General features: G+C 46.6%; 10 non-coding genes across 10 annotated transcripts; 6 read left to right on the top strand and 4 right to left on the bottom strand.

Moving 5' to 3' along the window:
• Positions 1 to 6,480: 6,480 nt before the first annotated feature.
• On the bottom strand, positions 6,481 to 6,554 carry trnan-guu (transfer RNA asparagine (anticodon GUU)). The gene has a single exon. It is a non-coding gene; the product is annotated as a tRNA-Asn (tRNA).
• A 10,195-nt stretch (positions 6,555 to 16,749) lies between these two features.
• trnaw-cca (transfer RNA tryptophan (anticodon CCA)) lies at positions 16,750 to 16,821 on the top strand. Its single transcript has one exon. It is a non-coding gene; the product is annotated as a tRNA-Trp (tRNA).
• Positions 16,822 to 51,994: 35,173 nt separating this feature from the next.
• Positions 51,995 to 52,067, top strand: trnav-uac (transfer RNA valine (anticodon UAC)). The gene has a single exon. It is a non-coding gene; the product is annotated as a tRNA-Val (tRNA).
• A 33,888-nt stretch (positions 52,068 to 85,955) lies between these two features.
• Positions 85,956 to 86,027, top strand: trnaq-uug (transfer RNA glutamine (anticodon UUG)). The gene has a single exon. It is a non-coding gene; the product is annotated as a tRNA-Gln (tRNA).
• Positions 86,028 to 91,241: 5,214 nt separating this feature from the next.
• trnaq-uug (transfer RNA glutamine (anticodon UUG)) lies at positions 91,242 to 91,313 on the top strand. The gene has a single exon. It is a non-coding gene; the product is annotated as a tRNA-Gln (tRNA).
• A 1,275-nt stretch (positions 91,314 to 92,588) lies between these two features.
• trnan-guu (transfer RNA asparagine (anticodon GUU)) lies at positions 92,589 to 92,662 on the bottom strand. The gene has a single exon. It is a non-coding gene; the product is annotated as a tRNA-Asn (tRNA).
• A 23,880-nt stretch (positions 92,663 to 116,542) lies between these two features.
• Positions 116,543 to 116,616, top strand: trnan-guu (transfer RNA asparagine (anticodon GUU)). Its single transcript has one exon. It is a non-coding gene; the product is annotated as a tRNA-Asn (tRNA).
• A 1,969-nt stretch (positions 116,617 to 118,585) lies between these two features.
• On the bottom strand, positions 118,586 to 118,658 carry trnak-cuu (transfer RNA lysine (anticodon CUU)). The gene has a single exon. It is a non-coding gene; the product is annotated as a tRNA-Lys (tRNA).
• Positions 118,659 to 124,802: 6,144 nt separating this feature from the next.
• On the top strand, positions 124,803 to 124,874 carry trnaw-cca (transfer RNA tryptophan (anticodon CCA)). The gene has a single exon. It is a non-coding gene; the product is annotated as a tRNA-Trp (tRNA).
• An 11,693-nt stretch (positions 124,875 to 136,567) lies between these two features.
• trnak-cuu (transfer RNA lysine (anticodon CUU)) lies at positions 136,568 to 136,640 on the bottom strand. The gene has a single exon. It is a non-coding gene; the product is annotated as a tRNA-Lys (tRNA).
• Positions 136,641 to 144,179: the final 7,539 nt, after the last annotated feature.

The following is a 144,179-nucleotide window of genomic DNA, read 5'->3' as shown; positions in this document are numbered from 1 at the left end:
TGCTGACTTGGACCTATCATATTACCTCTTTCCAAATGCACTGCTATGACATCCTTAATAATTGATTCCATCATTTTATCAAGTACCGATGTCAGGCTGACCGGTCTATAATTCCCTGTTTTCACTCTCCCTCCTTTTTTAAAAAGTGGGGTTACATTGGCTACCCTACACTCCATAAGAACTGATCCAGAGTCAATGGAATGTTGGAAAATGACTGTCAATGCATCCACTATTTCCAAGGTCACCTCCTTAAGTACTCTGGGATGCAGTGCATCAGGCCCTGGGGATTTATCGGCCTTCAATCCCATAAATTTCCCCAACACAATTTCCCGACTAATAAGGATGTCCCTCAGTTCCTCCTCCTTACTAGACCCTCCGACCCCTTTTATATCCGGAAGGTTGTTTGTGTCCTCCTCAATGAATACCGAACCAAAGTACTTGTTCAATTGGTCCGCCATTTCTTTGTTCCCCGTTATGACGTCCCCTGATTCTGACTGCAGGGGACCTACGTTTGTCTTTACTCACCTTTTTCTCTTTACATATCTATAGAAACTTTTGCAATCCGTCTTAATGTTCCCTGCAAGCTTCTTCTCGTACTCCATTTTCTCTGCCCTAATCAAACCCTTTGTCCTCCTCTGCTGAGTTCTAAATTGCTCCCAGTCCCTGGGTTCGCTGCTATTTCTGGCCAATTTGTATGCCACTTCCTTGGCTTTAATGCTATCCCTGATTTCCCTTGATAGCCACGGTTGAGCCAGCTTCCCTTTTTTATTTTTACGCCAGACAGGAATGTACATTGTTGTAGTTCATCCATGCGGTCTCTAAATGTCTTCCATTGCCCATCCACAGTCAACCCCTTCAGTATCATTCGCCAATCTATCCTAGCCAATTCACGCCTCATACCTTCAAAGTTACCCTTCTTTAAGTTCTGGACCATGGTCACTGAATTAGCTGTTTCATTCTCCATCCTAATGCAGAATTCTACCATATTATGGTCACTCTTCCCCAAGGGGCCTCGCACAATGAGATTGCTAATTAATCCTCTCTCATTACACAACACCCAGTCTAAGATGGCCTCCCCCCGAGTTGGTTCCTCGACATATTGGTCTAAAAAACCATCCCTTGTGCACTCCAGGAAATCCTCCTCCACCGTATTACTTCAAGTTTGGTTAACCCAGTCTATGTGCATATTAAAGTCACCCATTATAACTGCTGCACCTTTATTGCACGCACCTCTAATTTCATGTTTGATGCCCTCCCCAACATCACTACTACTGTTTGGAGGTCTGTACACAACTCCCACTAACGTTTTTTGCCCTTTGTTATTCTGCAGCTCTACCCATATAGATTCCCATTATTAAATCCCCCTTCTCATCTTCTAAGGCACCAACATTTACTTTAGTCACTCTTTTCCGTTTTACATATCAGTAAAAGCTTTAACTATCCGTTGTTATGCTTTGCACAAGTTTACCTTCGTAATCTATCTTTCCTTTCTTTATTGTTTTCTTAGTCATTCTTTGCTGTCGTTTAAAATTTTCCCAATCTTCTATTTTCCCACTAACCTTGGCCACCTTATACGCATTGTTTTTAATTTGATACTCTCCTTTATTTCCTTGGTTATCCACGGCTGGTTATCCCTTCTCTTACCGCCCTTCTTTTTCACTGGAATATATTTTTGTTGAGCACTATGAAAGAGCCCCTTAAAAGTCCTCCACTGTTCCTCAATTGTACCACCATTTAGTCTGTGTTTCCAGTCTACTTTAGCCAACTCTGCCCTCATCCCACTATAGTCCCCTTTGTTTCAGCATAGTACGCTCGTTTGAGACACTACTTCCTCACCCTCAATCTGTGTTACAAATTCAACCATACTGTGATCACTTATTCCGAGAGGATCTTTTACTAGCTTCAATCATTAATTTTCTCTTTACATGTGATGAACTTTTATCCCTATCTCGTTTACACACTGTACTTTAGGAGAATGGTTTAAAATTTTAAGTGCTTATTGTCATGTATTCAACCAACATTGTAACCCATATATAATCTGACCTCAGTTGTACACTGTGAGAACAATGACCACTAGGTGGTGAACTTGTGGGAGACACTTCTAACCTGGACCTTAAGGTATAAAAGGGGAAGCTCCACCCACTTTCATCACTTGAGTGCTCAGGAATAAAGGACAGGCCACAGACTGACCTTCTCTCAAGCCTGGGCCTCGTGTGCATTTCTGCTGTATAGTAAGGATGTATCAATGGCGACGAGAAACTGGGATTTAAACCACGTGAGCATGGCCGCTAGCAGTATAGACGAGAGATACTGTGTTAAGGAATGGTTGGGACAGAGAATCAACATTGTTGAAGCAGCACACAGTTCTCCAGGCAGACAAGGGTAATCGGGCATGCCCCAACATGTAGTCGAACCCAGAGGGGGAGTTCGACAGAGATAATGGCAAGCAGAACGGTGATTCACAACATTGCAAGGGACAATGTGGCCAGTAATTGGGCCATCAACACCTGTTAATGACACACTCAAGGACAGTCACAGGGGTAGTCAGGGACGATTGACTAGCAAGGGATCTTTTGTTTCCAACAACAGCTCATGTTGGAGGCATGGAGGCACACACTCAGCCGGAGGTTGCAGAGATGAGCAAAATACCTACAGAAATTGCAGAAATGAACGCTGGGGGAAATCGCTGGAAGCTGAAGTTCAGTGAGTTCATGTGGAGCACGTATACAGTTCATACACCAGGACGCCACCGATAATGATGAAAGTGCTCCTCAGTGGCATCCCAGTATCAATGGAGCTAGACACGGGGGCTAGCCAGTCCCTGATGGGTAACAAATAGTTTGAAAAGTTGTGAGCGTCCAAGGCCAGTAGGGCCAAAATTATCACCGATTGACGCACAGCTACGGACATACACCAAGGAGATCATTCTGCTTCTTGGCAGCGCCACGACAATCGTGGCCCACAAAGATTCGTAGAACAGGTTGCCACTCTGGGTTGTCCCGGGGGACGGTCCCGCACTACTGGGGAGGAGTTGGCTTGCTGTCATGAACTGGAAATGGGGCAATGTTAATGCTATTTCCTCTGTGGAGCGAGTTTCATGCTCACAGATCCTGCACAAATTTGACTCATTATTTCAACCCGGCATTGGCACTTTCATGGGGGCCAAGGTAGTGATTCACATAAACCCGGAAGCCAGGCCAGGACACCACAAGGCCAGAGCGGTGCCGTACGTGATGTGGGAAAAGATAGAAGGTGAATTGAACCGCCTGCTGAGGGAAGGTATCATTTTGCCAGTCGAATTCAGTGACTGGGCGAGCCCGATTGTACCAGTGTTCAAGGCGGATGGGTCGGTCAGGATATATGGTGATTACAAGGCCACCATCAATCGGGTGTCACTGCAAGACCAGTACCCGCTACCGAGAGTGGAGGATCTCTTTGCGATGCTATCCGGTGGCAAACTTTTTTCAAAATTGGACGTGACCTCAGCTTACATGACCCAGGAGCTGGCGAGAGAGTTGATGAAGCTGACCACCATCACGACATACAAGTGTTGTTTGAGTACAACAGATGTCCGTTCTGGATTCGCTGGGCCGCCGCGATCTTCCAATGAAATATGGAAAGCCTCCTCAAGTCGATTCCAGGGACGGTGGTTTTTCAGGACGACATCCTCATCACGGGTTACGATACTGAAGAACACCTCCACAACCTGGAGGAGGTGCTACGCAGACTGTACCGGGTAGGGCTGCGACTGAAAAAGGCGAAGTGCATCTTCCTAGCTCCAGAGGTAGAATTCCTGAGGATGAGGGTAGGAGTAGAAGGGATGAGCCCTACTGCGTCCAAGATGGAAGCGATCCAGAGAGCACACAGACCCCGTAACACGACGGAGCTGCGTTTGTTCCTGGGGCTCCCCAACTATTTGCTAACTTTCTTCCCAAATTGAGCACGCTGCTAGAGCCGCTACACGTGCTCCTAAGCAAAGGTCGCGAATGGGTCTGGGGTGACAGCCAGGAAAGGGCTTTTAATAGAGCACACAATTTGTTATGTTCCAACAATCTGTTAACGCGATATGACCCATGTAAGAAACTTGTGTTAAAGTGCGATGCGTCGTCCTATGGTGTCGGGTGTGTGTTGCAGCAGGTCAATGCCAATGGTCAGTTACAGCCGGTAGCTTATGCCTCCAGAAGTCTGTCCCAGGCAGAAAGGGGCTACGGGATGATAGAAAAGGAGGCGCTCGCATGTGTATATTCGGTAAAGAAAATGCACCAGTATCTGTTTGGCAGGAAATTTGAGCTGGAGACAGATCACAAACCCCTCACGTCCCTTTTGGCCGACAACAAGGCCATAAATGCAGACGCATCGGTCCGCATACAGAGGTGGGCACTCACGTTAGCCTCCTATGACTACACAATTCGGCACAGACCGGGCACTGAAAAATGCGCCGATGCACTCAGCAGGCTCCCACCAGCCACCACTGAGGGGGCTACCGAGCATGCCGCTGAGATGGTCATGGCTGTTGAAGCTTTCGCAAGCGATGGCTCACCCGTGACAGCCCGTCAGACTAAAGTCTGGACAAATAGAGACCCGCTATTGTCTCTCGTCAAGAAATGTGTCCTGCATGGGGACTGGGCAGCCACGTACAGGGCATGCCCTGAGGAATTTAAACCATTTCACAGGGGCCGGGATGAACTCTCGATTCAGGCCGATTGCCTACTGTGGGGAAACCGTGTAGTCATGCCCCAGATGGGCAGAGAGGTGTTCATCAGAGAACTCCACAATGAGCATCCGGGCATTGTCATGATGAAGGCAATTGCCAGGTCACACGTTTGGTGGCCAGGGATAGATGCAGATCTGGAAGTTTGTGTTCGCAGGTACAACACATGTGCCCAGCTGTGCAATGCGCCCAGTGAAGCCCCCCTTAGCCCCAGGCCATGGCCCGCCAAGCCTTGGTCACGCTTCCATGATGACTACGCAGGTCCTTTCATCGGAAAAATGTTTTTGGTTGTATTAGACGCTCATTCCAAATGGATCGAGTGTGACATTTTAAATTCAAGCACATCCTCTGCCACGGTAGAAAGTCTACGGGCAATGTTCGCCGCCCACGGTCTACCGGACATCTTGGTCAGCGACAATGGCCTGTGCTTCACAAGCACTGAATTACAGGACTTCATGGCAGGCAATGGAATTAACCATGTCAGAAAGGCACCGTTCAAGCCAGCCTCAAACGGGCAGGCAGAACGAAAAGTGCAGATAATCAAACAGGGGATGCTCAGAATCCAAGGTGGTTCCCTGCAAAGCCACTTATCACGCCTCCTGTTGACCAATAGATCCCAACCACACTCACTCACAGGGGTTCCACCCGCAGGGCTGCTAATGATAAGGATGCTCAAATCCCGTTATCCCTTATACACCACACCATGAAAGAAATTGTTGAGAGCAGGCGCCAATCACAATATAACTACCATGACAGGAATGCGGCGGCACGATATATTGGTGTAAACGACCCTGTTGTTGTCCACAACTACACTGCAGGGCCTAAATGGCTCACAGAGGGCAATAGGATTCTGGTAGATAAACTAACCAATGGACAAATCTGCCGCAAACAAGTGGATCAAACAAAAAGGAGGTTCAGCAACCCCATAGAAGAAGCAGAGGAAGAACACGATACAGAGTTCACTCCAGCACAGGTGACCGAACACTGGAACCAAAGGGAGGAGAGCCCAGTCACTGTGGGCAGTCCGGATAGGCCTGAGGCACCGCAAACAGCAGACACACAGGCCAGCGCCCAACAACCGGAGCCCAAACTCAGGCGCTCTACAAGAGAGCGTAAACCACCAGAGAGACTCAACCTGTGATCCCAAAAAGACTTTGGGGTCATGTATTCAACCAGCATTGTAACCCATTTTTAAATTCAAAACCTGATAAAATTGACGACATGCAGCCAACGTGCAAAAGTAAGAATTATTTTAATCACCGTTAATTAGCCGATAACCTTCTTCAGAATAAAATAAATAATAATATAATTACTGAGGAACAGTGGTATCCTCAATTATTCATTTTCTCTTTACATGTGATGAAGTATTAACCCTATCTCATTTACACGCTGTATGAGAATGGTTTAAAATTGTAAGTGTTTATGACTCAGTTGTAAAACCATTGATTGTGTGTGTGTCTATACTTGATAGGAGGAGCACTTGAGACCGAAGTTCCAGTTCTATATATGTACCAATAGAATCAATTTCCACCAGTTTCTTTAAACCCAATAACATAATTTATTTCTAATGGGCTGGATGGAACATGATCCATGTAAAAAACTGTTATCGTTTTACTTGAACTGAATGCTCATAAAATATTGGAGTGGGAACTAATTAGATAACAGCACTGCTGGCATCATTTGCGGAATAGATTCGTGCAGCCAAAACGCACAATGACAACCTGGGACTGTGCGGCACCGAATACTCGGGGAAAAACAGTTAAACTCTTCTTCCTTGGGTGGGCTCGAACCACCAACCTTTCGGTTAACAGCCGAACGCGCTAACCCATTGCGCCACAGAGACTGATGGAAGTACAAGGTGCAAGACATCCAAAACCAGGGTGTCAGTCAGTTAAAGCTTCAGATTGCTCCGACCGGGATGGAACTTGTCCACTCTCAGTTGAACCTTTCCCAAATAAATGGAGGGACATTCATTGTGGATGCGTGGAAGCAGTCTGGTTCCGCACACTGCAGACACTTCCATGTCACCGCCAACCAGCTCTCACACAACCGGTGTGATCTACCTTCCAGCCTTCCGGTGCCTTGTCTGTGACGAAGTATTCTGATTGTCCCGAAGCCAGTATTAGGTTTGAATTCCTTTTCAGCTCCTGACTGCGGATATTCCTGTGATTAAACGGGAATTAAATGCTTACAGGGACAGTTGGATTCACCGTTTCTTTGCTTGGTGTAATTTCAAAGATTGAAAGCAACGCACATCAACCCCAAACGTCCCGTGAGATCGAAGGCCAGTTGCTGTTTCAAGCTTGAATGCAGGTGCAAGCAGAACTTATTCAAAGAAAGTCCAAGTCCCTGAGACGCCTGATCATTTGCACCAAACTCTTTGCAAAGAGTTGAGGTACATGTTTGGTGATCTGGGCACATCTTTCCCCAAACTACAACACTTCAAACATAACTCAATGGCTGTAAAGCGCTTTGGGGCGTCATGAGTTCCTGAAAGGCGCTGCAGATATGCAAGTCCTACTTTGCAAAAGTTCGATGCAATTTCAAAATATGCGAGCAATATCAGGGCTCCTCTGGGACCCCTCGTAAATTTCAATGAACAACTCCGAAGAGAGAATCACAGCCCGAGACCAACGAGCCAACTGTTTGACAAACGTGAAGATAAGGTGTAACCATGATCAAAGCATTTTTTTGTGTGTCGCTATTCAGAACATAAGAACTTAAGAACTAGGAGCAGGAGTAGGCCATATGGCCCCTCGAGCCTGCTCCACCATTTAATATGATCATGGCTGATCCGATCATGGACTCAAGTCCACATCACTGCCCGTTCCACATAAGCCTTATTGCCTTATCAGTTAAGAAGCTATCTCTGTCTTAAATGTATTAAATGTCGTGGCTTTCTCAGCTCTCTGATGCAGTGAGCTCAACAAATTTACAACCCTCTGAGAGAAGAAATTCCTCCTCATCACAGATTTAAATGGGCGGCCCCTTATTCTGAGATTATGCCCCCTAGTTCTGGTCTCCCCTATCAGTGGAACCATCCTCTCTGCATCCACCTTATCAAGCTCCCTCATTATCTTATACGTTTCGATAAGATCACCTCTCATTCTTCTGAATTCCAATGAGTAGAGGCCCCACCTACTCAACCTTTTCTCATAAGTCAACCCCCTCATCTCCGGAGTCAACCCAGTGAACCTTCTCTGAACTGCCTCCAAAGCAAGTATATCCTTTCGTAAATATTGTAAGTGTTTGTGATCCTCGCCCAATTGCCAGACGGACGGTTTGAATCGCCCCCACCTTACGAAAGTTCTAGATCCGAGAATTATTATTCAGAGTGTAAAGTAAATGAGTCACGGAAAGGGATGCTTCAGTGATAAATCGTAGTATATTTATTTGGTCTAACATACACTGTCTAAAACATGCACTGCTAAACGAAATCACTGTCTCTGTGGAGAATAAAATCCCGGTTACAAACAACATACATACAGTACAGAAATGAACCGAGTAACACGCAGTAATTCCCTGGTGGATTCTAACCCCACCCCTACCAATGAATTACCCTCCCCAGAATAGCCCTGGAAAGCTTCACTTCTGAGAAAACCCTGAGCCCTTACCCAGCTGGCCTGGGATATCTGGTTAATGGCTTGGGACACTCGAGACCATGTTCACCACCACACGCAGCCCGTTTCCTTGCTCAGCTCAGCTGTGGGAAGTCACTGCCTGGTCTTCAGTCTCGGTGGCTTCTTCTGCAGTACTGCGGCCCCTTCCTCTGGTACATCGATCGGTGGAGAGAGAGCGAGAGGGAGAGAGGGCTCTCTCTAGACACAAGCTGCAAGCTGCAAGCTCCAAGCTTCACACCAAGCTCCAAGCTAAAAATAAAGTGGAAAGGACCCTGTCTTTCTGGGAGTCTTGCTACCCCTATCTTTCCCGCCAATCTTAAAAACCCCTTTGTTTCTAAGCACGGGTACTTAGTCAGTGATGGGCCATCCCACCCATGCTTTGGGCTGATGGCCCTTAGTCTGGGTATCTCTCTGAGCCTTTGTGTTGGGAAAGACCCAGCTCCTCCTTGGCTGGCCAGGCTGGTGGGTTCATTGTTCTGTGTCTCCTTCTGAGATGGAGGTGAGAAGTGCTTTTACAAATTAGAGTGGCTTTGTCAGTGGCCCCCCTTCCTGGCCGACAGCTCTTTTGTCAATGGATGACTGACAGCTCTTTTGTCCGAGCGAACTGCCATGCGGCCTCTGGAGTTTTAACAAAACCAGCTTTTTCACATATCTGCGCAGGGTGTTCCCAGCACAGGGAAAATAGTCTCAGAAAAATAAAATCCACAAAATATTCTCGACTGAGTCCATTCTTTAAACAGAAACTTTGCGATGTCTTCACTACGCTCTGCTAATTATCGATCTTGCCACGTAAAAAGTGCATTGGCATTGCAATGCATTAATGTAAAATTAATGAAAAGAAAATGCAACGTTTTATCGAGTGCAAAACATGCAGTGCCTGCATTTCAAAAAGCATTGCTTTTATTCATCCTGCGGAATGCATATTGCACAGATAATCTCAGCACACATTGTGCAGACAAAGGCAGCATTAGACAACAAAGTGATTTGTCCTCCGGTGATTTGCAGCAGATAACTGACGGTTGAGCACACAATTTGACAACTAGACTTGTAGATCAAGCATCAATGAAAAAGGCAACAAAACTGCCCACCAGCACCCGGTGTCTTTCACTTGTTTGTCCCAAATTTTCAGCAGCTGGGACAACAAGAATTTAGGTTTCACCGAGATTTCAACTCAGATCGCTAGATTTAAAATCAAGAGGGCTCACCATTACACCATGGAACCAACTATTCCAAAACTTTTGAACCATACTTCGTCACAGACAAGGCACCGGAAGGCTGGAAGGTAGATCACACCGGTTGTGGGAGAGCTTGTTGGTGGTGACATGGAAGTGTCTGCAGTGTGCGGGACCAGACTACTTCCACACATCCACAATGAATGTCCCACACTTTACTTGGGAAAAGTACAACTGAGAGTGGATAAGTTCGATCCCGGTCGGAGCAATCTGAAGCTTTAACTGACTGACACCCTGGTTTTGCATGTCTTGCAGTGTGTATCTGTGGCGCAATGGTTTAGTGCATTCGGCTGGTAACTGAAAGGTGGGTAATCCAAACCCATCTCCGGGCGAAGCCTTTTAATGTTTTTCCCCGAGGATTCGGTGCCGCACAGTTCCGGGTTGTCATTGTGCATTTTGGCTGCACGAATATATTCCGCAAACATTGCAAGCTTTGCTGTTATCCAGTGAGTTCCCACTCCAATACTTTTATGAGCATTCAGCACAAGTAAAACGATGACAATTTTTTACATGGATCATGTTCCTCCATCCAGTCCAATCAAAATAAATTATGTTATTGGGTTTAAAGGAACTGGTGAAAATTGATTCTATTGATGCATATATCGAACTGGAACTTCGGTCTCAAGTGCTCCTCCTATCAAGAATAGACACACACGCAATCAATGGTTTTACAACTGAGTCATAAACACTTACAATTTCTCATACAGCATAAAAATTCATCACATGTAAAGAGAAAATGAATGATTAAAGATACTACTGTCCCTCAGTAGCTATATTAATATTAATTTCATCCTGAAAAAGGTTATCGGTTATTTAACTGTGATTTAATTAATTCTTATTTTTTCTTATTAGCTGCATGTCTTCAATTTTATAAGGTTTTGAATTGAAAAAAGCTGTTACAGAAGTTACCTGACCTGGAATCGAAGCTGTTTTTCGGTGGTACAAGGAGTGGTTTTACCCAATCATTTAAAGGTGATTTCAAAGAATGACGTGGCGTTAAATTCAGATCACGGTTACGATGTGTTTCATTGTGAAACAAGTGGATTGAAAAGGACAATAATGACACCAAGCATTACGATGCAGCGATGCAGCAATGCAGCGTTCCCTGGTGGTCCAGTGATTAGGATTCGGCGCTCTCACCACCGCGGCCCTGGGTCGATTTCCGGCCAGGGAAATTGCACTTCCATCAAAATTAAAACCTTAGAAGAAAGAGTTACATGCATCTCATGTGGAAAAAAAGATTCATTGATTTAAACATCATTAATTAATCCATTGTAGAACTTCAATCATTTAATTTGCCCTGAGTATGTGAGGAACTTTTATCCCGACCTCATTGTATTTAAGGAACATGGTCCAGCCCTGGTATCTCCACCTGTGAAAGTAGGAAACTGCTGGAAATACACAACAGGACGGGTAGCCTTTGACAAACAATTAAACCCAGGTTACAGACTCTCTCCCTTCCCCTGCCCTTTGCGGGACACTTGTTCCCCTTTAATTTTACAGACTGACTGAGTTCACGAACCGTGGGGAGAGAGTAGGTGTCTCCGCGGCCCCACTGTGCTAACATGGAAGATAACACGATGGGGATGTGTGGTGGTGGGTGGGGATCAGTGAAATGTTTGTGTAAAGGGCAGCGGAGGAGAAGGATTGACAGCTGTCAGTGAGGGACAAAAGTTGTTTAAGGTGAGCCAACACATTCCCGATCAGCACAGAATGCATTCACTGGTCAGCTGCCCTCTGCTTTACTTCTGGTCAGAGCGGTTTCCGCAGTGGAGCAGTTATCACGTTTGCTTTCCGCGCGGAAGGATCCCGTGCAGGAAGATTATGTTTAAACTTTCTGTGGATGAGCAGCCATGGGCGAGTTTATTCTCCTGTCAAAAGGGTGACAGTGGCTTCTCCCTTATTCTTCAATTGCTCTTTATTTCACTTCACTAAATAGATATATTTGAGTGAGAGAAATTGTTCCAGAGTGTCACACACTTCATCTTTTGTTCCCTTTTAAACACATAAAATGAGGCCGGGGGAATAAATCCAGAAAACAAAGCCGAGGGATATAGACAAGAGGAAGAGAGAAGGGGAAATACTGCCTCTACACACCGGAGAAGTGTGAGCTTGTGGACCGGAGATGTTGCAGCTGCTGGAGCTGTGCGTTTTATCGGGGAGGGACAGTGGGAGAGCCCGCCGAGCAACCGGAGAAGCTGAGAAGCTGCTGTGCTTTTCATCGGGTTTGACACTGTTTAAAAATGGCAGAGTGCCAAGTTTTCTCTCCCTACTGCCCATGTGCGAAGGTGTCAGCAGTGTTTTCAGCGCAGGCATTTGGCTCCGCCCCACACTTCACCATCGACGCCACGCCAGGACTCCGGGGACTGTACACAGCGGCCAGGATGGGGCGAGTTTTTCCGTGAGCCATTTCCAGCGCGCAAAGTCGATGCGCTTGAGGTCAGTGCGCTGACAAAACTGCTTGGGGAAAATCTAGCTCTTGAAGAGTAAGGAGTACACTGAAGGAAATACAAATATATTTCCCGAGCAACTGTCAATTTTAATAACTTTTTATACAACCATCGAAACAGCCAAAAAACAGGGCACTCGGCCCATAGTACCTAATATATAGCCCACAGTACAAGAGTAAGGAAGTCTTGCTACAATTGTACAGGGCCCTGGTGAGACCACACCTGGAGTACTGCGCACAGTTTTGGTCTCCTTATTTGAGGAAGGAAATAATTGCCTGCGAGGTGGTACAACAGAGGTTCACCAGATTGATTCCTGGGATGAGAGGACTGTCTTAATTTGAGAGATTGTGTAGAATGGGCCGATACTCTCCAGAGTTTAGAAGAATGAGAAGTGATCTCATTGAAACACAATATTCTGAAGGGGATTGACAAGGTAGATGCTGAGAGGTTGTTTCCCCCGGGCTGGAGTGTCTAGAACCAGGGGCCACAGTCTCAGGTTAAGGGGTCGGCCATTTAAGACAGAGATGAGGAGGAATTTCTTCACTCAGAGGGATATGAATCTTTGGAATTTTCTGCCCCACATGCTTGTGAATGCTGAGTCTATGAATATATTCAAGGCTGCGTTAGATAGATTTTTCGAGTCTCGGGGAATCAAGGGATCGAGAGATCACTGGAGTTTGGAAGACTGAGAGGGGATCTCATAGAAACATATAAAATTCTGACGGGACTGGACAGGTCCCGATGTTGGGGAAGCCCAGAAACAGGGGTCGGAGTCTAAGGGATAAGGGGTAAGCCATTTAGGACTGAGATGAGGAGAAACTTCTTCGCTCAGAGAGTTGTTAACCTGTGGAATTCTCTGCCGCAGAGTTGTTGATGCCAGATGTTAGATATATTCAAGAGGGTGATGTGGCGCTGATAGCTAAAGGGATCAAGGGGTATTGAGAGAAAGCAGGAAAGGGGTACTGAGCTGAATGATCATCCATGATCTTATTGAAGGGTGGTGCAGGCTCGAAGTGCCGAATGGCCTACTCCTGCATCTATTTTCTATGTTTCTATGTTTCTATATCCTGCTACTGCTTCTTTAATAATGGATTCCAACATTTTCCCAACCACAGATGTTAGGCGAACTGGTCTATAGTTTCCTGCTTTTTGTCTGCCTCCTTTTTTAAATAGGGGCATTACATTTGCAATTTTCCAATCTGCTGGGTCCTCCCCAGAATCCAGCGAGTACATGTCCACAGATCACTGAAAGTAGCAGGCCAGCTAGCTTAGGTGGTTGAGAAGGAATATGGAATGATTGCCTTTATTATCCGAGGCATAGAATACAAGAGATGGGGTCGGTGGGGCAGGTTAGGTCACAGCTGGAGTACTGCTTGCAGTTCTGGTCGCCATATTACAGGAAGGACATGATTGCACTGAAGATGATGCAGAGGAGATTTACGAGGATGTTGCTGGGAGTGGAGAATCTTAGCCATGAGGACAGATTAGATAGGCTGGGTTTGTTTTCCATGGAACAGAGCTTGAGGGGAGACCTCATTGAGGTGTATAAAATGATGAGGTTCCGAGATATAGTGGATAGAAAGGACCTATTTCCCTTAGCAGAGGGAAACAAGGAGGCATAAATTTAAAGTAATTGGCCGAAAGTTTAGAGGGGAAATGTCTTCATGCAGAGGACTGTGGGGGTCTGGAACTCACTGCCTGAAAGGGTGGTAGAGGCAGAAACCCTCACCACATTTAAAAAGTGCTTGGATGTGCACCTGAAGTGCCGTAACCTGCAGGGTTATGGACCTCGAGCTGGAAAGTGGGATTAGGCTGGATAGCCTCGAGTTGGCCGGCGCGGACATGATGGACCGAAATGGCCTCCTTCCGTGCTGTAAACTTCTTTGATTCTATGAACTCGTTTGCAAAGAGTTGAGGTGATTTGGGCACATCTTTCTTCAAATGACAACATTTCAAAGGCAACTCAACGGCTGTAAAGCGCTTTGGGGCATCATGAGTTCCTGACAGACGCTGCAGAAATACAAGTCCTTCTTTGCAAAATTTCAATGCAATCTCAAGGCTGGTTTGGGATTTGAAGGCAGGATCTTTCTGCAAATTTCAAGTAACAACCAACGAAGCAAGAATCATACCCCTAGACCAACAAACCACCTGCTTAGCAAATATGGAGATAAGATGTAACCATTATTGAAGCATTTTTAATGTGTGTTGCTGTTCTTGATCGGAGGAGCACATGAGACGAAATTAGTGACTTGGCCTTTTCGACATGTCTTCTGAAGCGCCGCACGGTCCCACTCCTGCAGTCAATGAGCTGTTGGGACGTTAATATATCCATCATCATCATCATCATAGGCGGTCCCTCGAAACGAGGATGACTTGCTTCCACGCTGAAAAAGGATGAATTCACAGGTGTTTCAATGAAGGATCCGAACGACATCCCGAAGGGTGGAAGATGCCTGTGCGTGGATTTTTTTAACGTGTGGTGGCCGTTGCACCCCAGCCATCACACGGGCTTGACAGAGCGAGGTCTTGGTCCAATGGCAAGGGTTAACCAAGACGACAGGCAACCAGCTCTGCTGCGCGGACCTAGTGCACACACATATCGCAGTGTGGGCTGGCCCGTGCTAATCCTGGGCCCCTGGCCCCGAACTCATGCCTCTGCTGGGCATCGATCACATCCCTCTACAGTCTCTCACCGCTCCTTCGCCCCGATATCGCCGCTCCTGCTGTATCTGCCCACGCTCCAATCACCGACCTGGACCTTGATGACGTCACACTTCGCTGCCGCCGCCCTCCTGCACCAGCTCGCGCTGCTCCCTGGAGTCGTCTCCCGGGACCTCCAAGCTGCTCCCAGGGCCGCTCGCCGTTCCTTTTATGGCCCCGACCTGCCGCTGGTGTTCTCCCGTTAGTGTATCCAGGCTGTGGGTGGCCGCTCCGAGCGCAGCAGAGGGGTTTCTGCATTAGTTCTGGGTGGGGACAGTATCTTTCCCCTTCTCTCTTCCTCTTGTCTTTATCCCTGTGCTTTTATTTCTCTATTTATTCCCCCTGTCTCAGTTTCTAGTGTTTAAAAGGGAACAAAAGATGAAATGGGTATCACTGTGGAACAATTTCTCTCACTGAAAGTTAGACGCACTACCGTTGCACCATGAGGTCTAGGTAGCGAGCCGTTGATATTCAGGTTCATATATAAATATATATAAATATATCTATATGTATCATAACCGTTCCCTGGTGGTCGAGGGATTAAGATCCGGCGCACTAAACTGGTTTCAATTCTCGATCAATTCATCGCATAAAAATAATTGAGGTTTGTGAGACGATTAATAATTGCTGTAATCACCATGAATACCAAGACTTTCTGTGATAGATCGAGCATACAGACTATCTGGCTTCTCCTGCCCTTTGCCGGGCACGTGTTCGGGGTTTAATTTTTCAAACTGGGTGAGTTCACTGATCGCGGGGAGACGGTAGGAGCCTCTGTGGCCCCACTGTGAGGATGTGGAAGTGAACACGGTGGCTGGGTGATCCGTGACATTTCTGTAAAGGGCAGCGGAGGAGAAGGATTGAGAGCTTCAGTGTGGGACAGAAGTTGTTTAAGGTGAGCCAACACATTCCCGATCAGCACAGAGGGAGCTCACTGGTCAGCTCCCCTCTGTTGGGGCTGCTGTGCCAGAGGTTTCTGTAGTGCAGTGGTTATCACATTTGCTTTATACGTGAAAAGTACCCGGTTTGATTCTGGGTAGAAACATGATGGTTTAACTTGCTATAAGGGAACAATCGGAGGAGAGTTTAGTCTCCTGGAAAATGCTGCCTGACCTGCTGAGATTTCCAGCATTTGCTGTTTTTATTAGCTAATTATTCTCCTGGTAGAAAGGCTCCCTTATTCCTGAATTGCTCTTTATTTAACCAATAAATAGATAACTTTCAGTGAGAGAAAACGGATCCACCGGGGACCTTTCGCGTGTGAGGCCAACGTGATATCCGCCACACTGCAGCCCATCAAAGGGCGAGAAACCACTGAATATAAAGGATGAGCTCACAAATATCAGGGGCAGTGCAGTCTGGTCAACGTCAAACCCTCCTTTCTTATTCAGCAGAGGCATGAACGGGAGTCAGACGCCACAAAGTTTAATTAAAGACACAAATACAAGTAAAACTTCCAAATCTTTTCACTGTAAAATTCTTTCACTTTATTTGAAATCCTACAGCGTTGAATCTGAAAATGATCACCATGGGATTTTATCTTCACGACTGATTCTAATTTCTCTGCACGGAAGGAATAACTGGTGCTGTTAAATTTGACAAAAGTTGCCCAAGATTCCTGGTGACATCGGCAATACAGTGTGTAAAATGGGTCAACATGCTGAAGAACATAAGAACAAAAGAATTAGGAGCAGGAGTTGGTCATACGCCCCTCGAGCCTGCTCCACCATTTAATACGATCATGATCGATGATATCATGGACTCAGGTCCACATCCCTGCCCGCTCCGCAAAGCACAGGACAAATGTTTGAAGTATCGACTGTCCCTCAGTTAGCATTTCTTTCATTGTGCAAATGAAGGTGACGGGTTAATTAATGATGCTTTTCCATAAACGCAACACAAAAGTTTAAGAAAAAAACATACGTTGACTGGCAGGTAAACGTTGCTTCTGACACCTGGTGGGAATGGGCGGGGAATTTAAAGCCCCTTGTATTGTGAAAGCTTCATATAGAGGAACATCTCAAGCACATTGTGTAGGCCTCGTGGCGCAACGGTAGCGTGTCTGACTCCAGATCAGAAGGTTGCGTGTTCAAATCACGTCCGAGTCACTGTTCTTTCAGAATTAATATTTTCTTTGCTGTTTGGCAATAACCAGACCCTTGTTCCAAGGTCTGTCTCACTGTTTCCCCGGTGTCAGGCAGAGATACGCCTGCTGCCCTCATTCAATTCATGTGACAGGACACACAAGTTCCAAATCAACTTGCAGGTGGCCACACACACCGCCGAGCGGTCGAAGGTGCTGTGATTAGATCGCAGTTTTCTCTGGAGGTGTGGGTTTGAATCCAACTTCTGACATTTATTATTTTTAATCATTAAGCGAAACTCATTGTTTGACACCACGACCAACTCCTTAAAACTGGGATTCAGCAGTTCACCTGCTCGCTTAACATTTCCGTCTGACGTGGTGCTGAAAGTGGAGATGTTTCCGCAGTGTTGCGGTTACCACGTTCGCCTCACACGCGAAAGCTCACCAGACGGGAATATTTTCTGGAGCTTTCTCCTCATGCATGCTCAGGGGCGAGTTTGTTCTCCTGTGAAAGGTTCATAAGATGATAAGCATGTAAGAATTAGGGGCCGGAATAGGCCATTCGGCCCCTCGAGCCTGGTCCACCATTCATCTGGGGCAGAGCCAACAGGCGCCTGTCTGCAATCAATGAGAGAACGGTATGTTTGGCAGAAGCCTGGCGAGATCAGTCAGTGAAACATAAGACTTTTAATCTCAGGGTCGTGGTTTCGACACCCACATTGAACATTAACATTTTTCATCGAATGATAGAAGTTTGCAGCACATAACGAGGCCATTTTGGCCAATCATTTCCACCCCGGCCAACAAGAGGCGATCCAGCTTCATCCCACTTTCCAGCTCCGGGTCCATAACCCTGCAGGTTACGGCACTTCAGGTGCACATCCAAATACTTTTTACTTGTGGTATCTACCTCCGCCATTCTTTCAGGCAGCGAGTTCCTGACCCCCACAAACCTCTGCATGAAGAATTTTACCTTCAAGTCCTCTTTAAACCTTCTACCAATTACTTTCAATATATGCCCCCTGATTGTTGACCCCTCTGCTATCCACTATATCTACGCCCCTCATAATTTTATACATCTGAATGTTGTCTCCCCTCAGCCTCCTCTGTTCCAATGAAAACAAACCCAGCCGACCCAATCTGTCCTCATAGCTAAGATTCTCCACACCTGGCAACATCCTCGTAAATCTCCTCTGTACCCTCTCGTACAATCACATAATTCCTGTAATACAGTGACCAGAACTACATGCAATACTCCAGCTGTGGCCAAACTAGTGTGTTATACATTTCAAGCATAATCAACCTGCTCTTCTATCCCATGCCTCAGCCAATAAAGGCCAGCATTCCGTATGTCTTCTTACCCACCTTATCCAACTGGCCTGCTACCTTCAGGGATCTGTGGACATGCACTCCAAGGTCCCTTTGTTCTTCCACACTTCTCAATGTCCGACCATTTAATGTGTGTTTCCTTCCTTGTTTGCCCTCCCCAAATGCACAGCCTCACACTTCTCTGGATTAAATTAGTGTCACCTGAAAACGTTTTAATCATACCTCCTATATTTAAGTTTAGATCATTGATGTTACCACTAAAAGTCAGGGAACTAGCACTGAGCCCTGTGGAATCCCACTGGAACCATCCTTCCAGTCCCAAACACTCCCATCAAACATTACCCTTTGCTTCCTGCCTCTGAGCCAATTTTGGATCCAACTTGCCATTTTGCCCTGGTCCCAAGGGCTTTTACTTTCGTGACCAGTCTTCCATGTGGGAAGTTGGCGAAAGCTTTGCTAAAATCCTTATACACTACATCATACGCACTGCCCTCATCGATCCACTTGGTTACCTCCTCAAAAAATTCAATCAAGTGAGTCAGACAAAACCTTCCCTGAACAAATCCATGCTGACGATCAGTGATTAACCCATGTCTTTCTAAATGCAGAAATTAAATCATTGTTAAATTTTATCCTGCTTTCACGGGAAAACACCATTAATTAACCGATGATCTTTGTTGTGCATGTATAAAATAAGTACACACGCTGTACACTCAATGTACAGTTACATAAGACCACTCTATGTATCTTCACACTGTATGCACTATGCTTGTACCACCAGAGGGTGCAATTGGTGGAGACCTCGGGGTCACCTGCACACAACAGGTAACCAGGTATAAAAGGGAGCTCACAGTACTGTACCCTCACTCAGGAGCTGCAATAAGTGGACTAAGGTCACCACAGTTCAAGTACAATACCTTACCTCGTGGATTCATTACTAGCTTACAGACACAATAACTGGTGACGAGAATACGAATTTCCATGTGACAATGGCTAACCTTGGCACGTTTGAACAATTCGCCGATGGGGAAGATTGGAAGGCCTTTGTGGAAAGGCTCGAACACTTCTTTATTGCAAATGACATGGGGGGAGACGACCCGATCTCGCTGGCTGATAAGTGCAGAGCTGTCCTGCTCAGTAGTTGTGGGCCCACCGTCTATGGCCTTGTCAGGGACCTGCTAGTCCCAGAGAAGACAATAACATATCTTGAGCTCGTAACGCTGGTACAGGAACAGCTCAAACCTAAAGAGAGCATCCTCACAGCCAGACACCGGTTCTTTCCCCACCGGTGGATCCGAAGGCCAAGAAATCGCAAAATATGCTGCAGACCTGAGACGATTGGCTGCACCATGTGATTTTAGTGATCACCTCACCGAACCACTAAGGGACATCTTTGTTATTGGAATCGGTCACAAGGGCCTTCTCCACAGGCTGCTCTCTGCGGACACCACGGTCACCCTGCAGAAGTTCATGATCTCGGCCTGCGATTCCAAGTGGATGTCTCACCCCCAGGACTCTAACCCGGCAAGTACTGTGAACGGAAAGGTGCCTTTTAGAGGCAGGGCTGCTGCTAGCAGTCTCTCTCAGGGAAGAGAGAACAGAACCCCGAGTCCCACAATCCTGAGTCCGCCACATGGGGCCAACCGACCAACCCCATGCTGGCGCTGTGGAGGAAATCACAGGGCCCACCAGTGCCGCTATAAAGACTATACTTGCAAAGGCTGTAACATGAAGGGCCACCTCCAGCGAATATGCAAGAGAAATCATACTCACCGAGTCGATGAAGAGTTGGCTGATCATCCGGAGTCCAGTGACGATGAGGTGTACGGAGTGTTAACCTGCACCACCGAGAGTTCCCCGGTGAAAATGGAAGGTGAAGTCAACTATGTTCCAGTCACGATGGAGGCGAACACAGGGGCGAGCCAGTCACTGAAGAATCAGGCAGCCTTTGAGAAACTCTGGGACAATCCAATCGAACGACCTAAAATGATCCCGATCGAAGTGAAACTGCTCACCTAAACAAACGATACATCCCAGTCGTTGGCAGCGTGGATGTCCAGGTGTCCCATGGCGGCGAGATGCACAGGTTACCTTTGTGGATCATTGCTGGGGATGGTCCAAAGCTTTTAGGAAGAAGGTGGATGAAAAAGATCAATTGGAGCAGGGAATAGCTCCAACCTCCAGCGATGGACATCCCTCATGGCCCCGATGTTGGATCCAGCACAACACCTGAAAAACCAACCACCCAACTCGACTGTGAGGCGACGACACAGACCGCTCAACCCAACGGCGAGATGATCCAGCCCAAACAACCAGACCTCACCTTCCAGGCTCCAGTGGCAGGACTCCAGAGAAGAAAATTCACGCAGAAGGTAACTTCCTGTCATCCGTGGCAGAACCTGGGGAGAAAAGGATCACCGCAGCCTACCTCATGGAGAGAAAGAAGATGGCGTCTGAACCACGAGGTGAAGGGCCTGAAGTCAAGATGGCGGCAGCCAGACCACAAGGGAGCAACACGTGATGCCGAGCGGCAACCGGATTGGGGTAAAGATTGAAAGACCCTCTTAAAAGAGACCGGCAACCCATCAAAATTAAAGGGACAGTTCCACTCTTTATACAGCGATGATGGTGATACAAATGTAAAAGATGTAGCTGACAATTTCAAGTTTGTAAATGTAACTAATCATGATAAGTCGGGCAATTGCGGTCAGAACCAATGTATTGTGAGAGTAAACGAAGTGATGACGTGCGATTTACATGTCTGCCGACAAAACCAAGGGCAACCTCCCGTCAGCACCCAGGTCCAGCGATCATGTAGCCTGCCCCTCCGGGACCAATGTGATACCCCAGGGAGTGTGGCCACACACAGAGGGAGCACACCAGCTGCAGGGCCAGTGATCAGCAGACGGCAAAGGCACCACTACCGGTACCCTGCCCCCGATCGGCTCTAACTCTCTGGCCACCAGGGCCAGTACTGGGAGCGAGCGGATAGCACCCTCCTGCCCTCCCAACGGGACCAGGGATGACCAGGCTCCCACTATCGTTGAAGAGCAGCAGGGAGACACCGCAGCCCTCAAAGGAGGACAAGGAGGCCAGACACTCCTGTGGCTCTGCCCCTCACTAGGCAACGGCAAAGGCTCTGAGACTCAGCCAGGTGAGCGATCTGAGCCCACCCAGCTGGCAGGGGACACAGCGCCACCATCAGACAACCTGGACGCAGTCTGGTTACTCTGGAACTAGTGTCCTCACCCACCTGCAGCTACACAACCCAGGGGCAAGTCTGTGACACCACGTATGTACCTTACCTGTAAAATGTACTTGTTCCACTACTGCAGAACCCAAACAGTGATGTAACTAATCCGATGTTTTTTTGTTCTTTCTGTCTGTACAGGTCTGCACATGCAGGTGTTGAGCCACACACATGGTCTATGTATGGGGGGGGAATGGATGTATGTAGCCATGGACACACATGGATCACACCCAGAACCCACTCAACCCCCACTGCAACCTCCAACCATCCGCTGCTGAACATTTCCCAAATTCGTGGCAATAAGGATTTGGGGGTCCACAAGGAGAGAACCAAGCCAAAGCATAGACAAGGTGCAAGGGCTTTGGGCACTCAAGTCTCGGGCCAGAGCACACAATGCAAAGGCCAGTGGCACAAGACTAAGTGGAGAGTGATGTTGTGTCTGTATAATATAAGTATACTCCCTGTACACTCAATGTACAGTTACGTAAGACTACTGGATGTACCTTCACACTGTATACACTATGCCTGTACCACCAGAGGGTGCAACTGGTGGAGACCTCGGGATCACCGGTACACGACAGGTAATCAGGTATAAAACGGAGCTCACCATAATGTACCCTCACTCAGGAGCTGCAATAAATGGACTAAGGTCACCACAGTTCAAGTACAATACCTTGCCTCATGGAGCCATTACTTGAGTGCTTACAGACACAATAGAAAGAGATTAAACATTAAATGGTAGGACATTGAGAATTGTAGAGGAACAAAGCGACCTGGGAGTGCATGTCCACAGATCCCTTAAGGTAGCAGGCAAGGTGGATTAGCTGTTTAAGAAGACATACAGAATGCTGGCCTTTATTATCCGAGGCCTAGAATAAGAGAGCAGGTGGATTATGCTTGAATATAAAACACTGGTTAGGCCACAGCTGGAGTACTGCGTGCAGTTCTCGTCACCACTTTACAGGAAGAAGACTGTGATTGCACTGGAGACTTACAGAGGAGATTTCGAGGATGTTAACGGGAGTGGAGAATCTTAGCTATGAGGACAGATTGGATAGGCTGGGATTGTTTTTCTTGGAACAAAGTGGGCTGAGGGGTGGCATCATTGAAATGTATACAATTATGAAGGGCCTTGATATAGTGGATAGAATGGTCCCATTTCCCTTAGCAGAGGGGTCAACAACAATGGGGCATAAATTTTAAGTCATTGGTAGAAAGTGTAGGGGGGATTTGAGGGGAAATTTCTTCACGCAGAGGGTTGTGGGGGTCTGGAACTCACTGCCTGAAAGGGTGGGAGAGGCAGAAACTCTCACCACATTTAAAAAATGCTTGGATGTGCACCTGAAGTGCTGTAACCTGCAGGGTTATGGACCGAGAGCTGGAAAGTGGGATTAGGCTGGAGAGCCTTTTATTGGCCAGCACGGTCACGATGGGCCGAAATGGCCTCCTTCCCTTCTGTAAACTTCTGATTATATAATTCGATGAAAAATAATCACCAAACGTGGGCTCGCACCTGTGACCCTGAGATTTAGAATCTCATGATCTACTGACTGAGTTAGCTGGGCTTCTGCAAAATGCACCTTTTTGTCGTTGATTACAGCTCTGCCCCAGATGTTTAAACTTGCTGTCGATGAACTGTCAGGATCTTCTTGAATGGTGGACCAGGCTTGAGGGGCCGAGTGGCCTCCTCTGGCCCCTAATCCTTACATGCTTATGATCTTATGACATTTCACAGGAGAACAAACTCGCCCCTGAGCATGCATGAGGAGAAAGCTCCAGAAAATAATCCCACCTGGTGAGCTTTCACGTGTGAGGCGAACGTGTTAACCGCTACACTGCGGAAACATCTCCACTTTCAGCACCAGGTCAGACGGAAGTGTAAAGCGAGCAGGTGGACTGCAAAATCCCACTTTTTAGGCGTTGGTCGTGGTGTCAAACAATGAGTTTCACTTAATGATTAAAAACAGGAAGTGTCCGAAGTGTGATGTGAACCCACACCTCCAGACGATACTGCGACCTAAACACAGAACCTTGGACCGCTCGGCCATCCTGACTATTTAGGGCAATATGTGGCCAACTGCAGGTTTATTTTGAACTTTTGTGTCCTGTCACATGAAATAAATGAGGGCAGCAGGAGTATCTCTGCCTGACATCGGGGAAACAGTGAGACAGCCCTTGGAGCAAGGGTCTGGTTATTGCCAAACAGCAAAGAAAATATTAATTCCCGAATTACCCTGAAGAACAGTGACCTCGACGTGATCTGGGGTCAGACGCACTACCGTTGCGCCACGAGGTCGATACAGCACATCGGAAATGTTTGACTATATGAAGGTTTCACAATACAAGGGGCTTTAAAATCCCCGCCCATTCCCACCGGGTGTCAGAAGCAGTGCTCACCTGCCAGTCACCGTATGTTTTTTTGTTAAACTTTTGTGTTGCTTTCACGGGATTGCATCATTAATTAACCCGTCACCTTCTTTTGCACAATGAAAGAAATACTAACTGAGGTAGAGTCGATACTTCAACCATTTTTTTCAGTGCTTTGCATAGAAACATAGAAACATAGAAACATGGAAAACAGGTGCAGGATTAGGCCATTCGGCCCTTCGAGCCTGCACCACCATTCAATATGATCATGGTTGATCATGCACCTCAGTACTCCTTTCCTGCTTTCTCTCCATACCTTTGATACCTTTAACCGTAATTGCCACATTTAACTCCCTTTTGAATATATCGAACGAACTGGCCTCAACAACTTTCTGTGGTAGAGAATTCCACAGGTTCAGAATTCTCTGAGTGAATAAGTTTCTCCTCATCTCGGTCCTAAATGGCTTACCCATTTTCCTTAGACTGTGACCCCTGGTTCTGGACTTCCCCAACATCGGGAACATACTTCCTGCATCGAACCTGTCCAATCCCGTCAGAATTTTATGTTTCCATGTAATCCCCTCTCATTCTTCTAAATTCCAGTGAAGAAAAGTCTAGTTGATCCAGTCTTTCTTTACATGTCAGTCCTGCCCTCACGGGAATCAGTCTGGTGAACCTTCGCTGCACTCCCTCAATAGCAAGAACGTTCTTCCTCAGATTAGGAGACCAAAACTGTACACAATATTCCAGGTGTGGCCTCACCAAGGCCTGCGTCCGCGCACATACAGAGGCTGAACTCCAGGACATCGTCGACGTATTTACTGAGGCCTATGAAAGCATGGGCCTTACGTTAAACATCCGTAAGACAAAGGTCCTCCACCAGCCTGTCCTCACCGCACAGCACTACCCCCCAATCATCAAGATCCACGGCGCGGCCCTGGACACCATGGACCACTTCCCATATCTCGGGAGCCTCCTATCAACAAGAGCAGGCATCGACGACGAGATTCAACACGGCCTCCATGCGCAAGTGCAGCCTTCGGCCGCTTGAGGAAAAGAGTGTTTGAAGACCAGGCCCTCAAAACTGCCACCAAGTTCATCGTCTACAGGGCTGTAGTAATACCTGCCCTCCTGTAAGGCTCAGAGACATGGACCATGTACAGTAGACACCTCAAGTTGCTGAAGAAATATCACCAACGATGTCTCCGCAAGATCCAACAAATCTCCTGGGAGGACAGACGCACCAACATCAACGACCTTATTCAGGCTAACATCCCCAGCTTTGCAGCACTGACCACACTCGATCAGCTCCGCTGGGCAGGCCACATTGTCCTCATGCCAGACAAGAGACTCCTAAAGCAAGTGCTCTACTCGGAGCTCCGTCATGGCAAACGAGCCAAAGGTCGGCAGCAGAAACTCTACAAGGACACAATCAAAGCCTCCCTGATAAAGTGCAACATCCCCACTGACACTCAGGAGTCCCTGACCCAAGACCACCCTAAGTGGAGGAAGTGCATCCGAGAGGGCGCTGAGCACCTCGAGTCTCATCGTCGAGTGCATGCAGAAATCAAGTGTAGACAGCAGAAAGAGCGTTCGGCAAACCTGTCCCACCCATCCCTTCCCTCAACGACTATCTGTCCCACCTGTGATACGATCTGTGGCTCTAGTATTGGACTGTTCAGCCACCAAATAACTCATTTCCGGAGTGGAAGCAAGTCTTCCTCGATTCCGAGGGACTGCCTATATAGATTCCAAAATACGTGGAAACCCCCCAGTGTTTGGACTCACTGAAAAGGAAATTCGATTTGGGACGAGTAAACATAAAGTTTGGGATTCTAAAAAGCATATGGAAGAAATCTACAATTCTTAATCAAGTTTGGGATTTAAAAAGAAATGTTTGGGCCTGTGGGGAAAAGCTGCAGTGACAGAGGGGTGGATTTAGAGTTTGGATATTGTAGCTCATCAGTTTGTCTGGGGGAGCTGTTTAACCATAGTCAGGCTCCCAGAAAACATTAGCATTTAAACAATCGACCACGGAAGAAACATTATCCACCTTACCCACAGGACCCAAATATCACATCCATATTCGAACACCTTTTCAACATGTATAGAAATATCTGGCTCAGCCCAGACTTCCCGACGCCAAAGCAGTGCTATTACAATGGACAAGAATTCATCAGTTCATAAAGAAGGAGTATCGCCATCCCAAAGTCTATCAACACCAGATTAAAACATTTAATCAAGTCTCAGTTAGCTAGTCCGCCAAAACTTATACAAAGAAGACCACTTAAATCAATGGGCAGCAAAACTTAAACAAAAGAAACGTTAGATTTGGCACGAAGATTAAGCAGCCTCTCAGAGTATAACTGGGGGCCTATCGTACCAAGAGCAACCTATTTTTCTGACCATTACTTTGGAACAACTAGATCAAGATCGAGAGAACACGGCAAGAAAACACAGGAAGAGACATCACGACATCGGAGAAAAGAACTTCAAAAAACCAATCAGTGGAACATCAATACCAACTGACTTGGTAACAGCCATCAACCGGACCACCGCGACCGACGGACCTTACCAGGAAAATCAACCACTAGAAAACCGGGGTCCACGCAAGTGTTCCACTCTACAATTTGTGCCTCGACTGTCCAGCAGGTAAAAATTACCGAATCATCTTAAAACCCTATTGATGACAAAGGTTACCGGCTTCGGGACAGTCAGAATACTTCGTCACAGACAAGGCACCGGAAGGCTGGAAGGTAGATCACACCGGTTGTGGGTGAGCTGGTTGGCGGTGACATGGAAGTGTCTGCAGTGTGCGGGACCAGACTCCTTCCACGCATCCACAATGAATGTCCCACCCTTTATTTGGGAAAAGTACAACTGAGAGTGGACAAGTTCCTTCCCGGTCAGAGCAATCTGAAGCTTTAACTGTCTGATACCCTGGTTTGGGATTGTAAAGTCTGTCAGCATGCAATGCTTATAGCGCCACACTGTGGATGTGGACGTATTGTGTACTGCAACTGTACAGTTAATCATTAAACAGAACAGGCTCTTTCCGGAGAGTTGCGAGAGAGCAGTCTGCATGTTAGGAAGCTGTGTGTGCTGTGTTCTGTGAAGATATCACAGGGATGTCTTGCAATATATGCATCTATCAGTCTCTGTGGTGCAATGGATTAGTGCGTTCAACTATTAACTGCAAGGTTGGTGGCTCGTAGCCCATTCAGGGACAAAGCCTTTAATTGTTTTTCCCTGAGGATTCGGTGCCGTGCAGTTCCAGGTTGTCATTGTGCGTTTTGGCTGCACGAATATATTCCGCAACCATTGCCAGCTGTGCTGTTATCAAGTTATACCAACTGTTACTTGCATTTTCGCGTGGTTGTTCATTGTCTCGTCGCCAGTTGATACGCTCATAATAAAGAACAATGAGTAAGTGTGACATTAGCTCCTTTAATAAGACTCCAGTGTGCTTATACATACCAATGGATGCTGGGTACCCTTGGGACTCCAACAGGTCGGCCCTCTGGTGGTGGTGTGATACAGGTGGCCAAAGGTTAAATACATAACACAAGGTGTGTACGGAAATCAACCATCAAAAGTCCTGTCATTAGCCACAGGGGTTTCCGGCAATTTTCTGATCGCAAAGCGCTTTCAGTCCTTGTCCTTAACATTGCAGATGTGGAAATTGGGGAGTTTAATGACTATGAAAGGAGAACATTGTTGTTTGGTGCAGTTCCGGTCAGAGAAATGTTTGTGAAAGGAACGTTTTGCAGAGAGAGGGATTGAGCATTTCAGCTTGTTGCTGAACACTTCTCTCTGGGCACTGAGCTAAGCAGCAGTTTCCATAGTGTAGCGGTTATCATGTTTGCCTCACACGCGAAAGGTCTCTGTTGCGAGCCTGGGCGGAAACATTATTTGTGAAACAAAAACTTGTCTGCAATAAAATTGAACAAAAGCTGTCCGGGATACATTGTCGCATGAGCAATGAACATTTTAAAACTAATCTACTCAAATACAGAGTGTGTAAAATCAGATCGGGGATAAAACTTCATCAAGGGTTAAAGTTTCACTAATTATTAAAGTTCAGTTATTGAAATTTCGATTGTCCCTGTTCGCATTTCTTTCATTCTGTGAAACAACACTATCGGTGTTGTCGCCCTTGTTTTTCACTGGAATGTTTCTACAAGATAACCCCTCATCCTTCTGAACTCCAACGAGTAAAGACCCAGTCTACTCAATCAATCATCATAAGGTAACCCCCGCATTTCTGGAATCAGCCTAGTGAATCGTCTCTGTACCCCTTCCAAAGCTAGTATATCCTTCCTGAAGTAAGGTGACCAAAACTGCACGCAGTACTCCAGGTGCGGCCTTACTAATACCTTATACAGTTGCAGCAAGATCTCCCTGCTTTTGTACTCCATCCCTCTCGCAATGAAGGCCAACATTCCATTTGCCTTCCTGATTACCTGCTGCACCTGCAAACTAACCTTTTGGGAATCATGCACAAGGACCCGCAGGTCCCTCTGCACCACAGCATGTTGTAATTTCTCCCCATTCAAATAATATTCCCTTTTACTGTTTTTTTCCCCAAGGTGGATGACCTCACACTTTCCGACATTGTATTCCATCTGCCAAACCTTAGCCCATTCGCTTAACCGATCCAAATCTATTTGCAGCCTCTCTGAGTCCTCTACACAACCCGCTTTCCCACTAATCTTAGTGTCATCTGCAAATTTTGTTGCACTACACTCTGTCCCCTCCTCTAGGTCATCTATGTATCTTGTAAACAGTTGTGGTCCCAGCACTGATCATTGTGGCACACCACTAACCACTGATTTCCAACCGGAAAAGGACCCATTTATCCCAACTCTCTGCTTTCTGTTAGCCAGCCAATTCTCTATCCATGCTAATACATTTCCACTGACTCCGCGTACCTTTATCTTCTGCAGTAACCTTTTGTGTGGCACCTTATCGAATGCCTTTTGGAAATCTAAATACACCAAATCCATCGGTACACCTCTATCCACCATGCTCGTTATATCCTCAAAGAATTCCAATAAGTTAGTTAAACATGATTTCCCTTCATGAATCCATGCTGCGTCTGCTTGATTGCACTATTCCTATCTAGATGTCCCGATATTTCTTCCTTAATGATAGTTTCAAGCATTTTCCCCACTACAGATGTTAAACTAACCGGCCTATCGTCACCTGCCTTTTGCCTGCCCCCTTTTTTAAACAGAGGCGTTACATTAGCTGCTTTCCAATCCGCTGGTACCTCCCCAGAGTCCAGAGAATTTTGGTAGATTATAACGAATGCATCTGCTATAACTTCCGCCATCTCTTTTAATACCCTGGGATGCATTTCATCAGGACCAGGGGACTTGTCTACCTTCAGTCCCATTAGCCTGTCCAGCACCACCCCCCTAGTGATAGTGATTGTCTCAAGGTCCTCCCTTCCCACATTCCTGTGGCCTGCAAATTTTGGCATGGTTTTTGTGTCTTCCACTGTGAAGACGGAAGCAAAATAATTGTTTAAGGTCTCAGCCATTTCCACATTTCCCATTATTAAATCCCCCTTTTCATCTTCTAAGGGGCCAACATTTACTTTAGTCATTCTTTTCCGTTTTATAAATCTGTAAAAGCTTTTACTATCTGTTTTTATGTTTTGCGCAAGTTTACCTTCGTAATCTATCTTCCCTTTCTTTATTGCTTTTTTAGTCATTCTTTGCTGTTGCTTAAAATTTTCCCAATCCTCTAGTTTCCCACTAACCTTGGCCACCTTATACGCATTGGTCTTTGATTTGATACTTTCCTTTATTTCCTTGGTTATCCACAGCTGGTTATCCCTTCTCTTGCCGCCCTTGTCTTTCACTGGAATGTATTTTTGTTGCGCACTATGAAAGAGCTTCTTAAAAGTCCTCCACTGTTCCTCAATTGTGCCACCGTTTAGTCCTTGCTTCCAGTCTACTTTAGCCAACTCTGCCCTCATCCCACTGTAGTCCCCTTTGTTTAAGCATAGTATGCTCGTTTCTGACACAACTTCCTCATCTTCAATCTGTATTACAAATTCAACCATATTGTGATCACTCATTCCGAGAGGACCTTTTTCTAGGAGATCATTTATTTTTCCTGTTGCGTTACACAGGACCAGATCTAAGATGGCTTGCTCCCTTGTAGGTTCTGTTACATACTGTTCTAAGAAACAATCCCGTATGCATTCTATGAATTCCTCCTCCAGGCTACCCCGTGCGATTTGATTTAACCAATCGATATGTAGGTTAAAATCCCCCATGACTACTGCCGTTCCTTTTTCACATGCCTCCATTATTCCCTTGATTATTGCCCGCCCCACCGTGAAGTTATTATTTGGGGGCCTATAAACTACGCTGACCAGTGACTTTTTCCCTTTACTGTCTCTAATCTGCACCCACAATGATTCAACATTTTGTTCATTGGAGCCAATATCATCCCTCACAACTGCCCTGATATCATCTTTTATTAACAGAGCTACCCCACCTTCTTTCCCTTCTTGTCGATCTTTCTGAATCGTCAGATACCACTGTATGTTTAATTCCCAGTCTTGGTCACCCTGCAACCATGTTTCTGTAATGGCCACCAAATAATACCCATTTGTAATGATTTGTGCCATCATCTCATTTACTTTATTTCGAATGCTGAGTGCATTTAGATAGAGTGTTTTCATCCTAGTTTTTAAACCATGATTTTTAGTTTTGACCCCTCCTGCAGCCCTTTTATATTCAGTGGCCCTTTTTGTTTCTTGCCTTTATATCCTTATAAGAAGTATATAGAGGCACTGGAGAGGTTGCAAACACGATTTACAAGAATGATACCAGAAATACGACTTTATACCTATCAGAAAGGGATGAAGAGACTGGATCTCTTTTCTTTTGAAAAGCAAAGTCTGAGGTGTGACCTAATTGAGGTGTATAATATGATGAAACGTTTTGATTGAGTTGACACAGAGAGAGCGTGTTCATGTGTGGGGAAGAACAACACTGGAACTATCAATATAAGAGAGTCACCAAGAAACCAAGTGGGGAATTCAGCAAAAGTGTCATTACACAGAGATTGGTGAGGAAGTAGTTGAGGCGAAAAGTATAGATTAATTTAAGGGGAGGCTAGAAAGGTAACTGAGCAATCAGGGAATAGAGAGTTACACTGATAGAGTTAGATGTGAAAAGACATGAGGAGGCTCGAGTGGAATATAAACACCAAATGGGCTATTGCTGAGCTGTAGAAAATATGTCATTCTATATGTGACTCACATTCAGAATAATTCTCCAGTGACAGATAAACCTAGCAATACATGGGCACTGGAGTCTGATGTTCAACGCCGGTTAGTAACCCACATATAATACAATTCTCCAATGACAGATACCTCCACTAATACATCGCCAATGGAATCAGGGGTTCCACTGCAGTTAATGACCCACAACCAGTGCAGTTCTATAGTGGCATATACGCCCAGTGTTACATGACAACTGGGGTAAAATGATCCACTTCAGTTCGTGACCCACACTCAGTACAATTCAACAATGGCAGAAACTTCCAATATTACATAAGAACATAAGAACATAAGAATTAGGAACAGGAGTAGGCCATCTAGCCCCTCGAGCCTGCTCCGCCATTCAATAAGATCATGGCTGATCTGGTCGTGGACTCAGCTCCACTTACCTGCCCTCTCCCCGTAACCCTTAATTCCCTTATTGCTTAAAAATCTATCTATCTTTGACTTGAAAACATTCAATGAGCTAGCCTCAAAAGCTTCTTTGGACAGAGAATTCCACAGATTCACAACCCTCTGCGAGAAGAAATTCTTTCTCAACTCGGTTTTAAATTGGCTCCACCGTATTTTGAGGCTGTGTCCCCTAGTTCTAGTCTCCCCCACCAATGGAAACAACCTCTCTGCCTCTATCTTATCTCTCCCTATCATGATTTTAAATGTTTCTATATGATCACCCCTCATCCTTCTGAACTCCAAGGCGTAAAGACCCAGTCTACTCAATCTATCATCATAAGGTAACCTCCTCATTTCTCGAATCAGCCTCGTGAATCGTCTCTGTACCCCTTCCAAAACTAGTATATCCTTCCTTAAGTAAGGTGACCAAAACTGCACGCAGTACTCCAAGTGCGGCCTTACCAATACCTTATACAGTTGCAGCAACACCTCCCTGCTTTTGTACTCCATCCCTTTCACAATGAAGGCCAACATTCCATTTGCCTTCCTGATTACCTGCTACACCTGCAAACTAACCTTTTGGGAATCATGCACAAGGACCCCCAGGTCCCTCTGCACCACAGCATGTTGTAATTTCTCCCCATTCAAATAATATTCCCTTTTACTGTTTTTTTCCCCAAGGTGGATGACCTCACACTTTCCGACATTGTATTCCATCTGCCAAACCTGAGCCCATTCGCTTAACCTCTCCAAATCTCCTTGCAGCCTCTCTGAGTCCGCTACACAAACCGCTTTCCCACTAATCTTAATGTCATCTGCAAATTTTGTTGCACTACACTCTGTCCCCTCTTCTAGGTCATCTATATATATTGTAAACAGTTGTGGTCCCAGCACTGATCCCTGTGGCACACCACTAACCACTGATTTCCAACCGGAAAAGGACCCATTTATCCTGACTCTCTGCTTTCTGTTCGCCAGCCAATTCTCTATCCATGCTAATACATTTCCTCTGACTCCGCGTACCTTTATCTTCTGCAGCAAACCTTTTGTGTGGCACGTTATCGAATGCCTTTTGGAAATCTAAATACACCACATCAATCGGTACACCTCTATCCACCATGCTCGTTGTATCCTCAAAGAATTCCAGTAATTACATGGCCACTATGGTCAGATGTTCGACCCCAGTCAGTGAACGACACTCAATATAGTTGTACAATGACAGATAGTCCCAGTAATTCAGATTCAGTCCGGTCAGATATTGCAGTCTGCCCAGTGCCTCTCAGTTCTCACAACTCTATTGTGACAGCGAATCCCAGTAAGAAACAAACTTTAGAGAGATTTTAGTGCCGAGGGCAGGTGCAAGTATACAAAGTGTTCCAACAACAGCAATAACTGCATCATTTGTGTGTCTGCAGAGTACAGAGTTACGGTTTCTGTTAAAGGAACGGCATAAATGAGCAGTCGGAATTTGGCTAATGTGGACTTCCGATTTATTGGACTTATGTCACTGCCCCTATCATTTAATGGTCCTCACTACATTGTCAGATACAGAACAAGGCCAAATATGGATCACACACTGAGTTACACAACGTCAATGACTATAATCACTGACCAGGAAGAGCAGTGACTGCAAGGATCACTTAGAATATTTTATCAATGTTGGAAAATGTCGCAGGCATTGTCATGTATTCAACCAGCATTGTAACCCATGTATAAACTGACCTCAGTTGTACACCGTGAGAACACTGACCACTAGGTGGGAGACACTCCTAACCTGGACCTTCAGGTATAAAAGGGGAAGCTCCACCCACCTTCATCACTTGAGTGCTATGGAATAAAGGACAGGTCACAGACTGACCTTCACTCAAGCATAGGCCTTGTGTGCATTTATACTGTGAAGTAAGGACGTATCAATGGCGACAAGAAACTGGGATTTAAACCACGCGAGCATGGCCACTACCAGAACAGACGAGAGGTACTGTGTTAAGGAATGGTTGGAACAGAGATTCAACATTGTTAAAGCAGCACACAGTTTTCCAGGCAGACAAGGGCAGTCAGGCATGCCCCAACATGTAGTCGAACCCAGAGTGGGAGTTCGACAGAGAAAATGGCAAGCTAAACAGAGATTCACGCCATTGGAAGGGACAATACGGCCAGTAATGGGGCCATCAACACCTGTTAATGGTGCACTCAAGGACAATAACAGGGGCAGTCAGGGACGATCGACTGGCAAGGGACCTTTTCTTTCAAACCGTAACTCATGCTGGAGGCGTGGAGGCATACATTCAGCCAGAGTTTGCAGAGATGAGCAAAATGCCTGCAGAAATTGCAGAAATGGACACTGGGGGAAATCGCTGGAAGCTGAAGTTCAGCGAGTTCATGTGGAGCACGTATACAGTTCATACACCAGGACGCCACCAATATTGATGAAAGTGCTCCTCAATGGCATCCCAGTATCAATGGAGTTAGATACGAGTGCCAGCCAGTCCCTGATGGGTCTCAAACAGTTCAAAATGTTGTGGGCATCCAAGGCCAGGAGGCCAAAATTATCGCCGATTGACGCACAGCTACGGACTTACACCAAGGAGATCATTCCGGTGCAAGGCAGCGCCACGGTAGTCGTGACCCACAAAGATTCAGAGAACAGGTTGCCACTATGGATTGTCCCATGGGACGGTCCCGCACTACTGGGGAGGAGTTGGCTTGCTGTCGTGAACTGGAAATGGGGCGATGTCAATGCAATTTCCTCTGTGGAGCGAGTATCATGCTCACAGTTCCTGGACAAATTTGACTCATTATTTCAACCCGGCATTGGCACTTTCATGGGGGCCAAGGTAGTGATTCACATACACCCGGACGCCAGACCAGTACACCACAAGGCCAGAGCGGTGCCGTACGTGATGCGGAAAAAGATAGAAGGCGAATTGGACCGCCTCCTGAGGGAAGGCATCATCTCGCCAGTCGAATTCAGTGACTGGGCGAGCCCGATTGTGCCGGTGCTCAAGGCGGATGGGTCAGTCAGGATATGTGGCGATTACAAGGCCACCATCAATCGGGTGTCACTCCAAGACCAGTACCCACTACCGAGAGCGGAGGACCTCTTTGCGACGCTATCCTGTGGCAAACTTTTTTCAAAATTGGACCTGACCTCAGCTTACATGACCCAGGAGCTGGCGAGTGAGTCGAAGAAGCTGACCACCATCACGACACACTAGGGGTTGTTTGAGTACAACAGATGTCCGTTTGGGATTCGCTCGGCCGCCGCGATCTTCCAACGAAATATGGAAAACCTCCTCAAGTCGATTCCAGGGACGGTGGTTTTTCAGGACGACATCCTCATTACGGGTTACGATACTGAAGAACACCTCCACAACCTGTAGGAGGTGCTACGCGGCCTGGGCCGGGTAGGTTTGCGCCTGAAAACTGCGAAGTGCATCTTCCTAGCTCCAGATGTAGAATTCCTGGGGATGAGGGAAGCAACAGACAGGATCAGCCCAACTGCATCCAAGACGGAAGCGATCCAGAGAGCACCCAGACCCCGTAACACGACGGAACTGCGTTCGTTCCTGGGGCTCCTGAATTATTTTGGCAACTTTCTTCCCAAATTGAGCACGCTGCTGGAGCCGCTGCACGAGCTCCTATGCAAAGGTCGTGAATGGGTCTGGGGGGACAGACAGGAAAGGGCTTTTAATAGAGCACGCAATTTGTTATGTTCCAACAATCTGTTAACGCTATATGACCCATGTAAGAAACTTGTGTTAACGTGCGATCTGTCGTCCTATGGTGTCGGGTGTGTGTTGCAGCATGTCAATGCCAAGGGTCAGTTACAGCCGGTAGCTTATGCCTCCAGAAGTCTGTCCCAGGCAGAAAGGGGCTACGGGATGGTAGAAAAGGAGGCGCTCGCATGTGTATATGTGGTAAAGAAAATGCACCAGTACCTGTTTGGCAGAAAATTTGAGCTGGAGACAGATCACAAACCCCTAACGTCCCTTTTGGCCAACAACAAGGCCATAAATGCAAACGCATCAGCCCGCATACAGAGGTGGGCACTCACGTTAGCTGCCTATGACTACACAATTCGGCACAGACCGGGCACTGAAAACTGCGCCGATGCACTCAGCAGGCTCCCACTAGCCACCACTGAGGGGGCTACCGAGCATGGTGCTGAGATGGTCATGGCTGTTGTAGCTTTCGGAAGCGAAGGCTCACAAGTAACAGCCCGTCAGATTAAAGTCTGGACAAATAGAGACCCGCTATTGTCTCTAGTCAAGAAATGTGTCCTGAACGGGGACTGGGCAGCCACGGACAGGGCATGCCCTGAGGAATTTAAACCATTTCACAGGGGCAAGGATGAACTCTCGATTCAAGCCGATTGCCTACTGTGGGGAAACCGCGTAGTCATGCCCCAGATGGGCAGAGAGGTGTTCATCAGAGAACTCCACAATGGGCACCCGGGCAATGTCACGATGAAGGCAATTGCCAGGTCACACGTTTGGCAGCCAGGGATAGACGCAGATCTGGAACTTTGTGTTCGCAGGTGCAACACATGTGCCCAGCTGGGCCATGCGCCCAGGGAAGCCCCCCTTAGCCCCTGGCCAAGCCTTGGTCACGCATCCATGTGGACTGCGCAGGTCCTTTCATGGGGAAAATGTTTTTGGTTGTAGTGGACGCCTACTCCAAATGGATCGAGTGTGACATTTTAAATTCAAGCACATCCTCTGCCACGGTAGAAAGTCTACGGGCAATGTTCGCCGCCCACAGTCTAGCGGACATCTTGGTCAGTGACAATGGCCCGTGCTTCACAAGCACTGAATTCCAGGACTTCATGGCAGGCAATGGAACTAACCATGTTAGAACGGCACCTTTCAAGCCGGCCTCAAACAGCCAGGCAGAACGAGCAGTGCAGATAATCAAACAGGGGATGCTCAGATTCCAAGGGGGTTCCCTACAAACCCGCTTATCACGCCTCCTGTTGGCCTATAGATCCCGACCACACTCGCTCACAGGGGTTCCACCCGCAGAGCTACTAATGAAAAGGACGCTCAAAACCCGATTATCCCTTATACACCCCACCATGAAAGAAATTGTCGAGAGCAGTCGCCAGTCACAATATTACTACCATGACAGGAATGTGAGGGCATGATGTATTGATGTAAGTGATCCTGTTTTTGTCCTCAACTACGCTGCAGGGCCCAAATGGCTCGCAGGCACTGTGGTTGCCAAAGAGGGAAATTGGTTTCTGGTAGTTAAACTTACCAATGGACAAATCTGCCGCAAACATGTGGATCAAACAAAAAGGAGGTTCAGCAACCCCATAGAAGAAGCAGAGGAAGAGAACGATATAGAGTTCACTCCACCACAGGTGACCGAACACCGGAACCAAAGGGAGGAGAGACCAGTCACTGTGGGCAGTCCGGACAGGCCTGAGCACTGCAAACAGCAGACACTCAGGCCAGCGCCCAACAACTGGAGCCCCAACTCAGGCGCTCTACAAGGGAGCGTAAACCACCAGAGAGACTCAACCTGTGATCCCAATAAGACTTTGGGGTAGGAGGTGATGTCATGTATTCAACCAGCATTGTAACCCATGTATAAACTGACCTAAGTTGTACACCGTGAGAACACTGACCACTAGGTGGGAGATACTCCTAACCTGGACCTTCAGGTATAAAAGGGGAAGCTCCACCCACCTTCATCACTTGAGTGTGAAGGAATAAAGGACAGGTCACAGACTGACCTTCTCTCAAGCATGGGCCTCGTGTGTATTTATACTGTGTAGTAAGGACGTATCAGGCATTTGCTGTGTTAAGCGATGCTGCCTCTTCGTGCTTGAGGCAATCTCTCTGAATTAAACTCTGAAATATTCCCGGAGCCTTTCAATTATATCCTGTGGTCTCCCCACTGGGACAGTCAAGATGCAACAGAGTTGAAATTAGTTTCAGTTGTTTGAACAAACACATTACGGCCGCTGATTTGAGTCCCTCATGACATAGAATATATTTAAATGCAAAATTCCGAAATTGAAGCTAAACGTCCCAAAACTAGAAAATGTTGTTCAGACTTATTATATAATGTAATTGGAAACGATGCTCTCTCTCCAATGGCCGTGTTCCTTCAAACACAATCAGACGCATTGTATTGATTGTATATTGTTCTGATGAATGTTTTGCACTCTTCTGTGTTAATTCAGTGATTACTTTCCAAATGTTAGCTGAGTCTCTCGGGTCTGCTCTACTTCACTGCGGTATGCGGCTGCCTACTATAACTCTGGATATGTAATTCTCAATTAAAGTGCAGTGCTCATTTTACTGTCGAACACTCATTTGTTCTAACTTAGAGTCAGCAATGAGTAAGGATCCATTTTTCCACAGCACCTCAAACAAATACAGCATGTCAAATCAATTAATGAAACACCTCGAACTAATAAAATAAGGTGCAATTTTCCCTCATAGTATAAATCTTAAATGTACGGTTTCATTCTGGGTAATCTGCGATATACGCCTTCAAAGGCAATGGGAAAACATCGCCAGGGTGCAAAATAATTTGTTCTGGGCTCTGCATGTTTGTAATGTAGACAAATTTGCTGCTGATACAAAGATATGGTGGGAAAGCAAGTTGTGAGGAGGACGCAAACAATCTGCAAAGCGATATAGATAGGGTCAGTGAGTGAGCAAAAAATTGGCAGCTGCAGTATAATGTGGGAGATATGAGGTTATTCACTTTGGTCGGTAAAACAAAAAAAGCTAATAATTACTTAAATGGGGAGAGATTACAAAATGCTGTGGAGCAGAGGGATCTGGGAGTCCTTTTACAGAAGAACATAAGAAATAGGAGCAGGAGTAGGCCATACGGCCCCTCGAGCCTGCTCCGCCATTCAATAAGATCATGGCTTATCCGATCATGGACTCAGCTCCACTTCACTGCCCGCTCCCCATAACCCCTTATCCCCTTATCATTTAAAAAGCTGTCAATTTCTCTCTTAAATGTATTCAATGTCCCAGCTTCCCCAGCTCACTGAGGCAGGGAATTCCACAGTTTTACAACCCTCTGAGAGAAGAAATTTCTCCTCATCTCAGTTTTATATGGGTGGCCCCTTATTCTAAGATCATGCCCTCTAGTTCTAGTCTCCCCATTAGTGGAAACATCCTCTCTGCATCCACCTTCTCAAGCCCCCTCATAATCTTACACGTTTCGATAAGATCACCTCTCATTCTTCTGAATTCCGATGAGTCGAGGCCCAACCTACTCAACCTTTCCTTATTAGTCAACCCCCTCATCTCCAGAATCAAACTAGTGAACCTTCTCTGAAATGCCTCCAAAGCAAGTATAGCCTTTCGTAAAAATGGAAAACAAAACTGCACGCAGTATTCCAGGTGTGGCCTCACCAATACGTTATACAGCTGTCGCAGGACTTCCCTGCTTTTATACTCCATCCCCTTTGCAATAAAGGCCAAGATACCATTGGCCTTCCTGATCACAAAAAGTTAGCATGCAGATACAGCAAGTAATTAGGAAGGCAAATGGAAAATTGGCCTTTATTTCAAGGGGGATGGAATATAAAAGTACGGAAGTCCTGCTACAACTGTACAGAGCAAAGGTGAAACCACACCTGGAGTACTGCGTACAGTTTTGCTCTCCTCATTTCAGGAGGGATAAACTTACATTGGGGGCATTTCATAGAAGGTTCACAAGGTTGTCTTATGAAGAATGGTTGAACAGGTTGGGATCTACCTATTGGAGATTAGCAGAGTGAGAGATGATATCTTTGAAAGGTGTAAGATTCTGAGGGGCTAGACAGGGTAGATGCAGAGAGGATGTTTCCCCTCGTGGGGGAATCTAGAACGAGGGGACATAGTTTCAGAATAAGGGGTTGCCCATTTAAAATGGGGATGAGGAGGAATTTCTTCCCTCAGAGCGGCGTGAATCTTTGTATTTCTACACCTGAGAGCTGTGAAGGCTCGGTCATTGAATACATTTAAGGTGGAGGTAGACAGATATTTGAACGATATGGGAGTCAAGGGTTAGGCGGAGATGGTAGGGAAGTGGAGCTGAGGCCAAGAGCAGATCAGCCATGATCTCACTGAATAGTGGAACAGGCTCGAGGGGCTAAATGGCCTCCTCCTGTTCCGATGTCCCTCGGTGTAAGTTCTGGGAAACACACGGTGGTGATCTGTGGAAAGTTCAACTAAATGGTGTTGTTTTAAAGGGGATGCAGAAACAGAGTGACCGAGAGATTTACACACAGCAATATTTGAAGGTGGGTAGACAAGTTGATAAGGTTCCTAAAAAAGAATACAGGACCCTTGGCTTTATAACGTGAAATAGATTACACCGGTGAGGAACTTACACCAAAGCTTTATAAATCCCTGCTTTGGCCTCAGTTGGATCATGTTTACAGTTCTGGGCACCACAATTTAGGAAGGATATCGAGGATTTGGAGAAAACATAAGAAATATATAAGAAACATTTTCTGTTGTTATTGAAAACAAAAACACAGGTATTCATTGAAATCCAATCTGTAGGTGGCCACACACAGATTGAAGAGAGTCAGGGAGACCGACAGAATCGGGAAACATCGGGAAATGGACAAGAGATATTGACAAGGACTAAAACCGCTTTGAGACCAGACAATTGCGGGAACCCCTGTGGTTAATGAAAGGGCTTTGGGTGGTTGATTTCCTGACACACTTGTAATGTGGGGAAAGATGTGCCCAAATCACCCCCATATGGACCTCAACTCTTTCAGAAGCAAGAGAGTGTGTAACCTGGGTCTATAACATAAAGTAATGGGGTCCTTAACGATTAAAGCCCATTATTAATTCTCTCACACACTTCAATTATGTTTATGAAATGAATTGATGGAAACTTCAAGAACTGAACTTTAATGAGTTAAGGAACTTTAATCATTGATGAAGTTTTAGCCCCTATCTGATTTTACACACACTGTATTTTAGGAGAGTGAGTTAAAATGCCCATCGCTCATGATACAAGGAACCTGGGGCTACTTTTAAAAAATGTATTTCACAGAAAAATATTCTCCAAAACAATGTTTCTGTCCGTGCTCAAACCAAGGATATTTCACATGTGTGGCGAACGTGATAACCGTTACACGACGGAAACCTCTGCTTACACCTCGAAAAAAAGCATCCTGCAGCGCTGCCTCACTTCCCAGCAGCAGATCAAAGCCGCAAACAAACCAATCGATTATTCCCACTTCCCCACCTCCACAGATACTGCCCGACCTGCTGAGTGTTTCCAGCATTTTCTGGGGTTGATGTGCGTCGCTTTCAACCTTTAAAATTTCACCAAGCAAAGAAACGGTCAATCGAACTGACCCTGTAAGCACTTTGTTCGCGTTAATTCACAGGAATATCAGCAGTCGGGAGCAGAAAAGGAATTAAAACCGAATACCGTCTTCGGGACAATCAGAATACTTCGTCACAGACAAGGCACCGGAAGGCTGGAAGGTAGATCACACCGGTTGTGGGAGAGCTGGTTGGTGGTGACATGGAAGTGTCTGCAGTGTGCGGGACCAGACTGCTTCCATACATCAACAATGAATGTCCCTCCCTTTATTTGGGAAAAGTACAACTGAGAGTGGACAAGTTCCATCCCGGTAGGAGCAATCTGAAGGTTTAACTGACTGACACCCTGGTTTTGGATGTCGTGCAGTGTGCACTTGCGTCAGTCTCTGTGACGCAATGGTTTATCGCGTTGGGCTACTAACCTAAAAGTTGGTGGTTCAAGCCCACCCAGAAGCGAAGTTTTTAACTGTGTTTTCCCTGAGGATTCGGTGCTGCACGGTTCCAGTTTGTCATTGCGCGTTTTGACTGCACAAACATATTCCGCAAACATTACCAGCTGTGCTCTTATCCAGTGAGTTCCCACTCCAATACTTTTATGAGCATTCAGTTCAAGTGTAGAGTTTGAGTGTATACAGAACTGTACAGTGATATCAGAAAATTTTACAAGGTTGTGGGACATTGTGTTTTGTTAATATTGAAACACGAATATGAATCAATCCATTTTTTCCAATATTTAATTGAGCAAGTTTCAAAATGTTTCCACCCAATTTTGAACCAGGAACTTTTCGCGTGTGAGGCAAATGTGACAACCACTACACTACGGAAACACTGCATTTGAAGTAATGTTAGGAACATAACCAGAGCTTTAACCTACACAGCTGGACTATACTTCAGGAGCTGATTTTACGAGAATAGAAAGACGGTGCTATATTTAGGAAGGCTGTGAGTGTGGTAGGAATTGATCCAGTGTTTCCCAGACTTTACACATAGGAACAGGAGCTGGCTATTTAGCAGCGAGAGGTTAGGATCTGGAATGCACTGGAGGCAGACTCAATCTTATCTTTCAAACAGGAGTTGGATAAGTGCCTGAAGGAAAAACAATTGCAGGCCTCAGGAGAAAGAGCGGGGGAGTGGGACTCGCTGAGAGTCGGCACGGGCTCGACGGGCCGAATGGCCTTCCGTGCTGTAACCATTCCATGATTCTATAAGTTAGTGGCACATTTCATAGTGTGTGTGGAAGCAGAACATTGCAAAGGGACATTGATTGAGTCGGCTAACCAAGATGCATCTGATTCAGGAGATTCGGGGGGTGTGGAAATTCGGGAGTTTAATGACTTTGAAAGGAACATTTTTGTTTTGTGCAGTTTTGGTCAGAGAAATGTTTGTGAAAGGAATTTTTTGCACAGAGGAATGCAGCATTTAATCTTCTGCCTTAACACTTCTTTCTGTGTGTCGGGGTCACATTTCTTTTCGATGTCATTCTTCCAGAATTGATATTTCATTTGCTGTTTCACAATAACCAGACCCTTGCTCTAAAGTCAGTCGCACTGATTCCCCAGTCTCCTGTTGATGTTACCAGCAATGAACATTTTGAATCAGATCCCTAAAGCACAGTGTGTAAAATGGGACATGTTTTAACAATTAACGTGGGGCTCGCACCCCTGAATCCAAGATTAAGATTCTCATGCTCGACCGATTGACCTAGCCGGGCTTCTGCCAAATGCACCTTTTTGTCGCTGATTGCAGCCAGGCGCCTGTTGGCTCCACCCCAGATGTTTAAACTTGCTGTCGAGGAACTGACAGAATCCTCTTGAATGGTGGACCAGGCTCGAGGGGCTGAAAGGCCTACTCCGGCTCCGAATCCTGACATGTTTATGATCTTATAACCTTTCACAGGAGAACAAACTCGCCCCTGAGCATGCATGAGGAGAAAGCTCCAGAAAATATTACCACCCGGTGAGCTTTCGCTTGTAAGTGTTAAGTCCTGACCCTGCAGTACAGACTCAGACGAGGCACATGCTGAAGTCAAGGTCACTCTGGACCTGCACCTTTATTTCACAGCTCTCATGTGCCACACTTGCCTGAGACCTGCCTTTATATATCTGTGTGGAACAGGTATGCAGTGTCTCCTGCAAGTGCACCCCTGGTGGTAACGTATGCTTGTGGTTACAGGTCATATCGTGTTACAGTCATGTATAGCATGGTAAGATACAGTTATATACAGTAGTGTGAGATACATGACATCAAACTCCCCCAAGGTCTTATTGTCTTTATAGATTCAGACTCTCAGGTGGTCTACGCTCTCGCGTGGAGCGTCTTAGTTGTGGTTCAGTTGTTTGCCTTGGTGCCTGTTTTTCTTTCAGTGTGATTGCTGGTATCTCGCCTGGGCTGTCTGTTGAGACTGCCCTTTCCTCAGGTTGTTCCCTCTGTCTGCCCACCAGGTGTGGTGTGAGTTCCATACTGTAGTCTGCCTCTCGTCCTGCAGTATTGATGGTGAATCTACTTTTTACTTGGTCTACATGCCTCCGACAGGTTTGGCGATTGTCCATTTGTACAACCAGCAGCCTGTTTCCTTCCTTGCCTGTTACTGTCCCTGTACGTCATTTGGGACCCCTGCCATAGTTTAGCACAAACACTTTGTCCCCTATCTCATTCCACCTCCCCCTAAAATTTAGGTCATGGTACTCAGTTAGCTTCCGGCGCTTAGCCTCAACAATTTCATGCATGTCTGGGAGGATTAACGAGAGCCTGGTCTTTAAGGTTCATTTCATCAATAGTTGCGCGGGGAAAACCCCAGTCAACGAATGTGGACGAGATCTGTATGCCAGCAGCAGTCGCGACAGGCGGCTCTGCAGCGTGGGACCTTGGATTCTGAGCATGCCTTGTTTAATGATCTGCACTGCTTGCTCCGCCTGGCCATTGGAGGCCGACTTTAACGGTACCGTCTTAACGTGATTTATGCCGTGGTCAACTATAAATTCTTGAAATTCTGCGCTAGTGAAGCACGGACCATTATCACTGACCAATATGTCAGGAATTCCGTGCATTGCAAACATGGTTCTCAGGCTCTGCACAGTGGTGGAGGTAGTACTCGAGTTTAAAATGGTGAACTCGATCCATTTTGAAAATGCATTTTGCCCATGAATGGGCCTGCATAGTCTACATGCACCCGCGACCACGGTTTTTGTGGGCCAGGGGCTTAAGGGGGCCTCCCTGGGGGCATTACTGAGTTGGGCACAAATGGGGCACCGACGGATGCAGAGCTCCAAGTCCGCGTCAATGCCAGGCCACCAGACGTGGGATCTGGCTATGGCCTTCATTAGGACGATCCCCGGGTGCTCGCGGTGGAGCTCTCGGACAAACGCCTCTCAGCCTCGCAAGGGCATAATTATTCGGCTGCCCCACATCAGGCAGTCTGCCTGTAGTGATAGTTCATGCCTGCGCCTATGGAAAGGTTTGATCCCCTCGGGGCAGGCATCACGGGTCTCTGCCCAGTCACCAGTTAGAACGCATATTTTGACGAAGGATAACGTGGGGTCGCTGGTCGTCCAGGCTCTGATTTGGTGAGACATCATGGGCGAACCTGTGGATTAAAAGGCACTGATTAACATGACCATCTCACAGTCCTGTTCGTCCGAACCTTCCGTGGTCGCCAGGGGTAGCCTGCTAAGCGCGTCGGCACAGTTGTCTGTACCTGGTCTGTGCCTTATTATGTAGTCGTAAGACACCAGCATGAGTGCCCACCGCTGAATGTGCGCCGAGGCTTTGGCGTTTATTGCCTTGCACTCAGATAGCAGAGACGTGAGGGGTTTATGGTTGGTTTCTATACTGAACTTGGCCTCGAAAAGGTATTGGTGCATCTTTTTGACACCGTACACGCACGCGAGCGCCTCCTTCTCAACCATACCGTACCCGCACGCCGCCCGCGAAAGTGACCTGGAGGCATAAGCAATAGGTTGTAATTTACCCGCATCATTGACCTGCTGTAAAACGCACCCGACCCCGTACGCTGATGCATCACATGTAAGAACTAACTTTTTACCTGGGTCAAAAAAGGCTAAAACACTGTTGGAACATAGAAGATTGAGTTCTTTATTGAAGGCGCGTTCTTGGGCGTCCCCCAAAACCAATCGCACCCCTTTCTGAGTAGCACGTGGAGAGGCTCCAGCAGCGTGCTCAAGTTCTGCATAAAGTTCCCAAAGTAATTGAATAGCCCGAGAAAGGCGGGCAGTTCCGAGATATTCCAGGGCCTGGGTGCCAGACGAATTGCTTCGGTTTTTGATTCTGTTGGGGGGATTCCATCAGCGGCAATCCTTCTGCCCAAAAATTCAACCTCAGGCGCGAGAAACAGACACTTGGATTTCTTAACTCTTAGGCCTACTCGATCCAATCGACTTAGTACTTCCTGCAAATTGCGGAGATGGGAGTCGGTGTCCCTGCCCGTGATGAGTATGTCATCTTGAAACACAACCGTCCCCAGGATGGACTTGAGCAGACTCTCCATGTTGCGCTGGAATATAGCAGCTGCCGACCTGATGCCGAATGGGCATCGATTGTACATAAAAAGGCCTCGATGTGTGTTGATGTTGGTGAGTAGCTGAGATTCTTCGGTCAGTTCTTGCGTCATATACGCAGATGTAAGATCTCGTTTCGAGAAAAGTTTTCCTCCAGCCAACGTGGCAAATAGGTCCTCTGCTCTGGGCAGCGGGTATTGGTCCTGTAGGGAGACTCTGTTATGGTAGACTTGTAATCCCCACAGATTTGTACGGATCCATCAGGTTTCATGACGGGGATGATGGGACTTGACCAGTCGCTAAATTCCACGGATGAGATAATGCCTTCCCGCAGGTCCAGTTCGTGTTCAATCTTTTCCCTCATCACATAAGGCACAGCTCCAGCCTTGTGATGGACCTGTCTGGCATCCTGTGTGATGTAGATTTTAACTTTAGCCCCTTTGAATGTACCCACACCTGGCTGAAAGAGATGTTCAAAACGACTTAGAATTGCAGAGTAGTGTGAGATACATGACAGTAAGATGAACGTGTGAACGGCCACACTGCGGAAACATCTCCACCTTCAGCACCAGGTCAGACGGAGATGCTGAGCGAGCAGGTGAACTGCAGGATCCCACTTTTTAGGAGCTGATCGTTGTGCCAAGCAAATTAGTTTTGCTTTATGACTAATAATTAAAGGTGCGAGACGTGGGATTTGAACCCACTTTTTCAGAGCAGACTGAACACAACAGCTTAGACCGCTCGGCTGTCCTGACTATCCAGTGCTGTGTATGGCCACCTGCAGGTTGATTTTGAACTTTTGTGTCTTGTCACAAGAAACAAATGAGGGCAACAGGTGTTTCTCTGACTGACACCGGGGAAACAGTGAGACACACCTTGGAGCACGGGTCTGGTTATTGCCAAACAGCAAAGAAAATGTTAATTCCGGGAATACCCAAAGGAGCAGTGACCTCGATGTGATTTGAACACGCAACCTTCTGATCTGGAGTCAGATGCGCTACCGTTGGACCACGAGGCCGACACAGGGAGCTTGAGATGTTCGTCTAAATGAAGATTCTGCAATACAAGGGGCTTTAAAATCCCTGTCCATTCCCACCAGGTATCAGAAGAAGCGCTCACCTGCAAGTCACCGTATGTTTTTGTTTAACTTTTGTGTTGTTTTCACGGGAAAGTTCATTAATTTACCCGTCATCTTCTTTTGTACAAAGAAAGAAATGCTGACTGAGGGACAGTCGATACTTCAATCATTTGTTCTGTGCTTTGCATGTTAACTGTTAAACCATATCCCAGTTTACACACTGTGTTTTAGGAGTCTGGTTCAAAATCCTCATCGCTGGCGACACCAGGAATCTGGGGCAACTTTTGTCAAATTTAACAGCACTGGTTATTCCGACACGCCAAAGTTCCCCGGTGGATCCGTTTTCTCTCGCTAGAAGTTATCTATTTATTGGTGAAATAAAGAGCAATTAAGGAATAAGGGAGCCCTTTTGCTAAGAGAATAAATAGCAAATAAAAACAGCAAATGCTGGAAATCTCAGCAGGTCAGTTAGCATTTGCCAGGAGACGAGAGTCGCCTCCGATTATTCCCTCATAGGAAATTTCAACATAATGTTCCCGCCCGGGATCAAACCGGCGGTTTTTCACGTGTAAAGCAAACGTGATAACCGCTACACTAGGGAAACCTCTGGCACAGCAGCCCCAACAGAGGGGAGCTGACCAGTGAGCTCCCTCTGTGCTGATCACCACTGATTTTTAATGTGGAAGCAAGTCATCCTCGACTCCGGGGATTATCTAAGAAGAGAGGAGGATCAGGAATGTGCTGGCTCACCTGAAACAACTTCTGTCCCACACTGAAAGTTCTCAATCCTTCTCCTCCGCTGCCTTTACAGAAATGTCACGGATCACCCAGCCACCGTGTTCACTTCCACATCCTCACAGTGGGGCCACAGAGGCTCCTACCGTCTCCCCGCGATCAGCGAACTCGCCCAGTTTGTAAAATTAAACCCGGGACACGTGTCCAGCAAAGGGCAGGAGAAGCGGGAGAGTGTGTAAGCTCGTTCTGTAACAGATAGTAGTGGGGTTATTAACGGCGATTACAGCAATCATTAATCCTCTCACACACCTCAATTATGATTCTGCGATGAACTGATTGAGAATGGAAAGGGTTAATGCTCGGGATCTTAACCACTCGACCAGGGAACAGCTTCGATAATTTGTATAAATATAAAAATATATATTTACTTATGGACCTGAATATCAACGGCTAGCTGTCTGGACCTCATGGCGCAATGGTAGTGGGAACTAAATTTTGCCAAGAAGGACTTACATTTCTGCAGAGCCTTTCAGGAACTCATGTCGCCCCAAAGCATTTACAGCCGTTGAGTTATGTTTGAAGTGTTGTAGTGTGGGGAAAGATGTAACCAAATCACCCCACACGGAACCTCAACTCATTGCGAAGGAGTTCGGTGCAAATAATCAGGTGCCTCAGGGACTTTGACTTTCTTTTGAATGAGTACTGCTTGTTCCTGCATTCAAGCTTGAAACAGCAACTGGGCTTCCATCTCACGGGAGCAGCGTGTCGTGGTTAGCGAGCAGGTGACGAGGTTTGGGGTTGATGTGCATCACTTTCAATCTTTGAAATTTCACCAAGCACAAAGTAATGGTGAATCCAACTGTCCCTGTAATCATTTAGTTCGCGTTTAATCACAGGAATATCCGCAGTCAGGAGCTGAAAAGGAATTAAAACCTAATACCGGCTTCGGGACAATCAGAATACTTGCTCACAGACAAGGCACCGGAAGGCTGGAAGGTAGATCACACTGGTTGTGGGAGAGCTGGTTGGTGGTGACATGGAAGTGGCTGCAGTGTGCGGGATCAGACTGCTTCCACGCATCGACAATGAATGTCCCACCCTTTATTTGGGAAAAGTGCAACTGAGAGTGGACAAGGTCCTTCCCGGTCAGAGCAATCTGAAGCTTTAACTGACGGACACCCTGGTTTGGGATGTCTGGCAGTATACACTTGCGTCAGTCTCTGTGGCGCAATGGGTTAGCGTGTTCGGTTGTTGACCAAAAAGTTGGTGGTTTAAGCCCTCTTAGGGACTTCAACTGTTTTCCCCAAGGATACTGTGCCGCACAGTTCCAGGTTGTCATTGTGTGCTTTGGTGTCACGAATATATTCCGCAAACATTGCCAGCTGTGCTGTTATCCAGTGAGTTCCCACTCCAATACTTTTAAGAGCATTCAGTTCAAGTGTCGAGTTTGAGTGCATACAGAACTGAACATAGATATCAGAAAATTTAACAAGGCTGTGGGACATTTTGTTTTGTTAATATTGAAAAATTAATATGAATAAATCCATTTTGTCTAATATTTAATTAAACTGGTTTTCAAAATGTTTCCGCCCAGTTTCGAACCAAAGATTATTCGCGGGTGAAGAAAATGTGACAACCACTACACTACGGAAACACTGCAATTGAAGTGATGTTAGGAACATAACCAGAGCTTTCACCTACACAGCTGGCCTACACTTCAGGAGCTGGTTTTACGAGAATAGAAAGACGGTGCTATATTTAGGAAGTCTGTGAGTGTGGCAGGAATTGATCTCGTGTTTCCCAGACTTTACACATAGGAACAGGAGATGACCATTTAGCAGCAAGTGGTTAGGATCTGGAATGCACGGCTTGAAAGGGTGGTGGAGGCAGACTCAATCTTATCTTTCAAACTGGAGCTGGATCAGTGTCTGAAGGAAAAACAATTGCAGGGAAAGGGCGGGGGAGTGGGACTCGCTGAGAGTCGGCACGGGCTCGACGGGCCGAATGGCCTTCCGTGCTGTAACCATTCCATGATTCTATAAGTTAGTGGCACATTTCACAGTGTGGGTGGAAGCAGAACATTGCAAAGGGACATGGATTGAGTTGGCAAAACTAGAGGCATCTGATTCAGGAGATTCAGGTGAAGCGGAAATTCGGGAGTTTAATGACTTTGAAACGAACATTTTTGTTTTGTGCAGCTTCGGTCAGAGAAATGTTTGTGAAAGGAATTTTTTGCAGAAAGGGATGCAGCATTTCATCTTCTGTCTTAACACTTCTTTCTGGGTGTCGGGTCACATTTCCTTTCGATGTTATTCTTCCAGAATGTATATTTTCTTTGGTGTTTCGCAATAACCAGACCCTTGCTCTAAAGTCAGTCTCACTGTTGCCCCAGTCTCCTGTTGATGTTACCAGCAATGAACATTTTGAACCGGACCCCGAAAGCAGTGTGTAAAATGGTTTATGGTTTAAGAATTAACTTGCAGAGCAGAGATAAATTATCCAATTATGGACTCTCCTTCAGTTAGAATTTCTTTATTTGTGCAAAAGAAGATCATCGGTTAATTAACGATGTATTCCCGTGAAAGCAACATAAAATGTAGTTAAAAAGTAATCAACAAACTTAGTGTTCGAACCCGAGAACCTGAGATTAAAAATCTCACGCTGTATCAACTGAGCTCGCCGTGCTTCTGCTAAAGCAAACGTTTTTGTCACTGATTGCAGCCAGGCGCCTGTTGGCTCCGCCCCAGATGTTTAAACTTGATGTCGAAGAACTGCCAGGATCTTCTTGAATGGTGGACCAGGGTCGAGGGGCCGAATGGCCTACTCCGGCTCCTAATCCTTACATGTTTATGATCATGCATGAGGAGAAAGTTCCAGAAAATATTCCCACCCGGTGAGCTTTCGCGTGTGAGGCGAACGTGTTAACCGCTACACTGCGGAAACATCGCCACTTTCAGCACCCGGTCAGACGGAAATGTTAAGCGAGCAGGTGAACTGCTGAATCCCACTTTTAATGAGCTGGCCATGGTGCCAAGCAAATGAGTTTTGCTTAATGACTAAAAATAAGAAAAGGGATTTGAAACCGCGCTTTAAGAGCAGACTGCAATCTGAACGCAGCACCTTCGACGGCTCGGTCATCCAGACTGTAAGTTCATTTAAATTTTGATCTTTTGTGTCTTGTTACATGAAGTAAATGAGAGCATCTGGCATATCTGTGCCTGACACCAGGGAAACAGTGAGACAAACCTTGGAGCAAGTGTGAGGTTATTGCCAAACAGCAAAGAAGTTTACAACTGTTGAAGAATAATCATCCCGACACGATTTGAACACACAGCCTTTTGATCTCGAGTCAGACACACGACCGTTGCCCCACGAGGTCTATAGTGCAAATTGTTCATGTTTGTATACATGAAGGTTCCTGAAACACAGTTTCATTTACCCTGCATTGGTGCAATGAAAGGGCTTTAAAATCCCCGGCCACTCCCACCGTGGGTCAGACAGCATCAGAAGCAGTGCCCACCTGTCACTCACCCTCTCACGCCCGCTTTCATCACCTGCTGCCCGCGGACCGCAGCAAATCCAGTTCATCATCATCATATGCAGTTCCTCGAAGCGAGGATGACTTGCTTCCTCGCCAAAAAAGGATGAGTTCACAGGTGTTTCAATATTCCAGGTCCTGAAATGTATGTTGAAGGGTGGAAGACACCTGTGCGTGGATTTTTTTAACGTGTGATGGCCGTTGCACCCCAGCCATCACATGGGCTTGACAGAGCGAAATATTAGTCCAGTGGCAAGGGTTAAACAAGACGACTGGAGACCAGCTCTGCTGCACGGCCCCAGTGCGCACACATATCGAAGTGTGGGCTGGCCCGTGCTGCCCCTGGGCCCCTGGCCTTGAACTCAGCCCGCCCCTGGGCCCTGATCACATCCCTCCACAATCTCTCGCCACTCCTTCGCCCCGATCTCACCGCTCCTGCTGTATCTGCCCACGCTCCAATCACCGACCTGGACCTTGATGACATCACACTTCGCTGCCGCCGCCCTCCTGCACCAGCTCGCGCTGCTCCCTGGAGTCGTCTCCCGGGATCTCCAAGCTGCTCCCAGGGCCGCTCGCCGTTCCTTTTATGGCCCCGACCTGCCGCTGGTGTTCTCCCGTTAGTGTATCCAGGCTGCGGGTGGCCACCCCGAGCGCAGCAGAGGGGTTTCTGCATTAGTTCTGGGTGGGGGCAGTATCTTTCCCCTTCTCTCTTCCTCTTGTCTGTATCCCTGGGCTTTTATTTCTCTATTCCCCCTGTCTCAGTTTCTCGTGTTTAAAAGGGAACAAAAGATGAAATGGGTTTCATTGTGGAACAATTTACTTCACTCAAAGTTAGATGCACTGCTGTTCGCCATGAGGTCAAGGTAGCTAGCCGTTGATATTCAGGTTCATATATAAATATATATAAATATATCAACATCTATCATAACTGTTCCCTGGTGGTCGAGGGGTTAAGATCCGGCGCACTAACCTGGTAACGATACTCGATCAATTCATCGCATAAAAATAATTGAGATCTGTGAGACAATTAATAATTGCTGTAAGCACCATGAATACAAATACTTTCTGTGATAGACCGAGCTTACAGACTATCTGGCTTCTCCTGCCCTTTGCCGGGCACGTGTTCCAGGTTTAATTTAATAAACTGGGTGAGTTCGCTGATCGCGGGGAGACGGTAGGAGCCTCTGTGGCCCCACTGTGAGGATGTGGAAGTGAACACGGTGGCTGGGTGATCCGTGACATTTCTGTAAAGGGCAGCGGAGGAGAAGGATTGAGAGCTTTCAGTGTGGGACAGAAGTTGTTTCAGGTGAGCCTCCTCATTCCCGATCAGCACAGAGGGAGTTCACTGGTCAGCTCCCCTCTGTTGGGGCGGTTGTGCCAGTTGTTTCTGTAGTGTAGTGGTTATCATATTTGCTTTACACGCAAAAAGTCCCTGGTTCGATCCCAGGCAGAAGCATTTTGTTTAAACTTGCCAAATGGGAACAATCGGAGGCGAGTTGAGTCTCCTGGCAAATGCTGCCCGATTTGTTGAGATTTGCAGAATTTGCTGTTTTTATTTGCTATTTATTCTCCTGGCAAAGGGGCTCCCTTATTCCTTCATTGTTCTTTATTTCACTTCAATAATAGATAACTTTCAGTGAGAGAAAACGCATCCACCGGGGACCTTTTGCGTGTGAGGCCAACGTGATATCCGCCACACTGCAGCCCATCAAAGGGTGAGAAACCACTGAATATAAAGGATGAGCTCACAAATATCAGGGGCAGTGCAGTCTGGTCAACGTCAAACCCTCCTTTCTTCTTCAGCAGAGGCATGAACGGGAATCAGACGCCACAAAGTTTAATTAAAGACATAAATACAAGTAACACTTCTAAATCTTTTCACTTTAAAATTCTTTTACTTTATTTGAAATCCTGTGCACGGTCGGAATAACCGTTGCTGTTAAATTTAACAAAAGTTGCCCCAGATTCCTGGTGTCATCAGCAATGAAGATTTTGAACCAGACTCCTACAATACAGTGAGTAAAATGGGTCAACATGCATAAGAACATAAGAAGATAAGAAATAGGAGCAGTAGTCGACCATACGCCCCTCGAGCCTGCTCCGACATTTAATACGATCATGGCCGATCCGATCATGGACTCAGGTCCACTTCCCTGCCCGCTCCCCAAAGCACAGGACAAATGATTGAAGAATCGACTCTTCCTCATTTAGCATTTCTTTCATTGTGCAAAAGAAGGTGAGGGGTTAATTAATGATGCTTTCCCGTGAAAACAATACAAAAGTTTAAGAAAAAAACATAAGGTGACTGGCAGGTGAGCGCTGCTTCTGATACCTGGTGGGAATGTGCGGGGATTTTAAAGCCCCTTGTATTGTGAAACCTTCATATCGCCTAACATCTCAGACTTCATGTGTGGACCTTGTGACGCAATGGTTGCGCGCCTGACTCCAAATCGAAAGGTTGTGTGTTCTAATCGTGTTGGGGTTGCAATTATTTTCAACATTGTTCTTCCAGAAAATATTTTCTTTGCTGTTTGGCAATAACCAGACCCTTGCTCCAAGATCTGTCTCACTGTTTCCCCAGTGTCAGGCAGAGATACGCCTGCTGCCCTCATTTATTTCATGTGTCAGGACACAAAAGTTCAAAATCAACCTGCAGGTGGCCACATCTAGCATTGAATACACAGGGTGGCGGAGTGGTTTAAAGTGCTGTGCTCAGATCGCAGTCTCCTCTGGAGATGCATGTTCGACTTTGACATTTCTTATTTTTAATCATTTAGTGAAACTCATTGTTCGACACCACGACCAACTCCTTAAAAGTGGGATTCTGCAGTCCACCTGCTCGCTTCACATTTCTGTCTGACCTGGTGCTGAAAGTGGAGATGTTTCCGCAGTGTCGCGCTTAACACGTTCGCCTCACAAGCGAAAGCTCCCTGGCCGAGAATATTTTCTGGAGCTTTTTCCTCATACATGCTCAGGGGCGCATTCTGTCCTGAACACTCAAGCTAAAGTGCTGAGTTCATTGCCCATGTTGTTAGCAGCCTGCCAGTGAATCTGTTTAAGGTGTTCAAACAGATTCCTGACGAAGCTGTCCCGGCTCGCTTCCCGGAGACACCGTGGTCACCAGTGCCCCAGTTTCAGTGGGTCAGCCCCGGGAGGTTGGCCATCCGTTAGAGAATACCCAAGATCAGGGATCAGTCTACGGACAGGAATCCCCAGCCGGCAGCCTACGGCGGTGAGGGACTCACAGGAGAGGTCGTGGTGGACCAGCCACTAACTGAGAGTCCCCAGCCTGCAGCCCCCGGCTGTGCAGAATCCTCAGTTAATGAAATGAACTCAGCAGCCACACCTAAAGGGGAAGTGTGTTGTTGCCCCGGAGGGGCCATTCCCCCGATAATGTGGGACTCAGGCACACCTCCAGTCAGAACACTCTGGGTCCTGCGGTACAGACCGCCTTACCGCCGGCCAGACAGGCAAACCAGAGGCTGAATAAGGGAAGGAGAAGAACAGGGATTAACTTGGCCAGTCGGAGACGGGTGGCAGATGTATATAATAGCACGATATGAGTTCAAGAATGTTTAAGAGTTCTAGTTTTAAATTAAGATTTTAGAAATTTCAGGTCACCACAACCTCACGAGGAATCCATGGGTAAAGAAGTAGTGAGAGGAATAAGATCGGTTATGAAGGAGTTGTGGCCGGCAGTGTAAGGGGTGGTTTTCCGGGGGTCAGCTTTCCCTTCTGACCTTATATGAGCGGTTCCGAATCGCTCGCTGACCCTTGGTTCTCGACACTGGAATTATGAAGGGACTGTGAAAGACTTGGACAGACAATCGGTTTCCAGGTAGGAAGCAGATATGGCTTTATTGTGTTTATAAAGAAGTAAAAGGCACACCTTTAATAACACACACAGACCAATACACACTGAGGGGTACAACACATTGAATAAATTGTCAAATTACAGCCTGTGGGGAAATGAATACAGCTTAAACTCTAAATGGAGTAAAGAGGAGAATGCAGATACATTTACACAAGTTATCCCAGCCTCCCCCCTCCCAATTCCCCTAACTAACTAAGTTGTCGCTCTTCGGGTTCAGGGGCTATGCTCACCAATCCCTTTAGACAGTTGCCGGTGAATCGTGGTTTCGGGGTTCGCTGCACTTGGCCTTCTAGGCGAGCCGTACCCCGGACAGAGGAGAGGAATTCGGACTGCGTAGTCTTCGGTTGGGGTGCGTCCGTTGATACGCTAAGTTGCGTTTTGGATGTATTGGGTAAGTACCGACTTTCTTTGGTTAGGAATAGTTTTAGTTAGTCCCTTTTGGTAATTTCTCCCCCGTTGGGTCGTGCAGAATTAGATTGTAGAGTGATTGTCAATTTGGTTGCTGACAACCTTTCGTTTCGTGGGCCTCGTTCTCGGTCAGTTCTTGATGAATTCTGGTAGTTTCCTTCACTGTTCCATTTCTTCAATGTAGAGGAAGCAGGCTGCTTGTGTCTGTGTCTGTGTTCCAGTCTATGTCCTTGTTCGAGTCAGTGCGAGTTCCAGTCTGTGTTCTGTTAGTTTTTCCTTGTGAAACTGGGGGATAGATATATCCCCCAAAAAAGGCTTTGTTATCTCCCATCAAATCTCTTGGGCTCTGTTTAAACTGTTCTGTCCATTGATTTTCAAATGTCTCCTTTGTCGGCAGTAACTCGATTAGGGTGTGAGAATGTGCTATCACTGGTTTTGCATTGTTTTAGGATTGTCCAGTTTCCTGACCATGATTTCCATTGTGCTTGATGGGTAATTCGATTATCTCTTAGGGGGTGACTAGTTCCCCCCAGACAGTCTGGGATCCTTAATACATGAATGTGCTTCACAGAGTTTAGCCCCACCTTCTGTACTCAGTAACTCTTTTTCGCAGCCAAAATGTTGTAGAATCTTAAAATTGATCTGCTCCTTCCCATAGATGTTTAGGGGATCTCAGGCTTCTGAAATTTAGGTCCATTTTGAATATTCTTTCCTATGAGTCGAAACACTGGGGGGTCGGGGGGGGGGGGGTCTCGATGAGTGCATTCCCTTTTATCCCCTGCAGGCGTCGTCTGCCCCTTTAAATTCATTTTAAAAGCCCAGAAAGGGATTCTTCTTCTCTGCAGGGGAAAGGTACCAGGCATCTTTGCTAGATATTGGTAAATTCTACATTCCCCCGCTGTGATACCATGTCATTTATGGTATCATCCTACAGGTGAGCAAAGTTCCTGGCTCTCAAGAAATAAACTAATACCAAAATATGCATTACACTTATGCAACATCACCACAGAAACACACTTTTCCCTTTACAGGTACAAACTTTTTACGTTTCCACCCTCCCAGCTTGGAGGGGGTTCAATCCCTACAATTGCATTTCAGCACAGTTACATTTCATTTCAATTGCATTATATTCACCAGCATGTAGTCAACGTACAACCACATTACAGAAGGAAGAACATAGATTAAAATTAAACAACATCAATTGGTTTCCTGAGGTTTGTCCATCACCCGATAATGTCTGGATCCTGCCCTTGAGAACTGCTCTCAGGCTGGCTGACACACAAGACAAACTCAAAACAATCACCCAAACATTACTGCAACATTACTCTCAATTCTAAACTAAACCTTAAAATGTAAAATGATGCAGTCAGCTACCTTCGACTAAAAATTAGAGCTATGTACAACCGCCACCCGTCTCCGGGTGGCCTGGTTAGTCCCTGTCAGGCCCATGCCTGGTGCGGTCTGATAGCCGGCCGGATGCTATGGTTTCCCTGCAGCCGGTGAGCTGGAGACCCTTGTCTCTGGGACAGCTCGATGCTACTGCTCCTATGAGACCGTCACCGCTGGAGGCGGCTGGCTGGGGGTCCCGACTCTGAGCGGCCTCTGTACTTCTGACCTTTGGCCTTTCCTGTCGGGCTGCCCTTCTCCGAGGATCGAATCTCTGAGGCTCAGGTGCCGGTGACCACGGTATCTTTGGCCGTGGTTTACAGAGGGTCCTTCTCAGGGCTTGGGTGACTGAAGGTGCGTCCGAATCCCAAACGATGGGTGGGATAGCCCCTCCAGTTGTGCAATTCACCGTCCCTATAGGCACGGTTTCTGAGCCTGCCACATTCCCTGTGGGCCCTCCACCGTCGGGGGCGGCCAACGGAGGGTCCCTGTCCTGAGGACAGTTCACCCCTCCCGGCTGCCCTCTGTGCTTGGCTGAACCTGGGTTGTACAGCTTGCACTGGTTGATGTGGAACCACTTAGTACAGCGGGGCAGCTTTATGGCATAGACCATCGGGCTTGCCTTGTCGACAATGCTATGTGACCCCATATATAATGCTTCACAAACCCCGACCCAAGCATGGTTCCTCACCATGACCTGGTCCCCTATCGTGGTGTTTGCTGGGTTCTAGCAGCAAACGGTTACTCTGATGCTGTCTGCCCATGTTACTAGCAGCCTGCCAGCGAATTCGTTTGAGGTGTTCAAACAGGTTCCTGACAAACCAGTCCCAGTTCACCTCTCTGAGCTGACCTTCTGTGAGCACCGGGGCTAGGACATGGGTGGGGGTCCGCATGATCCGGCCAGTCATGAGCTCGCATGGGGACGATCCCGTGCTCTTTGACTGGCTGGCTCGGATCCCCATTCGACCAATGGTAAGACCTCTACCCACTTTTGGGGTGAGTTTCCCGTTTCCTTCCGCAGCCTTTCTTTAATGGTGTAGTTTAAAAGCTCCACATTACCCGATGACTGTGGATTGTGGGCAATGTGCCATTTCCCCTCAATGCCGAGCACGTTTAGGGTTGCCTGCATTACCTGCCCGGTGAAATGGCTCCCCTGGTCCGACTCCAAATACTGTGGGAGTCCCCACCGGGAGAACACTTCCCTCACTAGAATCTTAGCTGTCCCTAGTGCGCTGGCTGTTCGGCAGTTGAAGGCTTCAACCCATTTTGAGAACACGTTCACCAGGAGTAGGCAGTATTTGTAGCCTCCCTGGGCGGTGGGTAGGGGCCCGATGTAGTCAATTTGGATTGACTGCCATGGTCCCTCTACCCTCCTGACGTGTCCGAGGGACACCTTCCTTTTCTGGGGGTCAGGGTTGTTCGCAGACTCACCAGGCAGTTCACACAGAACTCGCGGACGTCCTCCCTGAGTCCCGGCCACCATCCTGCCTGTTCCACCCGTTGCCAGGTGGTCTCAGGCCCGGGGTGTCCCGCTCCTGGACCCTCATGGGCCAGTTTTAGGAATTTCCTCTGGTGCTGCTGTGGCACGACCCATTGTCCCTCTTTAAACAGCATGCCTTCCTTAACAGTAATGGCTGCTGTGCCGTACGGACCTTCTACTCTCTCTCCTCTAGCTAGCGCGTTCAGGACAGCTTTCAGGACCGGGTCCTGTGCCTGAACTCTTTTTAAGTCAGGGGCCAAAGCTATCCTTGTACTCTCTGCTGCCCTGTTCTTATTCTTGACCGCTGCTATGCGGCCGGTGTCATAGGGGTCCCAGAACTTTACCGTGCGGGCACCTTCTTTGGCCAGTTTGTCAGCCTGTTGGTTTCCCTCTGCACGGGGTTCGGTTTTTGAATGGGCCTTCACCTTATGTATGTAGACCTTTCCTTCTTCCCCCACCGCTGTCATGATTTTCTCCAGCAGGGGCTTGATTGCCAGGGGTCTCCCGTCAGCGGACGTGTATCCGCGACGGGACCATATAGCCAGGTACTCTGTACACGAATTGCAGGTGAACATACTGTCCGAGCAAATCGTGTACGGGGTAAGGAATTCCTCGGGGTGGGACACCACGTACATTACGGCGGACAGTTAAGCATGCTGGGCGCTCATGGTGCTGCGGAGCTTGATTACCCGGGCAATACCTGACCTTGGGTCATAGGCTCCGCACTCAGTGAGTCGTTTGCCAGCAGATACCATGCTGGACCCGTCCACGTAGATGTCCCGGCCTGTAGGGTGTAACCCAGCCCGAAGGCAAATATTCACCTCCCATACCCCTTCTATGGAGCACCTGTGGGCTTTCCCTGGGTAGATTAGGTTGGCTGCGAGCCTTGGCTCGCGGGGGCCTTCTACTCTGAGGTCCATCTGGGAGAGGAGCAGGGTCCAGCGAGCAATGCGGGCACTGCTCACCATCCCGTCCTTAATCCTCCCATCTAGGAGCATCTGAATAGGTGTGTGGTGGGTTAGGAGTGTTAGAGGAGAACCTCCCGTGAAGATCAAGGATCTTTTCACTGCCCAATGTGTGGCGGGGAGGTGTCTCTCACAGTTGGAGTACCCCTTCTCCACATCTGTGAAGATCCTGGAGGAGTAAACCACCGGTCTCAGCTGGCCGTGCCGCTCTTGAAGCAGCACTGAGCTCAAACTGTCCCCGCTGGCTGCCACCTCCAGGAAAAACTCCTTTCCTACATCTATCGCTCCTTAGGCTGGCGCGGTCTGCAAGTCCTTCTTGAGCTGATTAAATGCTGCCTCGCAACCCTCATCCCAGTCCCACTCTACCCCCTTGTGTAGGAGCCTGAGCAGAGGGGCTGCGGTGGCTACATAATCCTCAATGAAGTCTCTGCGGTGCCCAGTGAGCCCTAGAAAGGATCTTACCCCTGTCACTGTGTTGGGGGCTGGTAACTCCTGTACTGCCTCCCTTCTAGCCTTGTCTATGGCCCTTTCCCCAGCGCGCACAGTCAGCCCCAGGAATTTGACTTCCTTCTGGCCGATCTGTGTCTTATTCGGGTTTACTTTAAACCCGTCTTCTTTTAGCAGCTCCAGCAGTTCAGCCAGCAGTGGGCCATGCTCCTCCCCCTGATCGGTGAACAGGAGCAGGTCATCCATATATTGCACCAACTGCTGGGGTCTGCTAAAGCCCTTTAAACAGTTCGCCATACATTGGTGAAAAATGCTGGGACTGTTGTGGAAGCCCTGGGGAAGACAGTTCCACGTGTATTGTTGGCCCTTAAAGGTAAAGGCGAACTTATACTGATCCTCCCGATTTAAAAGAATGGACCAGAACCAATTTGAAATGTCCAACACCGTGAAAGTGGTCGCGGATGCTGGAATACTCCCTATGAGGTCCGCTACGGCTGCTACAGTGGGTGCACAGGCAGGGATATTCTTATTTAGCACTCGATAGTCCATGGTGGCCCTCCATGAGTTGTCCCATTTCTTAAGCGGCCACAGTGGAGAGTTCACATGGGTAGCTATCGGTCTTAACACCCCTTGCTCTACCAGTGATCCCAGCGCCGTTGTCAGGACTGCCTCTGCCTCCCTGGGGAAGTTATATTGCTTTTGTGGTCGGGTCATGGGGTCCCCTTCTATACTAACTTCCACCCCCGTTACCCTGCCACAGTCATGTTTGTGGGTGGCGAATGCTACAAGGTTTGCCCGTACATATGCCTGGTACTCCACTGGGGTGTTACTGACCAGTAATTCCAAGTCATAACCCTCCTTTGGCTTCACGGTACACAACGTTCCCTTGGCCCCTTTTTCTGGGATCACCGCCACCTCACCTTCCCTGTCTGTCCCTATGGCTCCCCATAGACAGTGGTTCCTCAGCTCCACTAGGATCTAGTGGCTAATGATAAAATCAGCCCCCTGGATACCTTTTCCCTCCTGCTCCCATTTCATCAGGACACACTTCCATTTGGTTTTGAGTGTCCCTAACTGAATGGTGAGCGGGATGGGAAACGAACCAGTTTGCTCGTTGCCTGTGAACCGCACTAGACTGTACGGGACCCCGTTCGATAGAGGTGAGGAAGCCGGGTTATCTGCATGTACAAGGGTGCAGGAAGCACCAGTATCTAGCAGGTAGGTCCCGTTCACTTTTTCCACCTCCATTGTAACGCACGGTCTCTTCCAGGCATCGTACTTGAGGGAACACAGGTACACAGGCTGCGCTGGCTCTAGTCATACACATGGGTGGGTTGGAGCAGAGGGATTTACCGTACCAGCTACTGTACCGGTTGCGGTAGCTACTGCTCCCAGTCCATTTACAAGTGTCTGTAGGGTGGCTACGAGTGTCTCATATGAGTCGGGTGTTCCTGCCCCGGAATTACGGGCTGGGGTTGGAGCGTCTTTTCCCTTCGTCTCTTTCCATGGGTTCCTACAGTCCTTCCTCCAGTGCCCACTTTTCCCACACCCAAAACATTCACCCCCTTTGTGGGGAGGGTTCCCACCTTCCTGATGCCACTCTCTCTTGCCTTGGCTGGTTTAATCTCATGGACCTTCCCGTTCCGGTAAGCCAGGGTCAACTGTCTGACCAATGCCTCCTCGGTGGTTCTGGGATCTCTTGGATCGAACCATACCTGGGCTTTTGCCTTTACTCCAGGTAAGCTTTTTGCCACCAGGCTGCGGAGCCAGTGAGCCAACTCGTTAGGGGCCAGGTGGGCCCGGTCAAGAACACCACTACAGGCCCTTTCGTAGACCGGCCACAACCTGTCGGCGAAAGCCTGTGGAGTCTCCCCATAGAGCTGTACTGTCTTCTCCACTCGGGAGAAGGGACTCCCGTCGTTCATACTCATGGCTTCTAGAACCTCCTCCTTAACCGTAGCGTACGTGTTTCGCCCCATTCTGCTTTCTGCAGAGAGGGAATGGCACTGCTTGGTGTCTAGCGAGAAGAGCAGCAGCTTAGCATGCTCTGAATCATTGCACCCGTTAATATCCCCTGTGTGTTCCACTTCCAGGAAGTGTACCGATGGATCCCCCTGTTGGGTGAGCTTACTTAGGTGGCCTATCATAGCCCTCAGTTTTTGGGTGTCATGGGGGCTATTAAATTGCTTACTGGGGGTCCTGCTGCCCCATTTGCACCAGGTGGGCCAAACATCTGCTGCCGGACCGAGTGCATTGGCCCTGGTTCCAGCCCTCCTTGTATTGGCTTGCCTGCTTCCCCCTGCTGCCAAACCGATTTAAAACTCGGGGCCGACGGTGTTGGTAGTTCGCAATCCTTGCCTGCCCCGCACTCTGGTTGACACCCCCGCTGCTCTGGGCTGTTCCCGGGAGCTGCAGGCGGTGACTGCGGGGTTTCTCCTTGCTCTACTCGGTGTTCCTGGGCTAAACACGGGTTTATCAGGCACACCATGCCTTTAACCCGGGACAGAGCAAGGTTCAAGCCTTGGATCAGCTGCTGGCAGCGGCCGTGTTCACCTGCCTCAAATTCCCTGGTACTGGCTACCTTATAGGCTACCTGAATGTCTTTCACCCTCGCCCCATAATCTTTAACTTGCTTGTCAAGGCAGGAATTCTATTCCCGCAATGCAAGTTCGCTATACTTGGCTTCAATAATCTGACACTGTAAAAGGTCCAGTTGGGTTTTGTACCTTTCTTTAGTGAGCTCTCTACTTTCCTTTCACTGTCCCACCTCAGTCCACAGCCTTTCCCCGACTGTGTCCCTTGCACTGGACCTCTCTTCTGCCTGCCTCAATGCTCCCTTTAATTTCTCATTCTCCTCATCTAGAAGCCGGATCTGTCGCTGAAGGCAAATTAGCCAAATGGCCTTCTCTATTGACTTTTTATGGTCCTTGCTCTCGGTCCATTGAGCTGCAGCATCTTCTGGACGCTCAGCATACAATAGATCGAGTATCCACTCCTTAGCCACATTTACCCTCTTAAACACATACGAGGAAATCCCCTCTTCCTTTTTGCTTCTTTTCATGAAACCAGTCTCTCTCTTATCACGTCCCTTGCCCCAGAGGCCCTTGGTGGTCACCATTATGTAAGGGGTGGTTTTCGGAGGGTCAGCTTTCCCTTCTGCCCTTAAATGAATCGCTCCCACACCCTTGTTCTAGACACTTGAATTATAAAGGGGCTGTGACAGACTTGGACAAACAATCGGTTTCAAGATAGGAAGCAGGTATGGCTTTATTGTGTTTAAAAGGAAGTAAAAGCCACATCTTTAATAACACACACAGAATAGTAATAGCAATAGACACTAAGGGGTACAACACGTTGAATAAATTGTCAACATACAGCCTATGGGGAAAAGAATACAGCTTAAACTCTAAATGGGGTAAAAGGAGAATTCAGATACATTTACACGAGTTATCCTAGCCTCCCCCGCTCTCAATTCCCCTGACTAACTAAGTTATAGCTCTGGGGGTTCAGGAGCTCTGCTCACCAATCCCAATTGACAGTTGGCGGTGAATCGCGGTTTTGGGGTTCACTGCACTTGGCCTTCGAGGCGAGCCGTACCCCGGACGGAGGAGAGGACTTCAGACTGCGTAGTCTTCAGTTGGGGTGATGCGGTAAGTTGCGTTTTGGATGTATGGAGTAAGTACCCACTTTCTTTGGTTAGGAATAGTTTTAGTTAGTCCTTTTTGGTAATTTCTCACCCGTTGGTCGTTCAGAAGTAGATTGTAGAGTGGAAATAAATGTCGATTCTTCGGTTTTTGCTGAGTTGGTTTCGGTTGGTCGTTTCGCTGGTTGTGGTGGCCCGGATTGTCAATTTGGTTGCTGACAACCTTCCGTATCGTGGGCCTCATGCTGTTTGCATGCTCGGTCGGTCCTTGATGATTTCTTGCAGTTTTCTCCACTACTCCATTTCTTCACTCCCCACCTCCGGCTGCTTGTGTTCTTTTCCTTGTAAAACTGGGAATAGATATAATCCCAAAAAGGCTTCCTTATCTCCCACCAAATCTGGCCCAGCTCTTTGTTTCAAGGGAGCTGCTCATTAGTTTTGAGCTCTCTTCTTTGTCAGAATTTATCGAGCTTGTTCAGCAGTAATTTGATTGAGTTGTGTCGTTTAGATAATGGTTGGTAATTTGATTATCTATTAGGGGGTGAATTGGTGTTGCATAGTTCCCCCAGACAGTCTGGGATCCTTAATACACGAATTTGCTTCACAGAGGTTAGCCCCATGTATTCGGTAACTCTTTTTACGCAGCCAAAATGTTGTAGAATCTTAAAATTGATATGCTGCTTCCCATAGCTGTTTAGGGGATCTCAGGCTTCTGTAATTGAGGTACAAATTAAATTCTCTTTCTTATGAGTTGAAACACTGTGGGGGCTCCATGAATGCATCCCCTTTTATCCCATGCAGGCCTTGTCTTCCTCTTTAAACTCATTTGTGTCCCGAAGTTTGTCCTTCCATTTCAAAAAGTCCAGAAAGGGATTCTTCTCCTTTGCATGGGAACAGGTACAAGGAATCTTTGCGAAATATTGGTAAATTCTACATCTCCAAAGCAAGTAAAGCAAATATTAAATATGGAAACCAAAACTGCACGCATTATTCCAGGTTTTGCCACACCAATCTCCTTTATAACTGCAATAAGACTTCCCTGCTTTTATACTCCATCCCTTTTGCAATAAAGGCCAAGATTCAATTGGCCTTCTGATCAATTGCTTTACCTGCATGCTAACCTTTTGTGTTTCATGCACAAGTACCCGCAGGTCCCGCTGTTACTGCAGCACTGTGCAATTTTTCTCCATTTAAATAACAACTTGTCTTTGATTTTTTTCTGCCAAAGTGCATAAACTTGCACTTTCCAACATTATACTCCATCTGGCAAATTTTAGCCCACTCACTTAGCCTGGCTATGTTGTTTTGCAGATTTGTTGTGTCCTCCTCACACATTGCTTTTCCTCCAATCTTTGGCTATGTTACCCTCGGTCCCTTCTTCCAGTCGTTAATATAGATTATAAATAGTTGGGGTCCCAGCACTGATACCTGCAGCACCCCACTAGTTACTGTTTACCAACCAGAGAATGAACCATTCATCCCGACTCTCTGTTTTCTGTTAGTTAGCAAATCCTCTATCCACGCTAATATATTACGCGCAACCCCGTGAACTTTTATCTTGTGCAGTAATCTTTTATGTGGAACCTTGTCAAAATGCCTTCTGGAAGTCCAAATACACCACATCCAATTGGTTCCCCTTTATCCACCCTGTTCATTACATCCTCAAAGAATTCCAACAAATTTGTCAAACATGACTTCCCTTTCATAAATCCATGCAGACTCTGCCTGACTGAATTATTTTTTTCCAAAAGTCGGAGGAGCAGTGACCGGAGGAGGTGTGAGCAGCGGCCTATAAAGTCCCAGCGGGAGTCCGGGGATCGGCGGCAGTCGGAGGAGCAGTGGCTGGAGGAGCAGCGAGCAGCGAGCTACAGCTGGTGCAGGGTCAAAAGTAAGAAAGAAGTCAAAAGTAATCAAAGAGTGACATCACAGCCAAGAGGGTAAGTGATTGGCTGATTGAGTGGTGAGTAGTTTTCTGTTTCTTTGTCTTTCTTCTTGTTCTTAGCAGCAAGAAACCTTTGGCATGTTGCCAAATTAAGTAATCTAATGGTTAAGTCATGGCAGGAGAGCTCGGACACGTGTCATGCGCCTCCTGTGCCATGTGGGAAGTCAGGGGCGCTTCTAGTGTTCCTGATGACTACATGTGCAGGAAGTGTATCCAGCTGCAGCTCCGGACTGGTCACATTGCGGCACTGGAGCTGCGCATGGAGTCACTCTGGAGCATCCGCGATGCTGAGGATGTCGTGAAATGCACGTTTAGTGTGTTGGTCACTCCGCGGGTAAAGGTTACTCAGGCAGATAGGGAATGGGTGACCATCAGGAAGAGCAGTGGAAGGAAGGTAATGCAGGAGTACCCTGGTGTCATCCCCCTGCAAAACAGATACACCACCTTGGGTACTGTTGGAGGAGATGACTCATCAGGGGAAGGCAGCAGCAGCCAAGTCCATGGCACCAGGGATGGCTCTGCTGCACAGGATGGCAGGAAAAAGAGTGGGAGAACTATAGTGATAGGGGATTCTATTGCAAGAGGAAAAGATAGATGTTTCTGCGGCTGCAATCGAGACTCCAGAATGGTATGTTGCCTCCCTGGTGCAAAAGTCAAGGATGTCTCGGAGCGGCTGCAGTGCATTCTGGAGGGGAAGGGTGAACAGCCAGCTGTCGTGGTACATATAGGTACCAACAATATAGGAAAAAAACGGGATGAGGTCCTACAAGCTGAGTTTAGGGAGCTAGGAGTTAAATTAAAAAGTAGGATCTCAAAGGTAGTAATCTCAGGATTGCTACCAGTGCCACGTGCAATCGGAGTAGGAATTGCAGGATAGCTCAGATGACGATGTGGCTTGATGAATAGTTCAGGGGGTAGGAATTCAAATTCCTGGGACATGGGAAGTGGTTCTGGGGGAGGTGGGACCAGTACAAATCGGACGGTCTGCACCTGGTCAGAACCGGAACCAATGTCGAGGGGAGTGTTTGCTAGTGCTGTTAAGGATGGGTTAAACTGATATGGCAGGGGGATGGGAACCTATGCAGGGAGATAGAAGGAAGTAAAATGGGTGCAGAAGCAAAAGATAGAAAGAAGAAAAATAAAAGTGGAGGGCAGAGAAACACATGGCAAAAATCAAAAAGGGCCACATTACAGCAAAATTCTAAAGGGAGAAAGTGAATTAAAAAGACAAGCCTGAAGGCTCTGTGCCTCAATGCGAGGAGTATTTGTAATAAGGTGGCTGAATTAACTGCATCAACAGCAATTAACAAATATGATACAATTGGGATTACAGAGACATGGCTCCAGGGTCACCAAGGCTGGGAACTCAACATCCAGAGGTATTCAACATTCAAGAAGGATAGACAGAAAGGAAAAGGAGGTCGGGTAATGTGGCTGGTTAAAGAGGAAATTAACGCAATAGTAAGGAAGGACATTAGCTTGGATGGTGTGGAATCTGTATGGATAGAGCTGCGGAATACCATAGGGCATAAAACGCTCGTGGGAGTTGTGCACAGACAATAAAACAGTAGTAGTGAGTTTGGGGACAGCATCAAACAAGAAATTACGAATGTGTAAAGGTACAGAAGTTATCATGGGCAACTTTAATCTACATAGAGATTGGGCTAACCAAACTGGTAGAAATACAGTGGAGGAGGATTTCCTGGAGTGTATTAGGGATGGTTTTCTTGACCAATATGTCGAGGAACCAACTAGAGGGCTGGCTATCCTAGACTCGGTGATGTGGAATGAGAAAGGACTAATTAGCAATCTTGTTGTGCGAGGCCTCTTGGGGAAGAGTGTCCACAATATGGTACAATTCTTTATTAAGATGGAGAGTGGCACAGTTAATTCAGAGACGAGAATCCTGAACTTGAGGAAAGGTAACTTCAATGGTATGAGATGTGAATTGGCTAGAATAGACTGGCAAATGAGACTTAAAGGGTTGACGGTGGATAGGCAATGGCAAACATTTAAAGATCATATGGATGAACTTCAATAATTGTACATCCCTCTCTGGAGAAAAAACTGAAACGGGGAATGTGGCTCAACCGTGGCTAAGAAGGGAAATTAGGGATAGTGTTAATTCCAAGGAGAGGCATATAAATTGGCCAGAAAAAGCAGCAAACCTGAGGACTGGGAGAAATTTAGAATTCAGTCGAGGAGGACAAAGGGTTTAATTAGGAGCGGAAAAATAGATTATAAGAGGAAGCTTGCAGGGAACATAAAAACTGACTGCAAAAGCTTCTGCAGATATGTGAAGAGAAAAAGATTAGTGAAGACAAATGTAGGTCACTTGCAGTCAGAATCAGGTGACTTTATAATGGGGAACAAAGAAATGGCAAACCAATTGAACAAATACTTTGGTTCTGTTTTCACAAAGGAAGATACATATAACCTTCTGGAAATACTAGGAAACCGAGGGTCTAGCGAGAAGTCGGAACTGAAGGAAATCTTTATCAATCAGGAAATTGTGTTAGACAAATTGATGGGATTGAAGGCTGATAAATCCCTGGGGCCTGATAGTCTTCATTCCAGAGTATTTAAGGAAGTAGCCCTAGAAATAGTGGATGCATTGGTGATCATTTTCCAACAGTCTATCGACTCTGGATCAGTTCCTATGGACTGGAGGGGAACTAATGCAACAACACTTTTTAAAAAGGGAGGGAGAGAGAAAATGTAGAATTATAGACCGGTTCGCCTGACATCAGTAGTGGGGAAAATGCTGGAATCAATTATTAAAGATGAAATAGCAGTACATTTGGAAAGCAGTGACAAGATCGGTCCAAGTCAGCATGGATTTATGAAAGGGAAATCATGCTTGACAAATCTTCGAGAATTTTTTTAGGATGCAACTAGTAGAGTGGACAAGGGAAAACCAGTGGATGTAATGTGTTTGAACATTCAAAAGGCTTTTGACAAGCTCCCACACAAGAGATTAGATTGCAAAATTAAAGCATATGGTATTGGGGGTAATGTATTGACGTGGGTAGAGAACTGGTTGGAAGACAGGTAGCAAGGAGCAGGGATAAATGGGTCCTTCTCAGTATGGCAGGCAGTGACTAGTGGGATGCCACTGGACTCAGTGCTAGGACCCCAGCTATTTACAATATACATCAACGATTTAGATGGAATCAACAGAATTGATTGTAATATCTCCATGTTTGCAGGTGACTCTAAGCTGGGTGGCAGTGTGAGCTGTGAGGAGGATGCTAATAGGCTTTGGGTGACTTGCAAAGGTTAGGTGAGTGGGCAAATACATGGCAGATGCAGTATAGTGTAGATAAATGTGAGGTTATCCACTTTGGTTGCAAAAACGTGAAGGCAGAATATTATCTGAATGGTGACAGATTAGGAATAGGGGAGGTGCAATGTGACCTGGGTGTCATGGGACATCAATCATTGAAAGTTGGCATGCAGGTACAGCAGGCGGTGAAGAAGACACATGGCATGTTGGCCTTCATAGCTGGGGAATTTGAGTATTGGAGCAGGGAGGTCTTACTACAGATTTACAGGGCCTTGGTGAGGCGTAATCTGGAATATTGTGTTCAGTTTTGGTCTCCTAATCTGAGGAAGGATGTTCTTGCTATTGAGGGAGTGCGGAGAAGTTTCACCAGACTTATTCATGGGATGGCAGGACTGACATATGAGGAGAGACTGGATCGACTGGGCCTGCATTCACTGGAGTTTAGAAGAATGAGAGGGGATCTCATAGAAACATATAAAACTCTGACGGTACTGGACATGTTAGAGGCAGGAAGAATGTTCCCGATGTTGGGGAAGTCCACAACCAGGGGTCAGAGTCTAAGGGATAAGGGGGAAGCCATTTAGGACCGAGATGTGGAGAAACCTCTTCACTCAGAGAGTTGTTAACCTGTGGAATTCTTTGCCACAGAGAGTTGTTGATGCCAGTTCGTTAGATATATTCAAGAGGGAGTTAGATGCGGCCCTTATGGCTAAAGGGATCAAGAGGTATGGATAGAAAGCAGGAAAGGGGTGCTGAGCTGAATGATCAGCCATGATCTTATTGAATGGTGGTGCAAGCTCGAAGGGCCGATTGGCCTTCTCCTGCACCTATTTTCTACGTTTCTATGTTTCTATGTCCTGCTACTGCTTTTTTAAAAATGGACTCCAACATTTTCCCAACCACAGACGTTAGACTAACTGTTCTATAGTTTCCTGCTTTTTGTCTTCCTCCTTTTTTAAATAGGGGCATTACATTTGCAGTTTTCCAATCTGCTGGGTCCTCCCCAGAATCCAGGCAGTGCATGTCCACAGATCCCTGAAAGTAGCAGGCCAGGTCGATAAGGTGGTTAAGAAGAAATATGGAATGCTTGCCTTTATTATCTGAGGAATAGAATACAAGAGATGGGGTCGGTGGGGCAGTTTTGGCCACTGCTGGAGTACTGCGTGCAGTTCTGGTCGCCATATTACAGGAAGGACATGATTGCACTGAAGAGGATACAGAGGAGATTTACGAGTCTGTTGCCGGGAGTGGAGAATCTTAGCCATGAGGACAGATTGGATAGGCTGGATTTGTTTTCCATGGAACAGAGCCTGAGGGGAGACTTCATTGAGGTGTATAAAATTATGAGGGGCCGAGATATAGTGGATAGAAAGGGCCTATTTCCCTTAGCATAGGGGTCATCAACAAGGAGGCATCAATTTAAAGTAATTGGGAGAAAGTTTAGAGGGGAAATCTATTCACGCAGAGGGTTGTGGGGGTCTGGAACTCACTGCCTGAAAGGGGGGTAGAGGCAGAAACCCTCACCACATTTAAAAAGTGCTTGGATGTGCACCTGAAGTGCCGTAACCTGCAGGGTTATGGACCTAGAGCTGGAAAGTGGGATTAGGCTGTATAGCCTCTTATTGGCCGGCGCGGACACGATGGAACGAAATGGCCTCCTTCCGTGCTGTAAACCTCTCTGATTCTATGAACTCCTTCACAAAGAGTTGAGGTGCGTGTGAGGTGACTTGGGCACATCTTTCCTCACGTGACAACTTTTCAAAGGCAACTCAACCGCTGCAAAGCGCTTTGGGGCATCTTGAGTTCCTGACAGACGCTGCAGAAATGCAAGTCCTTCTTTGCAAAAGTTCGATGCAAATTTAAAATTCGCGGCAAAATTAGGGCTCGTTCAGGATTTGAACCCGGGACCTCTCACATATTTCAAATAACAACCCCAAAGCTAGAATCACACCTGTAGACCAACAAGTCAACTACATACTTTATGTGGCGATAAGGTGTAACCATTATTGAGCATTTTTAGTTTGTTGCTATTCCTGACAGGAGGAGCACAGGAGACGGAATCAGTGACTTTGTATTTTTGACATGTCTTCTAAAGCGCCGCACGGTCCCACTCCTGCAGTCAATGAGCTGTCGGGACGTTAATGTATCCATCATCATCATCATCATAGGCGGTCCCTCGGAACGAGGATGACTTGCTTCCACGCTGAAAAAGGATGAGTTCACAGGTGTTTCAATGAAGGATCCGAACGACATCCCGAAGGGTGGAAGATGCCTGTGCGTGGATTTTTTTAACGTGTGGTGGCCGTTGCACCCCAGCCATCACACGGGCTTGACAGAGCGAGGTCTTGGTCCAGTGGTAAGGGTTATCAAAGACGACTGGAGACCAGCTCTGCTGCACGGACCGAGTGCACACACATATCGCAGTGTTGGCTGGCCCGTGCTAGGATTTCAAATAATGTGAAAGAATTTTACAGTGAAAAGATTTGGAAGTGTTACTTGTATTTGTGTCTTTAATTAAACTTTGTGGCGTTTGACTCCCGTTCATGCCTCTGCTGAATAAGAAAGGAGGGTTTGACGTTGACCAGACTGCACTGCCCCTGATATTTGTGAGCTCATCCTTTATATTCCGTGGTTTCTCGCCCTTTGATGGGCTGCAGTGTAGCGGATATCACGTTGGCCTCACACGCGAAAGGTCCCCGGTGGATCCGTTTTCTCTCATTGAAAGTTATCTATTTATTGAAGTGAAATAGAGAGCAATTAAGGAATAAGGGAGCTCTTTTGCCAGGATACATCGCAAATAAAAACAGAAAATGATGGAAATTTCAGCAGGTCAGGCAGCATTTGGCAGGAGACTAAACTCGCCTCTGATTGTTCTTCTATAGCAAGTTTAAACTTGATGTTTCTGCCTGGTACCAGACCAGGGACCTTTCACATGGAAAGCAAATGTGATAACCACAACAGTACAGAAACCTCAGTCACAACAGCCCCAACAGAGGGGAGATGATCAGTGAACTCCCTCTGTGCTGATCGGGAAAGTCTGTCTCACTGTTTCCCCGGTGTCAGGCCTGCTGCCCTCATTTATTTCAGGTGACAGGACATAAAAGTTCAAAATCAACCTGCAGGTGGCCAGAAACAGCACTGCATAGTGTCGGGGGTGGTGTGTGGGGTCAGGTTCACCTCTGACCTTCTGAGCAGTTCGAATCGCTCCCACTCCCTGGGTTCCAGACTCTGGATTGATTTGGGGGATGTGATAAAGTGCAAGAGACAACTGGTTTGGTGCAAAAGAACCTTGATTTTATTAACGGCAAGAAAATAGAATTTCAAACTTATAATCACTTAATTAATGAACAGGACAAACACATTCAAAGGGGTTACAGTGAATAATACATCTCCCACCTCCCAATACCTAACACTGACTAGGTTAAACTCCAGGGCAAATGGGGACTATGCTCACCGATCCTTTACTGGTAGTTGGTGGTGGTTCACAATTCGGGGTTCTCTGGATTCTGTAGATTCTGCTTGCCTTAGCCTGAACGTCGGAGAAAACCTCTGACTGCGTAGTCTTCAGTTGGATGGTGTCCGCTGATGCAGTCGGGCACGTTTTGGTCTTATGGGGTAAGTACCCGTACCCATTTTCTTTCATTAGAAATAGGTTCCATGTCTCTTTCGGTGATGTTTTCACCTGTTGGTCGTCAGGCCTCGGTTGTCCAGCGCAAACTTTCGATTCTTCGGTTTCTTCCTTGTGGAGTTTTGTTTCGAAGTTGGTCGATCGCGGTGCTTTTGGTGGTACCACGTTGGCTGTGGTCGGTTGCTGCCGCAATGGTGATGTTCTTCCTCTCTTTTCCGATTGCAGGACGTCGAGGTTGGAGAAGCTAGTTAAAACTGCTGCGGTGGTCCCTCTCCCTTATTGATGCTCTATGATGCTCTGCTGCTGTTTACACACATTCTGCCAAACGTCCCTAGCAGTGTCTTCTGATGCAGTAGCATACGCGTTTTTAAAGCCCAGTTATACCTTTGGAGCTGTTCTAATCTTCGCGCCAAATCAGCCCGGATTCTTTGTTTAATTTTGGCAGGCTTGATATTTCATTGTCATATTTTGGCGGGCTCATTAAATGTTAACCTGTCTCAGATGTGTCAATCTTCTAAATCTGTTTCTTGATGGAAATATTAGCTTTGATCTGCAGTGTCTGTCTGTGCTTGGGGTTAAATGCAGGCTGGATGGGCCATTGTTGTTATGTATGTGCTGGAATGGTCTTCCAGATCAGGATGATAGTTAGCTATCTCTGGGTTAATTGTTGCTATGTTAATGTCTCCTGGGGAGAAGGGTTTTCGAGGTTACAGAATTCTCCAGACAATTTTATTTAGTTTCAATACCACAGACAGCTTCAAAACTCAAACTGGTTTCTTTGAAGGGTAGTTCTTTTAGTCCTGAGCTCTGCCCACACAGATTTGTAAAATCTGCTTTGTAAAATCCCAAATTCGATTAAAGTTCGGAGTTTCTTCCATGTGCACTTTAGGATTTCAAACTTTCTGGTGGATAATTCCAAATTAAATTTCCTTTCCAATGAGTCCAAACACTGTGGGGGGCGGGAGGCGGGGGAGTGGAGGGGGGTGTGTGTTCCCATGAATTTTGCAATCCTACAGTCCCCCCTGTGATACTCTACATGCTCGAGTGTCATGCTAGGTGAGCAAAATTCCTCCTCTCCCGAGAATCAACCTTCCCTGTATTTACCGAACTAAAACTTTAACGTGCATCCCCCTTTGAAATGCAATGTTGTTTACAGGCAAATACAGTCATTCAAATTCTGTTACAGCATAGAGGGGGTCCGTTTTACAGAAAATAAAGATACATAGTCAAACACATTTTTAAGTAACATTCTTACAACACTCAATTTCTGCGTTTTTACAGCTGGTAAAAGTAAAACAAATTAAACATGGTAATATGGTGTTACCCCTCCCTGTGCGATCCCCAAGTTTGGCCAGGGAGCGTACAGCACCTTTGGTGCCTGACCTGACGGCCTCTGCGTTTCACTCAACAAGTAAGACACCATAATTAAAGAATAATCGCGAGTTGACAGACAACCAAAAAGTGGGAAGCTATTCTGATCCCGGCAGGAACTTCTATATTCCAGAAAATGTCCCACCAAGGTGGAATTGTGATCTCTAGAATCTTTCTCCCGATCTCAATTGTTTTCTCTTCTCGAGAATCAAAATGTTTTTGTGAGATTACTACAGCTGCTAGCAGAGCGGTAAGTTGTTCGGGTAGTGGGGGAATTTCATCGGCAAATATACGACATTATCTTGCAGGTTTGTGAAGTTTTCTCTCACAGTGAGGTGAACAGTGGAGGGTTCAGGAATGGGGACAATCCATTCCTGGGCCACTTGAACTTCTGCCTCGGGTTCAAAGCAAAAACTGCTGTCACTAACCGGACACCAGAAGTGTCCATGTTGGTAGTAGGGCGCACTGGTGGTGACACAATATGTCCCGCCCCCTATGTATGCTACCTGTGGAGGGACATGGTTTTATGCCATTACCTCCATGGTACAGTTGACAGACTGTGCACCAGCAGCTTTAAACCTGCACTGTGGTTTAGAATAGGTGTTCAAGTGCTGGGGACACAGTATTATGTGTGCACCCCGGCTCCAGCACCCGGAGAGCTCAGTACCCGTCACAGCGTGCTCCCACTTTATGACATAGGGTGGGACTGCTGTGAAATGAACATGTGCACCTCCTTGAATGACTCCAATGATCTCCACCCTGTATACAGTGTGGGAAGGGCTGTCCCACCCATGACCGACATCCTTAGTACTATCCCCATGATGGTGTGATTAAAACATCGCGATCGACTGGGACAGGGTAAGTTTCAGAAGCTAGGCCGAGCTGGCACGGGCTTAGTGAGTTACTGTACGGGTGGAGGGCTGCGAGGTGCTTGTTACTGATCCAGGAGGGGACTAAACCTAGTTTTAAATCCGCCAGGTTGTTGCGGCCCTCGCCCAACAACCATGCCCCGTACAGCACACACACCTCGTTCTGTGCAACCTGGTCAGAAGCATTCCTATCCTCCCGTATGAGTGCATTCACTGTCTGTGCAAGTTTTCCAGTTCAGCCACGATTTCCTTTCAATGGATCATCATAGCCTGGTCCTCGTGTAGCTCTGAGCCTTCTCCTGTGTTTTCTTCTTTCATGATGTTTCTCAGATGGTTCTTTCGAACATTTATCTGCATGTGTAGTTCTATATCGTCCAGGCTATTTATCACAGAGGATCCTGCATGATATGCAGTTAAAATGTCGTTCAATGTGCCCCTTCTAGGTCTTCCCGTGCCCATGGTGTCCCTAGCGTATAGGATGTATATATCTGTTTTGTCTACATTCTCAAATTCTAACTCATAAAAGTTCTTGAACATTTCTCTGAGTAGGGCCTGGTATAGCTGCTCTGTTTCCTTCGGGCACCAGTCAGGTATATGCACCTCGGTAAAGTTTAAAATAACTGAAGCTACTGCATAATGTAGCCCCTGGTATAACACCTTTTCGGTTGGTACCAATACTAATCCATTCCCGAGTCACTTGGTGGTAGTCGGACACCTTTCTGTTATTGTTCTCACTGGCGGGGTCGTGGGCAGGGGTTTCTTAATGTATGCTATAAGTTCGGTGTTGTTAATTGGGAGTGGGGAGTGTGGGACCACACACCCGTGTAGGCTGGAATCCCACCCCATCCCTTCCCCCTCATCTTGCCATTGCCTGGCAAAGGCGATTGATATGCCTGCAGGACAGATCTCCTCTGACCACCACATGCAGACGTAAATTCCCTGTTCAGACTCCCACCACTTGTTCTAACACACCTTCACTCCTCCCCGTGTCCCCGTGATGGTACGGTACGTGTCATTCCCGAGTCTTTCCCAGTCAGAGTGCTGATCCCCCACATCCTTGCACAGCTTCCTGAGCCAGCACCATCTACCCAGGGGAATCTTTCCTTTACAAGTCAAACACACGTTTTCCCTCCGTGACACTGACCCACGCAGCAACGACCCGTATCCTGGGGCATGGAACGGAGGCCTCCCCAGAGGTAAACCCTTACTGGCTGGAGTAGTGGGTGGAATGAGATCCCATCCACCCTGGCCACCTTCCCTCGTGGGCGTACACGGCGAGCTCTTCCACACCCGGGGTGCCACCCCCTGCAGTCACGATCGGTGCTCTCTCTCCTGAGACCATAAATGGGGGATTCTTCCACATCTCCTCAGCTGTCACTGCTCATCCTTATCAGGGTGAGCAGGAACAGGACCCTGTTCATGTTGTTATCGATCTTGTAGTGCCTCTTTTACTGCCGACAAGGTGGGCTCTTTTCCTTTCCCCAATACATATGTCACTATTTAGTCACCGGCTGTCGGCTGAAACTCTTAACTTCTATATTCATATAAACATCCTTATCCTATTCTACTCGTTTCACACCTTCCATATGTGTGGTTTCTTTTCGGTTGTGGTGCCCTGGAATCATTACACGCATAATCTACACTAAGCTAGATTCTTACTAAACATACCTTAACACATATCGTATTATTTATGTACATCTGCCACCCATCTCCGGGTGGCCAGGTTAATTCCTGTCCTTCTCTTTTCTTCCCTGGCCTCTGTGTTTCCAGCGGGGCCGGTAGTAGGTCGGACAGTACCGCAGGACCTGGAGTGTCCTGACCGGAGGTGGGTCTGAGTCCCACACTGTTGGGGGAATGTCCCCTCCGGTGATACAGCACACCGCTCCTGTGGCGGTGGCTGCCTGGTTCATTTTGTCCCCTGGGGGTTCTGCCTGGTTGAGGGCCGTGGGCTGGGGACCCCCAATTAGTGGCTGGTCCAACACTACCTCTTCTGGGGCTCCCTCGTCGCCCGAGGCTACCGGCTGGGTGTCCCTGCTCGCAGACTGGTCCCTGATCTTAGGTACCCTTTCACGGCAGGTCCCTCTCCCGGGGTTGAACCACTTAAATTGGGGCGCTGGTGACCATGGTGCCTTAGGCCGTGGCGTGCGGAGAGTCCTTCTCAGGGTTTTGACCCCTGGGGGTGCGTCCAAGTCCCAAATGATTGGGGGGATAGCTCCTCCAGTAACTCAGTCCATCGCCCCTCTGGGTACAGTCTGTGGGTCTGCCACGTCCCCTGTGGTATTTCCACAGTCGGAGGCTGCTGGCTGAGGGTCCCTGCCTTTAACACGGTTCCCTGTTCCTGGCTGTCCCTTACGTTTAGCTGCTGTCCCGGGGTTGAAAAGTTTGCACTGGTTTATGTGGGACCACTTTGTACGGCGAGGCATTTTCACGGCACAGACCATGGGGCTTGTCTTGTCGACAATGTGGTACGGCCCCATGTACAGTGCCTCATAAACCCCTACTCGAGCGTAGTTCCATACCATAACCTGGTCCCCTATCTCCCATTCGTGGTGTTTGAGGGGCTCTAACAGCAGTCAGTTGCTCCGATGCTTTTTTCCCATATTGTCAGCAGCCTGCCAGTGAATCTGTTTAATGTGTTCAAACAGGTTCCTGACAAAGCTGTCCCAGCTCGCTTCCCGGAGCTGACCTTCCGTGAGTACCGGGGCTAATACATGGGTGGGGGTTCGCCTGGCTCTGCCGGTCATGAGCTCATACGGGGAGTACCCCGTGATCTTTGACTGGCTGGCCCGGATCCCTATGAGGACCAGTGGTCGGACCTCTAACCACCTCTTGGGTGAGTCCCCTGTCTCTTTTCGCAGCCTTTCTTTGATGTTGCGGTTTAAACACTCCACAGGCCCGGATGACTGCGGGTTGTGGGCGAGATGCCATTTCCCTTTGATGCTGAGCACCTTAATGGTCTCCTGCATCACCTGCCTGGTGAAGTTGCTCCCCTGGTCGGAATCCACGTACTGGGGTAGTCCCCATCGGGAGAACACCTCCCTGACCAGGATCCTGGCTGTTCCCAGGGCAGTGGCTGTTCGGCATGGGAAGGCTTCCACCCATTTGGTGAATACATCCACCAACACGAGACAGTACTTGTAACCTCCCTGTGCAGTGGGTAGGGGCCCAATGTAATCGACCTGGATCGACTGCCAGGATCCCTCTACCCTCCTGATATGTCCCATAGACACCTTCCTTTTCTGGGGGTCGGGGTTGTTGGCTGCGCACACCAGACAGCTGGCACAGAACTCGCGGACGTCTTCCCTGAGTCCCGGCCACCACCCTGCCTGTTCCAGCCGTTGCCAAGTGGTCTCAGGTCCAGGGTGTCCTGCTCCTGGACCCTCGTGGGCCAGCTGGAGGAATTTTCTCCGCTGTTGTTGGGGTACTACCCATTGCTCCCCCCTGAACAGCATTCCTTCTGTACGGGCCGTCTACTCTAACCCCTTTTTCTAGCGTGTTCAGGACAGTTTTGGGGACGGGGTCTTGGATCTGAACCGTTTTTAGGTCCGGGGACAATGCTACCCCTGCCCTCCCTGTCATCCCAATCCTGCCCCTGACTGCTGCGATGGGGCCTGGGTTGTACAGATCCCAGAGCTTGCCCGTGCGCGCACCTTTCTTGGCCAACATGTAAGCCTGCTGGTTTCCCTCGCTACGGGGTTCAGTGGTGGAATGTGCCTTCACTTTATGTATATAGATCTTCCCTTCCTCCCCCACGGCTGTCATGATCTTTTCCAGTCGGGGCTTAATTGCCAGGGGTCTCCCGTCTGCAGATGTGTATCCGCGACGGAACCAGATAGCCAAGTACTCCAGACACGAATTGCATGTGAACATACTGTCCGAGAAAATCGTGTGTGGGCTGGGGAATTCTTCGGGGTGTGTGACTACATATACCACCGCAGATAGTTCAGCGTGCTGGGCACTCATCGTACTGGGGAGTTTAATTGCCAGGGCAATGCCTGCCTCTGGGTCATAAACTCCGCAGCCTGTGAATCGTTCACCCGCAGATCCGTGCTTGAACCGTCCACAAAGATCTCTCGGCCTCTGCGGTGTAACCCAGCCCGAAAACCTATGTTAATTTCCCACCGTACACCGGTGGGCGATCCCTGGATAGATCATGTTGGCTGCGAGTCTTGGCTCGCAGAGACCCTTTACCCTCAGGTCCATCTGGGAGAGGAGTAGGGTCCAGCGAGCAATGCAGGCACTGCTCTCTGTCCCGTCCAGGATCCGACCGTCCAGGAGCATTTGGGTGGGCGTATGGTGGGTAAGGAGTGTGATAGGGGACCCCCCTGTGAAGATAAGTGAACTTTTCACAGCCCAGTGAGTGGCTAGGAGATGCCGCTCACAGTTGGAGTGTCCCTTTTCCACATCCGTGAGTATCCTGGAGGAGTAGACCACTGGTCTCAGCCGGCCATGCCACTCTTGGAGCAGTACTGCACTCAGGTTGTCCCTTCACTGGCTGCTACCTCCAGGAAAAACTCTTTTCTCCCATCAATAGCCCCTAGAGCTGGTGCGATCTGCAGGTCTTTCTTGAGTTGGATAAATGCTGCCTCTCAGCCTTCGTCCCATTCCCACTCCACTCCCTTGTGTCGGAGTCGGAGCAGAGGGGCTGCTGTGGCTGCATAATCCTCAATGAGATCTCTGCAGTACCTGAATAGCCCGAGAAAAGATCTTGCTTCTGTTACTGTGTCGGGAGCTGGTAACTTCTGCACTACTTCCCTTCTAGCTTTGTCAATGGCCCTTTCCCCAGCGCGCACAGCCAGTCCCAGGAATTTTATGTCCTTCAGACCGATCTGTGCCTTTGTGGGATTCACTTTAAACCCTTCTTCTTTCAGCAGCTCCAGCAGTTCAGCCAGCAGTGGGCCATGCTCCTCCCACTCATCGGTGAACAGGAGCAGGTCGTCCACATACTGTACCAGCTGCTGGGGTCTGCTGAAGCTCTTTAAACAGTTGGCCATACATTGATGGAAAATACTGGGGCTGTTGTGGAAGCCCTGAGGGAGACAGTTCCAAGTGTATTGCTGTCCTTTAAAGGTAAAAGCAAACTTGTACTGATCGTTCCTTCTTAAAGGTATGGACCAAACCCGTTGGAAATGTCCAGCACTGTGAAGGTGGTCGCGGAGGCTGTGATACGTCCAATTAGGTCGAAGACAGCAGCAACCGTGGGTGCACAGGCGGGGATGTTAAGTTTGAGTACTCGATAGTCCACCGTGGCTCTCCAGGAGTTGTCCCGTTTCTTAACCGGCCACAACGGAGAGTTCACATGGGTAGCTATTGGTCTCAATACCCCTGTTTCACTAAAGAACCCAAGGCTGTTTCCATGTCTGCCTCCGCCTCCCTGGGGAAGTTATACTGTTTCTACGGTCGGGTCATAGGGTCCCCATCTATGCTAACCTCGACCACGTTTATCCTCCCACAGTCGTGTTTGTGAGTGGCAAAAGCTGCAAGGTTTGCCCTTAGATACTCTTGGTACTCCATCGGAGTGTTACTGACCAGGGATTCACGGTCGTAACACTCCTTTGGCTTCATGGTGCACACTGTCCCCTTTCCCCGTTTTTCTGATATAACCATTACCTCACTCTCCTGTCCCGTACAGACTGACCCCCAAAGACAGTCATTTCTTAAATCCACTAGGATCCCGTGGCCTCGAATAAAGTCAGCCCTCAGGATCCCTCTCCCTTCCTGTTCCCACTTCATCAGGACACAAGTCCACTTGGTGTGGAGTGTTCCTAAATGAACAGAGAGCGGAACGGAGAATGAGCCAACCTGCTCAGTGCCTGTGAAACACACCAAGCTCTAGGGGACCCCGTTAGACAGAGGTGAGGCGTCGGGGTTATTTACATAGACAAGGGTGCTTGATGCACCGGTATCCAGCAGGTCAGTCCCTTTCATCTTCTCCACTTCCATCTGAACGGTCGGTCTTCCCCACTCTTACTCGAGGGAACACAGGGAAACAGGCTGTGTCTGTTCTAGTCACTGTTTTGGCTGGGATGGGGCAGATGGGATTTCGGTACCGGTGGCGGTGGCTACCCTCCCAGAGCCATCCAGCATTGTTCGCAGCGCAGTCAGAAAGGTATCAAACGTGTGGGGAGGGGCTGGTTTTCCGTCTCGGTCTTTTGGGCAGGGGCAGGAGAACTCTTCCCTGTGCTACTCTTCCATGGGTTTCTACAATCCTTTATCCAGTGCCCACACTTTCCGCACCCAAAACAGGTACGTTTTGTACCGGAGGGGTTGCCCCCGTCGTGGCACCATTCCCTCTTGTCCTGACTAGGTCTCATTTCGAGGACCCTTCCCTTGGGTGGGTGCTCTTCCATCCCCCTGCCGTTCCAGTAGGCTCGGGTCAGTTCCCTGACCACTCCCTGTTCGGTGGCCTGGGGATTTCTCGGGTCAAACCAGGCCTCAGCCTTTGTCCTTATACGTGGTAAATTGTTTGCCATCAGGCTTCGGAGCCAGTGGGCTCTCTCATCCCGGCCTAGGTGATTCCGGTCGAGGTCCCCTCCACAGACGCTCTGGTACACAGGCCACAGCCTGTCTGCGAAAACCTGTCGGGTTTTCCCTGTGAGCTGCACTGTTGGGATTCACTTCATTACAGTCCATGGCTTCTAGAATATCTTCCTGGACAGCGGCACATGTCCTTTGCCCCCTTTTGCTCTCGGCAGAGAGGGACTGGTACTGCTTGCCGTCCAGTGAGAGGAGGTGCATATTTGCTATCTCAGCATCATCACACGCTTTAATATTCCTTGCCTGTTCCACTTCCATAAAGTGGACTGAGGTGTCCCCCTTTGGGGTGAGCTTTCCCAGGTGACTTATCATAGCCCTAAGGTGTTGGTTCATGTGGGGAACCACAAACTGACTTTCCACGGGCCCCAGACCCCCAGCACCGGTGGGCGGGCCAAACGTTTGTTGCCGGACCAGGCACATTGGCCCTGGTTCTGGCCCTTCCTGTTCTGGCTCGCCTACCCCTCCTCCCTGCTGCCAAGCCAAGCTGAAACTCGGGGCCACAGGTGGTGGTGGTCCGCTATCCCTGTCCGCCCCGCAACTCGTTCACCCTCCTGCTGCCGAACCGGTATAGTCACCGGCACCACAGGTGGTGGTTGAACAGTTTCCTCCTTCTCTTCCAGGTTTACCCGGGCCATACCCGGGTTTATTAGGAATACCTTGCCTTTTGCCTTGCACAGAGCAAGGGTTAAACCTTTGTTTGTTGCTGGCAGGGACCGTGGTCGCATGACTCAAACCCATTAGTGCTGGCTACTTTATAAGCTGCTGTACGTCTCTTAACTTATCCTCCAGCTCTTTTACTTGAAGGGTGAGGCGAGTGTTTTCCTCCCACAGTATCTTTTCATTATTCTTCGCCTCGGTAACCTGACACTGAAAATAGTCCTGGCTGTTTTTGCACCTTTCCATTCGCTGTTTCTTTCCATGTTTTAGTTTACGGAGTTCCCCCCACACCTTTCTTCTGCCATAGCCCTGTCATGTGATGTTTCTGCACATTCACATCGTTCTGCCTGCAGTGACTCGATGTTCTTATCTAGGGGTTGGACCTGTTGCTGTCGTCAGGACAACCAAATTGCCTTTTCTACTGATTCCTTATGGTACTTGCTGGCTGTCCACTGGGCCGCAGCGTCTCCTGAACGCTCAGCGCGCAACAGACCAAGCACCCATTCCTTAGTGACATTCACTTTCTTGTACACATAGGAGGAAATCCTCTCTTCCATCTTTATTCTTTCCTCCAAAACAGCAATCTCTGCATCACATCCTTTACACCAAAGTCCTGCCATGGTCGCCATTCTGTCGGGCGTGGTGTGTGGGGTGAGGTTCACCTCTGACCTTCTGAGCGGTTTGAATCGCTCGCACTATCTGGGTTCTAGACTTTGGATTTATTTGGGAATGTGACAAAGTGCAAGAAACAACTGGTTTTGGTGCAAAGAACCTCAATTTTATTCAGAGCAAGAACGTAAAATGTCGAGCTTGTAATTACTAGAATAAAAAAACACTTATCATACTTTAAAGGGGTTACAGAAAAATAATACACCTCCCACCTCCCAATGCCTAACTCTGACTCGGTGAAACTCGAGGGCAAACAGGGATTATGCTCACCAATCCTCTTAATATCAGTTGGTGGTGGTTTGCAGTTTCGAGGTTCGCTGGACTCTGTAAGTTCTGCTTGCCGTACCCCGAACGTCGTGGAAGACTTCTTACTGCGTGGTCTTCAGTTGGGTGGTGTCCGCTGATGCAGTAGTGTGCGTATTGGATTTATGGGGTGAGTACCCACTTTCTTCCGTCAGCAGTAGGTTTTAAAGTTCTTTTGGGTAATGTTTCACCTGTTGGTATCGAGGAACAGATTGTAGAGGGGAAACTTTCAAACTTCGGTTTCTTCTTGAGGACTTTTGTTCTTCGAATTTGTCGATCGCGGTGTTTTCGATGTTACCACATTGGCTGTGGTCAGTTGCTGCCACGATGATGATGTCCGAAGTTACTGGGAACTGCTTTCTCTGCTGTGATGATGTTCTTCCTTCTCCTTCGGTAGCAGGGCAGTGTGGTCCAGGAGTGTCGTCGAGGCTGAAGATGTCGGAGCTCAGAAGAGCTGTATAGGAGGCTGTGTAGCAAGCTCTCTGGAAGGCTTGTTACAAACTGCTGCAGCGATCTCTCTCCTTTTTCCCTCCTTCCCGTTCTCCTTCTTTTGTTAAAAATCTGGGACCCAGTTATACTTTGGGAGCCGTTCTAATCTGCGTGACAAATGAGCCCCGATTCTTTGTTTTAATTTTGGCGTGCTTGATATCTCTTTGTTATATTTTGGCGGGCCCATTAATGGTAACCTGTCTCGGATGTGTCGATCTTTTTAATTTGTTAATTGATCGTGAAAATTAGATTTTTGGTATTTGCAATGTCTGCCGACACCTGGGTTTTCCATGCGGGCTGGATGGGCCATTGTCATTATGTATACGCTGGATGGTTTTCCTGCTCAGAGTGATGGCTGGCTATCTCTGGGTTGATTGTTGCTATGTTAATGTCCCCCAGGAAGATGGGTTTTCGAGTTTACACAATTCCCCAGACAATTTGTTCAGCTTCAATATCCCAGACAGCTTCAATACCCAAACTGCTTTCTTTGAACGATCCTTTAGTTCTCAGCCCTTTCCACACGGAACCAATCTGCCTTGTAAAATCCCAAATTTGATTAAAACTCGTAGTTTCTTCCATATGCACTTTAAGATCCCAAACTTTCTGGTTGATTGTTCCAAATTAAATTTCCTTTCCAATCAGTCCACACACTGCGGGGTTGTCCAACGAATTTTTGCAATCCTACTCCGGCACCTATTTTCTAGGTTTCTATGTTTCGATGTTTCTATGTTTCAAAAACTTTGGCATGATTGGTTCCATGGTGTAATGGTGAGCATTCTGGACTCAGTTAACCAGTGATCTGAGTTCACATTGTGGTGGAACCTCAATTCTTGCTGTCCCAGCTGCTGAAAATTTGGGACAAACAAGTGAAAGACAAGTGGGCAGTTGTGTTGCCTTTGTCAGTGATGCTTGATCTGCGTGTCTCGTTGTCAAATCGTGTGTTCATCCATCAGTTACCTGTTACAAATCAGCGGAGGATAAACCAGTTTTTTTATCTTATGCTGCCTTTACCTGCACAATGTGTGCTGAGATTATCTGTGCAATATGCTTTCAGGAGGATGAATAAAAGCAACGCTTTTTGAAATGCAGGCACTGCATGTTTTGCACTCGAAAAAATTTGCATTTTCTTTTCATGCCAAGCATTTACATTAATGCATTGCAATGCCAATGCACTTTTTACCTGTCAAGACTGAAGTACAAGCTGTGATGAACAGTGTGAAACAAAAACAGGCACTTGAGAACCCAAAGCCTCGACGGCATCTGTGTGAATTGGTCTGCATCGATAATTAGCAGAACGTAAAGAGGGGAACGCTATGGAAGAGAAAAGTCTGAGCCAAAGTGTAATGTTGGAGATGATTTTATTGTTTTTGAGAAATGTTTCAAATAATTTTTGCATTGTTGGTTCCATGGTGTAATGGTAAGGACTCTGAATTCAGCGATCTGCGTTCAAATCTTGGGGGAACCTGAATGCTTGTTGATCCAGCTGCTGAAAATTTGGGACAAACAGATGAAAGACACCTGGTGGGCAGTTTTGTTGCCTTTGTCATTGATGCTTGATCGACAAGTCTCGTTGCCAAATCGTGTGTTCATTCACTGGAGTTTAGAAGGATGAGAGGGGATCTCATAGAAACGTATAAGATTCTGACGGGACTGGACAGGTTAGATACAGGAAGAATGTTCCCGATGTTGGGGAAGTCCAGAACCAGGGGTTATAGTCTTAGGATAAAGGGTAGGCCATTTAGGACCAAGATGAGGAGAAACTTCTTCACTCAGAGAGTTCTTAACCTGTGGAATTTCCTGCCGCAGAGAGTTGTTGATGCCAGTTCATTGGATATATTCAAGAGGGAGTTAGATATGGCCCTTACGGTTAAGGGGATCAAGGGGTATGGAGAGAAAGCTGGATGGGGGTACTGAAGGAATGGTCAGCCATGATCTTATAGAATGGCGGGGAAGGCTCGAAGGGCCGAATGGCCTAATCCTGCACCTGTTTTTTTCTATGTTTCTATGTTGCTAGCCATCAGTTACCTGTTACAAATCAGCGGAGGAGAAATCAGTTTATTGTCTATAATACTGCCTTTACCTGCACAATGTGTGCTGAGATTATCTGTGTAATATGTATTCAGCAAGATGAACAAAAATAACGCTTTTTGAAATACAGGCACTGCCACGAGAGATAAAAAAAGGCCGAACCAAAGTGTCATGTTGGAGATGATTTTGCTGTTTTTGAGAAATGTTTCAAAGATTTTGGTGTAGTTGGTTCCATGGTGGAATGGTGAGCACTCTGGACTTTAAATCCAATTATCTGAGTTCAAATCTCAGTAGAACCTGAATGCTTGTTGTCCCAGCTGCTGAAATTTAGGGACAAACAAGTGAAAGATACCTGGTGCTGGAGGGAAGTTTTGTTGCCTTTGTCATTGATGCTTGATCCACAAGTCTAGTTGTCAAATCGTCTGCTCAACATTCAGTTACCTTTTACAAATCAGCGGAGGAGAAATCAGTTTGTTGTCTAATGCTGCCTTTGCCTGCACAATGTGTGCTGAGATTATCTGTGCATTATGCATTCCGCAGGATGAATAAAAGCAACGCTTTTTGAAATGCAGGCACTTCATAGAAACATCGAAACATAGAAAATACTTGCAGGAGTAGGCCATTCAGCCCTTCGAGCCTGCACCATCACACAATAAGATCATGGCTGATCATTCACCTCAGTACCCAATTCCTGCTTTGTCTCCATACCTCTTGATCCCTTTAGCCGTCCGGGCCACATCTAACTCCCTCTTGAATATATCCAATGAACTGTTATCAAAAACTCTCTGCAGTAGTGAATTGCACAGGTTAACAACTTTCTGAGTGACGAAGGTTCTCCTCATCTCGGTCCTACATGGCTTACCCATTATTCCGAGACTGTGTTCCATGGTTCTGGACTTCCCCAATATTGGGAACATTCTTCCTGCATCTAACCTGTCCAGTCCCATCAAAATTTTATATGTTTCTATGAGATCCCCTCTCATTCTTCTAAACTCCAGTGAATAAAGGCACAGTCGATCCAGTTTCTCCTCATATGTCGGTCCTGCCATCACGCGAATCAGTCTGGTGAACCTTTGCACTCGACAAAACGTCGCATTTTCTTTTCATGCCAAGCATTTTACATTAATGCATTGCAATGCCAACGCACTTTTTACCTGGCAAGACTGAAGTACAAGCTGTGATGAACAGTGTGAAACAGAAACAGCTACTCGACGGCATCTGTGTGAATTGCTCTGCGTCGATAATTAGCAGAGTGCAAAGAAGGGAAACTGACATGAAACATGAGAAAAGGCCGAGCCAAAGTGCAATGTTGGAGATGATTTTTTTGTTTTTGAGAACTGTTTCAAAGATTTTTGTGTGGTTGGTTCCATGGTGTAATGGTGAGCACTCTGAACTTTGAATCCAGTAACCTGAGTTCAAATCTCAGTGGAACCTCAATCCTTGTTGTCCCAGTGGCTGAAAATTTGGGATAAACAAGTGAAAGACACCTGGTGTTGGGGGGCAGTTGTGTTGCCTTTGTCAGTGATGCTTGATCTGCGAGTCTCGTTGTCAAATCGTGTGTTCAACCATCAGTTACCTGTTACAAATCAGCGGAGGAGAAACCAGTTGTTTTATCTAATGCTGCCTTTACCTGCACAATGTGTGCTGAGATTATCTGTGCAATATGCTTTCAGCAGGATGAATAAAAGCAACGCTTTTTGAAATGCAGGCACTGCATGTTTTGTTCTCGAAAAAATTTGCATTTTCTTTTCATGCCAAGCATTTACATTAATGCATTGCAATGCCAATGCACTTTTTACCTGTCAAGACTGAAGTACAAGCTGTGATGAACAGTGTGAAACAAAAACAGGCACTTGAGAACCCAAAGCCTCGACGGCATCTGTGTGAATTGGTCTGCATCGATAATTAGCAGAACGTAAAGAGGGGAACGCTATGGAAGAGAAAAGTCTGAGCCAAAGTGTAATGTTGGAGATGATTTTATTGTTTTTGAGAAATGTTTCAAATAATTTTTGCATTGTTGGTTCCATGGTGTAATGGTAAGGACTCTGAATTCAGCGATCTGAGTTCAAATCTTGGGGGAACCTGAATGCTTGTTGTCCCAGCTGCTGAAAATTTGGGACAAACAGATGAAAGACACCTGGTGGGCAGTTTTGTTGCCTTTGTCATTGATGCTTGATCGACAAGTCTCGTTGCCAAATCGTGTGTTCATTCACTGGAGTTTAGAAGGATGAGATGGGATCTCATAGAAACGTATAAGATTCTGACGGGACTGGACAGGTTAGATACAGGGTGAATGTTCCCGATGTTGGGGAAGTCCAGAACCAGGGGTTATAGTCTTAGGATAAGGGGTAGGCCATTTAGGACCAAGATGAGGAGAAACTTCTTCACTCAGAGAGTTCTTAACCTGTGGAATTTCCTGCCGCAGAGAGTTGTTGATGCCAGTTCATTGGATATATTCAAGAGGGAGTTAGATATGGCTCTTACGGTTAAGGGGATCAAGGGGTATGGAGAGAAAGCAGGATGGGGGTACTGAAGGAATGGTCAGCCATGATCTTATAGAATGGCGGGGAAGGCTCGAATGGCCTAATCCTGCACCTGTTTTTTTCTATGTTTCTATGTTGCTAACCATCAGTTACCTGTTACAAATCAGCGGAGGAGAAATCAGTTTATTGTCTATAATACTGCCTTTACCTGCACAATGTGTGCTGAGATTATCTGTGCAATATGTATTCAGCAAGATGAACAAAAATAACGCTTTTTGAAATACAGGCACTGCCACGAGAGATAAAAAAAGGCCGAACCAAAGTGTCATGTTGGAGATGATTTTGCTGTTTTTGAGAAATGTTTCAAAGATTTTGGTGTAGTTGGTTCCATGGTGGAATGGTGAGCACTCTGGACTTTAAATCCAATTATCTGAGTTCAAATCTCAGTAGAACCTGAATGCTTGTTGTCCCAACTGCTGAAATTTAGGGACAAACAAGTGAAAGATACCTGGTGCTGGAGGGAAGTTTTGTTGCCTTTGTCATTGATGCTTGATCCACAAGTCTAGTTGTCAAATCGTCTGCTCAACAATCAGTTACCTTTTACAAATCAGCGGAGGAGAAATCAGTTTGTTGTCGAATGCTGCCTTTGCCTGCACAATGTGTGCTGAGATTATCTGTGCAATATGCATTCCGCAGGATCAATAAAAGCAACGCTTTTTGAAATGCAGGCACTTCATAGAAACATCGAAACATAGAAAATACTTGCAGGAGTAGGCCATTCAGCCCTTCGAGCCTGCACCATCACACAATAAGATCATTGCTGATCATTCACCTCAGTACCCAATTCCTGCTTAGTCTCCATAACTCTTGATCCCTTTAGCCGTCAGGGCCACATCAAACTCCCTCTTGAATATATCCAATGAACTGTTATCTAAAACTCTCTGCAGTAGTGAATTGCACAGGTTAACAACTTTCTCAGTGAAGAAGGTTCTCCTCATCTCAGTCCTAAATGTCTTACCCATTATTCCGAGACTGTGTTCCATGGTTCTGGACATCCCCAATATTGGGAACATTCTTCCTGCATCTAACCTGTCCAGTCCCATCAAAATTTTATATGTTTCTATGAGATCCCCTCTCATTCTTCTAAACTCCAGTGAATAAAGGCACAGTCGATCCAGTGTCTCCTCATATGTCGGTCCTGCCATCACGCGAATCAGTCTGGTGAACCTTTGCTCTCGACAAAACGTTGCATTTTCTTTTCATGCCTAGCATTTTACATTAATGCATTGCAATGCCAACGCACTTTTTACCTGGCAAGACTGAAGTACAAGCTGTGATGAACAGTGTGAAACAGAAACAGCTACTCGACGGCATCTGTGTGAATTGCTCTGCGTCGATAATTAGCAGAGTGCAAAGAAGGTCAACTGACATGAAACATGAGAAAAGGCCGATCCAAAGTGCAATGTTGGAGATGAATTTTTTGTTTTTGAGAACTGTTTCAAAGATTTTTGTGTGGTTGGTTCCATGGTGTAATGGTGAACACTCTGGACTTTGAATCCAGTGATCTGAGTTCAAATCGCAGTGTAACCTTAATTCTTGTTGTCCCAGTGGCTGAAAATTTGGGACAAACAAGTGAAAGACACCTGGATTTGGTGGGCAGTTGTGTTGCCTTTGTCAGTGATGCTTGATCTGCGAGTCTAGTTGTCAAATCGTGTGTTCAACCATCAGTTACCTGTTACAAATCAGCGGAGGAGAAACCAGTTTTTTTATCTAATGCTGCCTTTACCTGCACAATGTGTGCTGAGATTATCTGTGCAATATGCTTTCAGCAGGATGAATAAAAGCAACGCTTTTTGAAATGCAGGCACTGCATGTTTTGCACTCGAAAACATTTGCATTTTCTTTTCATGCCAAGCATTTACATTAATGCATTGCAATGCCAATGCACTTTTTACCTGTCAAGACTGATGTACAAGCTGTGATGAACAGTGTTGAAGAAAAACAGGCAATTGAGAACCCAAAGCCTCGACGGCATCTGTGTGAATTGGTCTGCATCGATAATTAGCAGAACGTAAAGAGGGGAACGCTATGGAAGAGAAAAGTCTGAGCCAAAGTGTAATGTTGGAGATGATTTTATTGTTTTTGAGAAATGTTTCAAATAATTTTTGCATTGTTGGTTCCATGGTGTAATGGTAAGGACTCTGAATTCAGCGATCTGAGTTCAAATCTTGGGGGAACCTAAATGCTTGTTGTCCCAGCTGCTGAAAATTTGGGACAAACAGATGAAAGACACCTGGTGGGCAGTTTTGTTGCCTTTGTCATTGATGCTTGATCGACAAGTCTCGTTGCCAAATCGTGTGTTCATTCACTGGAGTTTTGAAGGATGAGAGGGGATCTCATCGAAACGTATAAGATTCTGACGGGACTGGACAGGTTAGATACAGGAAGAATGTTCCCGATGTTGGGGAAGTCCAGAACCAGGGGTTATAGTCTTAGGATAAGGGGTAGGCCATTTAGGACCAAGATGAGGAGAAACTTCTTCACTCAGAGAGTTCTTAACCTGTGGAATTTCCTGCCGCAGAGAGTTGTTGATGCCAGTTCATTGGATATATTCAAGAGGGAGTTAGATATGGCTCTTACGGTTAAGGGGATCAAGGGGTATGGAGAGAAAGCTGGATGGGGGTACTGAAGGAATGGTCAGCCATGATCTTATAGAATGGCGGGGAAGGCTCGAAGGGCCGAATGGCTTAATCCTGCACCTGTTTTTTTCTATGTTTCTATGTTGCTCACCATCAGTTACCTGTTACGAATCAGCGGAGGAGAAAACAGTTTATTGTCTATAATACTGCCTTTACCTGCACAATGTGTGCTGAGATTATCTGTGCAATATGTATTCAGCAAGATGAACAAAAATAACGCTTTTTGAAATACAGGCACTGCCACGAGAGATAAAAAAAGGCCGAACCAAAGTGTAATGTTGGAGATGATTTTGCTGTTTTTGAGAAATGTTTCAAAGATTTTGGTGTAGTTGGTTCCATGGTGTAATGGTGAGCACTCTGGACTTTAAATCCAATTATCTGAGTTCAAATCTCAGTAGAACCTGAATGCTTGTTGTCCCAACTGCTGAAATTTAGGGACAAACAAGTGAAAGATACCTGGTGCTGGAGGGAAGTTTTGTTGCCTTTGTCATTGATGCTTGATCCACAAGTCTAGTTGTCAAATCGTCTGCTCAACAATCAGTTACCTTTTACAAATCAGCGGAGGAGAAATCAGTTTGTTGTCGAATGCTGCCTTTGCCTGCACAATGTGTGCTGAGATTATCTGTGCATTATGCATTCCGCAGGATGAATAAAAGCAACGCTTTTTGAAATGCAGGCACTTCATAGAAACATAGAAACATAGAAAATACTTGCAGGAGTAGGCCATTCAGCCCTTCGAGCCTGCACCATCACACAATAAGATCATGGCTGATCATTCACCTCAGTACCCAATTCCTTCTTTGTCTCCATACCTCTTGATCCCTTTAGCCGTCAGGGCCACATCGAACTCCCTCTTGAATATATCCAATGAACTGTTATCAAAAACTCTCTGCAGTAGTGAATTGCACAGGTTAACAACTTTCTGAGTGAAGAAGGTTCTCCTCATCTCGGTCCTAAATGGCTTACCCATTATTCCGAGACTGTGTTCCATGGTTCTGGACTTCCCCAATATTGGCAAAATTCTTCCTGCATCTAACCTGTCCAGTCCCATCAAAATTTTATTTGTTTCTATGAGATCCCCTCTCATTCTTCTAAACTCCAGTGAATAAAGGCACAGTCGATCCAGTCTCTCCTCATATGTCGGTCCTGCCATCCCGTGAATCAGTCTGGTGAACCTTTGCACTCGAAAAAACGTTGCATTTTCTTTTCATGCCAAGCATTTTACATTAATGCATTGCAATGCCAACGCACTTTTTACCTGGCAAGACTGAAGTACAAGCTGTGATGAACAGTGTGAAACAGAAACAGCTACTCGACGGCATCTGTGTGAATTGCTCTGCGTCGATAATTAGCAGAGTGCAAAGAAGGGAAACTGACATGAAACATGAGAAAAGGCCGAGCCAAAGTGCAATGTTGGAGATGATTTTTTTGTTTTTGAGAACTGTTTCAAAGATTGTTGTGTGGTTGGTTCCATGGTGTAATGGTGAGCACTCTGGACTTTGAATCCAGTGATCTGAGTTCAAATATCAGTGGAACCTCAATTCTTGTTGTCCCAGTGGCTGAAAATTTGGGACAAACAAGTGAAAGACACTTGGTGTTGGTGGGCAGTTGTGTTGCCTTTGTCAGTGATGCTTGATCTGCGAGTCCAGTTGTCAAATCGTGTGTTCAACCATCAGTTACCTGTTACAAATCAGCGGAGCAGAAACCAGTTTTTTTATCTAATGCTGCCTTTACCTGCACAATGTGTGCTGAGATTATCTGTGCAATATGCTTTCAGCAGGATGAATAAAAGCAACGCTTTTTGAAATGAAGGCACTGCATGTTTTGTACTCGAAAAAATTTGCATTTTCTTTTCATGCCAAGCATTTACATGAATGCATTGCAATGCCAATGCACTTTTTACCTTTCAAGACTGAAGTACAAGCTGTGATGAACAGTGTGAAACAAAAACAGGCACTTGAGAACAGATAGCCTCGACGGCATCTGTGTAAATTGCTTTTGTGTTGCTTTCACGGGAAATTAACCCCTCACCTTCTTTTGCACAATCAAAGAAATGCTAACTGAGGGACAGTCAATACTACAATCATTTGTCCTGTGCTTTGAGGAGCGGGCAGGGAAGTTGACCTGAGTCCATGATCGGATCGGCCATGATCGTACTAAATGATGGAACAGGCTCGAGGGGCGTATGGCCGACTCCTGCTCCTATTCCTCATGTTCTTATGTTCTTGCGTATGTTCGCCTAATTTGTAATCTGCGCCTGATTTTTTAATGTGGAGAACAGGTTTTTTCAGTTCGACAAAAATCTTCACTTGCTACATTCTAACTTAGTTTGGAGGACGTTTTCACTGTGGAAACTTTGAAATCAGGCGTCAGTGGCCGGACATGCCCCCTTTTGAAGAAAAAATTCTGTTCCAAAGTGGAACTGTTCTACCTGACTAGAACTGCAGAAAATATAATGTGGAGAATTGCGATTTCTAAGATAGTCTGTTCTCCACCAGTTGCTCCTAAAAATCAGGCGCAAATCATGTGGAAACTTGGGCCCCATATATGTATCAATAGAATCAATTTCCACCAGTTTCTTTAAACCCAATCACATAATTTATTTCTAGTGGGCTGGATGGAGGAACATGATCCATGTAAAAAATTGTTATCGTTTTACTTGAACTGAATGCTCATAAAATATTGGAGTGGGAACAAACTGGATAATAGCACTGCTGGCAACATTTGCGGAATATAGTCGTGCAGCCAAAACGCACAATGACAACCTGGGACTGTGCGGCACCGAATACTCGGGGAAAAACAGTTAAACACTTTGTACCTGGGTGGGCTTGAACCACCAACCTTTTGGTTAACAGCCAAAAGCACTAAACCATTGCGCCACAGGGACGGATGGAAGTATAAGGTGCAACACATCCACAACCAGGGTGTCAGTCAGTTAAAGCTTCAGTTTGCTCTGACCGGTATGGAACTTGTCCACTCTCAGTTGTACTTTTCCCAAATAAATGAAGGGACATTCATTGTGGATGCGTGGAAGCAGTCGGGTTCCGCACACTGCAGATACTTCCATGTCACCACCAACCAGCTCTCCCACAACCGGTGTGATCTACCTTCCAGCCTTCCGGTGCCTTGTCTGTGACAAAGTATTCTGATTGTCGCGAAGCCGGTATTAAGTTTTAATTCCTTTTCAGCTCCTGGCTGAGGATATTCCTGTGATTAAATGGGAACTAAATGCTTACAGGGACAGTTGGATTCACCGTTTCTTTGCTTGGTTAAATTTCCAAGATTGAAAGCGACGCACATCAACCCCAAACGTCCCGTGAGATGGAAGCCCAGTTGCTGTTTCAAGCTTGAATGCAGGTACAAGCAAAACTTATTCAAAGAAAGTCCAAGTCCCTGAGACGCCTGATTGTTTGCACCAAACTCTTTGCAAAGAGTTGAGGTTCATATTTGGTGATCTGGGCACATCTTTCCCCAAACTACAACACTTCAAACATAACTCAATGGCTGTAAAGCGCTTTGGGGCATCATGAGTTCCTGAAAGGCGCTGCAGATATGCAAGTCCTTCTTTGCAAAAGTTCGATGCAATTTCAAAATATGCGAGCAATATCAGGGCTCCTCTGGGACCCCTCGTAAATTTCAATGAACAACTCCGAAGGGAAATCACAGCCCGAGACCAATGAGCCAACTGTTTGACAAACGTGAAGATAAGGTGTAACCATGATCAAAGCATTTTTTTGTGTGTCGCTATTCAGAACATAAGAACTTAAGAACTAGGAGCAGGAGTAGGCCATATGGCCCCTAGAGCCTGCTCCGCCATTTAATATGGTCATGGCTGATCCGATCATGGACTCAAGTCCACATCGCTGCCCGTTCCCCATAAGCCTTATTCCCTTATCAGTTAAGAAGCTATCTCTGTCTTAAATTTATCAAATGTCGTGGCTTTCTCAGCTCTCTGAGGCAGTGAGTTCGACAGATTTACAACCCTCTGAGAGAAGAAATTCCTTTCATCACAGATTTAAATGGGAGGACCCTTATTCTGAGATTATGTCCCCAAGTTCTTGTCTCCCCTATCAGTGGAACCATCCTCTCTGCATCCACCTTATCAAGCTCCCTCATTACCTTATACGTTTCGATAAGTACACCTCTCATTCTTCTGAATTCCAATGAGTAGAGGCCCAACCTACTCAACCTTTTCTCATAAGTCAACCCCTCATCTCCGGAGTCAACCCAGTGAACCTTCTCTGAACTGCCTCCAAAGCAAGTATATCCTTTCGTAAATATTGTAAGTGTTTGTGATCCTCGCCCAATTGCCAGACGGACGGTTTGAATCGCCCCCACCTTACGAAAGTTCTAGATCCGGGAATTATTATTCAGAGTGTAAATTAAATGAGTCACAGAAAGGGATGCTTCGGTGATAAATCGTACTATATTTATTTGGTCTAACATACAATGGCTAAAACATGCACTGCTAAACTAAATCACTGTCTCTGTGGAGAATTAAATCCAGGTTACAAACAATATACATACAATACAGAAATGAACCTAGTAACACGCAGTAATTCCCTGGTGGATTCTAACCCCACCCCTACCAATGAATTACCCTCCCCAGAATAGCCCTGAAAAGCTTCACTTCTGAGAAAACCCTGAGCCCTTACCCAGCTGGCCTGGGATATCTGGTTACTGGCTTGGGACACTCCCGACCATGTTCACCACCACACGCAGCCGGTTTCCTTGCTCAGCTCAGTGCCTGGTCTTCAGTCTCGGTGGCTTCTTCTGCAAAACTGCGGCCTCTTCCTCTGGTACATCGATCGGTAGAGCGAGAGCGAGAGGGAGAGGGGGCTCTCTCTAGACACAAGCTGCAAGCTGCAAGCTCCAAGCTTCACACCAAGCTCCAAGCTAAAAATAAAGTGGAAAGGACCCTGTCTTTCTGGGAGTCATGCTACCCCTATCTTTCCTGCCAATCTTTAAAACCCTTTTGTTTCTAAGCACGGGTACTTAGTCAGTGATGGGCCATCCCACCCATGCATTGGGCTGATGGCCCTTAGTCTGGGCATCTCTCTGAGCATTTGTGTTGGGAAAGACCCAGCTCCTCCTTGGCTGGCCAGGCTGGTGGGTTCATTGTTCTGTGTCTCCTTCTGAGATGGAAGTGAGAAGTGCTTTTACAAATTAGAGTGGCTTTGTCAGTGGCCCCCCTTCCTGGCCGGCAGCTCTTTTGTCAATGGATGACTGACAGCTCTTTTGTCCCAGCTAACTTCCATGCGTTCTCTGGAGTTTTAACAAAACCAGCTTTTTCACATATCTGCGCAGGGTGTCCCCAGCACAGGGAAAATAGCCTCAGAAAAATAAAATCCACAAAATATTCTCGACTGAGTCCATTCTTTAAACAGAAACTTTGCGATCTTTTCATTCTGCTCTGCTAATTATCGATCTTGCCACGTAAAAAGTGCGTTGGCATTGCAATGCATTAATGTAAAATGAATGAAAGAAAATGCAACGTTTTGTCGAGTGCAAAACATGCAGTGCCTGCATTTCAAAAAGCATTGCTTTTATTCATCCTGCGGAATGCATATTGCACAGATAATCTCAGCACACATTGTGCAGGCAAAGGCAGCATTAGACAACAAAGTGATTTGTCCTCCGCTGATTTGTAGCAGATAACTGACGGTTGAGCAAACAATTTGACAACTCGACTTGTAGATCAAGCTTCAATGACAAAGGCAACAAAACTGCCCACCAGCACCAGGTGTCTTTCACTTGTTTGTCCCAAATTTTCAGCAGCTGGGACAACAAGAATTTAGGTTTCACCGAGATTTAAACTCAGATCGCTAGATTTAAAATCAAGAGGGCTCACCATTACACCATGGAACCAACTATGGCAAAACTTTTGAAACATACTTCGTCACAGACAAGGCACCGGAAGGCTGGAAAGTAGATCACACCGGTTGTGGGAGAGCTGGTTGGTGGTGACATGGAAGTGTCTGCAGTGTGCGGGGCCAGACTGCTTCCACACATCCACAATGAATGTCCCACCCTTTACTTGGGAAAAGTACAACTGAGAGTGGATAAGTTCCATCCCGGTCGGAGTAACCTGAAGCTTTAACTGACTGACACCCTGGTTTTGCATGTCTTGCAGTGTTTAATGGTTTAGCGCATTCGGCTGGTAATTGAAAGGTGGGTAATCCAAACCCATCTCCGGGCGAAGCCTTTTAATGTTTTTCCCCGAGGATTCGGTGCCGCACAGTTCCGGGTTGTCATCGTGCATTTTGGCTGCACGAATATATTCCGCAAACATTGCAAGCTGTGCTGTTATCCAGTGAGTTTCCACTCCAATACTTTTATGAACATTCAGCACAAGTAAAACGATAACAATTTTTTACATGTATCATGTTCCTCCATCCAGCCCACTCAAAATAAATTATGTTATTGGGTTTAAAGGAACTGGTGAAAATTGATTCTATTGATACATATATAGAACTGGAACTTCGGTCTCAAGTGCTCCTCCTATCAAGAATAGACACACACACAATCAATGGTTTTACAACTGAGTCATAAACACTTACAATTTCTCATACAGCATGTAAATGAGATAGGGATAAAAATTCATCACATGTAAAGATAAAATGAATGATTAAAGATACTACTGTCCCTCAGTAACTATATTATTATTTATTTCACCTTGAAAAAGGTTATCGGTTATTTAACGGTGATTAAATTAATTCTTATTTTTTCATATTTGCTGCATGTCGTCAATTTTATAAGGTTTTGAATTGAAAAAAGCTGTTACAGAAGTTACCGCCCTGACCTGGAATCGAAGCTGTTTTTCGGTGGTATAAGGAGTGGTTTTACCCAATCATTGAAAGGTGACTTCAAAGAATCACGTGGCGTTAAATTCAGATCACTGTTACAATATGTTTCGGTGTGAATAAAGTGGATTGAAAAGGACAATAATGACACCAAGCATTACGATGCAGCGATGCAGCAATGCAGCGTTCCCTGGTGGTCCAGTGATTAGGATTCGGCGCTCTCACCACCGCGGCCCTGGGTCGATTTCCGGCCAGGGAAATTGCACTTCCATCAAAATTAAAACCTTACAAGAAAGAGTTACATCCATCTCATGTGAAAAAAAGATTCATTGATTTAAACATCATTAATTAATCAATTGTAGAACTTCAATCATTTATTTTGCCCTGAGTATGTGAGGAACTTTTATCCCGATCTCATTGTATTTTAGGAGCATGGTCCAGCCCCGGTATCTCCACCTGTGAAAGCAGGAAACTTCTGGAAATACACAACAGGACGGGTAGCCTTTGACAACCAATTAAACCCAGGTTACAGACTCTCTCCCTTCACCTGCCCTTTGCGGGACACTTGTTCCCCTTTAATTTTACAGACTGACTGAGTTCAATAACTGCGGGGAGAGAGTAGGTGTCTCCGCGGCCCGACTGTGCTAACATGGAAGATAACACGATGGGATTGTGGGGTGGTGGGTGGGGATCAGTGACATGTTTGTGTAAAGGGCAGCGGAGGAGAAGGATTGACAGCTGTCAGTGAGGGACAGAAGTTGTTTAAGGTGAGCCAACACATTCCCGATCAGCACAGAAGGCATTCACTGGTCAGCTGCCCTCTGCTGTACTTCTGGTCAGAGCGGTTTCCGCAGTGGAGCCCTTATCACGTTTGCTTTCCACGTGAAAGGATCCCGTGCAGGAAGATTATGTTTAAACTTGCTGTGGATGAACAGTCATGGGCGAGTTTATTCTCCTGTCAAAAGAGCGACAGTGGTTTCTCCCTTATTCTTTAATTGCTCTTTATTTCACTTCACTAAATAGATATATTTGAGTGAGAGAAATTGTTCCAGAGTGTCGCCCACTTCATCTTTTGTTCCCTTTTAAACACATAAAATGAGGCCGGGGGAATAAATACAGAAAACAAAGCAGAGGGATATAGACAAGAGGAAGAGAGAAGGGGAAATACTGTCCCCACCCAGAACTAATGCAGAAATCCCTCTGCTGCGCTCGGGGTGGCCACCCACAGCCTGGATACACCAACGTCCCAACAGCTCATTGACTGTCGGAGTGGGACCGTGCGGCGCTTCAGAAGACAGGACGAAAAATCAAAGTCACTGATTCAGTCCCATGTGCTTCTCTGACTGACACCGGGGAAACGGTGAGACAGATTTTGGAGCATAGGTCTGGTTATTGTGAAACAGCAAAGAAAATATTACGTCTGGAATTAAATTATTTAATGCGTATCCTGCTCGTTTAGTGGTTAGGCATTCACAGAGGGAGTCCGAGTTCGGAAAGTAACTTTTTAATTCAAACATTTTTCAAATAATTACATGTAATTAATTAAACTCTGTGGGAGGCGGGGTGATTAAAACATCACCGATCGGAAAGGAATTGTCCGCGGGAAGCCTCCAACCGGAATTTTTGGGCCAATATTCCCACCCGGATTGTTTTGCAGATTTACAGTCAATACTTCAATAACTGAACTGGAATAATTTCAGGAGCTTTCATCATCGATGATATTTTACACCCTATCTGACTTAACACACTCTGAATTTTTGAAATTGGTTTCAAATGTTCATTGCTCAGAAGACAAGGAACCTGGGGTACGCCAGGCCAGTGCACCACAAGGCCAGAGCGGTGCCGTACGTGATGTGGGAAAAGATAGAAGGCGAATTGGACCGCCTGCAGAGGGAAGGCATCATCTTGCCAGTCGAATTCAGTGACTGGGCGAGCCCGATTGTTCCGATGCTCAAGGCGGTTGGGTCGGTCAGGATATATGGTGATTGCAAAGGCCACCATTAATCGGGTGTCACTCCAAGACCAGTACCCGTTATCGAAAGCGGAGGACCTCTTTGCGACACTATCCGGTGGCAAAGTTTTTTCAAAATTGACCTCAGCTTACATGACCCAAGAGCTGGCGAGTGAGTTGAAGAAGCTGACCACCATCATGACACACAAGTGGTTGTTTGCGTACAACAGATGTGCGTTCGGGATTCGCTCGGCCGCCGCGATCTTCCAATGAAATATGGAAAGCCTCCTCAAGTCGATTCCAGGGACGGTGGTTTTTCAGGACGACATCCTCATCACGGGTTACGATACTGAAGAACACCTCCACAACCTGGAGGAGGTGCTACGCAGACTGGACCGGGTAGGGCTGCGACTGAAAAAGGCGAAGTGCATCTTCCTAGCTCCAGAGGTAGAATTCCTGGGGATGAGGGTAGGAGTAGACGGGATGAGCCCTACTGCGTCCAAGACGGAAGCGATCCAGAGAGCACCCAGACCCCGTAACACGACGGAGCTGCGTTTGTTCCTGGGGCTCCCCAACTATTTGGTAACTTTCTTCCCAAATTGAGCACGCTGCTCGAGCCGCTACACGTGCTCCTAAGCAAAGGTCGCGAATGGGTCTGGGGGGACAGCCAGGAAAGGGCTTTTAATAGAGCACACAATTTGTTATGTTCCAACAATCTGTTAACGCGATATGACCCATGTAAGAAACTTGTGTTAACGTGCGATGCGTCGTCCTATGGTGTCGGGTGTGTGTTGCAGCATGTCAATGCCAAGGGTCAGTTACAGCCGGTAGCTTATGCCTCCAGAAGTCTGTCCCAGGCAGAAAAGGGCTACGCGATGTTAGAAAAGGAGGCGCTCGCATGTGTATATTCGGTAAAGATAATGCCCCAGTACCTGTTTGGCAGGAAATTTGAGCTGGAGGCAGATCACAAACCCCTAACGTCACTTTTGGCCGACAACAAGGTCATAAATGCAAACGCATCGGCCCGCATACAGAGGTGGGCACTCACGTTATCTGTCTATGACTACACAATTCGGCACAGACCGCGCACTGAAAACTGCGCCGATGCACTCAGCAGGCTCCCACCAGCCACAACTGAGGGGGCTACCGAGCATGCTGCTGAGAGGGTCATGGCTGTTTAAGCTTTCAGAAGCGAAGGCTCACCTGTGGCAGCCCGTCAGATTAAAGTCTGGACAAATAGTGACCCTAGTCAAGAAATATGTCCTGAATGGGGACTGGGTAGCCACGTACAGGGCATGCCCTGAGGAATTTAAACCATTTCACAGGGGCAGGGCTGAACTCTCGATTCAGGCCAATTGCCTACTATGGGGAAACCGCGTAGTCTTGCCCCAGATGGGCAGAGAGGTGTTCATCAGAGAACTCCACAATAAGCATCCGGGCATTGTCATGATGAAGGCAATTGCCAGGTCACACGTTTGGTGGCCAGGGATAGATGCAGATGTGGAAGTTTGTGTTCGCAGGTGCAACACGTGTGCCCAGCTGGGCAATGCGCCCAGGGAAGCCACCCTTAGCCCCTGGCCATGGCCCACCAAGCCTTGGTCACGCATCCATGATGACTACGCAGGTCCATTCATCGGAAAAATGTTTTTGGTTGCAGTCGACACCCATTCCAAATGGATCGAGTGTGACATTTTAAATTCAAGCACATCCTCTGCCATGGTAGAAAGTCTACGGGCAATGTTCGCCGCCCACGGTCTACCGGACATCTTGGTCAGCGACAATGGCCCGTGCTTCACAAGCACTGAATGCCAGGACTTCATGGCAGGCCATAGAATTAACCATGTCAGAAAGGCACCGTTCAAGCCAGCCTCAAACGGCCAGGCAGAGCAAAAAGTGCAGATAATCAAACAAAGGATGCTCAGAATCCAAGGGGGTTCCCGACAAAGCCACTTATCACGCCTCCTGTTGGCCAATAGATCCCGACCACACTCGCTCACAGGGGTTCCACCCGCAGGGCTGCTAATGATAAGGACGCTCAAAACCCGTTATTCCTTATACACCCCACCATGAAAGAAATTGTTGAGAGCAGGCGCCAATCACAATATAACTACCATGGCAGGAATGCGAGGGCTCGATATATTGGTGTAAACGACCCTGTTGTTGTCCATAACTACATTGCAGGGCCTAAATGGCTCGCAGGCACTATGATTGCCAAAGAGGGCCATAGGATTCTGGCAGTTAAACTTACCAATGGACAAATCTGCCGCAAACACGTGGATCAAACAAAAAGGAAGTTCAATAACCCCATAGAAGAAGCAGAGGAAGAACACGATATAGAGTTCACTCTAGCACAGGTGACCGAACACCGGAACCAAAGGGAGGAGAGCCCAGTCACTGTGGGCAGTCCGGATAGGCCTGAGGCACCGCAAACAGCAGACACACAGGCCAGCGCCCAACAACCGGAGCCCCAACTCAGACGCTCGACAAGAGAGCGTAAACCACCAGAAAGACTCAACCTGTGATCCCAATAAGACTTTGGGGTAGAAGGTGATGTCATGTATTCAACCAGCATTGTCAGCCATGCATAAAATGACAAGTTGTAGACTGTGAGAACAATGACCACTAGGTGGTGAACTTGTGGGAGACACGCCTAACCTGGAACTTCAGGTATGAAAGGGGAAACATAGAAACATAGAAACATAGAAAATAGGTGCAGGAGTAGGCCATTCGGCCCTTCCAGCCTGCACCGCCATTCAATGAGTTCATGGCTGAACATTTAATTTCAGTACCCCATTCCTGCTTTCTCGCCATACCCCTTGATCCCCCTAGTAGTAAGGACCTCATCTAACTCCTTTTTGAATATATTTAGCGAATTGGCCTCAACAACTTTCTGTGGTAGAGAATTCCACAGGTTCACCACTCTCTGGGTGAAGAAGTTCCTCCGCATCTCGGTCCTAAATGGCTTACCCCTTATCCTTAGACTGTGACCTCTGGTTCTGCACTTCCCCAACATTGGGAACATTCTTCCTGCATCTAACCTGTCTAACCCCGTCAGAATTTTATATGTTTCTATGAGGTCCCCTCTCATTCTTCTGAACTCCAGTGAATACAAGCCCAGTTGATCCAATCTTTCTTGATAGGTCAGTCCCGCCATCCCGGGAATCAGTCTGGTGAACCTTCGCTGCACTCCCTCAATAGCAAGAATGTCCTTCCTCAGGTTAGGAGACCAAAACTGTACACAATACTCCAGGTGTGGCCTCACCAAAGCCCTGTATAACTGTAGCAACACCTCCCTGCCCCTGTACTCAAATCCCCTTGCTATGAAGGCCAACATGCCATTTGCTTTCTTAACCGCCTGCTTCACTTGCATGCCAACCTTCAATGACTGATGTACCATGACACCCAGGTCTCTTTGCACCTCCCCTTTTCCTAATCTGTCACCATTCAGATAATAGTCTATCTCTCTGTTTTTACCACCAAAGTGGATAACCTCACATTTATCCACATTATACTTCATCTGCCATGCATTTGCCCACTCACCTAACCTATCCAAGTCGCTCTGCAGCCTCACAGAATCCTCCTCGCAGCTCACACTGCCACCCAACTTAGTGTCATCCGCAAATTTGGAGATACTACATTTAATCCCCTCATCTAAATCATTAATGTACAGTGTAAACAGCTGGGGCCCCAGCACAGAACCTTGCGGTACCCCACTAGTCACTGCCTGCCATTTTGAAAAGTCCCCATTTACTCCTACTCTTTGCTTCCTGTCTGACAACCAGTTCTCAATCCATGTCAGTACACTACCCCCAATCCCATGTGCTCTAACTTTGCACATCAATCTCTTGTGTGGGACCTTGTCGAACGCCTTCTGAAAGTCCAAATATACCACATCAACTGGTTCTCCCTTATCCACTCTACTGGAAACATCCTCAAAAAATTCTAGAAGATTTGTCAAGCATGATTTCCCTTTCACAAATCCATGCTGACTTGGACCTATCATGTCACCTCTTTCCAAATGCACTGCCATGACATCCTTAATAATTGATTCCATCATTTTACCCACTACCGATGTCAGGCTGACCGGTCTATAATTCCCTGTTTTCTCTCTCCCTCCTTTTTTAAAAAGTGGGGTTACATTGGCTACCCTCCACTCCATAGGAACTGATCCAGAGTCAATGGAATGTTGGAAAATGACTGTCAACGCATCCACTATTTCCAAGGCCACCTCCTGAAGTACTCTGGGATGCAGTCCATCAGGCCCTTGGAATTTATCGGCCTTCAATCCCATCAATTTCCCCAACACAATTTCCCGGCTAATAAGGATTTCCCTCAGTTCCTCCTCCTTACTAGACCCCCCGACCCCTTTTATAACCGGAAGGTTGTTCGTGCCCTCCTTCGTGAATACCGAACCAAAGTACTTGTTCAATTGGTCCGCCATTTCTTTGTTCCCCGTTGTGACTTCCCCTGATTCTGACTGCAGAGGACCTACGTTTGTCTTTACTAACCTTTTTCTCTTTACATATCTATAGAAACTTTTGCAATCCGTCTTAATGTTCCCTGCAAGCTTCTTCTAATACTCCATTTTCCCTGCCCTAATCAAACCCTTTGTCCTCCTCTGCTGAGTTCTAAATTTCTCCCAGTCCCCAGGTTCGCTGCTATTTCTGGCCAATTTGTATGCCACTTCCTTGGCTTTAATATTATCCATGATTTCCCTTGATAGCCACGGTTGAGCCACCTTCCCTTTTTTATTTTTATGCCAGACAGGAATGTACAATTGTTGTAGTTCATCCATGCGGTCTCTAAATGTCTGCCATTGCCCATCCACAGTCAACCCCTTAAGTATCATTCTCCAATCCATCCCAGCCAATTCACGCCTCATACCTTCAAAGTTAGCCTTCTTTAAGTTCTGGACCATGGTCTCTGAATTAACTGTTTCATTCTCCATTCCAATGCAGAATTCCACCATATTATGGTCACTCTTCCCCAAGGGGCCTCGCACAACGAGATTTCTAATTAATCCTCTCTCATTACATAACACCCAGTCTAAGATGGCCTCCCCCCTAGTTGGTTCCTCGACATATTGGTCTAAAAAACCATCCCTTATGCACTCCAGAAAATCCTCCACCGTATTGCTTCCAGTTTGGTTAGCCCAATCTATGTGCATATTAAAGTCACCCATTATAACTGCTGCACCTTTATTGCACGCACCCCTAATTTCCTGTTTGATGCCCTCCCCAACATCACTACTACTGTTTGGAGGTCTGTACACAACTCCCACTAAGCTCCACCCACTTCCATCACTTGTGTGCTAAGGAATGAAGGACAGGTCACAGACTGACCTTCTCTCAAGCATGGGCCTCGTGTGCATTTATACTGTAATGTAAGGACATATCACTTATGACTCCAGGAATCCGGTGCAACTTTTGTTAAAATTAACAGGACCGACTATTTCACAGAAAGAATCTTCTCGAACATAATGTCTTTAGATCATGTACTGGTCGATCTTTCTTCGGTGCAAAGTGGATGAACTGACCCTTCCCCACATTGAACCCCAGTAATCACAGTCAAGGGGAGATTTAATAGAGATTTTCAGAATTATGGGGAAACTGTTTCCACGGGCAGGAGTGTCGGTAACCAGAGGATACAGACATAAGATAATTGGTAAAAGGAATAATCCGGGGCAGGGGATGTGGGGTGAGGAGATGTATTTTTACCTGCTCCTGATCCTTACATGTTTATGATCTTATGACCTTCCACAGGAGAACAAACTCGTCCCTGAGCATGTATGAGGAGAAAGCTCCAGAAAATATTCAATAGTCCCACCCGGTGAGCTTTCGCGTGTGAGGCGAACGTGTTAACCGCGACACTGCGGAAACATCTCCACTTCCAGCACCAGGTCAGACGGAAATGTTAAGCGAGCAGGTGAACTGCTGAATTCCACTTTTAAGGAATTGGTCGTGGTGCCAAGCAAATGAGTTTTGCTCAATGACGATAATGAAGAAGTGGGATTTGAACCCACACTTCCAGAAAAAACTGCAAACTGTATACAGCACCTGAGACCGCTCGGCCATCCTGACTATTTAATGCTGTATGTGGCCATCTGCAGGTTGATTTTAAACTTTTGTATCCTGTCACATGAAATAAATGAGGGCAGCAGGCGTATCTCTGCCTGACACCGGGGAAATAGTGAGACAGACCTTGAAGTGAAATAAAGAGCAATTAAGGAATAAGGGAGCCCTTTGCCAGGAGAATAAATAGCAAATAAAAACAGCAAATGCTGGAAATCTCAGCAGGTCAGGCAGCATTTGCCAGGAGACTAAACTCGCCTCCGATTGTTCCTCTACAGCAAGTTTAAACATAATGTTCCCGCCCGGATTGTTTTGCTGAATGGTTACTGAAGGACAGTTGATATTTCAATAACTGAACTGTAATAATTTCAGGAACTTTAATCATAGATGACATTTTACACCCTATCTGACTTAACACACTCTGTATTTTATGAGATTGGTTTAAAATGTTCATTGCTCAAAAGACAAGGAACCTCGGGTACTTGTGTTCAATTTATTTCACAACAAATATATTCTAAAATTATGTTATTGCCTGGGCTTGAACTTGGGACCTTTTGAGTGTGAGAAACTAAGATGATAACTGCTACACTACAGAAAACCATGTTTAACTGCCTGCCCAGAGAGAAGTGTTAAGCCAGAAGGTGTCATTCTGAATCCCTTTCTGTGAAAAAATCATTACACAAACATTTCTTTGACTGAAGCTGCACAAGTCAAAAATGTTCCTTTCAAAGTCGTTAAACTCCCAAATTTCCGTGCCCCCCGAATCTTCTGAATCAGAAAGCTCTAGTTGTACCGACTCAATCCATAAATAACAAATAAAAACAGAATTGCTGGAAATCTCAGCTGGTCAGACAGCATCAGCGTTTTTACCAGGACACTAAGCTCGTCTCCGAATGTTCATCCACAGCAAGTTTAAACATAATATAGAATCATGGAACGGTTACAGCACGGAAGTAGTCCGTTCGGCCTGTCCAGCCCGTGCCGACTCTCAGCTAGTCCCACTCCTCCGGCCTTTACACGTACCCCTGAGGTATTTTTCCTTCAGACACTTATCCAAATCCATTTTGAAAGATAAGGTTAATTCTGCCTCTGCCAACCTTTCAGGCAGCGCATTCCGGATCCGAACCACTCGCTGCCAAATGGCCTCCTCCTGTTCCTATGTTCCTGTGTATAAAGTCTGGGAAACACACGATCAATTCCTGCCACTCGCACAGCCTTCCTAAATATAGCACCGTCATTCTATTCTCATAAAACCAGCTCCTGAAGTATCGGCCAGCTGTGTTGGTTGGAGCTCTGGTTATGTTCCTTCGACAACATCTACCACTGTGTGTCTGTAGTGTAGTGGTTATCATGTTCCCCAAACACACCAAACGTCCCCGGGTGGAATCATTTTGAAAAATTGAAAATGGACCGAATGGCCGACTCCCGTTCCTAATTCTTACGTTCTTATGATCTTATGTCCTTTCACTGGTGAACAATCTCTACCCTGAACATGCATGAGGAGAAAGGTCCAACAAAATATTCCCACCTGGGGAGCTTACCCGTGTGAGGCGAACGTGTTAAACTCTACACTGCGGACACATCTCCACTTGCTGCACCAGGTCAGACGGAAATGTTAAGCGAGCAGCAGAACTGCTGAATCCCACTTTTAAGGACTTTGTCGTGGTGTCAGAACAAATTCTGGGTGAGCCTCCATTTGCCGGCCAAGTTTGAACTTGCGGTTCGAACTTTTGCAAAGAATGACTTCCATTTTTACGTGGCCTTTCAACAACTCAGGATATCCCCAAGTGATTTAAAGTCAATGAAGTACCGATGGAGCCTTGTAATGTGGGGAAATATGGGCCCCAATCACCCCACACACATCTCAACTCTTTCAGAAGCAAGAGAGTGTGTAACCTGGGTCTATAACATAAGTAATGGGGTCATTAACAATTAAAGGCCATTATTAATCCTCTCACACACCTCAATTATGTTTATGTAATGAATTGATGGAAACTTCAATAACTGAACTTTAATGAGTTAAGGAACTTTAATCATTGATGAAGTTTTATCCCCTATCTGATTTTACACACACTGTATTTTAGGAGAGTGAGTTAAAATGTTCATCGCTCATGATACAAGGAACCTGGGGCGACTTTGTAAAATGTATTCCACAGAAAAATATTCTCCAAAATAATGTTTCTGTCCGTGCTCAAACCGAGGATATTTCACATGTGCAGCGAAGGTGATAACCGTTACTCGACGGAAACCTCTGCTTACACCTCGAAAAAAAGCATCCTGCAATGCTGCCTCACTTCCCAGCAACAGATCAAAGCCGCAAACAAACCCATAGATTATTCCCACTTCCCCATCTCCACAGATACTGCCCGACCTGCTGAGTGTTTCCAGCATTTTCTGTTTTTACTGAATACACAAACACAGGTATTTGTTCAAAACCAAACTGGAGGTGGCCACACACAGATCAAACAGAGCCAGAGAGACAGACAGGATCGGGAAACTCCGGGAAATGGGGCGAAACCAACAGGCGCCTGGCTGCAATCACCGACAGGGACGTGTGATTTACATAATCCTGGCTAGCTCAGTAGATACAGCATGAGGCTCTTAATCTCACTATTGTGGGTTTGAGCCCCATGTTGGGCAAATCATTATCGTTAAATTTTATGTCGCTTTCTCGGGCAAACTTCATTAATTAACCGATCAGCTTCTTTTGCACAGTGAAAGTAATGTTCACTGAGAGAGACTCGATAATTGAATAATTGCTTCTGTACTTTGCATGTTAACTGTTAAACCATATCCCATTTTACACACTGTACTTCAGGCATCTGATTCAGAATGTTCATTGTAACATGAACGTGCCCCTGGGGAAACAGTGAGACAGGTTTTAGAGCAAGGGTCTGGTTATTGTGAAACAGCAAACACAATATCAATTCCGGAAGAACAACAGCTAAATTAACTGATTTGAACACACAGCCTCCTGATCGGGAGTTTGACCCGTAACCTTTGCACCACGATGTCCAGATTCTACAACAGTCCCAGCGGATCGGAAGGTAGAAAATGTAACATCGCTATTCAAGAAAGGAGGGAGAGAGAAAACCGGGAACGACAGGACAGTTAGTCTTACATCAGTCATCGGGAAAATGCTGTAATCCATTGTTAAGGAAGTGGTGTCAGGGCACTTCGAAAATTATAACATGATTCGACAGAGTCAACATGGTTTTATGTCAATGTCATGGGCAGGTACAGAAAATAATCAAATAAGACTAATATTAAGCTGGCCTTCATATCCTGCGAACTCGATCACCAGCAAGTGATCAGGAAGGCCAATAGAATCTTGGCCTTTATTGCAAAGAGGATGGAGTATACAAGCAGGGAAATCTTGCTCCAGTTATACAAGGTATTGGTGAGGCAACACTTCGAATACTGCATGCAGTTTTGATTTCCATATTTACGAAAGGATATACTTGCTCTGGAGGCAGTTCAGAGAAGGTTCACTGGTCGATTCCGGAGTTGAGGTGGTTGACTTCTGAGGAAAGGTTGTTTTGATTGGGCCTCTACGCATTGGAATTCAGATGAATGGGTCGTAATCTTATCCAAATGTATAAGATTATGAGGGGGCTCGACAAGGTGGATGCAGAGTGAATGTTTCCACTAGTGGGGGAGACTAGAAACAGATCTTAGAATAAGGGGCCACCCATTTAAAACTGAGATGGGGAGAAATTTCTTCCCTCAGAGGGTTGCAAATCTGTGGACTTCGCTGCCACAGAGAGCTGTGGAAGCTGGGACATTGAATATATTTAAGTCAGAAATTGATAATTTCTTAAATGATGAGGGAAAAAGGGTTATGGGGAGCGGGCGGGGAAGTGGAGCTGAGTCAATGATCAGATCAGCCATGATCTTATTGAATGGTGGAGCAGGCTCGAGGTGCAGTGTGGCCTACTCCTGCTCCTATTTCTTATGTTCGTATAACTGGAACACAAGGGGACAGATGTTATGTGCAGCTACACAAAGCCCTGGTTCGACTTCACTTGGGGGACTGTGTTCAGTTCTGGTACCGCACAGACAGCATCTGCTTTTTTGCCAGGAGACGAAACTCGTCTCCGATTGTTCATCCACAGCAAGTTTAAACATAATGTTCCCGCCCGGGATAGATCCAGGAACTTTTCACATGTAAAGCAAACGTGATAACCGCTACACTACAGAAACCTCTGTTGCAAGAAGCATACCAGAGGGGAGCTGAACAGTGAGCTCCGTCGGTGCTGATCGGGACCGATGCTGATGTGGAAGCAAGTCATTCTCGACTCCGGGGGATTGCCTCAGAAGAAGAGAGGAGGATCAGGAATGTGTTGGCTCACCTTAAACAACTTCTGTCCCTCACTGAAAGCTCTCAATCCTTCTCCTCCACTGCCCTTTACAGAAATGTCACGTAATTACCACCCACCATGTTCACTTCCACATCCTCACAGTGGGCCACAGAGACTCCTGCCGTCTCCCCGCGATCAGCGAACTCACCCAGTTTGTAAAGTTACACCCGGAACAAGTGTCCCGCAAAGGGCAGGAGAAGCCAGAGAGTCTGTAAACTCAGTGTGTAACAGGAAATAACGGGGTTATTAACGGTGATTACTGCAATTCATCATCATCATCTGCAGTCCCTCGAAATCAAGGAAGACTTGCTTCCACTCTAAAAGTGCGTTCTCAGGTGACTAAACCGTCCAATACGGGAATTACAGTCTCTGTCACAGGTGGGATAGACAGTGGTTGAAGGAAAGGGTGGGTGGAACTGGTTTGCCACACGCTCCTTCCGCTGCCTGTGCATGTGTTCTGCATGCTCTCGGCGATGACACTGGAGAGACTCCAGATCCTCTTCCTCCACTTAGGGTGGTCTTTATCCAGGGACTCCCAGGTGTTGGTGGGGATGTTGCATTTTATGAAGTGGCTTTGAGGGTCCTTCAAACGTTTCCTCTACTCAACTGGGGCTCGCTTGCCGTGCAGGAGTTCCGAGTAGAGCGCTTGCATTTGGAGTCTTGTGTCAGGCATGCGAACAATGTGAAACGTCCAACGGAGCTGGTCAAGTGTGGTCAGTGCTTCGATGCTGGGGATGTTGTCCTGATTGAGGACGCAAATGTTGGTGCATCTGTCCTCCGAGGGGATTTGTTGGATTTTGCAGAAACATCTTTGGTGGTATTTCTCCAGTGACTTGAGGTGCCACTGTATAAGGTCCATGTCTCTGAGCCATACAGGAGGAAGGGTATCACTACAACCCTGTAGACCATGAGCTTAGTGGCAGATTTGAGGACCTGATCTTCGAACACTCTCTTCCTCAGACGGCCGAAGGCTGCACTGGCGCACTGGAGGCAGTGTTGAACCTCGTCGTCGATGCCTGCCCTCGCTGATAACAGGCTCCCGAGGTATGCAATTATTTATCCTCTCACAGACCTCACTTATTTTCATGCGATAAACTGATTGAGAATAGAAAGAGGGTTCGTGCTCGGGATCTTAACCACTCGACCACCAAGGAAAAATTATGATAATGGTATATATTATATATATATATATATCTATATTAATAGAATCAAAGAATCAGAAAGTTTCAGCACAGAGTGAGGCCATTTCGGCCCATCGTGTCCCCGCCGGCCGACCAAGAGCTATCCAGCCTAATCCCACTTTCCAGCTCTCGGTCCAGAGCTCTGTAGGCTGCAGCACTTTAAGTGCACACCACGTACTTTTAAATGTGGTGAGGGTCCCTCCCTCTACCACCCTTTCAGGCATTGAGTTCCAGACACCAGCACCCTCTGGGTGATGAAATGTCCCCTCATATCTCCTCTAAACCTCCCCCAATTACTTTAATTCTACGCCCCTTGGTTGTTGACCCCTCTGCCAAGGGAAACAGGACCTTCCTATCCATTCTATCTCGGCCCCTCAATTTTATACACCTCAACCAGGTCTCCGCTCAGATGCCTTTGTTGCAAAGAAAACAGATTCAGCATCTCCAAACTATCCTCATAGACAAAATTCTCCAGACCAGGCAACATTCTAGTAAATCTCCTCTGCACCCTTTCCAGTGAAATCACATTATTCCTGTAATGTGGTGACCAGAACTGCACACAGTACTCCAGCTGCGGTGTAGCCAGTGTTTTGTACAGTTCAAGCATAACCTCCTTGCTCTTGTATTCCATGCCTTGACTAATATCGGCAAGTATTCCATATGCTTTCTTAACCACATTAACTACCTAGCCTGCTACCTTCAGGGATCTGAGGACCTGCACTCCAAGGTCCCTTTATTCCTCTACACATTTCAGTGTCGTACCATTTAATGTGTATTCCCCTGCCTTGTTGAACCTCCCCAAATGCATTACCTCACACTTATCTGGATTGAATTCCATTTGCCACAGTTCTGCCCACCTGACCAGTACATTGATCAGCATCATCATAGGCGGTCCCTCGATCGAGGACGATTTGCTTCCATGAGTTCACAGGTGTTTCGATGAAGGACCCGATGTTCCAGTCCTGAATCCAATTGAGGGGGTGGAAAATGCCTTTGTGTGGATTTTTTTAACGTGAGGTGACCGTTGCACCCCAGCCACACACGGGCTTGACAGAGCTAGGTCTTGGTCCAGTGGCAAGGGTTAACCAAGACGACAGGAGACCAGCTCTGCTGCACGGACCTAGCGGGCAAACATATCACAGTGTGGGCTGGGCCCGTGCTGCCCCTGGGCCCTCGGCTCTTCTGGGCCCGGTATCCTCATCTGTCGCACCTCCTCCACGATCTGTCGCCGCTCCTCCACCATAAACATTCACCGCATCGCGCCACAAACACTCACCGCTCATCCTCCCCGACCTTCCCACTCCTCTGCACCTAGGCCCTGCCGATGTTCCTGCTCACGCTCCAAAATGACGACCAGGGTGTTGATGACGTCACTCAGACGCCCATCTCAAAAACGTCGGTATTTGTTTAAATACCTTAAAAATGTTAACATATATGTAATAAAGCTTGAAGCACCTCCCGGAATTCCTTCTAAGATGGGATTATGGTTTGTTGATCCAGATTCCAGAATGCATGGAGAGATGTTACCCGTGGTATAAGGTGGTATGGCTGGATTCCGATGGACTGCATGGACAGCTTACCAACTTCGCTTGTTGTTTTACTATCATCGCGCTGGTCCCTCGGAGAACAGTGTGAAGTGGTGGGAGGATCAATGTGGCCAGGATTCGTGTCCTGGTCAATATTTATCCCTCAATCATCATCACAGAGACAGATGATCTGGTCATCATCACACTGCTGCCTATAGGAGCCTGCCATGTGCAAATTGGCGGCTGTGTCTCCCACACTACAAGAGCGACCGCACTTCAAAAAGTACTTCATTGGCTGCAAAGCGCCTTGAGACATCCATTGATATCTTCCTGTAGTCCGCCACTTTCTTCTTCATTATCAACCACTCAGCCTATTTTAGTGTCATCTGCAAACTTCTTACTCATACCCTCAACATTTCAGTCCAAATCATTGATGTATACCACAAAAAGCAAGGGACCCAGCACTGAGCCCTGCAGAATCCCACTGGATCACAAAATCACCCATCAACCATTATGCTTTGATTCCTGCCTCTGCACAAATTTTGGACCCAACTTACCACTTTGCCCTTGCATCCCATGGGCTCTTACATTCCTAACCAGTCTGCCAAGTGCGACCTTATCAAAAGCTTTGCTAAAGTGCATATACATTATATCATACCACTGCCCTCAACAACCCTCCTGGTTACCTCCTCGAAAAATGAAATCAACTTAGTCAGACATGACCTTCCCTTGACAAATTCATGTTGACTATCCTTGATTAATACATTTCTTTCCAAATGAAGATTTATCCTGTCCCTCAGGATTTTTACAAATAATTGTAAAAGGTTCAGCTGACCAGCCTGTATTTACTCAATCCCTTTCTCCCTTTTTAAACAAAGGTATAACGTTAGCAGTGCTCCAATCCTCTGGCCCCGCACCTGTAGCCAGTGAGGATTGGACAATGGCGGTCAGAGCCTCTGCTATTTCCTCTTTTGCTGCTCTTATCAGCCTGAGATACATTTCATCCGGGCCTGGGGAATTATCCACTTTCGAAGCTGCTGAACCACCAATACTTCCTCTCTCACTATGTTTATTTCATCTAATATTTCACACTTCTCCACCCTCATTGCAAAGTCCACATCGCCCCTCTCTTTTGTGAAATAAGATGCAAAGTATTCATTAAGAATCCTACCCAAGTATTCTGCCTCCGCGTACAGATTCCCTTTATGGACTCTAATCGGCCCCACTCTTTCTCTATTTATCATCGTGCTCTTAATGTATTTATAAAACATCTTTGTGTTTTACCAGATTTTTTTGCCAACATTCTCTCATGCTCTCTCTTTGCTTTCCTGATATATTTTTTAATTGCACCTCTGCACCTCGAGAGTTTCTGCAGTATTGAGTTATCGGTATCTGTCATAAGCTTCCCTTTTTTTCGTTAGCTTTCCCTGTATGTCTCCTGACATCCTGGGAGCTCTGATTTGTTAGTCCCATCTTTGTTTTAAGGGAACATACTTGCTCTGTCCCCTCAGGATCTCCTGCTTGAATGCCTCCCACTGCTCTGACACTGATTTACTAGCAAGTAGCCGTTCTCAGTCCACTTTGGCCAAATTCCATCTCAGCTCAGCAAAATTGGCTTTACCCCAATTGAGAACTTTTATTCCTGGTCCGCTTTGTCCTTTTCTATCACTACCCTAAACCTTACTGAGTCTGATCACTCGCATCAAAATGCTCTCTCACTGATACCCCTCATACCTGCCCCTCTTCGATCACAAGACCCAGTCCAGAACCGCCCCTCCCTTGATGGGCTTGTTACATACTGGATAAAGAATTTCTCCTGAATGCATTTTAGGAATTCTCCACCATCTGCACCATTCACACTCTCATTTTCCCAGTTAATATTCGGGTAGTTAAAATCCTCCACTATTACAGCTCTATTGGTTTTGCACTTCTCAACATGCTGCCCATATATTTGTTCTTCTATTTCCCTCTAACTGCCCGGGTGTCTATAGTGCACTCCCAGTAGTGCGATCGCCCCTTTTTTGTTCTTCAATTCAACCCACATGGCCTCGTTTGATGACCCCTCTAACACATCTTTCTTTTAACAGCTGCAGGATCCATCAATAATCTCTCACAACTCAACTGAAAGCAGCTGGAATGTGTAGCTTTGAGAGGGGCTTTCTGCACCGTCAGGGCTGGAAACTGTAGAGTTTGAATGTCTACCGAACTGTTCAGAGTATTCAGCAAATATCGCAGGACTGGGAGACATTGTGCTTTGTTAATACTGAACCAGAAATGCACATTATTCAATGCTTCTCATATTTAATTGAGCACGTTTTCAGCTGGTTTTGAAACGGGAACCATTTGCATGTTAAGCGAATGTGATGACCACTACACTACGGAACACACGCTTTCAAAACAGACTGCAACCTGAATGCAGCAACATAGACCGCTCGGCCATCCTGCATGCTCAATATTACGTGTGGCCACCTGCAGTTTGATTTTGAACTTTTGTGTCCTGTCACATGAAGTAAATGAGGACAGCAGGCGTATCTCTGCCTGACACCGGGTAAACAGTGAGACAGACCTTGGAGCAAGGGTCTGGTTATTGTGAAACAGCAAAGAAAATATTAATTCTGGAATTACCCAAAGGAACAGGGACCTCAACATGATTTAAACACGCAACTTTCTGATCAAGAGGCAGACACACCACCGCTGCACCACGAGGCCTAAACACTGAGTCTGAGATGTTCGTCTATATGAAGGTTCTGCAATAAAAGGGGCTTTAAAATCCCCGCCCATTCCCACCGGGTGTCAGAAGCAGCGCTCAACTGCCAGTCACCATATGTTTATTTGTTAAACTTTTGTGTTGCTTTCACGGGAAAGCATCATTAATTAACCCATCACCTTCTTTTGCACAATGAAAGAAATGCCAACTGAGGGAGAGTCGATACTTTAATCAATAAATACAGCGAATGCTGGAAATCTCAGCAGGTCAGGCAGTATTTGCTCGGAGACGAAACTCAGCTCTGATTGTTCATCCACAGCAAGTTTAAACATAATGCTCACACTTGGGATCGAACCAGGGACCTTACACGTTTTAAGCAAACGTGATAACTACTACACTACGGAAACCTCTGGCAAAGCAGCCCCAACAGAGGGGAGCTGACCAGTGAGCTCCCTCTGTGCTGATCGGGAATGTGCTGGCTCACCTAAAACAACTTCTGTCCCACACTCAAAGCTCTCAATCCTTCTCCTCCGCTGCCTTTACAGAAATGTCACGGATCACCCAGCCACCGTGTTCACTTCCACATCCTCACAGTGGGGCCACAGAGACTCCTACCGTCTCCCCGCGATCAGCGAACACACCAATTTGTAAAATTAAACCCCGAACACCTGTCCGGCAAAGGGCAGGAGAAGCGGGAGAGTGTGTAAGCTCATTCTGTAACAGATATTAGTGGGGTTATTAACGGCGATTACAGCAATCATTAATCCTCTCACACACCTCAATTATCTTTCTGCGATGAACTGATTGAGAATGGAAAGAAGTTTAATGCTCGAGATCTTAACCACTCGACCATAGAACAGCTTCGATAATTTGTATAAATATAAAAATATATATTTATTTATGGACCTGAATATCAACGGCTAGCTGCCGAGACCTCATGGCGCGACGGTAGTGCATCTAACTTTGAGCGAGAGAAATTGTTCCACAGTGACACCCATTTCATCTTTTGTTCCCTTTTAAACACTAGAAACTGAGCCAGGGGAATTAATAGAGAAACCAAAGCTCAACGATACAGACAAGAGGAAGAGCGAAGGGGAAATACTGTCCCCACCCAGAACTAATGCAGAAACCCCTCTGCTGCGCTCAGGGTGGCCACCCACAGCCTGGATACACTAACGTCCCAACAGCTCATTGACTGTCGGAGTGGGACTGTGCGGCGCTTCAGAAGACAGGTCGAAAAAGCAAAGTCACTGAATCGATCTCATGTGCTCCTTCTGCCAATAATAGCTACACACAAAAAATGCTTTTATAAAGTTACACCTTATCTCCAAGTTTGTCAAAAAGTTAGCTTGTTGGTCAAGGGGTATGATTCTCGTTTCTGGCTTGTTAATTGAAATTTGCGAGAGATCCCGGCCGAGCCCACTATTCTGCCGCCAATTTTGAAATTACATCGAACTTTTGCAAAGAAGGACTTGCATTTCTGGAACACCTTTCAGGAACTCATGATGCGTTAAAGCGCTTTACAGTCGTTGAGTTGTGTTTGAAGTGTTGTAGTGTGGGGAAAGATGTGCCCAAATCACCCCACACGAACCTCAACTCTTTGCGAAGGAGTTCGGTGCAAATTATCAGGGACTTGGACTTTCTTTGAATGAGTTCTGCTTGTACCTGTATTCAAGCTTGAAACAGCAACTAGGCTTCCATCTCACGGGAGCAGCGTGTCGTGGTTAGCGAGTAGGTGACGAGGTTTGGGGTTGATGTACGTCACTTTCAATCTTTGAAATTTCACCAAGCAAAGAAATGATGAATCCAACTGTCCCTGTAATCCTTTTGTTCAGGTTTAATCACAGGAATATCTGCAGTCAGGAGATGAAAAGTAATTAAAACCGACGACTGGCTTTGGGACAATCAGTATACTTTGTCACAGACAAGGCACCGGAAGGCTGGAAGGTAGATCACACCGGTTGTAGGAGAGCTGGTTGGCGGTGACATGGAAGTGTCTGCAGTGTGCGGGACCAGACTGCTTCCATGCATCCACAATGAATGTCCCTCCCTTTATTTGGGAAAAGTACAACTGACAGTGGACAAGTTCCATCCCGGTCGGAGCAATCTGAAGCTTTAACTGACTGAAACCCTGGTTTGGGATGTCTTGCAGTTTATATTTAAGTTAGTCTCTGTGGCGCAATGGGTTAACGCATTCAGCTGTTAACCGAACGGTTGGTGGTTTGAGCCCACCCAGGGACGAAGCCTTTAACTGTTTTCCTCGAGGATTCGGTGCTGCACAGTTCCAGGTTGTCATTGTGCGTTTTGGCTGCACGAATATATTCCGCAAACATTGCCAGCTGTGCTGTTATCCAGTGAGTTCCCACTCCAATACTTTTATGAACATTTAGTTCATGGAAAACGATAAAAAATTTTTACATGGACCATGGTCCTCCATCCAGTCCACGAGAAATAAATTACATTATTATGTTTAAAGGAACTGGTGGAAATTGTCTGACCGATCGTTATGGCTTTGCTCAGATTCTGAGAGTCAACAGTTTGCGAAGAATTATCTCATGGCCAATGCCTAGCATGAAAATGTCTCTCAGCATTTGTTCTAGGAATCCCTCAAATTTGCAATGTCCTGCGAGGCGCCTTAATTCGGCGACATAGCTCGCCACTTCCTGGCCCTCCGACCGTTGGCACATGTAGAACCGATACCTCGCCATCAGATCGCTTTCTTTAGGATTTAGATGCTCGCAGAGCAGCGTACACAATTCTTCATAGGATTTAGTTGTTGGTGTCACCAGAGCTAGAAGATTCTTCATGAGGCCATAGGTTGCTGCCCCACAGACGGTAAGGAGGATCGCCCTTCATTTGGCAGCGTTCTCGTCGCCTTCCAGCTCGTTGGCCACGAAGTATTGGTCGAGTATCTCCACAAAGGCTTCGCAATCGTCCACTTCTCCAGGATACCAACTGTTCCTTGCATTTTTGCGTGGTTGTTCATTGTCTCGTCGCCAATTGATACGCTCATAATAAAGGATGAAACTTAGTATTGTGAACACTGAGTAAGTGTGACCTGAGCTCCTTTAATAAGACTCCAGAGTACAGGTACCTCATGGGTGGCCTGCTAACATACCGTGCTCCCAAGGGATACTGGGATCCCTTGGGATTCCGAAAGGTAGGCCCTCTGATGATGGTGTGCACAGGTTGTCAAGGGTTAAATACATAACACAAGATGTGAACAGAAATCAACCATCAAAAGCCCTGTCATTAACCGCAAAGGGTTTCCTGCAATTTTCTGATCGCAAAGCGCTTTCAGTCCTTTTCCTTAAAATTGCAGACGTGGAAATTGGGGAGTTTAATGACTTTGAAAGGAGGACATTGTTGTTTGGTGCCGTTCTGGTCAGAGAAATGTTTGTGACAGGAACTTTTTGCAGAGAGAGGGATTGAGCATTTCAGCTTGTTGCTGAACTCTTCTCTCTGGGCACTGAGCTGAGCAGCAGTTTCTGTCGTGTGGAGCTTATTACATTTCCTTCACACGTGAAAAGTTCCCGGTTCAAGCCTGCGCAGAAACATTATTTCTCAAACAAAAACTTGTCTGCAATAAAAACTGCTTTGGATGCATTGTTGAATGAGCAATGCACATTTAAAACCAGTCTCCTCCAATTCAGATTGTGTAAAATCAGATCGGGGATAAAACTTCATCAAGGATTAAAGTTTCATGAGTTATTAAAGTTCACTTTTAGAAGTTTTGACTGTCCCTGTCAGCATTTCATTCATTCTGTAAAACAACACTTTCGGTTTACACCAGCGGATCTCAGCTGCATTTGAAACCCACAAACAACTCATTAATTATTCGCTCTTCCCCAGTTCCAGAGCTCAGAGTGTTATTGTCCATCCCTGGGATACAAGCTACCTCGGACCCGGACCAAAGCTCCCCGTACACCGAGCACAGGCTCAGGAAAACCCCGGGGGAGAGGTTTACCGTTCACTGGGCCTTCCAGGAGCCCTGAACAACCGCCCGGTCTGAAACTTTCCAGAGTAATAACTTGTATCTGGAACATCTAACAGTAAGGACGGCCGAGCGGTCTGAGGCGCTGCTTTCATTATTTGAATAAATTATCAATTCTCCCTCAGTTCGCATTTTTATCATTGTGCAAAAGAAGATCATGGGTTCATTAATGATGTTGACCCGCGAAAGCAACACAAAAGTTTAATGAAAAGTAATCGCCCAACGTGGGGCTCGAACCCACGACCCTGAGATTAAGAGTCTCATGCTCTACCGACTGAGCTAGCCGGGCTTCTCAACATTTACCCTGTCAATCCCCTTCAGAATATTGTCCGTTTCAATGAGATCACCTCTCATTCTTCTAAACTCCAGAGAGTATCGGCATGTTCTGCACAATCTCTCACCATCGGACAATCCTCTCATCCCAAGAATCGGTCTGGTAAACCTCCATTGTACCACCTCCAAGGCAAGTATATTCTTCCTCAGAAAAGGAGACCAAAACTGTGCGCAGTACTCCAGGTGTGGTCTCACCAGGGCCCTGTACAATTGGAGCAGGATTTCCTTACTCTTGCACTAAGGGCGGAATATTAGGTGCTATGGTCTGAATATCCTGATTTTCTGCTGATTCTACGGTTGTATAAAAAGTTATTGAAATTCGACAGTCACTCGGCAAACATATTTGTATTTCCTTCAGTGTGCAACACTGATGGATGGATTAATGATGATTGAAACAATTATTCAGTATTTCACAGACTTGAATTATATTTGTCAACTTGCTCTGTAAAAATGCTTTCCCTGACCAGGAATCAAACCCAGACCACGGCAGTGAGAGCACCGAATGCTAACCACTAGACCACCAGGGAACACTGCTTGCAGCCTCTGCGATAGCTTTAAATATAGTCAGCTTACAATCACAGCTGAGAATTGTGCGGTTACACGGCGTGTAACTGGATTTGCTGGGAGCAGCGTGGAGGCCCCGACCTGCGTGAGAACACCAGCGGCTGGTCGGGGCCATAAAAGGAGCGGTGAGCGGCGGCCTGTGAGCAGCGTGGTGGTGTACCACGGCAAGGTACAGTGCGAGCTGGTGCAGGAGGGCGACGGCAGCGAAGAGTGACGTCATCAAAGTCCAGGTCGGTGATTGGAGCGTGGGCAGGTACAGCAGGAGCAGCGAGAGACTGTGGAGGGATGTGATCGGGGACCAGGGGCGGCGTGAGTTCAGGGCCAGGGGCCCAGTGGCAGCACGGTCCAGCCTACACTGCGATATGTGTGGGCACTGGGTCCGTGCAGCAGAGCTGGTCTCCAGTCGTCTTGGATAACACTTGCCACTGGACCATGACCTCGCTCTGTCAAGCCTGTGTGATGGCTGGGGTGCAACCGTCACCACACGTTAAAAAAATCCACGCACAGGTATCTTCCACACTTCAACATGCAGTTCGGGACCTGGAATATTAGGTCCATCATTGAAACACCTGTGAACTCATCCTTTTTTGGCGTGGAAGCAAGTCATCCTCGCTTCGAGGGACTGTCTATGATGATGATGAACTGGATTTGCTGCAGTCCGCGGGCAGCAGGTGATGAAAGCGGGCGTTAGAGTGTGAGTGACAGGTGGGCACTGCTTCTGATGCTGTCTGACCCACAGTGGGAGTGGCCGGGGATTTTAAAGCCCTTTCATTGCACCAATGCAGGGTAAATGAAACTGTGTTTCAGGAACCTTCATGTATACAAACATAGGCATCCTGCACTATAGACCTCGTGGTGCTACGGTCGTGTGTCTGACTCCAGATCAGAAGGCTGCGTGTTTATATCACGTCGGGGTCACTGTACTTTTCCATATTGTTCTTCCGGAATTGAGATTTTCTTTGCTGCATCACAATTTACTTTCCCATCCATCTTTGTACAATCAGCAAACTTGGCTCCATTACACTGGGTCCCTGTATCCCTGGGATAGGGGAGGGAAGACACACCGGAGAAGTGTGAGCTTGTGGACCGGAGAAGTTGCAGCTGCTGGAGCTGTGCGTTTTATCGGGGAGGGACGGGGGGAGAGCCCGCCGAGCGACCGGAGAAGTGAGAAGCTGCTGTGCTTTTCATCGGGTTTGACACTGTTTAAAAATGGCAGAATGCCAAGTTTTCTCTCCCGACTCCCCATGCGCGAAGGTGCCGGCAGTGTTTTCGGCGCAGGCATTTGGCTCCGCCCCCCACTTCACCATTGACACCATGCCAGGACTCCGGGGACTGTACACAGCAGGCAGGATGGGGCGAGTTTTTCCCCGCGCCATTTCCAGCGCGCAAAGTCAGTGCGCCGACAAAACTGCTCGGGGAAAATCTAGCTCTTAAAGAGTAAGGAGTGCACTGAAGGAAATACAAATATGTTTGCCAAGCAACTGTCAAATTTTAATAACTTTTTATACAACCATCGAATCAGCAAAAAACAGGGCACTCGCCCCATAGTACCTAATATATAGCCCACAGTACAAGAGTAAGGAAGTCTTGCTACAATTGTACAGGGCCCTGGTGAGATGAGGACAAACTTCTTCACTCAGAGAGTTGTTAACCTGTGGAATTCTCTGTCGCAGAGTTGTTGATGCCAGTTTGTTAGATATATTCAAGAGGGAGTTAGATGTGGCCCTTATAGCTAAAGGGATCAAGGGGTATGGAGCGAAAGCAGGAAAGGGGTACTGAGCTGAATGATCATCCATGATCTTATTGAATTGTGGTGCAGGCTCGAAGGGCCGAATGGCCTACTCCTGCACCTATTTTCTATGTTTCGATGGTTCTATGTCCTGCTACTGCTTCTTTAATCATGGATTCAACATTTGCCCAACCACAGATGTTAGGCTAACTGGTCTATAGTTCCCTGCTTTTTGTCTGCCTCCTTTTTTAAATAGGGACATTACATTTGCAGTTTTCCAATCTGCTGGGTCCTCCCTAGACTCCAGCGAGTGCATGTCCACAGATCACTGAAAGTAGCAGGGTAGGTCGGTAAGGTGGTTGAGAAGAAATATGGAATGATTGCCTTTATTAACAGAGGCATCGAATACAAGAGATGGGGTCGGTGGGGCAGGTTAGGTCACAGCTGGAGTACTGCGTGCAGTTCTGGTCGCCATATTACAGGAAGGACATGATTGCACTGAAGATGGTGCAGAGGAGATTTACGAGGATGTTGCCGGGAGTGGAGAATCTTCGCCATAAGGACAGATTAGAAAGGCTGGATTTGTTTTCCATGGAACAGAGACTGAGGGGAGACCTCATTGAGATGTAGTGGATAGAAAGGACCTATTTCCCTTAGCAGAGGGGTCAACAACAAGGAGGCATAAATTTAAAGTAATTGGTCGAAAGTTTAGAGGGGATATTTCTTCACGCAGAGGGTTGTGGGGGTCTGGAACTCACTGCCTGAAAGGGTGGTAGAGGCAGAAACCCTCAACACATTTAAAAAGTGCTTGGATGTGCACCTGAAGTGCCGTAACCTGCAGGGTTATGGACCTGTAGCTCGAAAGTGGGATTAGGCTGGAGAGCCTCGAGTTGGCCGGCGCGGACACGATGGACCGAAATGGCCTCCTTCCGTGCTGTAAACTTCTTTGATTCTATGAACTCATTTGCAAAGAGTTGAGGTGCGTGTGAGGTGATTTGGGCACATCTTTCCTCACGTGACAACATTTCAAAGGTACTGAACGGCTGTAAAGCGCTTTGATGCGTCATGAGTTACTGACAGACGCTGCAGAAATCCAAGTCCTTCTTTGCAAAATTTCAATCCAATCTCAAGGTTGGTTTGGGATTTGAAGCCAGGATCTTTCTGCAAATTTCAAGTAACAACCACGAAGCAAGAATCTTACCCCTGGACCAACAAACCACCTGCTTAGCAAATGTGGAGATAAGATGTAACCATTATTGAAGCATTTTTAGTGTATATTGCTATTCTTGATCGGAGGAGCACATGAGACGGAATCAGTGACTTGGCCTTTTCGACATGTCTTCTGAAGCGCCGCACGGTCCCACTCCTGCAGTCAATGAGCTGTTGGGACGTTAATGTATCCATCATCATCATCATCATAGGCGGTCCCTCGAAACGAGGATGACTTGCTTCCACGCCGAAAAGGGATGAGTTCACAGGTGTTTCAATGAAGGACCCGAACGACATCCCGAAGGGTGGAAGATGCCTGTGCGTGGATTTTTTTAACGTGTGGTGGCTGTTGCACCCCAGCCATCACACGGGCTTGACAGAGCGAGGTCTTGGTCCAGTGGCAAGGGTTAAGCAAGACGACAGGCGACCAGCTCTGCTGCACGGACCGAATGCACACACATATCGCAGTGTGGGCTGGGCCGTGCTAACCCTGGGCCCCTGGCCCCAAACTCATACTTCCGCTGGGCCCTGATCACGTTCCTCTACAGTCTCTCGCCGCTCCTTTGGCCCGATCTCGCCACTCCTACTGTATCTGCCCACGCTCCAATCACAGACCTGCACCTTGATGACATCACTCTTCGCTGCCGCCGCCCTCCTGCACCAGCTCGCGCTGCTCCCTGGAGCAGACTCCCGGGACCTCCACGCTGCTCACAGGGCCGCTCGCCGTTCCTTTTATGGCCCCGACCTGCCGCTGGTGTTCTCACGTTAGTGTATCCAGGCTGCGGCTGGCCACCCCGAGCGCAGCAGAGGGGTTTCTGCATTAGTTCTGGGTGGGGACAGTATCTTTCCCCTTCTCTCTTCCTCTTGTCTATATCCCTGTGCTTTTATTTCTCTATTTATTCCCCCTGTCTCAGTTTCTAGCGTTTTAAAGGGAACAAAAGATGAAATGAGTGTCACTGTGGAACAATTTCTCTCACTCAAAGTTAGATGCACTACCGTGCACCATGAGGTCGAGGTAGCTCGCCGTTGATATTCAGGTTCATATATAAATATATATAAATATATCTATATGTATCATAACCGTTCCCTGATGGTCGAGGGGTTAACATCCGGCGCACTAACCTGGTTTCAATTCTCGATCAATTCATCGCATAAAAATAATTGAGGTCTGTGAGACGATTAATAATTGCTGTAATCACCATGAATACCAATACATTCAGCGATAGACCGAGCTTACAGACTATCTGGCTTCTCCTGCCCTTTGCCGGGCACGTGTTTGGGGTTTAATTTAGTAAACAGGGCGAGTTCGCTGATCGCGGGGAGACGGTAGGAGCCTCGTGGCCCCACTGTGAGGATGTGGAAGTGAACACAGTGGCTGGGTGATCCGTGACATTTCTGTAAAGGGCAGCGGAGGAGAAGGATTGAGAACTTGCAGTGTGGGACAGAAGTTGTTTAAGGTGAGCCAACACATTCCCGATCAGCGCAGAGAGAGCTCACTGGTCAGCTCCCCTCTGTTGGGGCTGCTGTGCCAGAGGTTTCTGTAGTGCAGTGGTTATCACATTTGCTTTGTACGTGAAAAGTACCCGGTTTGATTCTGGACAGAAACATTATGTTTAAACTTGCTCTAAGAGAACAATCGGAGGAGAGTTTAGTCTCCTGGAAAATGCTGCCTGACCTGCTGAGATTTCCAGCATCTGCTGTCGTTATTAGCTATTTATTCTCCTGGTAGAAAGGCTCCCTTATTCCTGAATTGCTCTTTATTTAACCAATAAATAGATAACTTTCAGTGGGAGAAAACGGATCCACCGGGGACCTTTCGCGTGTGAGGCCAACGTGATATCCGCTACACTGCAGCCCATCAAAGGGTGAGAAACCACTGAATATAAAGGATGAGCTCACAAATATCAGGGGCAGTGCAGTCTGGTCAACGTCAAACCCCCCTTTCTTATTCAGCAGAGGCATGAACGGGAGTCAGATGCCACAAAGTTTAATTAAAGATACAAATACAAGTAAAACTTCCAAATCTTTTCACTGTAAAATTCTTTCACTTTATTTGAAATCCTACTGCGTTGAATCTGAAAATGATCACCATGGGATTTTATCTTCGCTGCTGATTCTAATTTCTCTGCACGGAAGGAATAACCGGTGCTGTTAAATTTGACAAAAGTTGCCCCAGATTCCTGGTGACATCGGCAATACAGTGTGTAAAATGGGTTAACATGCTGAAGAACATAAGAACAAAAGAAATAGGAGGAGGAGTCCGTCATACGCCCCTCGAGCCTGCTCCGCCATTTAATACGATCATGGCCGATGCGATCATGGACTCAGGTCCACTTCCCTGCCCGCTCCGCAAAGCACAGGACAAATGATTGAAGTATCGACTGTCCCTCAGTTAGCATTTCTTTCATTGTGCAAAAGAAGGTGACGGGTTAATTAATGATGCTTTTCCGTGAACGCAACACAAAAGTTGAAGAAAAAAACATATGGTGACTGGCAGGTGAGCGTTGCTTCTGACACCTGGTGGGAATGGGCGGGGATTTTCAAGCCCCTTGAATTGTGAAAGCTTCATATAGAGGAACATCTCAAACACATTTTGTCGGCCTCGTGGCGCAACGGTAGCGCGTCTAACTCCAGATCAGAAGGTTGCGTGTTCAAATCACGTCGGGGTCACTGTTCTTTCAGAATTAATATTTTCTTTGCTGTTTGGCAATAACCAGACCCTTGTTCCAAGGTCTGTCTCATTGTTTCCCCAGTGTCAGGCAGAGATACGCCTGCTGCCCTCATTTAATTCATGTGCCAGGACACAAAAGTTCAAAATCAACTTGCAGGTGGCCACACACACCGCCGAGCGGTCGAAGGTGCTGTGATTAGATCGCAGTTTTCTCTGGAGGTGTGGGTTTGAATTCAACTTCTGACATTTCTTGTTTTTAATCATAAAACGAAACTCATTGTTTGACACCACGACCAACTCCTTAAAACTGGGATTCAGCAGTTCACCTGCTCGCTTAACATTTCCGTCTGACCTGGTGCTGAAAGTGGAGATGTTTCCGCAGTGTCGCGGTTAACACGTTCGCGTCACACGCGAAAGCTCACCAGGCGGGAATATTTTCTGTAGCTTTCTCCTCATGCATGCTCAGGGGCGAGTTTGTTCTCCTGTGAAAAGTTCATAAGATGATAAGCATGTAAGAATTAGGGGCCGGAGTACGCCATTCGGCCCCTCGAGCCTGGTCCACCATTCAAGAAGATCCTGGCAGTTCCTCGACAGCAAGTTTAAACATCTGGGGCAGAGCCAACAGGCGACTGTCTGCAATCAGTGAGAGAACGGTCTGTTTGGCAGAAGTCTGGCGAGCTCAGTCAGTGAAATATAAGACTTTTAATCTCAGGGTCGTGGTTTCGACACCAACATTGGACATTTACATTTTTCATAGAATTATAGAATGATCGAAGTTTGCAGCACAAAAGGAGGGCATTTTGGCCCATCACTTCCACCCCGGCCAACAAGAGGCGATCCAGCTTCATCCCACTTTCCAGCTCTGGGTCCATAACCCTACAGGTTACGGCACTTCAGGTGCACATCCAAATACTTTTTACATGTGGTATCTGCCTCCGCCATTCTTTCAGGCAGTGAGTTCCTGACCCCCACAAACCTCTGCATGAAGAATTTTACCTTCAAATCCTCTTTAAACCTTCTACCAATTACTTTAAATATATGCCCCCTGGTTGTTGACCCCTCTGCTATCCACTATATCTCGGCCCCTCATAATTTTACACATCTCAATGTTGTCTCCCTTCAGCCTCCTCTGTTCCAATAAAAACAAACCCAGCCGATCCAATCTATCCCCATAGCTAAAATTCTCCAAGCCTGGCAACATCCTCGTAAATCTCCTCTGTACCCTCTCGTACAATCACATAATTCCTGCAATACGGTGACCAGAACTACACACAGTACTCCAGCTGTGGCCGAACCAGTGTTTTATACATTTCAAGCATAACCAACCTGCCTCAGCCAATAAAGGTAAGCATTCCGTGCGTCTTCTTACCCACCTTATCCAACTGGCCTGCTGCCTTCAGGGATCTGTGGACATGCACTCCAAGGTCCCTTTGTTCTTCCACACTTCTCAATTTCCAACCATTTAATGTGTGTTTCTTTCCTTGTTTGCCCTCCCCAAATGCACAGCCTCACACTTCTCTGGATTAAATTAGTATCACCTGAAAACGTTTTAATCATACCTCCTATATTTAAGTTTTGATCATTGATGTTGCCACTAAAAGCCAGGGACCTAGCACTGAGCCCTGTGGAACCCCACTGGAACCATCCTTCCAGTCCCAAACACTCCAATCAAACATTACCCTTTGCTTCCTGCCTCTGAGCCAATTTTGTATCCGACTTGCCACTTTGCCCTGGTCCCATGGGCTTTTACTTTCGTGACCAGTCTTCCATGTGGGAACTTGGTGAAAGCTTTGCTAAAATCCTTATATACTACATCATACGCACTGCCCTCATCAATCCACTTGGTTACCTCCTCAACAAATTCAATCAAGTGAGTCAGACAAGACCTTCCCTGAACAAACCTCTGCTGACTATCAGTGATTAACCCATGTCTTTCTAAATGCAGAAATTAAATCATTGATACATTTTATCCTGCTTTCATGGGAAAACACCATTAATTAACTGATGATCTTTGTTGTGCATGTATAAAATAAGTATACATCCTGTACACTCAATGTACAGTTGCATAAGACCATTGGATGTATCTTCACACTGTATACACTATGCTTGTACCACCAGAGGGTGCAACTGGTGGAGACCTCGGGGTCACCTGTACACGACAGGTAACCAGGTATAAAAGGGAGCTCACAGTACTGTACCCTCACTCAGGAGCTGCAATAAGTGGACGAAGGTCACCACAGTTCAAGTACAATACCTTACCTCGTGGAGTCATTACTAGAGTGCTTACAAACACCATAACTGGTGACGAGATTACGAATTTCCAAGTGACAATGGCTAACCTTGGCACGTTTGAACAATTCGCCGATGGGGAAGATTGGGAGGCCTTTGTGGAAAGGCTCGAACACTTCTTTATTGTGAATGACGTGGGGGGAGACGACCCGACATCGCTGGCTGCGAAGTGCTGAGCTATCCTGCTCAGCAGTTGTGGGCCCACCGTCTATGGCCTTGTCAGGGACCTGCTCGTCCCAGAGAAGACAATAACATATGTGGAGCTCGTAACGCTGATACAGGAACAGCTCAAACCTATAGAGAGCATCCTCACAGCCAGACACCGGTTCTCTCGCCAAGAAATCGCAAAATATGCTGCAGACCTGAGACGATTGGCTGCACCATGTGATTTTAGCGATCACCTCACCGAAGTACTAAGGGACATCTTTGTTACTGGAATCGGTCACGAGGGCCTTCTCCACAGGCTGCTCTCTGCGGACACCACGGTCACCCTGCAGAAGGCAATTAATGTGAGCCAGGCGTTCATGATCTCGGCCTGCGATTGCAAGTGGATGTCTCACCCCCAGGACTCTAACCCAGCAAGTACTGTGAACCGAAAGTTGCCTTTTAGAGGCAGGGCTGCTGCTAGCAGTCTCTCTCAGGGAAGAGAGAACAGAACACCGAGTCCCAGAATCCTGAGTCCGCCGCATGGGGCCAACCATGTGGAGGAAATCACAGGGCCCACCAGTGCCGCTATAAAGACTATACTTGCAAAGGCTGTAACATGAAGGGCCACCTCCAGCGAATATGCAAGAGAAATCATACTCACCGAGTCGATGAAGAGTTGGCTGATCATCCGGAGTCCAGAGACGATGAGGTGTACGGAGTGTTAACCTGCACCACCGAGAGTTCCCCGGTGAAAATGGAAGTTGAAGTCAACTATATTCCAGTCACGATGGAGGTGGACACAGGGGCGAGCCAGTCACTGATGAATCAGGCAGCCTTTCAGAAACTCTGGGACAATCCAATCGAACGACCTAAAATGATCCTGATCGAAGTGAAACTGCTCACCTACACAAACGATACATCCCAGTCGTGGCAGCGTGGATGTCCAGGTGTCCCATGGCGGCGAGATGCACAGGTTACCTTTGTGGATCGTTGCTGGGGATGGTCCAAAGCTATTAGGAAGAAGGTGGATGAAAAAGATCACTTGGAGCTGGGAAAAGCTCCAACCTCCAGCGATCGACATCCCCCATGACCCCGAAGTTGGATCCAGCACAACACCTGAACAACCAACCACCCAACTCGACTGTGAGGTAACGACACAGACCGCTCAACCCAACGGTGAGATGATCCAGCCCAAACAACCAGACCTCACCTTCCAGGCTCCAGTGGCAGGACTCCAGAGAAGAAAATTCACGCAGAAGATAACTTCCTGTCATCCGTGGCAGAGCCTGGGGAGAAAAGGATCACCGCAGCCTACCCCATGGAGAGAAAGAAGATTGCGTCTGAACCACGAGGTGAAGGGCCTGAAGTCAAGATGGCGGCAGCCAGACCACAAGGGAGCAACACGTGATGCCGAGCTGCGAACCGGATTGGGGTAAAGATTGAAAGACCCTCTTAAACGAGACCGGTAACCCATCACAATTAAAGGGACAGTTCCACTCTTTATACAGCGATGATGGTGATACAAATGTAAAAGATGTAACTGACAATTTCAAGTTTGTAAATGTAACTTATCATGATAAGTCGGGCAATTGCGGTCAGAACCAATGTATTGTGAGAGTAAACGAAGTGATGACGTGCGATGCTGGGATTTACAAGCATGCCGACAAAACCAAGGGCAACCTCCCGTCAGCACCCAGGTCCCGCGATCATGTAGCCTGCCCCTCCGGGACCAATGTGATACCCCAGGGAGTGTGTCCACACACAGAGGGAGCATACCAGCTGCAGGGCCAGTGATCAGCGGACGGCAAAGGCACCACGACCGGTACCCTGCCCCCGATCGGCTCTAACTCTCTGGCCACCAGGGCCAGTACTGGGAGCGAGCGGATATCACCCTCCTTCCCTCCCAACGGGACCTGGGATGACCAGGCTCCCACTATCGCTGAAGAGCAGCAGGGAGACACCGCAGCCCTCAAAGGAGGACAAGGAGGCCACACACTCCTGTGGCTCTGCCCATCACTAGGCAACGGCAAAGGCTCTGAGACTCAGCCAGGTGAGCGATCTGAGCCCACCCAGCTCCGTCATCAGACATTCTGGACGCAGTCTGGTTACTCTGGAACTAGTGTCCTCACCCACCTGCACCTACACAACCCAGGGGCAAGTCTGTGACACCACGTATGTACCTTACCTGTAAAATGTACTTGTTCCACTTCTGCAGAACCCAAACAGTGATGTAACTAATCCGATGTTTTTTTGTTCTTTCTGTCTGTACAGGTCTGCACATGCAGGTGTTGAGCCACACACAGGGTCTATGTATGGGGGGGGGAATGCATGTATGTAGCCATGGACACACATGGATCACACCCAGAACCCACTCAACCCCCACTGCAACCTCCAACGATCCACTGCTGAACATTTCCCAATGTCGTGGTAATAAGGACTTGGGGGTCCACAGGGAGAGAACCAAGCCAAAGCATTGACAAGGTGCAAGGGCTTTGGGCACTCAAGTCTCGGGCCAGAGCACACAATGCAAAGGCCAGTGGCACAAGACTAAGGGGAGAGTGATGTTGTGTCTGTATAATATAAGTATACTCCCTGTACACTCAATGTACAGTTACAGAAGACTACTGGATGTACCTTCACACTGTATACACTATGCCTGTACCACCAGAGGGTGCAACTGGTGGAGACCTCGGGATCACCTGTACACGACAGGTAACCAGGTATAAAACGGAGCTCACCATACTGTACCCTCACTCAGGAGCTGCAATAAATGGACGAAGGTCACCACAGTTCAAGTACAATACCTTGCCTCATGGAGTCATTACTTGAGTGCTTACAGACACAATAGAAAGAGATTGAACATTAAATGGTCGGACATTGAGAATTGTAGAGGAACAAAGCGACCTGGGAGTGCATGTCCACAGATCCCTTAAGGTAGCAGGCAAGGTGGATTAGCTGGTTAAGAAGACATACAGAATGCTGGCCTTTATTAGCTGAGGCCTAGAATAAGAGAGCAGGTGGATTGTGCTTGAATATAAAACACTGGTTTGGCCACAGCTGGAGTACTGCGTGCAGTTCTCGTCACCACTTTACAGGAAGAAGACTATGATCGCACTGGAGACTGACAGAGGAGATTTCGAGGATGTTATCGGGAGTGGAGAATCTTAGCTATGAGGACAGATTGGATAGGCTGGGGGTGTTTTTCTTGGAACAAAGTGGGCTGATGGGAGGCATCATTGAAGTGTATACAATTATGAGGGGCCTTGATATAGTGGATAGAATGGTCCCATTTTCCTTAGCAGAGGGGTCAACAACCATGGGGCATAAATTTTAAGTCATTGGTAGAAGGTATAGGGGGGATTTGAGGGGAAATGTCTTCACGCAGAGGGTTGTGTGGGTCTGGAACTCACTGCCTTGAAAGGGTGGGAGAGGCAGAAACGCTCACCATATTTAAAATGTGCTTGGATGTGCACCTGAAGTTACGTAACCTGCAGGGTTATGGACCGAGAGCTGGAAAGTGGGATTAGACTGGAGAGCCTGTTATTGGCCGGCACGGTCACGATGGGCCGAAATGGCCTCCTTCCGTGCTGTAAACTTCTGATTATATAATTCTATGAAAAATAATCACCAAACGTGGGGCTCGCACCTCTGACCCTGAGATTTAGTATCTCATAATCTACTGAGTGAGTTAGCTGGGCTTGTGCAAAATGCACCTTTTTGTCGTTGATTACAGCTCCGCCCCAGATGTTTAAACTTGCAGTCGAGGAACTGCCAGGATTTTCTTGAATGGTGGACCAGGCTCGAGGGGACGAATGGCCTACTCCGGCCCCTAATCCTGACATGCTTATGATCTTACGACATTTCACAGGAGAACAAACTCGCCCCTGAGCATGCATGAGGAGAAAGCTCCAGAAAATATTCCCACCTGGTGAGCTTTCGCATGTGAGGCGAACGTGTTCACCGCTACACTGCGGAAACATCTCCACTTTCAGCACCAGGTCAGATGGAAATGTTAAGCGAGCAGGTGAACTGCAAAATCCCACTTTTTAGGCGTTGGTCGTGGTGTCAAACAATGAGTTGCACTTAATGATTAAAAACAGGAAGTGTCAGAAGTGTGAGGTGAACCCACACCTCCAGACGATACTGCGACCTAAACACAGAACCTCGGACCGCTCGGCTATCCTGACTATTTAATGCTGTATGTGGCCAACTGCAGGTTTATTTTGAACTTTTGTGTCCTGTCACATGAAATAAATGAGGGCAGCAGGAGTATCTCTGCCTGACATCGGGGAAACAGTGAGACAGACCTTGGAGCAAGGGTCTGGTTATTGCCAAACAGCAAAGAAAATATTAATTCCCGAATTACCCTGAAGAACAGTGACCTCGACGTGATCTGGGGTCAGACGCGCTACCGTTGCGCCACGAGGTCGATACAGCACATCGGAAATGTTTGACTATATGAAGGCTCACAATACAAGGGGCTTTAAAATCCCCGCCCATTCCCACCGGGTGTCAGAAGCAGCGCTCACTTGCCAGTCACCGTATGTTTTTTTGTCAAACTTTTGTGTTGCTTTCACGGGAAAGCATCATTAATTAACCAGTCACCTTCTTTTGCACAATGAAAGAAATGCTAACTGAGGCAGAGTCGATACTTCAACCATTTTTTTCTGTGCTTTGCATAGAAACATAGAAACATAAAAACATAGAAACATAGAAAACAGGTGCAGGAGTAGGCCATTCGGCCCTTCGAGCCTGCACCACCATTCAATATGATCATGACTGATCATTCACCTCAGTACCCCTTTCCTGCTTTCTCTCCATACCTTTGATACCTTTAGCCGTAATGGCCACATTTAACTCCCTTTTGAATATATCTAACGAACTGGCCTCAACAACTTTCTGTGGTAGAGAATTCCACAGGTTCAGAATTCTCTGAGTGAAGATGTTTCTCCTCATCTCGGTCCTAAATGGCTTACCCCTTGTCCTTAGACTGTGACCCCTGGTTCTGGACTTCCCCAACATCAGGACCATACTTCCTGCCTCTAACCTGTCCAATCCCATCAGACCTGTATATGTTCGATGCGATCCCTTGTCATTCTTCTAAATTCCAGTGAAGAAAAGTCTAGTTGATCCAGTCTTTCTTTACATGTCAGTCCTGCCCTCCCGGGAATCAGTCTGGTGAACCTTATCTGCACTCCCTCAATAGCAAGAATGTCCTTCCTCAGATTAGGAGACCAAAACTGTACACAATATTCCAGGTGAGGCCTCACCAAGGCCTGCGTCCGCGCACATACAGAGGCTGAATTACAGGACATAGTCGACGTATTTATGAAGCGTATGAAAGCATGAGCCTTACGCTAAACATCCGTAAGACAAAGGTCCTCCACCAGCCTGTCCTCACCGCACAGCACTACCCCCCAGTCATCAAGATCCACGGCGCGGCCCTGGACACCATGGACCACTTCCCATATCTCGGGAGCCTCCTATCAACAAGAGCAGGCATCGACGACGAGATTCAACACGGCCTCCATGCGCCAGTGGAGCCTTCGGCCGCTTGAGGAAAAGAGTGTTTGAAGACCAGGCCCTCAATACTGCCACCAGGCTCATGGTCTACAGGGCTGTAGTAATATCTGCCCTCCTGTAAGGCTCAGAGACATGGACCATGTACAGTCGACACCTCAAGTTGCTGAAGAAATATCACCAACGATGTCTCCGCAAGATCCTACAAATCCCCTGGGAGGACAAACGCACCAACATCAACGACCTTATTCAGGCTAACATCCTCAGCTTTGAAGCACTGACCACACTCGATCAGCTCCGCTGGGCAGGCCACATAGTCCGCATGCCAGACACAAGACTCCCAAAGCAAGTGCTCTACTCGGAACTCCTTCATGGCAAACGAGCCAAAGTGGGCAGCAGAAACTCTACAAGGACACACTCAAAGCCTCCCTGATAAAGTGCAACATCCCCACTGACACCCAGGAGTCCCTGACCCAAGACCACCCTAAGTGGAGGAAGTGCATCCGAGAGGGCGCTGAGCACCTCGAGTCTCAACGCCGAGTGCATGCAGAAATCAAGTGTAGACAGCAGAAAGAGCGTTCGGCAAACCTGTCCCACCCATCCCTTCCCTCAACGACTATCTGTCCCACCTGTGATAGGATCTGTGGCTCTAGTATTGGACTGTTCAGCCACCAAAGAACTCACATAACGAGTGGAAGCAAGTCTTCCTCGATTCCGAGGGACTGCCAATATAGATTCCAAAATTCATGGAAACCCCCCAGTGTTTAGACTCACTGAAAAGGAAATTCGATTTAGGCCTATTAAACATAAAGTTTGCGATTCTAAAAAGCATATGGAAGAAATCTACAAGTCTTAACCAAGTTTGGGATTTTAAAAGGCATGTTTGGGCCTGTGGGGAAAAGCTGCAGTGACAGAGGGGTGGGATTTAGAGTTTGGATATTGTAGCTAATCAGTTTGTCTGGGGGAGTTCTTTAACCATAGTCAGACCCCCAGAAAACATTAGCATTTATACAATCGACCACGGAAGAAACATTATCCACCCCACCCACAGGATCCAAATATCACATCCATATTCCAACACCTTTTCAACATGTATAGAAATATCTGGCTCAGCTCAGACTTCCCGAAGCCAAAGCAGTGCAATTACAATGGACAAGAGTTCATCAGTTCATAAATAAGGAGTATCACCATCCCAAAGTCTATCAACACCAGATTAAAACATTTAATAAAGTCTCAGTTAGCTAGTGCGCCAAAACTTATACAAAGAAGACCACTTAAATCAATGGGCAGCAAAACTTAAACAAAAGAAACGTTAGATTTGGCACGAAGATTAAGCAGCCTCTCAGAGTATAACTGGGAGCCTATCGTACCAAGAGCAACCTATTTTTCTGAACTTTGCAAAAACAAGATCAAGATCGGAGCACACGGCGAGAAAACACAGGAAGAGACATCACGACATCGGAGAAAAGAACTTCAAAAAACCAATCAGTGGAACATCAATACCAACTGACTTGGTAACAGGCATCAACCGGACCACCGCGACCGACGGACCCAACCAGGAAAATCAACCACTAGAAAACCGGGGTCCATGCAAGTTTTCCACTCTACAATTTAACCCTATTGATGACAAAGGATACCGGCTTCGGGACAGTCAGAATACTTCGTCACAGACAAGGCTCCGGAAGGCTGGAAGGTAGATCACACCGGTTGTGGGAGAGCTGGTTGGTTGTGACATGGCAGTGTCTGCAGTGTGCGGGACCAGACTGCTTCCACACATCCACAATGAATGTCCCACCCTTTATTTGGGAAAAGTACAACTGAGAGTGGACAAGTTCCATCCCGGTCAGAGCAATCTGAAGCTTTAACTGACTGACACCCGAGTTTGGGATTGTAATGTCTGTCAGCATGTAATGCTTGTAGCTCCACACTGTGGATGTGGACGTATTGTGTACTGCAACTGTATAGTTAATCATTAAACAGAATAGGCTCTTTCCGGAGAGTTCCGAGAGAACAGCCTGCATGTTAGGAAGCTGTGTGTGCTGTGCTCTGTGAAGATATCACAGGGATGTCTCGCAATATGTGCATCTATCAGTCTCTGTGGTGCAATGGATTAGTGCATTCAGCTATTAACTGCAAGGTTGGTGGATCGTAGCCCATTCAGGAACAAAGCCTTTAATTGTTTTTCCCTGAGGATTCGGTGCCGTGCAGTTCCAGGTTGTCATTTTGCGTTTTGGCTGCACGAATATATTCCGCAACCATTGCCAGCTGTGCTGTTATCAAGTTATACCAACTGTTACTTGCATTTTCGCGTGGTTGTTCATTGTCTCGTCGCCAATTGATACGCTCATAATAAAGAATGAAACTGAGTACAGTGAACAATGAGTAAGTGTGACATTAGCTCCTTTAATAAAACTCCAGAGTGCTTTTATACCGTGCTGCCAAGGGATGCTGGAATCCCTTGGGACTCCAACAGGTCGGCCCTCAGGTCGTGGTGTGATACAGATCGCTAAGGGTTAAATACATAACACAAGGTGTGTACAGAAATCAACCATCAAAAGCCCTGTCATTAACCACAGGGGTTTCCGGCAATTTTCTGATCGCAAAGCGCTTTCAGTCCTTGTCCTTAAAATTGCAGATGTGGGAATTGGGGAGTTTAATGACTTTGAAAGGAGAACATTGTTGTTTGGTGCAGTTCCGGTCAGAGAAATGTTTGTGAAAGGAACTTTTTGCAGAGAGAGGGATTGAGCATTTCAGCTTGTTGCTGAACACTTCTCTCTGGGCACTGAGCTGCGCAGCAGTTTCCGTAGTGTAGCGGTTATCATGTTTGCCTCACACGCGAAAGGTCTCTGTTTCGAGCCTGTGCGGAAACATTATTTGTGAAGCAAAAACTTGTCTGCAATAAAATTTAACAAAAGCTGTCCGGGATACATTGTCGCATGAGCAATTAACATTTTAAAACTAATCACCTCAAATACAGAGCGTGCAAAATTAGATCGGGGATAAAACTTCTTCAAGTGTTAAAGTTTCACTAATGATTAAAGTTCACTTTTTGAAATTTCGATTGTCCCTGTTCGCATTTCTTTCATTCTGTGAAACAACACTATCGGTTTATACCATCAGATCTAAGTTGCATTTGAAACCCACAAACAACTCATTAATTATTCGCTCTTCCCCAGTTCCAGAGCTCAGAGGGTTATTGTCCATCCCTGGGATGCAAACTACCTCGGACCCGGGGCAAAGCTCCTCGTGCACCGAGCACAGGCTCAAGAAAACCCCGGAGGAGAGGATATCCCGATCACTGGGCCTTCCAGCAACACAGAACAAGCACCCGGTCTGAAACTTTCCCGAGTAATAACTTGCAACTAAAGCATCCAACAGTCAGGATGGCCGAGCGGTCTAAGGTGCTGCGTTCAGGTTGCAGTCTCCTTTGGCGGTGTGGATTTGAATCCCAGTACTGACATTCAGTGTTTTTAATTACAAACTCATTTGTTTTGACACCACTCTGAAGTGCTTTGGGACATCCATCGAACTTCATAAAATTACTCCACTTCAATGACAAACGGTGATATCAAAGTTACTTCCCAAACCGGGAAACGATCCCGGGTGGCTGCAGCGAAAGGAATGGTTTTGTGAAGCATTGAAAGGTGCCCTCTAAATATCGCTAAATAATAGAAGATAATGTGTTCATTAATGATGTTTTTCCATAAAAGCAACATAAATTTTAAAGAACAGTAATTGACTAACATGGGGCTCAAACCCACGACCCTGAGATTAAGAGTCTCATGCTCTACCGACTGAGCTCGCCAGGCTTCTCAACATCTACCCTGTCAATCCCCTTCAGAATATTGTCCGTTTCAACGAGATCACCTCCCATTCTTCGAAACTCCAGAGAGTATCGGCATATTCTACACAATTTCTCATCATAGGACAGCCCTCTCATCCCAGGAATCAATCTGTTGAACCTCTGTTGCACCATCTCCAAGGCAAGTATATCCTTCCTTAGATAAGTACCATGGGCGAATATCCTGTTTTTCTGCTGATTCTACGGTTGTATAAAAAGTTATTAAAATTCAACAGTCGCTGGGCAAACATATTTGTATTTCCTTCAGTGTGCAATACATGTGGGTGCATTAATGCTGATTGAAACAATTATTCAGTATTTCACCGACATGAATTATTTTTAATCAACTTGCTCTGTAACAATGCTTTCCCTGACCGAAAATGAAACACTGACCACAGCAATGAGAACACCAAACCCTAACCACTAGACTGCCAGGGAGCACTGTTTGCAGTTGCCCCATAGTACCGAATATATAGCCCACAGTACAAGAGTAAGGAAGTCTTGCTACAGTTGTACAGGGCCCTGGTGAGACCACACCTGGAGTACTGCACACAGTTTTGGTCTCCTTATCTGAGGAAGGATACACTTGCCTGGGAGGTGGTACAACAGAGGTTCACCAGATTGATTCCTGGGATGAGAGGACTGTCTTAAGTTGAGAGATTGTGTAGAATGGGACTATATTCTCCGGTAGTTTAGAAGAATGAGAGGTGATCTCATTGAAACACACAATATTCTGAAGGGGATTGACAGGGTAGATGCTGAGAGGTTGTTTCCCCCGGGCTGGAGTATCTAGAACCAGGGGGGACAGTCTCAGGTTAAGGGGTCGGCCATTTAAGACAGAGATGAGGAGGAATTTCTTCACTCAGGGGGTTATGAATCTGTGGAATTCTCTGCCCCACAGGCCTGTGGATGCTGAGTCTCTGAATATATTCAAGGCTGCGTTCGATAGATTTTTGGAGTCTCAGGGAATCAAGGGATCGGGAGATCGAGCGGGAAAGTGGAGTTGAGATCGACGATCAGTCATGATCACAATGAATGGTGGAGCAGGCTTGAGGGGCCGTATGGCCTACTACTGCTCCGATTTCTTATGTTGTTATCTGTACTGGCACTGTGAAATAAATTTCCATTAGTCCCATTCCCCAGCACCCTGCAAATGTTTCTTTTTCAACTATATTTTCCTTTGGAAAGTTAATATTAAATCTGCTTCCAAAACCCTGTCAGGCAGAAAAATATTCACATTAATTTCATACAGCCCCATTTTAGACATTACTTTCCCTGCTTTGCATGTCATGCGTGGGCAAATGCATGGCAGATGAAGTATGATGTGGATAAATGTGAGGTTATCCACTTTGGTGGTAAAATCAGAGAGACAGACTATTATCTGAATGGTGACAGGTTAGGAAAAGGGGAGGTGCAATGAGACCTGGGTGTCATGGTATATCAGTCATTGAAGGTTGGCATGCAGGTACAGCAGGTGGTTAAGAAAGCAAATGGCATGTTGGCCTTCATAGGGAGGGGATTTAAGTACAGGGGCAGGGAGGTGTTACTACAGATGTACAGGGCCTTGGTGAGGCCGAACCTGGAGTATTGTATACAGTTTTGGTCTCCTAACTTGAGGAAGGACATTCTTGCTATTGAGGGAGTACAGTGAAGGTTCACCAGACTGATTCCCGGGATGGCGGGACTGACATATCAAGAAAGACTGGATCAACTGGGTTGTATTCACTGGAGTTCAGAAGAATGAGAGGGGATCTCAGAAACATTTAAAATTCTGACGTGGTTCGACAGGTTAGATGCAGGAAGAAAGTTTCCAATGTTGAGGAAGTCCAGAACCAGGGGTCACAGTCTAAGGATAAGGGGTAAGCCATTTCGGACCGAGATGAGGAGAAACTTCTTCACCCAGACAGTGGTGAACCTGTGAAATTCTCTGCCACAGAAAGTTGTTGAGGCCAATTCACTAAATATATTCAAAAACGAGTTAGATGTAGTCCATACTACTAGGGGGATCAAGGGGTATGGCGAGGAAGCAGAAATGGGGTACTGAAGTTGCATGTTCAGTCATGAACTCATTGAATGGCGGTGCAGGCTCAAAGGGCCGAATGGCCTACTCCTGCACCTATTTTCTATGTTTCTATTTTTCTGTGAATTATTATCTTGTCTCATTTTACACACTGCATTTTAGGACATTGCTTTAAAATGTTTGGTGCCTGAGGCACCAGCCATTGTTAGATTTAGTCACACACCATCCTGACTTGGAAATATATCGGTCGTTCCTTCATCGTCAATGGGTTAAAAGTCTCGAACTCCCTCCCTAACAGCTCTGTGGGAGCATCTTCACCACACGGACTGCAGCGGTCAAGATGGTGGCTCACCACCACCTTCTCAAGGGCAATTAGGGTTGGGCAATAAATTCTGGCCTTGCCAGTGACACCCAGATCCATTGAACTAATATAATAAAACACTATTTTAGGAGTCTGGTTCTAAATATTCTTTGCTGACGACACCAGGAATCTGGGGCAACTTTTGTCAAATTGGGCTCAAAACTGGAGCGGTAATTCCTACCGTACACAGAAAATAGAATCAGTATTGAAGATAAAATCACATGGTGCTCATTTTCAGAATCAACGCAGTAAGATTTGAAATAAAGTGAAATAATTTCACAGTGAAAGGATTTGGAAATTAAATGTGACTTGTATTTCGCTCTTTAATTCAACTTTGTGGCGTCTGTCTGCCATTCATGTCTCTGTTGAATAAGGAAGGAGGGGTTTGACATTGACCAGACTGCAGTGTTCCTGATATTTGTGGGCTCATCGTTTATAATGAGATGTTTCTTAACTATTGGTCAGTGCCCACTTTAGCTCAGCCATTGCTTCGTAGTACCAACTTTGTGAAAAGTTTGATTTTGTCTGAATGCACTTGCTGTCTGGTGTTTTTGTTGTCATTTTCAATCCCCTTCTTTCGCACTGAAACAAATTGTAACCATGTTTTTAAATTAGTAGTGCGAGATTTTTGCATTGCATATTTAAATGCTTCACAGAACCTTTCCAATCACTTCAGTTACCAGGGTTCGATTCCCAGTTAGGGAAGTAATTTTGCTACCACTAAGTGAAGTAATTTAATTAAATTGCACAGATAACCCAAAGCACTTCAGACTGGTGTCAAAACAAATGCGTTGATAATTAGAAAGAAGGAATGTCAGAAGTTGAACTTGAGTTTCTGGGATGGAGTATAAATAATCCTCTGTGCACTGGAACTGGGAAGGGTGAATAATGAATGAGTTGTTTCCGGGTTTGAAATGCGGCTTAGATCTGCTGGTATTAACCGATAGCGTTGTTGAGCAGAATGAAAGAAATGCTAACATGATCACTGAGGGTCAGTCGAAATTTGAACAACTTCATTTTAATAATTTGTGAAACTTTAATCATTGAGGAAGTTTTATTCCCTTTCTGATTTTACACAGTCTGTATTTTAGGAGACTGGTTATAAATGTTCATTGCTCATCATGGAATCAGAGAAGTTTACAGGACGGAAGGAGGGAATGAACAATTAAAATCAGTTTTTGTTACAAAAATAACATTTTCATTTGGGCTCGAACCAGGGATTTTTCGCAGGTGAGGCGAACATGATAACCGCTTCACTAAAGAAACTGCTGCTTAGTGCAGTACCCAGAGAGAAGTGTTCAGCGACAAGCTGAAATGCTGAATCCGTTTCTGAAAAAAATTCTTTTCACAAACATTTTTCTGACCGAAACTGCACAAAACAAAAATGTTCCTTTCAAATGTGCCAATTATTTTCGTTTTGCTTTTATTTTGCTTTCATGGGATAAAATAATTAATGATTCGATAATCTTTTACACAATGAAAGAAATGCTAACTGAGAGAATGTCAATCCGTCAATAATTTGTTCTGTGCTCTGCATGTTTTAATGTCGCCAAGTTTTCTGATGATACAAAGATATGTGGGAAAGCAAGTTGTGAGGAGGACGCAAACAATCTGCAAAGCGATATTGATAGGCTCAGTGGGTGGGCAGAAATTTGTCAGATGGAGTATAATGTGGGAAATATGAGGTTATCCACTGTGGTAGCAATAATAAAAAAGCAAATAATTATTTAAATGGGGAGAGATTACGAAATGCTGCGGTGCAGAGGGACCTGGGGGTCCTTGTACATGAAACACAAAAGGTTAGTATGCAGGTACAGCAAGTAATTAGGAAGGCAAATGGAATGTTACTCTTAATTACAAGGGGGATGGAGTATAAAAGCAGGGAAATCCTGCTACAACTGTACAATTGTGAGACCACCAAGTGCAGAAACTCTAAAGGAATATAAGAAGTGCAGGGATGCAATTAAAAAATATATCAGGAAGGCAAAGAGAGAGCATGAAAAAATGTTGACAAGTAAAATCAGGAAAAACACAAACACAAAGACATTAAGTGTAAGAGGATAACTAGAGAAAGAGTGGAGCCTATTAGAGACCACAAAGGAAATCGGTGTGTGAAGGCAGAAGACGTGGCTATGATTCTTAATCGATACTTTGCCTCTTTTTCACAAAAGAGAGGGACTGTTGATGTAGCACTTCAAAGACCGGACCTCGTCCGGGTGAAATGTGCCCGCACTGTCTCAGTTGCTTTTCGACCGAGAGCACCTCTGGTTCTTCTAAAGAGTCGAGTCGAGTAGGTCTCAATTCAACATCAGCTCTTTATTTCGCCAGCATATGTTTTAGAAATATATTAAGAGCAATGGATAACTAAAGAAAGGGTGGGTCTATTAGATACCATGAGGGTAATCGGTGTGTGGAGGCAGAAGATGTGGGGATGGTTCTGAATGAATACTTTCGTCTGTTTTCACAAAAGAGAGGGGCGATGCAGACACTACTATCAAGGAGAAGAAGTGTGAAATATTAGATGAAATAAACATAGTGAGAGATGAGGTATTAAGAGGTTTAGCAGCTATGAAAGTGGATATCCCCAGGCCCAGATGAAATGCATCCCAGGCTGTTAAGTGAAGCAAAAGAGGAAATAGCAGAGGCTTTGACCATCATTTTCCAATCCTCTCTGGCTTCAGGTGTGGTGCCAGAGGACTGGAGGGCTGCTAACGTTGTACCTTTGTTTAAGAAGGAAGAAAGGGAGAGACCGAGTAATTACAGGCCAGTCAGCCTAACCTCGGTGGTGGGTAAATTATTGGAAAAAACCTAAAGGACAGGATAAATCTTCACTTAGAAAGACACGGATTAATCAACGACAGTCAGTACGGATTTGTTAAGGGAAGGTCGTGTCTGACTAACTTGATTTAATTTTTTGGGAAGGTAACCAGGAGGGTCGATGAAGGCAAAGCATATGATGTAGTGTGTATGGATTGTAGCAAAGCTTTTGATAAGGTCCCACATGGCAGACTGGTCACAAAAGTAAAAGCCCATGGAATCCAGGGCAAAGTGGCAAGTTGGATCCAAAACTGGATCGGAGGTATGAAGCAAAGGGTAATGGTTGGTGGGTGTTTTTGAGACTGGAAAGATGTTTCCAGTGGGGTTCCACAGGGCTCAGTACTAGGACCCTTGCTTTTTGTGATTTACATCAATGATCGACATTTGAATATAGTGGTTATGATTGAGAAGTTTGCAGATGATACTAAAATCTGCAGTGTGGTTAATAATGAAGAAGAAAGCTGCGGAATGCAGGAGGAAATCAATCAACTGGTCAGGTGGGCAGAACAGTGGCAAATGGAGTTTAATCTGGAGAAGTGTGAGGTCATGCATTTTGGGAGGGCTAACAAGGAAAGGGAACACACATTAAATGGTAGGACACTGAGAAGTGTAGAGGAACAAAGGGACATAAGAACATAAGAACATAAAAAATAGGAGCAGGAGTCGGTCATACGGCCCCTCGAGCCTGCTCCGCCATTTAATACGATCATGGCTGCTCCGATCATGGAATGGGTCCACTTACATGCCCGCTCCACATAACCCCTTATTCCCTTATCGTTTAAGAAATTGTCTATATCTGTCTTAAATTTATTCAACGACCCAGCTTCCACAGCTCTCTGGGACAGCGAATTCCACAGATTTACAACCCTCTGAGAGAAGAAAGTTCTCCTCATCTCAGTTTTCAATGGGCGGCCCCTTATTCTAAGATTATGCCTCCTAGTTCTAGTCTCCCCGAACAGTGGAAACATCCTCTCTGCATCCATCTTGTCAAGCACCTTCATAATCTTATAAGTTTCGATAAGATCACCTCTCATTCTTCTGAATTCCAATGAGTAGAGGCCCAACCTATTCAACCTTTCCTCATAAGTCAACCCCCTCATCTCCGGAATCAACCTAGTGAACCTTCTCTGAACTGCCTCCAAAGCAAGTATATCCTTTCGTAAATATGGAAACCAAAACTGCACGCAGTATTCCAGGTGTGGCCTCACCAATACCCTGTATAACTGCAGCAAGACTTCCCTGCTTTTATACTCCATCCCCTTTGCAATAAAGGCCAAGATTCCATTGGCTTTCCTGATCATAAATTTAATTTAAGACAGAGATAGACAGTTTCTTAACTGATAAGGGAATAAGCGGTTATGGGGAGCGGGCAGAGAAGTGGACCTGATGCCATGTTCGGATCAGCCATGATCGTATTAAATGGAGGAGCAGGCTCGAGGGGCCGTATAGCCTATCCTGCTCCTATTTCTTATGTTATGTTCTTATCACTTGCTGTACCTGCATACTAACCTTTTGTGCTTCATGCAAAATTACCCCAGGTCCCACTGTACTGTAGCACTTTGCAATCTTTCTCCACTTAAATAATAACTTGCTCTTTGATTTTTTCTACCAATGTTCATAACCTCACACTTTCCAACATTGTACTCCATCTGCCAAATTTTTGCTCACCTCACTTCGCCTGTTTATGTCCTTTTGATGATTTTTTGTATCCTCTTCACACATTGCTTTTCCTCCCATCTTTGTATCATCAGCATACTTGGCAATGTTACACTCGATCCCTTTACCCAAGTCATTAATATAGATTGTAAATAGTTGGGGCCCCAGCATCGATCCCTGCGGCATCCAACTAATTACTGATTGTCAAACCGAGAAAAAACCATTTATCCCGACTCTCTGTATTCTGTTAGTTAGCCAATCCTCCATCCATGCTAATATATTACCGCCAACCCCGTGAACTTTTATCTTGTGCAGTAACCTTTTATGTGGCACCTTGTCAAAATGCCTTCTCGAAGTCAAAATATATCACATCCACGGGTTCCCCTTTATCCACCCTGTTCATTACATCCTCAAAGAATTAATAATTGCTGTAATCACCATGAATACCTATACTTTCTGTGATAGACCGAGCTTACAGACTATCTGGCTTCTCCTGCCCTTTGCCGGGCACGTGTTCCGGGTTTAATTTTACAAACTGTGTGAGTTCGCTGACCGTGGAGAGACGGTAGGAGCCTCTGTGGCCCCACTGTGAGGATGTGGAAGTGAACACGGTGGCTGGGTGATCCATGACATTTCTGTAAAGGGCAGCGGAG

This window comes from Pristiophorus japonicus, unplaced genomic scaffold (assembly GCF_044704955.1).
Source record: "Pristiophorus japonicus isolate sPriJap1 unplaced genomic scaffold, sPriJap1.hap1 HAP1_SCAFFOLD_52, whole genome shotgun sequence".
Classification (NCBI taxonomy): Eukaryota; Metazoa; Chordata; class Chondrichthyes; family Pristiophoridae; genus Pristiophorus; species Pristiophorus japonicus.
This window is presented reverse-complemented; position numbering and strand designations above follow the sequence as displayed.